This window comes from Carassius gibelio, chromosome B11 (genome assembly GCF_023724105.1).
Source record: "Carassius gibelio isolate Cgi1373 ecotype wild population from Czech Republic chromosome B11, carGib1.2-hapl.c, whole genome shotgun sequence".
In the NCBI taxonomy this organism is placed as follows: Eukaryota; Metazoa; Chordata; class Actinopteri; order Cypriniformes; family Cyprinidae; genus Carassius; species Carassius gibelio.
In genome coordinates, this window is record NC_068406.1 from 21,332,680 (window position 1) to 21,454,575 (window position 121,896).

The following is a 121,896-nucleotide window of genomic DNA, read 5'->3' on the forward strand; positions in this document are numbered from 1 at the left end:
ATGTGACCAAGCACAGCACTCAGTCCTATCAGCCTCCATTTTCTGACCCTCTCACAAACATTACTGCAAACTACAGCCGTTCAGATGCATTTACTGCCATCCCTTCCCAAATCGTAGAGCCTTTGGACGCAAGGTGTCCATTCGTGTCAGTGAGAGACAAATAGAGGAAGAGAATGAGACGTTTAGAAATAGGAAATGTGTTTTCAGTGTGAAAGGAAGTTTTCAGAGTCCTGGAGGGTCACAAGGCCAGCAGGGATTAAGTTATTGAATGACACGGCTAAATTGGTGGATAATCTTTCTTTTAAATTTTTTTTTTTATAAGTAAGAAACATAAAAACCAAAGGAAGAGCTTTCATGTTGTCTGGTCTCTGTGTGATTGATACATTACCTTATCTTTGAAGGAGTCTCTGGAGCTCATTTGGTCTGGTCTGAGTTCCTTTGCTTTCATCAAAATACGAGTAACCTTGATGAAAAATGGTTATCGTTTTAAAATATTAAAAAAATTAATAAAATAAAATAATGTTGATCAGAAGCTAAGACAGATTGGTCTTGGATTTTCTGGTATCCCTTAAAGTTTTCCAAACCTAGTGAGCTGCCTGCAGAGGGAGCAACTCGAGGCATCATAGATGCACTCCACATGAAAACATCCAAAAGCTTGATAACTGCCTTGATTTAGCCATATTCTAAGTCAGTATTGTATATATTATTTTAGGAATGCACTGCAACAACATCAGAAAAAGGCACTTAACTTAAACTTATATATTGTTCAGTTCTGAAGAAAAAAAAAAATTAAGTGTATCATAGTTTGGAACATGCTCAGTTTGTTGCATATGCAATTTTTTTTATTATTTAGCTTTTAATTTCTATTTAATACCATTCACAAGACTTGGGATTTTTTTTCACTGGGAAGTGCGAAGTTTCTTGTTCACCAAGGCTGCATTTATTTGATCAAAAATACAGTAAAAACATTAATTTTGTGAAATATTACAAATTTAAACAATCCATTTTCTATATTAATAATATATTTTAGTAATATTTAAACATTTAATTTATTCCTGTGATGTAAAGCATTTTTTTTACTTCAATCTGTAAGAGTGTATCTTATGTCACTTCAGAAACCATTCTAATATGCTGATTTGCTGCTTAATAAACATTTCTTATTAGTTATGAATGACAACAAACTCTTAGAAGAAAGGGATCATTGGGGTTCTATATAGAACCATAGGGTTCTTTACTCAACTCCAAAGAACCTTTTATGCTAAAAAGCTTCTATAATGACAAGAAAGAACCCTTTTGGCACAAAGGGTTCATATCTTGAATTTTGTGATCATTCACATGCATTCATAAATGCATTTGAATACACCGAATAATGCAGTGAAAGAACACACTCAAAATGCACACGTGCACTAGTATGACTTCATCATGTAACTTTACATTAGCCTAGATGCCTGCACTTTTTAGGCACGATTTGTTTAGTTTTTTAATATACTTGATACTGTTAAAAGGCACATCATTTAACCAAAAAATACAAGTTCACATTTCACACCTAAACAAGTGTGGAAAACGTAATTATAACTAGCTACTAAATTAGTTAAAAATGCCTATCCATATACAGCTATGATTTGCGAACCCCAAACTGACTCAAATGATTCACGAAACCGCTACGAACTCCCGAACTGGTTCAAATGATTCGCAAACCCGCTTTGAACTCCCGAACTGACTCAAATGATTCACGAACCCGCTACGAACTCCCGAATTGATTCAAATGATTCGGGATCCCCAAACTGACTCAAATGATTCGCGATCCCGCTACGAACTCCCGAACTGACTCAAATGATTCGCGATCCGGCTACGAACTCCCGAACTTATTCAAATGATTCGCGATCCCCAAATTCACTGAAATGATTCGCGATCCCGCCACGAACTCCCGAACTGATTCAAATGATTCGCGATGCCGCTCCGAACTCCTGAACTGACTCAAATGATTCGCGATCCCGCTACGAACTCCCGAACTGACTCAAATGATTGGCGAACCCACTATGAACTCCCAAACTGACTCAAATGATTCGCGAACCCGCTACGAACTCCCTAACTGACTCAAATGATTAGCGTTCCCAATACACATAATGCTATAAAAGTGTGCACATGGAGAGAAATAAACAGCAGATGTTCATGTTAACAACTTCTTTAACTTGAGCAAACGCTGCTAATACACATACATTTGTTAATAAAGTAAATAAAACGAAAACATGAATGTTTTAATGCTACTGAATAAAAATAAACGATCCACTCGAAAGTCTCTGCTCATCATGACAGGACCCCCGTACACGCCCCCGTCCCTTGACTCCACCCCCACGTCAAAACAGTGCCACTAAGAGAGATGTGCAGAAAAGTAAAGCGCAAAGGGAAAATGGTATCCAAAGCTCAAACTAGACTGACACACAAAAAAAAGCAGCATTGCAAATAAATTAATAGATATGACCATGGAAAATATTTATTGGAAAATCATTGTTTCATGTGTTTTGCAATTCTTAATTTTTGTTTGCAAAAAGCAAATGTATTTTCCTCAATACTTTAAATAAAATGTTTTACATTTGTTTTTGTATATTTTAAACAAGGTAAATCTTTCTGATTTAATAAAATAAAAAGTCACATCCATGGATTTTTCTGGGCTAAGCTCCAGATCTCCACTCACCCTAGAACCACCCCTGGTTATGATGATGGTTATTATTATTATTATTATTATTATTTTTTTTTGGAAATTTTTTTTTTTTTTTTTTTTTTTTTAAGATTCTTTGATGAATAAAATGTTTAGCAGAACAGCCTTTATTTTGAAATGGAACATTTTCTTTACTGTCACTTTTGATCCTTTTAATGCATCATCGCTGAATAAAAATAAAATTTAAAATAAAAAATCTCATTCCACACAGAGTTAAAGCCTACAAACTCACATTTCATGATTGTTAAAAAAGACTATGATTTAAACAAAAAGCTTTATTTCATTTTTTCCTTTTTTCTTGTAGTTGTCCTTTGCCAGAGCATTTGAACATTTTATATGAACTCAAAATATGTTTATCCACATGATTAACAAATAAAAATAATCTCATAGTAACACTTGGAGAAAAAAAAAAACATTTTCAGGACTACATGTACCAGAATGCATCGTGATACAAGCAGGAAACAACAACAACAACAACAGCAACATCTGACTCGTCTAGACTCATGTAACTGCAGAACTGGTACCAACGTTGTTCTAATAATTCAAGGGTCTACATTATAATTTCATATCACATATGAATAATTTCTGCTGCTCTTTTGAAAAGTTAAAAATAACACAGGGAAAAAAAAGTAAAATATAAAAGTTCCAACAAACATTTAAAAAACGTTGCTCGTTCTTTTAGACGATCCATGCCGACTTGCCTTGAAATCTTCATGACATATATTTTTACAGTCACAAAACAATTCCAACGCACAAATATTCCCACATCTTTATAGTTTCTCCTTTCTGTTCTTTTTTTTTCATGAAATTGTCTCAAAAGCAGAAGTGCTATGTGGATTTCGAATCCCTCAAATGGATTCTCATGTAGCGCTTCTAGTTGCAGTGCAAGGCCTCAGTCCGTCAGTCTTTACGCCAAGGCCTGTGATGTCACAGCGATGTCATGGGGACCGGGCGCTCAGGGTCCTGAGGCCTCTGGTTCAGCGGTCCTCCTCAGCACGGATAAAGGGAGCAAGTGCAAGTGTGGGAGATCTATGCATGACGGGGCAGCACATAGAACTGACCACATTCCAAAATGACAGCGAGAGACAAACATAGAGAGAGAGAGAGGCAGATACAGAGAGCGACACAGGCTGGGACCAAAGTTAGAAAGCTGACCTGACAACAAACACTTTCTGGACACAGACATCCCCTCTTCCACTTGGCACTGTATACACTGCAGAAATACATTCTCTTAATCTGTATTTTCGTCTTGTGTATATTTGGGTAAGATATTAAGACCATAATTTTCCAAAAGAGAAAATATAATGTCTCTCAGTGTAAGATTATTATTTGAAATAATAAATCTCACACTTTTTCCCCCCAATTTATATCTCTAGAATTATTATTATTATTATGGAAAAATAAAAAGAAGAATCCTTAAACGTAAACCTCACAAAATTTTGTTAGATTTATGCTTAAGCAAGGAAATAAAAAAGATTATTATTTGCTATGGAGCCCCTAAAGTGCCAAAAAAAAGCATGTACATTGTACAAAATTGTACAGAAGTTGTAAAAAAACAAAAAACAAAACAAAAACAAAACAATTTTATTCTTTTATACTTCAGAATCTGCTCGTCGTTTCTTTGTAACTTTACAATTTATGTGTGAAATTTGTTTAAAGTAAATCCTACATAATTTTTTTTCAGTGGTACATGCATAAAAAAAAAAAAAACAACAACAACAACAACCAAAAAAAAAAAAAAAACATTTATACACACAATGAATTCACAATGGACCAGAATTTTTTATTTTTTTGTTTGCAATGTGCACAAGAAACTTTTGCATGGGCAACATCTATATGCAAATTAAAGTGTTTTAAGAAAGTTTTGTATGTACAAAAAATCTTGTAAACACTTTTGAATGTGGAAAACCTCTGAACAAAAACATAACCATTTTCTGTTCACTTGACGTGAATGAGAAAAACGGTTGCTCTATTGTGAAAAAAACAAGAAAATGTTTTATTCATTTTCATCTGGTATTCATTTTTTCTTTTTTTTTTTAATATTTTTTCTTTTTTTACTTTCTTTTTTAAACAAAGGTCACTTCAGGAGCTCCATAATTTTCCAATAGGATAAATAAAATGTCACTCAATGTAAGACTTTTATTTGAAATAATATATCCTACACAATTTTATTTCACAATTAAATGCATCTTGTTTTGCAAAGGTTTTAATATCTTTTCTTGAAAACAAGTAAAAAATAATAACTAAGAAAATGATCTTTTTGCAGTTCAAGACAGACAAGTTCATTTCAGATTAAGCACCAGTGAAAAAAGGCAATTTTTAGCTAGTTTTTTTTTTAAATCTATGCAACATTCTTGTTTTATGTTTTTTTTTGTATGACAAAAAAAAAAAAAAAAAAAAAGATAATAATAGAAAATTCTACACTGTTGTCTGTCACTCCCCTCCCATGACTCTAAAAGCCTGAAATGTTCCATGGTTGCATGTAATCTCCTACCAAAGCCAGTATTTTTCCCACTCCCCTTATTAAAAAAGTTTATTGTAGTAGTAGTGTCTTTGGCAGATTCACAGATAGAATTGTCTTCTTCTCTCAATGAGTAATGGAACGAGTTTTTTTTTTAGTAATTGTGTAAGGGAATGTGACTGCTCTGTACATTTGTTCATATGCAAACATCGGCATACACGCACCAATGAGCACAAACACACGAGCATCAACACTCACACATGCTCTCACAAACGTGGAAATTGAGCTCAGATGACAGTGAAGGCTCAGGTAGGTGGTTAACGCAGACAAACAGAGCGATTCAGATGGCAGTCGGTTGAATCTGTCTCCTGACACGCGGATGATGGTGGGATGTTGGCAGAAAAGTAGAGCGCTGGCCAATTCACATGTCTTTTGTCAGTCGAGCAAGAGCAGGAATGCCTGAATTTGGGCATTTGGGTAGGGCATAATTCTCACTGCAAATGAGGGCTGGTTAGCGGCTTTCCTGCAGGGTTGCAGGTATGGTAAAAATCCATGTCAACGTCTGTTGGCTGGACTCCAGAGCTGAAGGGGCGTGGCGTGTCATTGTGATGCATGAAGGGGCGGGGTGAGGCAAGTTGGGTGGGCGTGGTCATGCTTAGAGGATAATAATGCTATGAGGGACACAGGAGCAGAAACAAGGGAAGCATGAGCCACAGACTGGGCGTTAATGCCCAACCACCGCTGGAGTCATCCGTCAGGAACGGCTCTGGAGACTCGTACAGAGAGTCATCTAACAAAGAAAGAAAAAGAAAAAAAGGAACAATAGTACATTAATAATTAGAATCCATCATTTTCGTTACTGTTGCACTTTTGCCTCTTCCTGTCTGCTCTACGTTAATAAAAAAAAAAAAAAAAAATCACCTAGAAATTCTAGAAAACAAGCACAAAGGATTATATATATATATATATACATATTTGTTTTTTCAAATTATAATTTGGTTATGATTTATGATCAGTAGAAATGCGGAGTACTTTTGAAAAGTATTGTATGCATTTAAAAAAAGTGTGTGTACATATATGCATATAGGCAACATAGTTTTATAGTCTAGATTTAAAATCTATTTAATATTTTTTAACATTATATAGCTTCTATGTTGCATCTTTCTATTTTAACACACTTTATAAGTATGCTTCTTTACAAACAACATTTTTTTATATATTTTATTATCAGTAAGAAATCCGTCACAAGAACCTCTGCATCATCACACCTTTAAGATTCTATTTTCACTCAGATTTGGACATCTTCATCTTGTCTATATGAAAAATGAGAAAGAGCTTCATTGTAAAGGCTCTGTTTTCTTTCCTCCCTCATTGCCGCCTCCTCTAGCCCATGGCCTATCCTTGCACTTTTTCCCAGCCTGCCTTTCATTGGGCTTTTGTCTCAGGTCCAACAATTCCCTTCCTTGATCCCTACAAACATTAAAATGGGGTCTGGGGTTTAGATTAACCCTTGTGTCCACAACAAGACTAGGATTCCACCCCGTCAGAGAGCGGGGAAAATAAACAAAGGGGTCACGGCGGATGATAAAGCTTTTCTCTGACAGGCATCTGTTGTTCTTTTCGCTACTCTCCATCCTGGATATGCACATATAAATATTTCATGAAAACACCCCAAAGCCCACTCCCCAATGAAACAATATTCAGCCTTTGCAACAACTTTCTACACCTCTGAAGCCCGACGGTGGACAAACGTTGAGACCATGAATAGGAATTTGAACAATCAACTAAACTTCAGTCAGTTTGTGACTCTCACACTCTCATGAGAACTAATCGCAGTGAAAGACAGTGTACATTATCTCTGAGAAGCTGGATGGAGTCACGAGTGCTCTTGTAAACAGATAAATGATAGAGTGAGAGGTGAATCGTTATTTCAATTTGCATGTGATTGTCTGAACTGCTCTCTGGAACACTTCTGTTTGCTAATAATTACATCACGCTAATGGGCTGTCATATGAGCTCAGGCTTCTCCTCCAAACTTGCACGACCCCTAAATGATGACTCTGGAAAATAGTGGTGGGAATCAGATTCAGTTTCCTTAATGATTTCATAAACATGATGGAAGCTCAAACTGCCAGCATTCTTTAAACTAGCAAACTTCTTTTGTTTAACATGAGAAAGAAATTCAGACAGGTTTGGAATGACATGAGGATGAGTAAATGATGACATTTTTGGATGAGTTATCCCTTTAAGTGAGATTAAGTGAGCCCAGTTTAAACATTCTGCTGACTATAAGTAACTTTCTAACTACAAGACATCTACCAGTCATTAGAGCAGTAGTCTGTCTGCTTAATATCTGCTAACACTTTATTTCGATGGTCCCCAACAGAAATTCTACTGACTAGAAGTAACTTTGCGAGAACATGTATGTAAATTCATTCTACTAACCTTAATCCTAATTTAACAGTCATACTCCTGCAAGAGTTGGATGACATATAGTTATAGCAAAGTTACTTATAGTCAGTAGAATGTCAGTCAAAATAAAGTGTAGCCATTTTTTCTTTCTGATATCAGGACATGTCAAGCTATGGACCCAAAAATATGCGCTATCTATTGCATAAAAACTGGTTCTGAATTCTCAACTATACGGGGGAAACCTTTTTTTTTTTAAATATCGATTTCCACTCAAAAGCTTTTTTTAAACAAGTGTTGTGTCACTCTACACTTTTCATGTCCACGTCTTGCAGCATACCCGTGTTTTACTTCTAACCGTTTTCCTTCTTGATGCTGAGCAGGTCTAGATGAGATACATGCAAAGGCTGTATATGAAAGCCCGGCTTAGTGAACATATTTTCTGGACATGTCTGACACATCACAGTCATGAGGGAGAAAGATTTAAGCGGTGTTACACATATCTGGCACGTCTACCTGTACTGAGGCCTTTGTTTAACTGCAGGCTATCCTGGTGTCGGTGGCTCGTGTGTGGGAACCCCTGCAGGTCTCTTAGCGTCCGGACCTGCTTAACTTGATTAGTTGCAGGTCAACGTTTTTGATTGTTATCTGGCCTATGGGAGATGAATAGCTTCCTACAGCATGTGCCCCTGAGGGGCAACACTATCGCTCCACCGTTTCTGGTATCATGAATGATCGGCCCCATAAAACCTTCGGCCCCATAAAACAAGCTGTCTTAGTCATCAGTGAAGGTCTAGAGCAATGGGAACGAAATTCCTAAAGATAAATTAGGCTAGACAAAGCTAACCATTTCACCCATCACTGGAGTTAATACAGGTGTCCCTAGAACTTCCAGGGTTGACCTGCTGGCTTCAATCAAGTGGGACACGAGGACTGGGATGTGAGGTTCCTGGTACTGATTTGCAAGTATGACCATATATAACACAAATGGACAGAGAGCAGACACTGGGATATACTTACTGGTAGGCTTGACGTACACCTTCAGCTTCAAACACGGCTTCCCACCGAGGTTGGGGTGTGGTGAGGCTGTGGAGACACAGAGAAAATGACAATTAATATTCCTCAAAGAGCGATAAATCTATGTTATTTGACATGATATATTCAGAAATGGCTTTAAAGTATAATATCCGAATGGCTGACCTAAATCACAGAACGACCAACTAAGCCAGCCGCAAAAAAAAAAAAAACCTCAGTAAGGAGCTCAGAGCACAGTGTTATAAACACTATATAAATAAATAACAAATGTGTCTACTTAAATTATTGAAAGAATTATCTATTCTACAGTACTCATCAAACACTAAATGATGTAATTAAATCAAAGAAAGTGCAACTAATTACAGTCCATAATAATTAAGTATTAATATATTTATATATTTTACATTTATTCTGAAATAATTGTGCATCCAAAAGTTTAGTATGAGATTTTTTTTTAATTAACACTTTTTTTTGTAGCAAGCCAAAGATGCATTCAATTAATAAAAAAATACTTACACATATATATATATATATATATATATATATATATATATATATATATATATATATATATATATATATATATATATATATATATATATATATATATACATACATATATACATATATATATATATATATATATATATATATATATATATATATATATATATATACACATACATACATACATACATACATACATACATACATACATATATATATATATATATATATATATATATATATATATATATATATATATATTATATTATGTTACAAAATGTTAATGCTCTTTTAATATAATGTACCATGGTTTCCGTAAAAATAATAACTTTTTTGTACATTGATAAAAGTAAGGAATATTTCTTCCAAGACACATATTCAAATAGAAAACAGTTATATTAAACTGTAACAATATTTAACAGTGTTGCTGTTTTTATTTTTCATCAAATAAATGCAGCCTTGGTAAGGATAAAAAAACTTCTTTAAAAAATAAAATAAATTGATAATCTCACAAGTGTATATAAAGTTTATTCAGGTTAGCATGACCCAGTTCGTCCCTCCTGTTAGATTTTTACTCTTTACTTCAGAAACCGTACTGTTGTGCTTTATAGCACTGCAAAACAGAAAAAGTCAAGACGAAGGCCATGTGTTGCAGTGATGGTAAACACACGTGAGATTCAGTCTCGTTGGTAAAGCCATGTCTGCTGACACCATGGCAACCAGGAGCTGTTGTACTCTCAGAACCAGACACAACATCTGCCTGGAGAGCAATGAACAATTTTCCATTACTCTGCCATGTGAGTCACTCACTCATTCTCTCTCTCATCCCCACACACACACACACACACACACACATGCTACACATGGCTGAGAGAAAGCACTTCGAGTCAGTTATCCATTGAAAGTGTAACTTCATTCTGGTGCTCGTTTCCCCTCATCTCCTTCAAAAGCACACAAATGGATTTTTGGCTAATTTTTCAAGATCGCAAATGGAAAACAAATCATGATTTTTGCCATGAAACAGTTTTCTGTCCGCTCTTTAGATACATAAAAATTCCTTTAGCAATTACCACAAATCACTCAGCGGCTCAGCTAATGGAGAGCTGATGTGTTCTGCACAAAAGCTTCTTTTGGGTGAATTCTGCTCTAACAGGTGTTCTTAAGTGTGTGGACGAAAAATCGGCACATAGTGTTCTCATGCTTTTATAAAAAATAACTCAAAATCTAAGCTTACGTTTTAGTTTAGTGGACAAAGTAATCACTTTGTTATTCAGACAATTCCTTTCTACTGCATTTTATAAAACAACAACAAAAAAAGACTAAACAAAAAAAGTAACAAAAAGTAGCATTGTAATTATAATAATAAAAAAAACAGTAGTACTATGCTTTTCTTTTAAGTAAGTATTAAGACTACTAGTGTCATCAGCTGGAATGGAAAAATTACTATTTTCAAACAGGTTTCTCAAAGACTCTTACCCCATCTTTTATTGGCCAGACTAAAATACGAGATCTACTCTAAACACATGAAATTAGTTGAGCCAAAATGCATTAAATTGAAAAAAAATGTGAGTAAAGCCATTTATGCTCTTACAAAATGTTTCTTTTTGACTGCTGTTCTTCTGAAATTTCTACTGGTAAAAAAATCCCGAAAAATATAATCATTGTGTCTTGAGCAACAAATCAGCATATTATGATTTGATTTCAATTTGTAATAATATTTCACAATACTGCTGTTTTAATTTGTAATTTTTATCAAATTCTGTTGATCGTTCATCACTCTTGCTATGTCGGGCTGGTTGGAATTCTCAAACAAACAGAGAAATGTTTTGAAAGCGCCTCAGAGACACAGTGTTTACACACTTTTCAGAGGAACCCACCAACAAATTGTTTACTTTGGCTCGCTCTGTGGGATAAAAGAGAATTTCAACATTTAAAAAATTGGACATTTAACCACTTTAGTTAAGAAATTATCAAACAGAAAAAAAAACACTCACTCGAAAATAAACTTATGCTATGATTAATGATGTACAGTATGAAGAAAAGTGACAACAAAAGAGATTTGAGATTTTTTTTAAGTTTTTTTTTTCTGTGTGTATAAACAGAGGGCTATCAGAGATCTGGTGCGCTGTGTGTGTGTTAGTGTGTGTGTTGGGAGTGTCTCTGTATTCAAGCAGACAGGCCTGTGAGAATGTCACAGTTGCCATTCACTCAGTCACCCTCTCCGGTGGGTCGAGGCGGGGTCGATCCAAAGGTGATGGACATACTCTATTGTTGTGGGATAACCAAACTAAGCTTCGGTCACCCCCCCGTAACCCCGTGGCAGAGCCCTTTGCCTCATAACCCCAGGGGCCATGACAGCAACAATATTGATAGTAGCCAAACACTTCTCTGGAGGAGGAGCTGGCCTCGTCTGATGAATAGCCAGACTAAGTACTTCTCAGCCCAGGCCGCTGTCTGGAACAAAAGGTGCACAATAGCGGGTCTCGCACCAAGCGACAGGCCGGACTGCATTAAAAACAGCTCAGGACAGGCATAAGAAACACCCGGCCTCGAGTGCAAACTTTGAACCCTGGGTTCTTTCTTTCCTTTCTTTTTTCTTTGATTGACCCTCTTCTGTGTCTCCGTTTTCCCCTCGCAAAGGGGTGACAACGTCCCATGGATGGAAGGAAGGTCTGGGACGCCCCGCTGGTTTGGCGACATTTCTGTGACGCCTACCACATTTCCTGGACAGCCATGATATTTGAAGCAATACCCACTCGGGACACCCTGCGCCTGCTTTGAGTCAAACGAGCAGCACATTTTCAAATCACATTAAAGTGAAAGGAATAGAATGAAAATCTGTCCCTGTTTACTCGCACAAACTCTTTTCATCTTCTTCAGTGAGCTGCTATTTTCCGAAAGTGAAAGTGTAACTGAAGCTACACTAAAAGCTTTAAAAAATAACCAAAAGTACAATAAAAGAAGGAAATAGGACTTGTGCGCTATATTCAAAGTGTCCTAAAGCCACACACAATAGCTTTGCGTAAAGAAAAAGACAAACATTTCTGTCTGCCACAGCTATCAAATCTCACTTTCACTTTCAGTACATTCAAACTTGACTGAAATTTTGATGTGTTCGGTTGCAAGACATTTTAGACCATGAGATGTTGATAAGTTAACATCTTTTTTAGAGTAGATGTAAAAGGTAATACTACTCCTTTAAGCACAGAAAGCCCTCAGATTTTCATCCTTAACCTTAAAGCCTGCGCTGTATTTTTGGCCTCTAAATCTTCGGCTGTTAGATACAACAGATGGCCACGAACCATTAGAAATGAGTCTTCAGTGATTATTAGGACAAATGTGCTTTTAGCTTTCAAAAGAGCAATTTGTGTGACTATGCTTTCAGCATCAGGTGTCCCGACACACAACGGGAGGTTTATAGTCATGAGCGGAGCTGCAGGTTGGGTCCCTCTGAGCCCCAAACCTCTGAACTGCTGAGCTCTGAGGGCACAGGGCCAGTTCTAAGGCAACCCGGGACACGGCAAGCATGGCGAGCGCTAGAAATCATGCTGTTCTACATAATGAGCTGCATTCGTTTAAAATAAAAAAAGCTGCACTCTTTTATCACATGAAAACTTTGCTTTCAAAGTCCCTTCTCTCTCTGAAAGTTGGAATAAACACACACACACACACACACATACAGAAAAAAGCATAAGTGAGAAGAAAAAAGAAGGGGGAAAAAAACAAAAAAGAGGAGAAATTGCCTCATTAATGCATCCTGCGTGCTGCCCTGAGCCTTTTCCTTTTGCCTGTGCCCAGCGGGAGCCCTTTTTATCAGGCCAAAGGACACCTTTCACAAGACCATTAGTGAAACAGGGACAGATGCACCCCGGCAAATCCCCTCCTGTCATGCAAGTGAGAGCAAAAGAACAGGATAAAGCAGAACCCCACTCGATTCGTCCGGCCGGGCGAAGGTCTGACCTTGAGGCAGTGGGCGGGCCGCCTCAGGAGAACGAGGTGTCAGGCCTGTCGTCCGGGCACCATCCCGAGCCAAAAACTCCTCCTCCAGGTTAATGGCTTTTAGCTGTTATCTGAAAAATGGTAATAGCTGGCACCCCAGAAGCTGTGGATGCAATTACCCCCATCAGGATCCTCCTGTTAAATATGATTTGACCAATCAGCATAATTTGGACAGTTACGCATGATGGCCTTGGTAACTGGTTTTGCACCGATCTCACTCAGAGCGGCAAAGTGCATGGCTAATAGTGCACATGCCATTCAACAAATTGACATTTTCATCAGGAGGAGACACCAGGACACTGCCAAACTCCGCTCCCAAGTGACTTTACTAGAACCGGACTTTCTGCTTCGACTCCTCTGATTAAAGTCCTAGACATTCAAATCACTATAATAAATATCTCCAAATGCACCAAACATGACTTCAATGAATGCAATAGAGCGTGGCAGACATTTAAATGACAGTATAATTTATTTTTATGTTTAAAGTGGCCAGCGCTGGAAAAGAGTGGTCCACCTGGCACACCGCACCAAAATGCAACATAACAGTTTTATAGAGAAAAAGCTTCCTACTGTACAGAAATGTGTTAAACGTGGACACATGAACAATAGTTTGAGTCAAAAAAAGACTGACTAGTTCTTGGTAATGCACAGTGGATTTGATATTTACTGTGAAAATATAACACAACTGTATACTGGTCCAAGTAGTAGGTAGAAAGATAACAATGTCTTGCATGCCGAACATCAAAACCTTTCAATCAAAGTGGTAGTTTACCCCAAAATTATTATCATTATTATCATTCCAAATCTGTATGGCACATTATAACGGAAAATTATGGTGCTAATAATCAGTCATTTTCTTAAAAGCCCTTTGTGCCCATTCACTTTCATTCTATACAACATGAACATTCTGCTAAATTTCTCTTTTATTTTAAACTGAAGAAACTTCAGCTTCATAAAGGTTTGGAATCACAAGATGGATGATGATGAGTTAATTTTTTTGGGTGAACTCTTTAAACCCTAATGAAAAATAAATATAAAAATATTTATTCAAAATACATTTATTTCAGCCAAGGTATACTATAAATACATTTACATATTTATCAGATTAATAAAAATATGATGCAATTGTACTTTCAGTATACTAAAATGCCATACTTAAAGTCTGCTAAATTGGAAAAACGAATTTTGTACTAAACGTACTTTAATTGTGCGGAAGTACTGAAGTCCAACTAAAGGTATACTGAAGTATATATGGGACCATGGAGCACAAAACTTAAGTATGGATCAAAATGATTGTTTTTTTTTTATGCCAAAAGTCATTAGGATATTAAGTAAAGATCATGTTCCATAAAGATATTTTGTAAATTTCCTACCGTAAATATATAAAAAACATTATTATTTTTTTAAACATGCATTGCTAAGGACTTCATTTGGACAACTTCAAAGGTGATCTTCTCAGTATTATTATTATTATTATTTTTGCACCCTCACATTCCAGATTTTCAAATAGTTGTATCTCAGCCAAATATCGTCCTATCCTAACAAACCATACATCAATTGAAAGCTTAAAAATTGACCCTTATGACCAGGTCAAGTGTCATATATTTGATTGTGCTAAAGTGGAACTATTGCAAGTATACTTTATATACACTTTAAATATCTTGCATTTAAAGGCAGGTATATTCAAAGATCACACAATCCTCATCAACAATGAAGTTAAAACACATTTTAGGCTTAAGATTAAGAAATGTGCATTATGCACAAGTAGTCCTCCAAACAAAGTTTCATTATAACTATAAAATAATGTATTTTAAATAAACTACTTTTTTATTGGGTGGTGACCCATTCCTTCAATCTTCAGCAAATCAAGAAAATCGTCCCTCAGAAACAAACCCCATGGAAATAACACAAAAATCGAAAGGGAATTAACAATTGAGTGTTATCCTTGCAATGTCAAATCAGGGAAACTTATGTTACTGTTTGTTTACTCTGGTAAACCACGTCTACTGTAGATGGGCCAGCCATTTACAAACAATATCCTGCTCTATATACAATATTGTGCATAACAGATTTATTTAATGTAAATTCAAGATGTGCAACCTGTAATTTTAAGTTTCAGTTACATTTTGTGTTGGGTTCTCTAAAACATATCGTTATAGCATTAACCAAAAATGGACTGGCGTATATTTTTATTGCATTCAGCCATAGGTCTCTAGAGACCAAATAACAGGTTTCAGCAGACTGAACAGTGTGGCATATGTTATTGATCAGATGTTGTTGTGAAGTCTGCCCGTCCTTATCGAGTCTTCCTTTACCCTCTATAGTTCCTGTAACCCAAGAACCATTCATTCAATGAATGATTGCACCTTGGGGCCATACTGACACCTGGTCACAGGAAAATGCAATTAAAGAGTTAGAGTAAGAAGGGAGGAGGTTACTCACAGATGTAGTAGTATTCGTGACCTGGGCGGAACTCAAAGCCCAGAGAGAAGGGTGTGAACAGCTGGAACTTCTCTGAGAACTTGAGGGGCCCATTCGGACTCATTGGGCGGTTGCATTCCCAGCGCTTGAAGCCTTTCATGTGGTGGTTGCAGGTGGTGTAGCCGTCATAGTTGACCATGAAAAGGATGTAGCGCTCCATGCGCTCCTGAGGAAGATGGTCCTCGTAGTGTGGACAGTAGATGTCCAGGTAGTCGTTGATGGCCACTTCCACTGTGTATTCACCATGCAAGAATCTGAGGAAATAAAAACAAACAACTTAGTTGAGATCGACAAAACTGCAAAAGTTCTCACAATGACAGGCCGTAGATTGGGAACGTGCCATCTTTTAACCCAAAACTCGAAAGTGAAATTGCTAGTAGCTCCTGTCACTCATAGTGCAGATATTTTCCATGTTCTATGTGACAGGATGGGATTGGTCGAGGGGGACTTGGCGCTAAGGGCCAAAATGACTGGAATGACCAAGTGGAATTGGATGAGCAGAGATTGACAGGGGTTCAGAGAGAGAAAGCCACTTCATTAAGGGTTTTCACATGGTCTGGCTTCAGCCCAGCTCTTCTGAAATGAGTTTGCTGGCTGGGGCAATTTAGACACAAATTGAGCACCTGCAGGAAGGTAGGACTCGAGACGCAGAAACTGCAGCTACTTCAGTGGAACTGTGACTTCATGTGCAGTCGAATGCACAGCTACTAAAAAGCATTCGGACACTTAAAGGGATAGTTCACCTTAAAATTAAAATCCTGTCATCGTTAACTCGCTCTCAAGTCACATGACCATGTTTTTTTTCTGACATTGAATATGAAGCCTTTTTATTTACCGATAATGATATGAAGCCTTGCAGTTCACAAGAAAACAGAATGTATTGTCGACACAGACACAGCAAAACACACACATGAACATGTGTGAACTTGAGTTCTTCAGATCCTCTTTTTCTGTCCACAGTGTGAAGATTACATGAATAAGATCTAACGGCTCCAGCCGAGAGACTCTAATGGTCTGTCACCAGTGCGGTTGACACACCTGCTCCATCCTCCATCTTCCAAACCATCAAAGCAGCCCCCTTCACTACAGACACTACAGAACATAAGACAGCAAACTCAAATCAAGTGTTCACACTATGAGATGCTATACCAGGGTGCTTCATCCAATTTAAGAGAATATCAAAGGGAAACAAAGACGAGATGAAATCAAAAGAAACACACAGGGTCAACAAAAGCCTATACACAAAAGGTCTGTGTTAAAACCTGCTGGAATGGAATATCATAAACAACAAATTTCCTACATAGTGGTCATTTCTTTTGGAAACTGCAGTGATATGTCCTTATTTGTATGCATTTCGCATCTCGCGAAAAAGTGCCCCCAGGTATGTATTTGCCATGAGACCAGGTTGGATCTGGAGGCAGGTTTATGGAATGAAACCAAAGACTTTGACAAACTATAAAACATCCTTCCCCCAAAAATCAAATCACATGATATACAAAGAAAACTCAAAAGCTGCTTCACATTGCCGACTGTTGTCTACATGAATCAGAACATCACACGACTCTTTTTCTGGAGGTCCTTGAGGGGAGAGAGGGCAGGGCCGGGGCTAGGGGTGAGGGGGCAGTAGGCGGGGGAGGGGGTGGTGTTTGGAGTGAGATTTGGCATCAGATGACAGCTAATCTAGGTCTGGAATTACTGTCAAAGGGCCAAGACAGGCCAAACACCAGCTGTAGCAGCACAAGCTAAAGATGAAGCTCCTTCAGCTTTACATCTCCTCGCCTTATCACCGAGGCCCAGAGAACAACCCCCGTCACACCGCATGACTTCATCCCTCTCTCAAATTTTTTGTGTCACTTTCTTCTTTGGCCATCAGCAATACTTTAAACCCCCATGTTTATAGGATCGATGACCTGGGCTGCGTTTCCCAAAAGATGGTCATAGGTCTATGATGTACTTAAAAGGATAGTTCACCCAAAAATGAAAATTCTGTCATTAATTACTCACCCTTATGTCGTTCTAAACCCGTAAGAGTTCATCTCCGTTCATCTTCAGAACACAAATTAAGATATTTTTGATGAATTCTGAGAGCTCTCTAACCCCCCCACAGACAGCAATGTAATTACCACGATCAAGGTCCAGAAACGTAGCAAGGTTATCAGTAAAATAATCCGTATGACATCAGGGGTTCAACCGTAATTTTACGAAACTACAAGATTACAATTTGTGCGCAAAGAAAAATTAAATAAAAAAATAGCTAATTTTTTTTCCAAAGATAAATGGAAGTTTTACAGGTTTGGAATGACATGAGGGTGAGTAATTAATGACAGAATTTTCATTCTTGGGTGAACTATCCCTTTAAGCTTACGATGCTTTTGGGCAAATGCAGCCCTGGACTACATCACTGATGCTGTCTTAGTTCGCCTTGTATCCAATGAACTCAATAAAACATCTTGAAAAAACAACCCATGTTCATCTCATACCGCCTCAGCAAAGAGCACTTCGATATTTCTCTCCCTGGCAGGGGAAAATGCTTCGTTCTCTCCGGAGATGTGTGTACTCTGTCTTATTTTCTTGTTATGTGTTTTTGTGTCATCTTGCCTCTAATCACGGCTTTCCAGTAAACGATATCGAGAGCCGAGCAAAGAGTAATGGGAGCAGAACTCTGCCATAGGACCCTCCTGATGTTTACGGAGCTCTTAATTTAATCACCCTGCCATAAAAACATGTGTTAGCGGTCCTTTAATGCAAAGTGCGTTATCATTACTACACATTCCGCGGGTCAGGCATATCTCTTTCAGATTCATACGGTGCATTACGCCTTAACAAATCAATATCAATGCCCCGTCCCCCCTTTCACTCCCAGATGTCATTAAATCTGGAGGAGTCGGCCAAATGATCCGACACACTGAGGCAACACGTCATTCCCTTTGATTCAAAAGTATCTCGGTATAAAAAATGACCTTACAGCCAGTGGCTGGTGGGTACGGGGTAGTGGAGGGGGGAGATGACAGATGGAAATATCAATAAGTGAGCCCAGAATGTTTAGAGAGAGCTAATGCATGCAGTTAGGTGAGCTCGCTTCATCAATCACACTGTAGTCACTGGTCTACTTCCTTTTCGAGTCCTCAGAGCACAGGCCCGATCAGACCTCCCTGAACTCTTCTTCCGCCGCTACATCAACAACTGATCTCATATCAGCTCTAAATGAGCTGTATAACCTCCCTTTCACAGTGAGATATTTTCATCATGTCTACAATCCAGTTAGAACCCAAAAAGCTTTTACAGTCTGATGCCAAAAATAACCTATTTAGGTTTACAAATAACTTTTTTTTTTATCCTTTTCTCCTAAGCAAGAAAAATCACACAGTAGATATCGTCATTTCAGGACAACAGTGAAGTTGAATGGAGAACAAAATGGGACTTCTGCTAAAGTATTCTGCTCCTCAGAACTCTACCCTAAGAATAAGATCCTCAATATCACAATTTTCATAAAAGATTTAAAAATGGTTTCAAATTGGGAACACATTTGTCATGTAATACTATGCAATGTTATGTCTACAATTGTCCCAGTATATATATAATTTTTTTTTTTACATTATATTTTTAACTTCTAAAGAACCAAGTAGGCAACTCAAAAAACACTATAAAGCAGCTGATGTAGTAGGAAAATTGTGGAATTATGGTGAAGCAAAGAGCCACTGAAGCATGCGGTACATCCATGTTATAAACTTCTCTTGATGCACTTTGATTCATTAAATACGTCCTTGAAAGCTTTGTTTAATTTGTTTCATTAAATATGTCCTTGATTGCTTCTAAAATTCCTAATTAAATTTAATGGTGATGTATGCCTTTGGTGCAAAACCTGTACTAAGTTTCTTTCTCTTCCCATCTGGAGGAATGTATGTGTGCAGAAATCTATCTCTGGATTTTGGGGGTCTTTGGGTCTTTGGTTCAGTCTTCAGCTGCTATCATCCCCATGGGACTTCAATTAATCAAACCAAACCACTCTCGTTTGGCGTGTTTAGGAGTAGGGTGACTCTCGGGGTGAACTTTCCTGGCGGTGCGGTCAAAGAAGGGGTTTGAAGTTGCTTGATTTACAGCAGCGTCTGGCCGACAGACAGCCTCAGATCCAGATTTCAGAACTTCCTTTAGCAAATGTTTGCATGTAGAAGAGTCTGCTTTCCAGGCCTATGACAGGAAGCATCTTCACTGGAAGAAGTTAAAGCCAAGCAAGCAGTCCAGGTAAGAAAGAATCCATGATTTATCATGGTATTTAGAGACTTCTGACTGGTACAAAGAAAGTCAGTTTGACCATTAGAATATTTAATGTGTCTCTCTCATGCAATCTTGTGAATTTCAGGACTGGACTATTGAAGTGGAAAAGTGGTTTTGAGTGTTTTATAAATGAAACATCTTATGTATTGTGTTACACCAACCACCGAAAGTTAGGGTAGGGTGGAGGTTTACCTCAGTGCAATTGGACAGTCTAGCTGTCTGGAAGGAGAGAGAAATGAGACAATCTTATTCCTCTTTAGAAAGCTCCTCCCTCTAAGCCAAGTGATTCATAAAATTTTGTGCCACAGTTTGCCATAGAGCAGATGCTAAAATTTGCCAAGCTCTGCCAGGTCAAACAGAAATTATGAGTCTTGTTGAGTTTGGCCCTCATTTAGAAGTTCTTGTTGTTGTTTTTCTGTCCCGAACTTTTAGTTGAGTTGCAGCCAAAGCAAATATGTGCGTTTATTCTGCAATTAACCAATGACCTGGCCATAATAGTTTAGGTCAAACACAGCCAGCTAATAACCTGGCACAAGACTCAAACACTTCAGGGGTAATTCTGCCTCAAATGCATCATCACCTCGGGCATGCTGCAGGGCTATGTACTGGGCCCGCATGAGTTTTGAGATTATGATGGCAGGTTAGTTCTGGTGTCAGGGGTTTAGTGACACATTTCATGCTGGTGTTTATACCAACAGAGGGAGAGGGCATGCGTTTAGCATGTGTGTGTTTGTGTGCATGTGTGTGAGAATTGTCCTTTGTGCCGAAGGCTCTGGGTCTGGAACCCATTTCCACATGCTCAGTTTGGGCTTGGTCTGTGGACCACTTCTCCCCATGTGGAACATGTTTATTGTTCTTTGTGTCAGGCAGACGCTGAGACCTCCATGCCCCCCCCCCCCCTCCACATTTCCCTGCAATCTCTCCTGTTATTCCAACTCTGCTTGAGCAATTTTTCTATCACAGCATTTATGCAAACGTTATCCCAGCTGACGTTCAGCCAGGGCTAAAAAACTCTGTCAAGGGGGGGTTGGACGGGAAAAATAAAACAAACAAAAAAGAAGAATAGGACAGAAGACCCAGAGGACAAAACACATGTGCCCTGTGTGAGAGGAAAAGTAATAGTTGTTTTGTGCCCCTTCTTTAACCCTTCTTTAACACAAAAGTCTACTTATACGTTCAGGTGAGCAGGTGTGTGTGTCTGTAATTTTCCAGGTGCTGTATGTTCTTTATAAAGGTTCATGTTCACATCCACCTTCTCTTCACATGGCGTTTACTCTGGACCGCTGTTAGATAAAAGTACCCCGTCCTCACTTTGACACTACGCCCCCATGTTTAATAACATTTTTATGCCTCTGCCTGCTTTGTAAGACCTTTCAGTCACTGAAAGTTGGTGGGAGAAAATAGAAGTGACTGGTGCAGTCCAGCAAATGAAAGGACAGCAAGCAAATCGGTGTTCTATCATCAAAAGTGTGCTCAGAGAGCAGCGGCGCTGGGATGCTGTCTGTCATTGTACTGCAGCTCTAATGGGCTGCTAATGGAGGATGTTTAAACACATGGCGGCTTCACTTCAGCTACTCTGTATGTTTACATCCTTGTATGTATGCATATTAATATTTTTAACACAAATTTTCATATTGGGTTTTTTGCCTGTAATCAACCAGAACAGGACAGAATCAATGGAAAATGCTATAAGTTGGGGTTGGGAAGTGACCTGAAATGGATTTAGACCGCGGTCACCTGTGAACAAGTTTAACAATAAGCCATGACTCTGCCATCAACTCCTGAATAAGGACACAATATTATACTGAAATAGATTCAGTGTTTTATTATCAGAGACATGCTGTTTTATGATTCATATTTCTATACAGTAGGGTTTACCACTATAGACCACTATAATCATAACGTTTGATACAGATTAGTTTTACTATTTTTACAATGGTTAAGTATTTTGAATTATTCGATGGTAAACAACTAATAAATGTTATTACAGACCTATACTTTTATAATTCACAAAAACAATGTACAGTATAAAAGCAGATCTCTATTTAGAAATTTGAGGAAAAAAAAGTTAGTTGTTATTAAATTATCAGTGTTTTTAGAAATTATGTGAATGTTAAATCAAAATGTAAAAAATAGTGAAAATTAGTAAGCACAATAACATCTCAATAACAAAAATATTGGATGATACCAACACATAATAACGATAAAAATCAAATGTTGGTCAGTAATGCATTCACAATATATTTCTAATATGCAAATAAATACATTCACAAACATTTCTTTATGTATTTTTCAATTCAAAAAGACAATTCTTTAATTCAGATTTTGAATCCCAGCGTGGTCTCAGACACTTGGGATGCCACTATATTTACGTTTTTTTACGTTTACCTTTTCTCTAACTTTAAGAAAAATACTGTTATTAAAAGCTGAGGATGTCTGCCATTTATTTTAAATATGTGCGTTTGGATCTCTTCGTCACCATTTACTCTAACGGCGAGTGTAATGAGGCTTCTAGGATTTAATGGCTCAGCTAAGAAACATCTCTCTCGTACCTGGAGATGCCTGTTGAGAAGCCACTCTGCATCCAGTCTTTATCCCTCACTGCTCCCCCCCAAAAAACACACACTGCCTAAACCAATACACACCATACACCTTCAACAACACACACAATGCTTAAAACAACACAAACCACCCACGACACATAGACTCCCTACAACACCTACAACACATTTGTAGGTCTTCGTGTGTGAGAGAGAGTAACAGCAGTAGTGGTTATAGCAGATGTTAGAGATTAACAAGGATTTCTCAGGCACACACTTCTAGAAAACAGGAAACTGGAAATGCAACTTCATCACACAACACCTGCACACTTCAACATAACTTTTTAAAATGATTATTACTACAAACACAATCCCTATGAGATCATATTTACTCATATAAATATGTATTTTAATGTATACAGTAATTATACACATACCATATACTTATAATGTTAGGATATAAAATAACAATCAAATATAATGTATAATTGTTTTTATTAATTTATTACACTTTAGTTTTATTTACAGGAATAAATTACGTTTTTAAAATTGTAATAGTATTTCACACATTTACCTGTTTTTGCTGTATTTATGATCAAATAAGTGTCCAATCTGTTCTACATTCAAATAGAAGTGCATAAATAATATATTCTGAAAACATTTGAACTATTGATGCATGGAATATTTACAGAGAGGCTGCATGCAACGTTAACCCTTTATACCTCCATCATATGTAATCACTTTCAGGTGGTGTGAAGTGTGTATTTCATGGCATGGCACCAGATTACTGCGATTAAAGGGAATGAAATCCACTCTCTGTGCGCGTTACATCCTCTAGGGGGCTGCTGGGATCCGCGCTGTGTGATGGTGAGCGCTTTTCTCCACAGTGTGATAACATGCTGTTTTTCTCATCATGGGGTGAGTAAACACCTGTCTTAGAAAATACGCCATCGCAAACAAACAAACCAGAGTGGAGCGAGATGCTTGTACGCACTGACACATGCATGTAAAACTAAACACATGCATACAAGCCTCTAAACGTACACACACACACAAACTAATGTCCTCCGCCTAATTGTCACTCCCATAACAAACACACAAAAGAGCTGCTCTTGGGTTTCTGCCTCTTGGCGTAAAAAGGGACTGGGTTTGTCAGAGGGCATCAAACAGAAAATGATAGTAATGCCATGCACTCTAAAGCTAAGTGTATCACGCGTCCCACTCTCCCTGACCTGCCCTCTTTGTCTTTTTTAACACCATTAGCAAAGTGCAGTGTAATAGCGTTATAAGCCCGCCCCGGTTCACAGGAGAAGGATTGGGTGACGGACTCTCATCCACTCGGGCCGCTCTCATCTTGTCCGGCCTCTTTTAAAAGGGCTTGATGTATTCTTTTCTTTCTCGCCCATGAGTACCGCCATTTCCTCAGCGTCGTCCCACTCTGTCAAACATCTTGTGCTGGATTCTTCCCCCTAAAAGCACTAACCACTGTTCTCTGTGCTTTTCTTGAGGTTTTTAAAAAGATCCTCAACATGACGCGCTAACCCAAAATGAACCTGTGGCTAACTATTTTCAGTGATAAAAAGCCATCGAGTGTAATCTGTGGCTTCTTTGCTTAAAGGCTTTCAAAATTTCTTCTTTCACTTACAAAAGGGAGTGAGACAAAAGTGCAGGAAATATGATAAAACTACTGGCACCCTTTGACTTTAGGTACATATATGTACTTTTAAAGCAAATAATGTCCAAAGAGAGAGTGTAAGCATTATGTTTTTGCAAGTGCGTGTCTGAGAGAGATGATAATAATGGCACAAGCAATTAGCAGTTTTGCTAACATCTACTATTTTGCAAACTTCAAGCTGAAACCCTGGCCCCTCAAAAATCTTTTTCCATTCCAAAATGATTGTGTATTCAAACTTAACATTAAATCTATTTTGCTAGGCTCACATTTTCTCTTCTCTATTGCCTGTGACGTCTCAGCACAGGATAGTTGCTAGTGATTAGCGTGTTAGCGTCATTGTAGCAAAACTTTCCTTCAGCTGCTGAGTAGATAGTCATATGGCATTCACTGCTCAGGTGATTAGCCAAAATACATACAACAGCTGAGAGTGACAGCCATTGAGATGAATGGAAAAGCTTCCTTTAGGTATTATAGATTTCCTTGACCCAAATGTGCACAATGATTCACAGGTGGATTTATTTCTAATTGACTAGTTTTCCGATAACCTAAAAGAGAACTGTCATAGTGATATCTGTCAGGTAAAATAGAAAATTTATGCTTCAAATTACGGTAAAAAACATTTCATTCTACCACTTTCTCACTCAGAATTTTTATTAGTGCTGGGAAATGATTAATCGTGATTAATCACATTCAAAATAAAAGTTTTTGAGTACATATTATATGTGTGTGTACTGTGACACACACACACACACACACACACACACAAACACACAGTATATATTTCAGAAAATTGTGATTAATTGTGATTAATTGTGATTAATCGTTGCCCAGCACAAATGTATATATATATATATATAAATATATATATAAAAGAGAGAGACAAACTGTAATCTTTGCAATTTATAAAAATGCAGTAGTAAAAGGCTTTTAATTGGTTAAACTTTAAACTAATAAAAACTACTAGATTATATGTAATTTTACTTTTTGTGTTAAGTAGTATGCCATCCTGTAGTCCATGAAACATTATTACATTATTTTCTAGCTTTGTAAATTTAACAGAGAGCTTTTAAACATCCACATACACAGGAAAGCTAATGAGCTGGAGACCCTGGGTGCATTTCGCATGGGCACACGGGCACTGCGAGCTGGGAGGTGGAGTGCAATCCACCTAAACGTTCAGGCAACATTCTTTCATAGCAATTACAGACGGATAATTTCTAAGATAACCATCAGAACTTGCAGAGTCATCAAGACCCTTGTGTTTTCCCCCCTCACTTTACCCTGCACCAGGTAGGCCACACCCCCTAAAAACCCAACGGCCAAGCATGTTCGGGAGTGTGCGTGATGGGACGGCTCTCAAGCTCAGGTGGAGGTCCGCCAGCTCCGCCCGCAACCTGAGCCTTGTAATGACAAGGGCTGAGACAAAGCAGCCACTGTAGTCATCATCCAGCTCCCAGGCAAGACTCCCAGATGTGAGATAAAAGATACAAGCATGGAGACAAAGTTATCTGCGGCCTGCATCGGCCAGCGGGGAAACGGGAAACCTTAGCCTATTGAGGCGACTGGATCAGTGTGTCTGAAACGCCCACAGGAGTAGAAGATGGTGGCAGTGTGGTGCAGCCCCCTGGGCGGAGAGGCCCACAACACAAGTAACCCAAGCCATGACTACCGCCCATTTCCCAGGATCCCCTTCCTTCGCATCCCCCACCACCGTCCCAACAGGGTCTGCTTAGGTTTTCTTTCCCAAACACTCTTCAACAGCGATGAGATGACAGACTAGGAGATACGTCTGTTGTCACCAGACTCGTCCTCCTCTTCTTGCCCTTTCATGTAGTAGTCATGCATTAGCTGTGTTTTTCTTTGTGTAAGGTGACAGAGTGAGAATGGATCCCTGTGGAGTCCCCTCGGTTTCTGTTTCGCTCAGATCGCAGGGCACAACCTTTTCATGAAAAGTAATGAAGCGAGATCAGAGGTCTATCACATCAGAAAAAAAAGAACATGTAAAATGCATAGAAAGGATATGTAAACTATATCTAAAAATCATCCTAATGCTTCAATCTGAGCCAGAGAAAATAGGGCCTCTCTCTTTCAAGGGCTATTTTATATTTCTTACAGAACGCTGAGGCGGCCAACGCTGATGAAAAGGGCGAGTGCTTAGCCGACAGAGGTAATGCATTTTTCATGACCTTGTACATGACACGTCTACATTTACATTTATGTTCTTAGCAGATGCTTTCTTACGAACCTGGCTTACAATAAAGTGCACAAATCATGTTAATGGCTATTCCTGGGATCGGATGAGAACCCCTGCTGCATGCTAAGCTATGCCTCACAGCAAAAATGGAACATAATACAATGTAATAATTTCAAATTACTATGATTGCAAACAATATCACATTACGGCTAAAATAAAGGCTAAGATATCTTGGGGTCAATGGCATGGGTCACATGGGTCAATGGCATATAAGAGTTTCCATGAAGGGTGGGGGGGGGGGTCTATTTGAAAATACAATACAATATTTAAAATAAGTCCTCAGAACTGTGCACTTTGTATTCATTCTTCATGTTGTTTAAACATTTTTTTTAAACATTTTTCAAGAATTCTGAAATGTATTGATTAAAATTGACTCAAGTAATGCATTCCAAAATATATTTTACACCTCAAATACATATGAACCCGGACATCTTCAAAGCATTTACATATTCAATTTAAAGGTAAATAGTACTAAAAAGTATTTTTCTTTTTTTAATTTTTAAACATATTATGAATTAATAATTCAGAGTCACACCAAGTTACATTTTACCACCTAATGTAACCTTGCCCTGTTATAAAAATGTCAAATTATCTGATTATTTATGAGACATACTGTGCTGATCTTGACACAGTCATAAGTCTGCCTTTCCTTTTTTTCCTGCATTTCTGGATTTTTAGGGAAAAAGATGATGCAAAACAGGGCAAATTAAAATAGTTTCAAACATGCTTTTTTTGGTGTTACATGATGGCGCAAATACCAGTAATTAAGCGCAAATGTTAGTAAAAAGCATTGCGTGATTCAATTGAATATATTCTACTCCCATACATTTTCCGTCTGAAAGGAAAACTCAGATGCAAAAATAACTGTCCATGCCTCTTCAGCACTAATTTGATACTGTGCTTCTTAAGTAAATCTTGACCATATTTTAATTCCAAAAGATGGTTGATGCAAAGTACTGAAATTTGCTGTAAATGCATATAGAAGATGTGTCTTCAGGATACGCTGTAATGTAGTGAGTAGAGTTTGTTCCACCAGTGAGAAGCAAGTATGGTGGTTTTGGATCAGCTCATGGAGGATCTCTTCATGGAAAAGAGGTATTAGAAACCTAAAGTGTGGATGGATTGATGAAAGACTGAAAGTACAGTACAGCCAGCAACTGGTAATAGTTTCAACCAGGAAGAACGTCTTGAATTTTGTATTGCATTAGTTATCTGGTGAAGATACTATTCCATAACCTGCTCATTCACGTTAGTGGATCCTGGTTCAGGGCCAATTTTTCCAGACCACATTCTCCAAAAGAATAATGGAAACATATAAAAAAAAAAAAAAAAAAAAAACATACAAGTGTTTTTTTACTTAAAAATGAAAATCCGTTCATCATTTATTCGCGTTCATATATAAGTTGTTATATGAGTTTTTGAACACAAAAGAAGATATTTTGAAGAATGTGGGTAGCCAAACAGTTTCTGCTCCCCACTGATTTCTATACTATATTATACTATGCAAGATAATGGGGACCAGAAACTGCTTGGTTACCCATGTTCTTCAATGTAAATAATGACAGAATTGTAATTTTTGGGTAAATTATGTCTTTAAGACCTTTCCTGACAGCAGAAAGCAACTATCAAGCACCTCTACTTGCCTACTCTGGCGTCCCTTGTTTGCAGGCTTAATACTACTCTGTGAAGGCTTTGGAATCAAAGGTGTGCCAGGATCAAAGTAAAACTCTCTGGCCATTGTGAGCAGGCGGTATGGTAAAGTGACACTGACAGAGAAGGTGGGGGTGAATGGAACGTGTTCCCAATACATAGTCTACATTGATAACTTAGTAAAATGATTATTCAAATTATTCTAATTAAAGCAATTCATTTCAAATTGATGAGGAATATGATGAGGAAAAGTAATACTAATAATGTTTTATTATTAAAGTATCAATGTATTTGTAAAAGTAATTTTTAAAAAGATGAGTATTTCAAACAACCAAATCATAGTTGGTATGACACAATCGAAATGGGTTAACTGAAGCATTTTCTAGCGTGTTAAATAGCCCTAATAATAAAATAATGCATCCTACTTGCACATGAGATAACATAAACACAATATTACAAATTATATCTGCATAAAAAAAGAACACAATTGTACAAGTGAACTTGAATGTTGTATGCTAAAATACGGGCAATTTAAGCACTGTTCAAAATGAAGTCGTTGTTCATTGATAATCGTTTTCATGATTGATCAGCACAGTAATTCCAATCCATAGTCTACACTCATTCACCACAGAAGAAAAGAGGTGAACAGATGAAGAGGAAGAGTTCTATTTTGGCCTGTATTTATAAGGTATTGAAATACTTGAATTTACCTGTTCTATTATAAACATCTTTGTGTGTGTATATATATATATATATATATATATATATATATATATATATATATATATATATATATATATATATATGAATTGATATCTGTAGCATTTAAATAAAAATAAATCTTGAAAAGAAACTGAACGATCAAATTTGTGTTATTTGTGTAACAACTGCTTATTTATATGATTTTTTTTTTATATTTTCCCCCCAAATCAAACTCATGTAGTTCCAAACACACACACACACACACACACGCACGCACACACGCATGCACGCACACACACACACACAGGTAATGTGAACTTAAAGTAAAAAAAAAGAATGTCAAGTGGTGTGGAACCCTTCATATTTTGGAAATCATAATTAATCATCTCTTTAAAAAATGTTTTGCGCTAGATTTTTGACAGATTCTTTTTCATGGACACTAATGCCATTGACCTATCCATCCACTGAGCAACGCATTAAAAGCATTCCACATTACATTACCTTTAAGTACATTTCATCTAAAATCAAACCTTTTCACCCTTCTGAACTCCTCAGGGCTCGATACGCGGCAGCTGTCAGCTGTTATTGGTTAAGCTGAGGGTTGGATGTCAGGGAAATAAACACAGCCAGATCAGCTCCAGTGTAACAGACTACAGCTCAATGCCACATGCTACATGAAACCCAACCACCCAACCAAGTCGTACAATGTCTACATCTAGTCCAACCTTTCTGAACTCCTCCTGAACCCTTCTGGGCGGAGCAGCGACATGCTACAACAATGCACTCTATGGCTTAAACATGATACCACATGATACTGATGCCGACCGACCTTTAGCACGCCAACAGCAATTGTTTGCGAGAACAAAATTGTGTTTAGCTGATTAAAAATTAGTGTTTAGTAGAAAAAAAGAGAATGGAAGAACTATGATATGAGCTGACAGCAGAAGCCTAAAGCTAAACACAAGCTGGGGAAGTCACTTGCTAGGGACAAATCTCTCTCTCAGAAGCCCTTGTCCAAGCTAGGGGGACCGTATCCATCAGCGAGCCAGACGGCAACCAGGCTGATGGATCGATGGGGGCCGTGACCTCCAGCTCCGCAGCCTGTGAAACCGGTTGAGAGAGTGACAATCGAGATTTACCCATCGATTTGGGCTGACAGAAGTAAGGAGCACACGAAAGAATGAAAGGAAGGAAGCGATACACTGTTAGTCAAGTCTCCTTTGTGAATTTCAGCTTCTGTGTTAATCATAGCAAGGTGATCCCAGTGGTGTTCCCGAGGTCTGGGGTCAGGACGCAGAGGAGCTTCATTTCCCTGCTGTGTGCTTATTAGGGAGCAGTTATACAGTAATTCCCAGAGCTCCACCATCTTCCCGCGGCATCAATAACAGACAACAAATTAACGACATGGGCTGAGGTCCTTCTGCCGCTTGACAGCAAGGCGTGAATGGAAAACCATTTATCCAACCTAGGGGTGTGCCTGAACTTGTCTATATCCGTAAGGGAAGTGCTAATCACAGTCAGATAGGAGTGTCGTCCTTCTCAAGCAGAGGGTCACCCCACACTGCAGCATTTAACACCTTCGCCATTCTGTGTGAATAACACGCTGTCAAAAAATGGCAGTTCTTTTTGCATGAAGCTCGGTGATCTCTCAGGCTGGCCCTTGTTTGGCTGGAACCCTGTAATCGTAAAAGGTTGGGACTGGCTGTCCGCAACAGAGAGCTGCAGCGGGACTGAAATGTGCGTTAATTGAGCCAACAGCATCCAAACCCTCCATCTGTCCATTTTCTCATCTCTAAGGAAACGTCATTCTGAGCTCACTGCAAGCTGCTCTTGGCCATGAAAATACTCACTAATAACGGAGGTACAACAGTCCATCAACACAAAGAAAATCAGCGTTGTGCTTGCTGTACATGGCTGACAACTATCTACATGTTTTTTTAATTGAATCCACTAAAAATCATCTTGAAGCACAATTTGTTGAAGAATCTTAAACTCTACAGGTGGCCTGGTTGATTTTGGAGCAATGACAAACAATAGTCTCCATGATAAATAAAAGAAAAATCCTATTTAAAATCCAATCCTAAATCATGTGACAAGATCTAAGAAATATGCTAGTCATGTTTACGTTGTTTTAATTTGGTTTTGAAAAAATTTAATATTTGTGAGTGTGAGAGTCTTATATCCCTTTGTTTTGTTTTTTATAATCAAAGTTTATCAAGGTTTTTGGGGTCACACTAAATACCATAAACCCGAATTAAACTTGCCTTGCCATAAAACAGTCAAAATATCAGATATTTTAAGAGACTTACTGACCTTCACCCACAGTCATAAGAGTCTGTAAGGTTCCTTTTTATGATGTAATTCCCTGTTTAATTTTTGGTTGTCCCACATGACTTTGATTTGGTACCAAAATATTTTTTTCAACATTTTTTATGTTTTTTTTCCCTAAGAAATAACAATAAAACATTATGCCAAACAAGTATTTATATTTTAAATATTTTTCAGAATTTAAATAAAAACTGTTGATTAAAAACATGTTCACCATAGAGCTGTTTTCAAGCTTTGCCTTGTTCAAGGTATTTAAGAATATTTAAAATATTAATAGATCCAGAAAAAAAAACTTAATTATCATGTCATTAACCCATATATATACAGCTATGATCCCTTGCACTCGATCTAGTCCACTCTGAGCAGTGAACTGAAAAGGGAAATCCCAGAGTGCTGGCCGACATTATGCTCTGTCCAGGTTCTCACCTCTTTCCAGCATCCTGCAAAACCGTGTCTTTGACTCTCAGCGGTCATTAAGCCAACAGTAGGGCTAATTGAGCATGGTGTTGTGTGTCATCAGTGCATGGAGAGAGCCTGCTGCCCACCGTGTGCTTTCCAAGAATATGTCTCAATCTGCCCACTACAACGAGACAATTTTAGCACCACAACAAATATCAGTGCAGTGAGAAAACATGTCTTTGGAACAGTAGTTCCAGCATTAATTAGCATAAACTTTATTCTTATGATCCCTTTTAACAAAATATAGGACTCAGGTCAGAAGCAAGAAGATACCTCAGATCTGATTTAACAAACTGTCATTACCAATCCAGGCTCATTGGAAAAACATGTCTGTGGTGACATTTCAGCAAGACTATACTGTGCTGTCTCTTGCATGTTTCGCAACACTTTCAAAGTGAAATATCCAGTGAGTGTTCCATTTTCCCCCAAACAGATGAATGTGAATCTGGCAGCGTTTGATTACACTGGCTGTTGTATGTATTAGAGCAGTTCAGAAATGAATTGTCCGGTAAGTGGTGCTAAAAGGTTAATGCTCTATTGCTTTTGAATATAGCATAACAACTACACTAAACTCTACCTTAAACCTAATCGAGTGTTTACAAAAGCAAATATGAGATAACACATTTTTGTATTAGTTTTCAAATCATGCACTATGGAAAAAAGGTTTGGGGTCATAACAGTAACAAGGAACCAAACTAAAATAATACTGTAATCATTGTTTGAATAAGGAATTCAAGTTTGTGTGGAACTGCCATTTTTATTCATTTCAGGTGTCAATTGCTATTATTTTTACGTAAATCTAGGTTTTTACAGTTTTAAACAAAATAAATTATGTCAACCATAAAATGTACTACAGTAAAGCAATTAGTAAATGAGACATTTTCATGTTTGGGTGAACTATCCTTTTAAGAATGAAATGGAGGTTAAAAAGTGCTATTACTTTCCAGACAACTGTATGAAAGTGTCAGTACTGTTTAACCACTGATAGAGACTAAACATATGGTGTATAAAAGTTAATGGTTCTGGCACACACACAAACACACACACACACACACACACACACACACACACACACACACACACACACAGAGAGAGAGAGAGAGAGGCTGTTCTGTTGGGTACGCAGCAAATAAATATGCCCTCACACAGGAAGACACTCATTTCTGAAACAAGGACGCCTTTTTTCCTCCCCTGCATGAATCGCGACCCCTCAGAAGGATCTGGAAATAGGTATCTGCTCAGGGGAAACAGCAGAACCCTAATATTATCTCCCACATTATTCCCCACAGTCAAACAATGAGGGAGGAAACGGAAGGAAGGTGACAGCGGATAAAACATTATTCGCTGACTCTTTAGCATTGAGAAAATCAGTTTGAGGTGAGGGGAGGTCCGATCACACCGGGGTCGTCCGTGCTACACCACTCAAGGACAAACACCTGCCACCACAGGGCCCTTTAAACCCCTTTGCCAATGATTTTATTGGAGGGCGCTGAGAGAGGCCACGAGATGAGCATCTAATGACGAATCAGTGCTGTTCTCAAACAGGTACAGCTGGGCGGTTTCTGACCTCAGCAATGTCTTTCAGCAACTGGCTGTTTGTAGATGTGGTGCGCAGGTGCAGAAAATCAGATCATGATGTGACTCTGTTTTCAAACTTTCATGACAAGGTTTCTGCTGAGCAAATATTTAGCGATATATATATATATCGCAACATGGGCCACAGTAGACAGCTGGAAAGCAGCACAGCTCATGTGTCTTAATCTTATTATGCCTTTGGTTTAAAAAAAAATTATGGTTTGAGTTTCCTACAAATGATTCAGTGTATAAGTGAATTCGTCCCCTTGGAATTATAAGGTTCTATCTGCGTTCTGAGCAGTTTTGAGATACTGAGCTTCAAAGTTTTTGTGTTCCATAGACTTCTGTAGATAGAACCTTTTTGTTTTTTGTTTTTCAATAACAAAATCTCAAAATGTATACAACTTAAAAAAACATCACATAATGTAAATAATTTGTCACAGAATAAGAATATGTGAATAACTCAATTTTGATAGAACCTAGAACCTTATAATTCCAAGGGGACGAATTGTCAAAATGAATCACAAACAATTTCAGGGCTTTCTATGAACTGTTATTACAATTAGATTAATTAATTCATTTATCTGATATGATCGCTACTTCTCATTCTAAACAGCTGACAAAAAAAACGTCAAATGAAATATCATCAAGGAAGATGACAATAAATGAGCAGGTCCTTTGCAATGAATCAAAAACATACAGTGTAAACAGTGTAGATGGATTCCCAGACACATGACTCTTATGAGCCGGTTCTTTTAAGTGAATCGAAAAATAACAAACAAACAACAACAACAACAATGCAACTAGGGTATCCTGATTACAGAAGAATTTTTTTTGTGAATCAAAAACATACAGCATGACCAGAGTAGTCCAATTACAATACAAATAACTCTTATGAATCTGTTCTTTTCAGTGAATCAGAAATATACAGCACAACCAGTGTAGTCTGATTATAGTTCAAATGATTCTTATGAATCAGTTTTTAAGTGAATCAGAAACATACAGCACAACCAGTGTAGTACAATTACAGTACAAATGCCTCTTATAAATCTGTTCTTTTTAATCAAATTCATACCATATGAAAAGTGTTCTATTTAGAAACTTAAACAGAAGTTAAAGTATCAGCATCATTTAAAGAAAATAACAACTGGAACTGGAAATAGTTTCATTAGAAAATTCTACATTGGAATTTTTGCATTCATGAGCTCAAGTCAAATATGAAAGTTTTTCATGAATGAGAATTTAATAAGAGGCATCCAGATGTGCTGACAGCATTCAGACGCTGTGTGTGTTGCTGCTGTTTGCCAGGAAAGGTAATGAGGCAGGGATGAAAGCAGCAGAGAGACCGATTAGAGATGAGCATTGTATTGATTTTTTATTGACCAAATAAAGTTATGGAGGCGGTATAGGGCAGGCTGGCCAGATTATGAAATTAGCCCCAGCTGTCAATCACAGTTCTGGATGGGGAAGGGAGAACGGATGCGACTGGGGACCGCTTATGTTCTGGATCTATTGCAAAAAGGTCAAAAGACCTGTGAAAGTGTCATCTCTATTTTATAATAACAAGGCTCTGATACAGGAGGCAATAACCACTTCTGACCTTTGACCCCCATTCTTATTTATAAAGTGGGGGGGATATAACAGTTTTGAGGAAGTGAGTAAAACAAGCCACCAAAGTAGGACGGAAAGATGAAGGTCAAAGGGAACACATACAGTATGGTCACTAGTCTGCTTTGTGAATTAATCTTTCACTTGACATGATTCTTTTCAATAAAAAGTGTGAACTGAGGCCCCGTCCACACGGAGACGGAGCTTACTCCAATCCGATCTTTTTTTTCTTCGTCTCAAGAAATATCCGCGTCCACACGAAACCGCATAATGATGTAGAATACATGCCAGACCAGTATGTGGCGCTGTAATTCTGCCACAGAGATACACTAAAAACAGAGAAGAAGACTTGGACTATGCTCATAAACCTTGTGCGTGGTACACAAACTAACATGGAACAATACATTTATTAATCAGTGTTAATTTAGTTAATAAAAAGACAATCGTTCAGTGTTTGTTTATGTTTTTGTTGCTGTTACGTGACGTAGAGGTGTCTGACTGGGGGGAGACATGGGCTGATGATGTCATCGTTTCAGAAAATATACGGATTAGCCGTCCAGACGGAAACGCAAAGACGGCGTTTTCAAATTTATCCACTCTGAGACCCAGTTTCAAAAAATAGCGGTTTCACCTGATGAAAACGCCGGATCCGTGTGGACGAAACGCCTATCCGATAAAAAAATTTGTGCATATTCACAGAAAAGCGTCTCCGTGTGGACGGGGCCAGAGACTCAACATATTGTTCTTGTATCAGAATTAATCTTTTGGAGTGGATCCAAAAATGAAAAAAATTCTATCATGAATTACATATAGCGTGTTCATAGCAATTGTCCTGTTTGTTTCTTTAGGTCGAAGGAAGCGAGCGTCACACGATGTCTGTCTTTCTTCTGCCTCCCCATCCACTCTCTCCCATTTCCTGCTAGTTACACATGCCCCTCTCTCTTTCTTTCTCCGTCTCTTGAGGATACATCTTTTTTCAAGCACTGCCCTCCTCTATTTGCATCTTCTCCTTCAAAACCCTATCTCTCGTCCTCTCTCTCTTTCTCTCTCATCAGTATCCGGAGGGAAAGAGCAGAAGTCTTTGATCTGGTCTTGCTTTTTTCAGAGGTTGAGGAGTCCTGAAATGGGAAGTGCTCTCCAATTAGCTCGGGTTAAATATTTCAGAGGCTACACAGCTATTTTTTTCATCTTTCCCCCACCTCCCCCATATATAGAGAGGCTCTTGTTAGATGCTACATAGTAAACCTGTATTCAGCCTGGAAGGCAAACCTCCTCACATTTCTGCTTTAGGCTCCATGAAAAATACACTGCATTTGAAACATCAGGCTTTGAAATAGGAAAAGGAAACCAGATTTGGTTCTTTAATGTGACCATTTCAGTCCTGAATGTAGCTTCCAAAGCTGCACGTCTTACTATGTTATGATTGCTAATCTGGTTTTGTAGCATAAAAACCATTTAAAAAGGAAACAGAACTATAAAAACATGACATGGACATCCTAAGTTATTCAAAGAGACAACAGCCTGGCTGGATACATTATACTCGTGTCCAACAGCGAGTGTTCTGACGGGGAATTTCGATGCACGAAACAAAAACATATCCACATTTGATGCTCAGCTCATGAGCCGCAGCTGGAGCGAAACGCCTTTGACCTTCCTGTCAGTTATGGACAAAAACCTGATGAGACGAAGGTCAAAGGTCAGAGGGGTCAGAGCACGCTATCCTCTCCAAACAGTTCAGCTCCCGCCACCCATCTGACCGGGATTTACAATGACAAAGTGCCAATCACGTATTAAAGCTGTGTCCTGACTATTTTATCCCTCTTTAAAATACAAGAAATCTATTAAAACATGCAGCCAGCATTAAATAAGATATTCTAAATGTTTTTAAATGGCCACAAGCCCGTAAGCAGAATGTAATGAAACTCCATCTGTGGTTTTCCGCATCTACAATAAAGGCTCTTGGCGCTCAGGTCCCCGATGAGCTGTGCGTTAATACCATGCCATTCACACATTCTCTCCGCTCACCTCCCGCCCAACACATTACATGCAGAACCATCACAGCGTTCCAGCGCAAAACTACAATTCATTAAAATACAATATGCATGAAGCCAAATAAAAGAGTGATTTTCTTCTTAGGTGCCTCTACACTTCCTAATGAAATCCTGGGGAATTAAGGATAAGCAACTGAATTATTAAATTTTCACAAACTGTTGCTCACTTATTAATTTTTTTTTAATAATTCCAATTGAAGTGTGTTAATGAGGTTGGTGAGCCTTGGCCTTTTTTCCCCAAGACTGAATAGAAAAGGAAGGTGAAAATAATGCAATACCAAATTAGCCAATAAATGGAGAAGAGAGAATGGGACTACAGGGAGTTTGGCCTGTTTTTAAATTCAGAGTTCAAAAAGACTTTAAAAAAAAAATGGTTTTGTTTGTTCTAATATTTTATGCAACTCAAATACATGCTGCATTCTTGGCACTACCCTAGCTTAATATAAAAAATAATGTTGTAAAGTATGTTTGCAAAGCAAAAATGTTTATCTATAATTAATTTTGTATTATATTTTTGTAATTATAATTTTTTTATCATATTATATAGTAGCTTATTTGGGGGTCAGTACAATTTTTGTTTTTATACTTTTATTCCGCAAGGACGCATTCAGTTAAAAAAAGAAAAGAAAAATGACAATAAAAACAAATGTCAAAAATCATTTCTATTTTAAATAAATGCTGTTCTTTTGAATGTTCTACTCAACAAATCAAGTTAATAAAAACAAAAACAAAATAATAAAAATAATATTATTCAGCAGCACAACTGTTTTCAACACTGATAATAACAAGAAATGTTTCCTGAGCAGCAAATCAGCATATTACAATGATTTCTGAAAGATCATGTGACACTGAAATGTTACTGAAAATTCAGCTTTGCCATTGCAGGAATAAAGTACAATTAAATTGTAATTCTATTATACACTGTTACTGTTTTTACTGTATTTTTGAAAATTTTTATTTACTAAAAAAATCTCACCAAGCCCAAACTTCTGAATTGTCTGAAATGTCCAACATGTACATTTTTATGTATACTCTATGTATAATGGCTATAATTATTATTTGCAGCTATAAATCAAAATTTTTACTTTGTTGGACACTTAGCCTAGGCTCAATAATCATGATCATAAAGCCATTTTCAGCAAAAAAGGTCCTAGAATGAGAGAGAGGGAGAGAGTGCTACCAATCTTTCAGTAATAAACAGATCAGAAAATGAAGTAAAGTGATTTATCAATATGAGAGAGAGGGAGAGGAATTTCTAAAGGAGTGAAGCAGGGGGCGGCCGCAGAGTGCAGCAATGCTGACCAATTGAGCAGGTTTGATCCTGTTCAAGTGCTGCTCTTGGTTAATGGCTGTATTGATTGGTCTCAGCGCTGCTCTAATGAGTTGCTGTTTCTGAAGGAGCCGTTGGCCGTTGGCCTGAATTGAGTAGCCGCTCCATTTATCTGATGTAAAGCTCCACCCAGACCTTGTATTCACATCAGAAGCCAGTGTAAATGACTGGCACACTCAGACAATGACTAACACACCTACACACATTCTTAGGTGAAAAAAGAAGCATTAATACAAAGCATAGTGTGCATGGTGCACACAAACATTTAGATTTTTATTTAATGAATACTTTTTTGTCTTGAATAAATTATATTAATATATATAATACACTTTAATATTTAGGTAGCATACGTAAGCATAAATGTACACAATGCATAGTAAGTTTTTATTAATGATCAATCTTTGCATTCATTTTTATGAATTTAATATATTATTATTTAAGCTGTACTTGAATAATACATTCTTAGAATTCACATAAATATACATAGCACACAATTTTTGTTGTTAAATAGTTTTTAATACTTAGCAATTATTGCGTTAATTATTATTCATTTATTTCATTATCATTTTAGCAATACTTCTACATCTTGAATTAATGATATGAGTATATTTAAGTAGCAAAAGCATAACTATACACAACACATACACTGGGTTAAATAGTCAGTATTTAATGATTATCAATTATTGAATTAAATATTATTATTATTATTGCTATTGCTATTATTATTATTTAGCAAAACTTTTCCATCGTGAATAATAAATTGAGAATATTTAACCAACAGTTTTTAATAATGAGCAATTATTGCATTCATCATTATTATTATTAATATTATTTATATAGTATAATATATAGTATACTATAAACTATGAATGTATTTAACCAACATAAGTATAAATCTAAGGAAAACTAGGATAAATCTTGGATTTATTTTCGTCTGTAAAAGAGCTCACTAGGTTTGTGAACAGAACATATGTTTTTGCATGTGTACAAACATAAAAACTACATTAAATATGTAATACTACAGCAGTTGCTGTCATTAATCAAAGTACTGATGAAAAGTGCTGTCCTGTGCAGAATGTTTTATTTTTATTTTTATTTTATTGTAGCTAAGAGCACAGAAAGCCCTTTATGCAAATTCACAGTCTCGATGTGGCAGCTAGATTTAGACTAGGTTTCTCCGAAAGCCGTCCATTCAGTCGAGTATGAATGCCTACTAACAACAGTACAGCGACTTGACCACCTCCAGTGATCAAAACGTCTCTCTTCCAAAAACAGGAATTTTGTTGTGCAAATTCTTGCCAGAAAATCCTCAGCACAACCCACCCAAAAAACCCAGGCATGTGCAATCAGAAAATTTCAAAAGCGAAAAAAAAAGAATCTTTCTGAATGATATCAAACATGGCAACGGCAATGGGCTCGCCTGACAAATAAACAGCTCTGTGGCTCTGGAGCAGGGCTGTATTCTGGTTTAAATTCTCCCAAAGCTACTAATACGTTCCAGCTCTGGCTGTTTATTGGTAGTGAGAATGAAGACTTTTTAACGACATGCCACATCAGCGATTGCAAGCAAGCGGTCCGCTCTTCTAGAGGTTCCTGGAGGGCCGGAGCGGGCAGAGATCAAAGGATCCGGCCTGTGGTGTGGCACATGGCAGAAACGCTTGGGAGGAGCCATTACAACTGGACTGAAAATATACACAAGCATATGTTCAGTTTAACAGCCTTAATTAGAAAAGGAGGCAACTAATGCTGCAAATCCTCAAACACCCCTCTTAAATTACGCGGTAGACCAAGTGATCTGCTCCTAATAATCACTGCTGTCTTTTTAAGCCAAATACACATTAAAACACTCACGAATCTCCCTTTAAGCAATATGCAGGGAGTGTTGCAACACAGGCTAGGTTGTAATACCTAGAGTTTAACCAATTACAAATTAATAAATTAAATAGGGTAAAATATTACACAAGACCACCACCCAAGTGACGTGTCTTATATAGAATATAGTCATAGAATCTTATATAACATTTAAAATATTTGGGTCAATAACAAAGAATCTATGCAACAAAATATTTACAGTGCTTTGTCACTAAAATGTCAAAAAAAATGTAACAGGGATGACCGCAAGCTTGAAAATACTGTCAAGCAAAGTGATTCAAGACCTTGGGAGAGCTTCAAAAGGAGTGGACTGAAGCTGGAGTCAGTGCATCAAGAGTCACCACAATCAGACATCTTCAGGAAAAGAGCTACCAAGCCACTTCTGAACCAGAGAAAACGTCAGAAGCATTTCATCTGGAGCAAGCAGAAAAAGAACTGGACTATTGCTCAGTGCTCCAAAGTTCTCTTTTCAGATAAAAGAACATTTTGCATTTCATTTGGAAATCAAGGTCTGGAGTCTGGAGGAGAACTGGAGAAGTCCAGTGTAAAGTTTCCGGGGTCAGTGATGATTTGGGGTGCTGTGGCGTCTGCTAGTGTCGGTCCATTGTGTTTTATCAAATCCAAAGTCAATGCAGCAAAGTCAATTTTGGAGCACTATTCAAATATTTTATGATACTGGATTTTTTACTTTCATGAACTGTAAGAACCAATCACCAAAATTAAAACAAACAAACCAAAAAACTTTTTCAATGTTTTGCTTTACATGTAATGAATCTATAGAATACATGAAAGTTTCACTTTTTGAAATAAGTAAAAAAAATAAAAGTTCTAATGGTCTGAGATGCATCTGTACTTATTTTTCACTAGAGTAGTCTTCTATAAAGAGATAAACATGAGTTACTGAGTGAGTAAGTGAGTAAACTTAGTGACCTGAAGTGCTTGAGTCACTCTGTCAATCCTTATTTCAGTCTGACAGGCTAACGTTCAGCTAGCCGGCACCGACCAATAAAATGAAGTGTACATCGGAAGATGGGCGAGCGACTCAGGGGTCAATTTTCTCAGAGGCACAGCGGATGGAGAAGTGCAGGGGCTAACTTCTTTATCGGCTCTGAGAGGCTTTACATGCGTTTGGGCAGTGAAAAGTAATGCGGGTGTGAGGCTGTGAGTGAAGGGGTCCATTACGTGCTGGTTTGTCCATCAGTAGCAGCTCGTTTCCACACGTACGCGGCCGAGTGTTCGTCTAATAGCATCTCTTGCGGAATTAGCATGGATCAATGAGCCCCGCGTGTCCGGTTTCACTCAGAAGATGCTCTCTTGTGGCAGATGGTCAGCAGTTTATCACTTCAATTAGCTTTCGTGCACAGAAGCACTCGGTTGAATCAGGTTTGGGCCTCGGCAAGTCGAGCCGCGCCACCGCAAGGCCCGCTAAATTGTTTCTCTCCCACCTGCGGCACAGAGCCACATCTCCAATCGCATTTCCGCCACCTACCAGCTGAATTAAAGCATTAGGCTTTCACTACTGCCTCAAATCAGGAGATTAAAAATGGCCAGGAATTTGAGAAATCGCCAGCAGGACGGACTTTAATGGTTCTGGATGATGGATTGGTTCCGCTAGCGGCCGAGGGATCTCCGTTTCGCGTAAACAGATTATTTCATTAAGGCCTTTAATTGCTAATAGATTGTGTTGATCAAAGCTTTTGTGTTTCAGCCAGAGTGGCCGACGACTTTCCCGCTTACCTCATTGGCTGGAGCTGTCAGGATGACACAGTGAGGAGCTTTTGACCTGCATCAGATGATTGGTTCAGCTTTCACATCTCATTTGACTAATGCGACACACCAGCCTGTCAGGCACTGTGCACTCTCACTCTTCTGGAGGGCTGCCAAGCATTTATTCCGCATTTGCAATTCAAGACTGTCACAAAATTAAATTCGTCCTGTTCCTCGGCGTGAAGAGGGATGTGGGAGTATTCAGTGCCATCATCGCTTTGCAAGGGTTTTCCAGATTTCATTTCACTTCTCTGTCAGTGAAAGACTCGGAGAACATTGCATGTGGGCATTTCAACGCTTCAACATGGCTGGAGTAACTTTGTTAAAATGTTAGAAACGATAACAGACTTTGGATTTTCTGAAGATGCTCTGAAGATAATACTTTTGGGGGAATAGCAAATCTGCTTACATTGCTTGGATGCCAAAAGGTTACACAAGTCAAAAGAGCCCATGTCCTTTCCATTACATAATTTCTTGTTTTTTCTTTCTTTATTTCTGAATGTTTGTTGGACCACATGACCTGTATATATATAATATTAAGCAGCACAACTGTTTTCTTTCAGAATAAAAAAAATATGCCTCCAAACTACTAATAGTATGTTTTGAATAATATATCATATCAAACTAGTACGTAGTGGTTAAGTTTCCTTTTCAAGAACTTGAATATGCCTCAAAAATAAATTTTAATTCATAGAACATGTGCATTCAAGTCTTTTTATATATATAGCATTAATTGCATTTTAATTCACTTTCGAATAAAAAGATCCATCATCATGTCATTTTCCCCATTAGCTATAGATACAAGTCGTATCAAGCAGTACTAAAAGTAAAATATGCTAAGAAAACTAGAAAATGTTAAACACAGTCAACCTCACTGTACAAAGCAAATGAATTCATTAAGAATAAGATCTAAGCGCAGTATTGGTAAGACGCCGATCTGTATGGAAGACAAGCTTTCAAGGTTGCATCCTTTCCTTCTCCTCCCTTCTCTCTTTCCAGAAGTGATCATGTATTCCTGGCCAGGGTCTACTCTAGTGTCGAAGTGCCAGTGGGTAAATGTGGATCAAACATAGACATCTATCGAGGTCTCTACCTGCGGCACCCGCCAACTGCCACTGTCACAGGCCACCGAGAACACCCGCTACACCTCGTCAAGAAATTAAAAAATAAATCCATTCATTTCCACATCAAAGCCGGCACTGTCGTCTGTCCTCATAGCAGAGCTTGGCAGGTTGAACTTGCCTCTTGGCAAGGTGCTCGGGGTTCATTTTTCCAGTAGGCCTTCACTCAAGGACAGGTAAACTCTGCTCTTGTTTGTGTGAAAGATTATTTTGGCTTGAGGTTTTTAAACAACTTTGTAAATAGAGTTTCCTGACCTTTCAAACTTTCTTGATTATATCTTTGGTGTCACAGTTTAATAAGGAGTGTTTGCTAAGGCAATTATCACTAATAATATTGCATATAATTATGGTTAGGGATCTGAACAAACTCATAGCCCCAAATATTAAGCTTAGGATTACAACTCATCCCTTGCTACTGGTGCTTCAGGCAATTTTATTCACCAATACTTAATTTTGTTCAGTCTGTGGTGTGAAAGTTTCCATTAGCCATTAAAGAAAAAGAAAAAACTTAAGCAAAACATGGTCAGGTCAAAGTGTAGATAGATGTGATTTGTCAAGTCAGTTCTGTGAATTTCCTTGAATTTCTGTGAATTTAGTCCATTTCCTTACATTTAAATTCAAACTGCAACTCGACATCCTGTGCCATACCTCAATTCAAATTCACAAATCAAATTCTGAATGGAGCACAACCCTGACACCCAGATAACCACCAGCAGCACTGAAGCATCATAGTGCCTCCTGCACATGCAAGCACCATCCACAGTTTCAGAAAATGTTGCAATTCCATTCTCTGAAAGTTCATTCCTCATTGTTAACATTGGTACTGACAGCCTGCTGTGCTGAAAACCCAAATCTGGACAGCGGTGATCATGTATTAATTCCCAAGGCCTCTTGGGTTGTTGATCCCTGAGGCAATATACTGCCACGATCCATCAGAATTAAATTCACTGAAGGCCTGCTCTGACCCATAGCACCCAACAGCAAAAGGCTAAAGGTTAGCATGTAGCTAACATACACAAACACACATCTGTCATGCAGCAGACAAAACATTTATCGAACTGCATGAAAAACAGTAGCAAGGTTCGTGTAAACAGTGACTTGCCGAGGTTGAGAGTGTGTATATGGAAGTATGTCCCACAAAGCGTTAAAACGTGGGCCCTCCCGCCAAGTGGCAGCAGGGGCTGTGCTTAGCCATGTGCAGAGAGGCGCTGATGGCATAATGGGGAGGTGCATCCATGACGGACGCGCCTTCTGCGTGTGACGGTCTGTCAGCGGGAAAGTGGGTTGGTCGGTGGCAGGACGGACCCCGCCAGTTGAGACTGACTGATGTGATGGGGGGTGACGAAGCGTTGGTGGCTGCCAGCTTTGGTGGGTATCCAAGAGTGGCACACCTATCAAGGCAGGTAGGAGGGTGGCCACATCCGACAGTCCTGAGGTTCAACTGCCTATCAAGGCGAAGCAGGTGTACATGTCACAATGGCTGACTGAGATTGGCCAACGATCCCAGTGTGTGTATGTGGAAAGGGAAGGAAGTCTGTCAGAACGCTGCGTGGCTCACTCACCGTCTCTTCAACTGTCACCTCAAATCTGGATCTGTCATACCTGTTTACACACTTGACACCTTATTACTGGGCAGCGATCGAAGCCCAAGGGTCCAGCTCCGTTGGTTTAAAATCGTTTGTCCTCATTCATCTATGATTTATCGACTAAACATTCACACTGATACTCTGCTACATCCGCTTGAGCGTCCGGCTGCATTGTCAGAAAGAGGCAGAAGATGCTTCTATATATATATATATATATATATATATATATATATATATATATATATATATATGACCCTAAAACCAAACAATAGTATCTCCATTATGCAGTCTTAAAAAATTCTTAAATTAACCATATATTCTTAGTGTGAAGACTATTTGAATAATCTAAGGAACCTTTTTTCACTCAAAGAGCCTCAAATGATCCATAAACCAATTTTAATAGACTGCTGTCACTTTAAAATAACAGTTCATCCGAAAATGAAAATTCTGTCTTTATTTACTCACCCTCGTGTTGTTTCAAACCTGAGTGACTCATTGTTCATACAATGGAAGGCAATGGTAACCAGAACTGTTTTGTAACCAATATTCTTCAAAATATCTCCTTTTTTGTTCCACAGAAGTACTGTAGTCAATTCATTCAAGTTTGGAATGATAAGAAGGTTACTAAATTAAATTTCATTTTTGGTTGAACTATCCTTTTAAGACTAAATGCACAGATCTAATGTATTGATACACAGTGACTAAATGTATGAAGATGTTGGAGATGATAATCCAAAATCTCCATGTTGCTAAGCTAACAACACGACATTCTCACTGCAAAAATAATAATAATAAAAAAAAATCTTAATACATATTTTTTGCACTATTGTATGTGTATGATTAAAATAGCACTAAAATAGAATTCCTACACTTTTTTTAAGTATAAACGTTAAAAGTTAAAAAAACTATTGGAAAAAAATCTGCCAGTGCAGCGAGACAAAATTCAAAAGGGGGTAAGACAAATAATTTTTAATTAGTGTGAACTACTTTTGACAATATATTTCTTTGAAATAATGAAAATATATTTATTCTCTCAGCTTATCTGCCATTTTGAATTTGTTTTCTGTTTTTTTTTTTTTTTTTTGGACAGTGCTCATCACAATGCATTCTGGGATTTCCCTCTCAACAAAGCATGCATGTGATGCTGCCAAAACAAGTTATCTCGGAAGGTAGCATTTGCGTCGAGCGCACATCTACGATGCTGTCTAAATAGACAGCAAGGCATTGTAATGGAACTAATGTGCATAATGGCAACGTCATTATCATTAGATTTAAATATTTATGAGCAGATGTGGTGTACAACATCAAGCTTTACACTTCTGATTTAGTTTTTAATCTAATATGCTACTAAAGCCAGCAGTTGAGTGTGTCCAGACATTCAGGGAGAGAGAGCGTTGATCACTCTGGAGTGTTTGTGGACAAAACATGCGAGCCCATGACAGGAAGCACCTTGCGGGAAGATTTGACTGACAGTACAGGTCACCCTACGTCTGGATCAATCAGAGTAGCTGAGGAGAGAGGGAGGGCTGGGACTCAAGGGGAGAAAGTGGGGTGCTTTGCTCCCCAATCTGAGGGTCTGTCTGTTGCACGGCGGGCCCTGGACGAGGCCGATGCCTGCTGCTCGTCAGCTCGTGGGCAACACATGGTCGAGTCAGCAGCCATTAATGCCAGTCAGCTCGCATTAACAACCTCTCTCGCTTTAGACGGATGCAAATAGGGGACGCGGAGATAATGCCACATGCTGAGTCCAAAATTAACATTTTGCCACACCTACTAATGGCGGGTGGAAGATTTTCAGTGTTTTTTTTGTTTTGTTTTTTTGTTTTTACTGGCAATGAATAGTATTTTTATTCAAATATATTCTTGCCCTTATATGAGAGAGGGATTATTTTAGTTCTTTTCCCCCTGCATATTAATGCCGAACTGTGTGGGGATTGTGCAACTTTCAGCATCATTTTCAGCTAGTCTCAGTCTCTCGGTGAAACTGCACCTGTCACAAAAACGTAAAGAAGACCTGTCGTGATTTAGCTCTTTGTTTATTTGTTTTTAGCGGCTAAATGTGAGGAATATTTCACATATGTGACACCACAAGGAGTTCGGGGAAAACAACTTCAGGCAGCTTACACTGAGGTAAGAGTTAGAAGATGTGCAAGCTGGGTCACATGGTCTGTGCGTCATCAATTTGAATCGCTCATCTATTCAGTGAGGGTCAGACTATCATGCTTACAATTTAGGCCCCATGTTATGTTGTAGTTCCCTGTAAAGCTACCATCTACTGATGCCAAATACAATTTCTACTTGTATTTGGCACTAACAGCATGATTTTAGTATTATTGTATATATTATTTAGTATTATTCAAAGTATTATTTTAATCTTAGTTAAAATTTTGTTGTTTCTGTCTTAAAAGAAGTCTCCATAGTAAATTGTTTTCATTTTAGTTTATTTATTTGTAGTTCTCATTTTCTCATTCAAATTAATGAGAAAATGAGAAATGCAGGCAACTAACTGAAATAAAATACGTTTAATATTTTACAATGTATTTATTTTATTTAAAATAATGCTTATCATAATTTTTTTTATGATAATGAGCTTGGTAAGTTCTACTCTGGTACTGCAGCCACATGTAATTTAACATTATCAGGTCATTTTTATTATTATTATTATCACCATCATCATTATTATTATTATCATTAATACAATTTTTACAATCAGGTTTTATTTTTAGTCTAAATGTAGTCTTTTAGTGCATTGAAAAAACATTTACAAGCAAATAAATAATAATGTAAATGAATGAATTAATAAATTATGTATTTCATTAAAAGTAAATAAATAATCATATAGATGGAGGAATAATCTAAAAGCAAGTAAAAAATAATGTAAATAAATGAGAGATAGATAGATAGATGGATGGATGGATAGATAGGCAGATAGATAGATGGACCAATAAATAAATAAACAAAAATAAATAACCTAGCATGTTTAGCATGCTACAATGCACGCTAACCACAATTTATTCAACCTAAATAATGGATAATGAATGGTTGATTTAAACTTATTAGCATGATGCTGTCTCTGGTCTCTGGATTACATCGCAACACTGTGTGTGACCATACAATACTCCTTTTCCTCTGTGTGAAGACAGAAACACAACGAGGCCAAGACAGGGTATTAAAAGAGGCGCATCTTTAATAATCCTTGAGACGCTGTCAGTCTTAAGCACATCTAAAGAGACTCTGCCTTCAAAAGCCAATCACGTGAATCCACTGATTCAATGGGGAGCGTTGTGATAACCAGTATAAAAAAAAAAAAAAAAAAAAAAAAACAGTACAGAAACACACAGGGTCTCGACTGCTTTCCTGGAAAGGGCTGAAAGACATTGCGGACGAGCTATAAAGCAACAAAATCCAAAACCCTGCGAGGGATGTCCTCACCCTGACACATTTTGGACAAGATCAGGGATGAGGAGGGGGGGGTCTCTGCTGCATTTCTTGTTCATCAATTTCCATTTCATTAAAAAGGCTTATGAAAATATGCTCTAATCTTCCAAGAGCACACAAAAAGCTCTGAGGTTCACAGCCCCGTTTTTGTCTTTAAGCAGATGGGGAGGGGAGGGAAGCTTTTTGTCAAGTTTCTAAAGAGCCCCGAAGCCCTCATGCACAGTAATGGATGCTGTTCCACAGGTAAAGAGTTTCCATTAAGCATCGAAAATAATTTAATAAAATCCTACCGACGGCTTTCACGCAAAGCCTTTTTTGGGTAATAAGGCAGGATGCGTTCTACTTTAATATCAGCTCGTCTCTGATGCCTCGGAGCCCTGTCGACAGACTCGCACCGCTCACCCGTGGCCAATTAGTGGAACATCAGGTGTCCGCGGAGGCCCCGTCCCCGTCCAGGTTCGGTTTCCTCTGGAGTCGCACGTGAGGTCTCAACATGGCACAGGCCGGCTGTTCAAACATCTCCACTCACTCCCACGATGCACCGCAGGGCCATCACCCTGTACCTCAGAGATGTTACCCAGGGGTCTCATAAAGAGAGATGTTCGAGAAAGAAAAGATCCCAGTTGGAAATGACGTTCTGCCACCTCTCTGACAATAATAAGTCACAGTGACAATAACACAAAGGGATACATTACGATAATTAGAGACGTCTCATCTCTAGTGTCTCTGGAGGCGATGCGAGTGTGCGTTTGCTGTAGGTTGTTGTTGTTGTGCGTCGAGGGGCGTGGGTGTATTTAAATCAAACTACAAAAACCAAATCAAATCAATGTGCATGGTTCAGGAGATATATACAAAAATAACATGCACTCAAATTAAAGTCAATATCAAATGGCCGTAATGGAGGGTAATTTCGGTCGGAGACAGAATGCAAGAGGCCCAAAATAATGAACCAAACGTAAACAGCTAAAATTACCTGAGCAACAATTTGGCCACCCAGCCTCAAACCGCTGCTCTCTGATGACTCGTGCTGATTCACTGCGGTGGAAAATAAATAATACATTTTCCCATTATTGTAATATGTTTACACGGCGTAAACATTAGGAAATAGCGCTGAGTACGATGTTAATCACCGCTGGTCATGATGTAATGAAAAGATGCGCTGGCCAAAAATCTGCTGTCCTTCACTTCTAAAACAAAAGAAAATTGGCCTATCAAACAGATTCTCAAATATTTCATGCCTGTTTGTGTCATGGATTACATAATATAAACTGTGCTTTTAAACATCCCAAATGGACAGAGAATTTTAATTTAACACAAAATGTGCAAATTTTCATTAATAAAATGCATGTCGATTGTGATGAAATACCTCAAAATGCAATGTTTTGTTATATTTCCAATTAATTTCATTCTGATTACATTTTGAAAAAGCTCAATTAAATTGTATTTAGAATAAAGAAAAAAATATAATGGATTTTATAGGATCTTAAATTCACTATGTGGAGTGAACTTTTTTGGGTGAACTGTGCCCAAAAAACTGTGTACGTAATATATTTTTTTCTTGAAGCCCACCTATGCCAGGCCTGGGTGTGTCTGGTATTTGATTATCAGGTTGAGAGATTGCAAGCGTCTTTCACACAACAGAACGGCCACCATCCTGTAATCTGTGCTGTGTCCCTGTGCCACCTGTATCTGCTCACACATCATGCTTCCTTGTTGGAACTCATTCCAAAAGGACACACATGGGATGTGGGACACTGGCACTCAGACAGCAATGTGCTGCCCTGTTCTCCATCCATCCAGTCTGTTAATATATTAGTCACAATAAAGCCTTCTCTGTTCTCTTCCATTAGATTCTACTCTGCTTGACTGTAACATGATTTGTAACGTTTAGTTTGGTGCAATGTAAGACTGGTCTTTTATATTATATTTGTTATCTTTTTTTTTTTGCCTTATCTATTTCGTTGCATTCTGTTCTTTTCATTTCACTATTGTTTCAATTTATTAAATTCAGTTATGTTCTACTCATAAATTCAATTTAGTTTTAAACTATTCTGTTCTATTTTTTAACCATGACCAATTTTACTCTGGACTAATCTACTTCATTCTATTCCATTCATTTCTGTTTTAGACTCAACTATTCAATCTTCTATTCATTTCCAGATTGAATTACCTAGTTCATCCTACTGTAATATATTTTTTCTATTCTGTCAGATTGTGACCCGCTTGACTGTAAAATTAACTATAATATTCTGCTTTCTATTTCTATTCCATTTGTTCTCGTTTCTTCAAGCCTTATCTATTCCATTATTTACCATTTTAGGCTGACATGTTCTGTTCTATTAAGTCCAGCTAGAATAAATCTATATTCTATTCTATTCTATTCTTTTCAACTGAAAAAATTATCCATTACATTTTGTTCAGTTCAGTTCACATCTGTTCTCTTCTAGACTAATATTTTCTAGTATGTTCCATTCAGATCTACTCTATACTAATCTATTCTATTCATTTCTTATTTCTTTATTTATTCTGTCATACAGCTAGATGATATATTCTATTGTTCTTTTGTGTTCAATTTTAAACTTAGACCTGCTCTACTAATACATTCTTATTCTGTTGTAGACTATTCTTTTATATTCTAGATCATTTGTTCTATTTTTCACTCCTGATCTATTTTATTTCTATTCCACTTTGGACTTTGGACTTCGAACTCGTGGGAAGTCGTGGCCTAATGGTTAGAGGGTTGGACTCCCAATCAAAGGGTTGTGAGTTCTAGTCTCAGGCCGGACGGAATTGTGGGTGGGGGGAGTGTATGAACAGCTCTCTCTCCACCTTCAATACCACGACTTAGGTGCCCTTGAGCAAGGCATCGAACCCCCAACTGCTCCCCAGGCGCCGCATTATAAATGGCTGCCCACTGCTCCGGGTGTGTGCTCACAGTGTGTGTGTGTGTGCATTTCGGATGGGTTAAATGCAGAGCACAAATTCTGAGTATGGGTCACCATACTTGGCTGAATGTCACTTCACTTTCACTAAAATGTTCAGTACTCTATATTCTGTTTTTTCATCTTCTTGACTGAAAGTTCTGATCGATTCTCACCTGTTCATTTAAGTCCGATCTATTCTATTCTACTCTACTCTGTTTTGTTTTATAATTAAATAATATACTATCTTCTCATCACTGGCAAAATCTATATCAGAGGGATAAATTCTGAAACTGAATGTACGTTCACATCACCGTCACACACTGTTCGTCCTAAATAATTGGTAAGACCTACTGGAGTAGTGAATATTTATGCTATTCAAATCCCCATTCACAGAAAGCTCATGTCTACACGTGCAGTTGCATTGCATCTATAATTGGATCGTACAAAGGACGCTTATAGCGTTTATTTACTCTTTATCTTGTGTAGACCTTTGTGATGAAGTACACTAACAGAGATCCGTACACCAGCTCATATCTCATCTAAAGGACATGGTTAGAATTCCACACAGGAAGTTCTCCTGCAGTTGGAGTGGTTCCCTGAGACAAAATTAGGCCAATGTGTTTGACTGATCCACGTTCTCCTCTGTACAAGAGGACAGAGACGAAAACATGAACAAGAAAAAAAGCCTGGAGCCCAGGGCAATCATGGAAGAGTAAAACACATACAGCTGTCCCATACACACACACACACACACACACGCACACACACACACACACACACACACACACTTCATGAGAATGACAGGCTCCTTTGCTCAATTCTGTTTGTGAGTTCTCTCTCGCCGCATTTCTCCACGAGCAGCAGATGAAAGAGCAGGATGCTCCAGTGTGAGCCTCCCACGGGCCACTGAAAACGTCAATACACTCTCCTGCAACACATCTGAAGCAAGATACACACACATACACGCTTACACACACAAACAACGGGGAGAGATCTCCAGCAACCACATACCACAAACATGAGACATGATTTTCATATGCTTTTTTTATATCAATAAACAACTGATCCTGACAAGTATGAAGTTCCAAGGGTGTGTGTGTGGGGGGGGGGGGCATTCTAGTAAAGGTTCTTGGTTAATTCGCTTCAGGTTTTTTTTTTGAGCATGTGTGCCAAAAGAATCAAAACAGCCATCTGTTAACACAGGGTGACTGTAACAAAACAAATCCAGGAAAATGAAGGGTTAACAGTCAAAATAAATGCCTTTGTTCATACTTACTTTTACTGTCTATTAGAGTTGCACAGTGTTCCAGATACAAAAAAAAGCAATGCCAAACATTTAAAGAGATGCAATATTATCATTTGGTCCTACATGTAGGGTATAAATACTACTAATAATAATACTACTAACAATAGTAATAGTTCTTCATTCATAAATTCATTTTGAGTGTAATTTATAAATATTATATAAATGTCATTATATACATGAATTGCATAATAATAATAATAATACTTATTATTATTTATTTGTTTTTATTTTTACAAAAACATTCAACAAGTACTAGAGCCAATACCTAACAAAGATTTTGTTGTTCTTCTTCTTTTTGTAATTATTTGCTTCTAAAGTATCGATAGTGAGGTATCAAAGACAAGTATTGTACCAAAGCCAACTGTCTATTGGCTCTAGATTTGATGGTTGAGTCTCAGTCTCATTGACGTTTAGACTCTGAAGCTCAGGGTTGCTTATGCAGAGCATGGCAGATCTAGTGATCTGGTACTACTGGGGTAATGAGCTTGGCTAATGAGATGACGCTGTCTGCTTGGCCCTCTCTGAAGAGAACTCCCATCTGCCCGCTGGAGACTCGGGCTCCCACAGCCCTTGTATCTGGCGTTTCCTCAAGTGGATGGTGACACATTGCCTCCTGCCATCTGCCCTGTGTGCCATGATCTCCCTTCTCCACACCTTCACACCAGTGTGTGTGTGTGTGTGTGTGTCTGTGCGCATGGTTTCTTCATGTGTATGTTATTAAAGCCAACTGCATGCCACAAGACAAAAGCTCATCATTCTCCTTACATTTAAAAACTTGTAGAGCAAAACCCTGCATATTATTCATAACATCCAGTCCAGTTAACCAGGAGCAATCTACACTGGTACAGTATAGGGGTTAATGCTTATATATATACTGAATCTAATTAATAATATCTTAAATAATGTTGTCATGTCCAAATACCAATATCAACCAGGAAGAAACAACAACAACAACAACAAAAAAACATGCATGTTGCAGGATTATAAACAACTATTAACAAACCCAACACAGAGACTCTTATTTTGAAATGTACTGTATGTGCTTACTATCTCTAGCTGCTCATTTAAACTGATAAAATGTGCACTCTTCGACATATTACAATAAACACTGACAACAGTCAATTATAAATCAATCGTATTGCATAAATATGCAGTGTTCTTTGTTTATGAACTTTATAAAGCATTTATTTATTGCTATTACCTCATTTGTTGAATTCCTTTACTGAATTGGTTACTAAAACAATTTAGAAAATAAAAACAAACAACACTAATTATAGACCGCATCAATTACAAGATACAAGATATTACATGTGGATCATGTAGCCACTTCCTAAAATTTGGTTCAAACTAATTAACAGACATGATAATTCATAAAAAAATAAAAATAAATAATAATCTTAGAAAACGAGTTCAAAAGGTCATAACCACCACTGATTTGATTAGAAAACATAGGATATAATTTACACAATTCATAACTGAAGTGATGAGACAAGAAACATTTTCAACATATTGAGTATATAATTTAGGATGAATGCGTGCATTTTAAAATATTATTGGTAAATAGTCCAAACTGATCACAATAAATTGTAATAAACTCATAAATATAATTAAGTCTTTGGGATTCAAACAACATGACACTTTTTAAGCTGAACTAACCTTGCTTTGTCATAAAAAAATTCTGGACGCACCACATGACTAAAAATCAAAGATAAATGATAAGACAATCTGACAACTGTTTTTTGGACCCCTTTTGCTCCAGAGGGAGACTCCCGTTTGCAGGTTTTGGCCATGGCTAGACCCAAGGCTGCATGTGTAATTATGTTTATCTAGAAGATTCTTTCCACAGCACCCAGGTTCTCGCTCAAGGCCACTGTGACATTCAGCTCTTTCATTGTAAAAACAAGTGGATCTTATCTGATTTTGAGGGACTCAAGACTCAAGCAAGATAATATATAAAATATATTACCTGCTGCTGAAAGAGGCTTTTCTTCACATGAATCAAGCCTTAGTGTTGCACTGGAGACCGTTTAAGGAAAGGACTGCCGGGCTGACCCTAGCAGCTTCTGTGATTTACAAGCTTCCAGTGGACAAGAGCTCTTTCAGGGGTCCTGAAAGGGCCAGGACCTGCCTTTTATGTGCCTAACAATTAATTATCCTACTGCTAATAATGCACTCTCACCTGCTGGGAAAGGGCTCATGATGGGCAGAAAGAGGTCAGCAACATTTCAGACACCAAACAGGTGTCAAAAAAGAAAAAAAAAGAAAAACCCCTGCCACCTCAGCATGATGTTTCTTTTGTCATCCAAGGGGATGGTGCGGCCAAAAATATTATCATTCTATTTATTTTCATTTCATACTGAACGATGTTGATATTTACAGCATTCGTTCACCAACAATGGGGAATTAAATGCTCACTAAATGCTCACTTAGACCTTGAGAATGAATATAAAGGTAACTTGTTTGTTCACAGTTAAAGGGTTACTCCACCCTAAAATGGAAATTTTGACATTAATCACTTATCCCCGTATTGTTCCAAACCTGTAAAAGCTTTGTTCATCTTCGGAACACAATTTTAGATATTTTGGATGAAAACCTGGAGGCTTGAGACTGTCACATAGACTGACAAATAACAGTATTTGCAAAAGTATTATTTACAAAAGTAAATAACAGTGTCAAGGTCCAGAAAAGGTATGAAAAGTTGTCATCAGAATACTCCATCTGCCATCAGATGTGCAATCTGGGTTATATGGAGCAACGGGAACACTTTTTGTAAGCGAAGAAAACTAAAATAATGACTTTATTCAATAATTTATTTGTCAACGGTCTCCTCTGTGTAACTCCATTTCACCGTGCTGCGTGTGCTCTACTGTGTCCTCCGCGCCACAAGGATGCGCTGTGTATTTAGCTTTGATTTAAAATAAAATAGCCCATTCTTGTGACAATAAAGTTTGGAAATAAAGTTTGTGTTATATTATATTGAGACACAGACGCTGAAAACACTGTGAGTGTCACGTGTGTTTGAGTTTGTGTAGTAGATGAAACTATGCCGATCATTCACACACAGACATGCAGAACATTCAGGCTTATTACTGGTTCTCACCATTTTTTTATTCAGCTGGACTGTTAGATAAAATGGGCAGAGCTGATCACCGATATAAACATATATTTTATCATATGATATAATTTATATAATTTATTTTTTGTGACTTAATTTAATGTTAGTTTGTCTGAGAAAAAAACAGTTTTTCACCAAGGCAAAAAAATATATAAAGTTTAACTGGTTTAACTGGCTGGCTAACTGTAGCGTGAGGCTGTAGGTTAAATTTAAACCCTTTGCATTTTTTGTACCCAGACACTCTCTCACCAAAGCTTCAGGTTTCATAAAGCAAGCACTCTGCACAGTGCATACCACAATTGCTGGAAATTACATGGCTGTTTGATTTGGATGATTTGGAAGCTCTGAGGGGGCCAGTGGAGATGGTGGGTGCGGGCAAGGAGGTGCTGTTGAGGGGGGAACTGGAGCCATTAACCACAGCCAGATTTTCCCAATTACAAGTCTCCATCAAAGACGTTGTTGTGTGCCAGCATAGCATGAGCTAAATGGATGATTTACACTTTTCCCTGTCACTTTACATCGGTTGACAATAAGGCCTTGTCTGAGCCCATGTTTGAGTTATACAAAAGCACACATCAATTCGAACCCACTTTTATTATGTTTTTTTTAAGCACACCAAAACAGGCCCTTGAGAGCTGCTGAAAAGGCTCCAGCCTTAAACAGAAGTTTTATGATGGACTGACAGCTAGTTTTTTTCCAAGAATGCTAATAAGTGTTGGAGCTCTCAGCTGCTTTGGATGGAAATAAGAGAAGCTATGGCCAGAGTTACTAGATTATGTTTTCTGGCCTCTAGTTCAATAAGAAAACAAACATGTTCCCACCAAAGAGGTTCGTTGAATCATTGCAAGTTTCTTTAATTTGCCTATTTTAAAAAGAGAATCCAACAAACATTTACCTTTAGCACCAAGAGCCTCCAGCTCCAAGAAGACCAGCACAGCTTGGACTCGTGCAGTCTACTTCTGCTGAAAGTGTGAATGAATTTAAATGGATATGTTCTTGCAACATTTACTGCATGAATTCCACCACAACAAAATTTTGCTCCTAATCATTCCAAGTGAGTAAAGAATTTGATATGAAAGTTGGCATATGATGTAATGTGTGAGGGAACATAGAAAAATCAAGATAAGTATTACTTTTGTCCTGAATATTTTTTTTTCCAGTAATTATGTGATTTTGTCAAATAATGGAAAAAGTGTGAAAACATTGTGTAATTGCGTGTATTTAGGACACATCAAATGACTGTGGTGAAATTAGCCTTAGCAAGCTGGCCATACTGTATCATTCCAAAAATGTCATTTCAACCACTAAAAATACATTTTGAGGTAATCTGAGACGCAAATGACTTTGTGGAGGAAATGTAGTGGAAAAGTGCCCATAGTTGAAGAAACGCTTATATTTGATGGGAATAGCATAACATAGACAAAATATATTCTCAAAATTCAATAGGAGCGCAGTGATCCGTATTTATTAGCTTTTTTGGAAGCTTTCCCAAAAAGAGTAAATGGCAAATGTTTGGATGGCATCACGGATCTCTTGTCAAGCAGTTTGACAATTGCAAAAGCGGAGAAGATTTTAATTAGACAAAAAAAAATAAGCGGAACTGCCTATGAAAACACAGTCAAAGGAACTCGACAGGGGTCTGACATCTTTATTTTAGACTGAAGCTGCTCCTGCGTACGCAACCTGGGGTGTGATAAAATAACTGTGCTTATTTCACTTTGCAAGCAACAAAGCCTGAAGTGAACATGAACCCCTTCCAGCCCTCTGCCCCTAATAATGCCTGACACAGTCACAAAAACTCGGTCTCTCATTAAGGAGTGCAGCATTTCTACCCACCCGAATTAGTGGCCCTGCACCTCTGCTGTCAGGATTTGTTTAATGATGTTTTGTGTTCATGTTATACACAGACGGTGGGAGATATGCAACTGAGAGAGTCCTCGTTAAGTAAGCGAGCAACTCAATTAGCGAAGTCAGAGAGCATGGCCCAGTAACCACGACCCGGGACAACCCGTGGCCCCAACTCAGCTCTGAGCCAATCCAAGGCCCCACAAGGCTTCTATCCCTCAAAAATTAGTCTACGCTATGCCACCACTAACTTATCGCAGCCATGCATCTGTGCCTTAGCGGCCACCTCCATTCCCAAGATTCCCAGACATCTGCTAAGGGGGAGACGGGCACTGCTTGAACCCCACAAGCTGTTTAACCCGCCCTACAGCCGTGACCAATCGATTGCGCAAAGCAGGCCGGGACGCCTCCTTCTCTTCCACATGTGGGCGGGGTTAAGAAAGGGGGAAGGCAAATGCCTTTTGAGGATCCCAGCATGCAGTCAGGTCGGCCCGGTCTCAAACCCCCTCATTTTGGCTACGTCGCTGCGGTTCACTTCTGGACCGCTTTCTTTTCCATTCCCCCACCAGTCCCGCCCCCATTTCCCAACCCATTTGTTTGTGTTAATAAATGAATGGCCAACAAGCAGGACAATCCGGTTCACATTCTCTACTATTTTTCATGTGAGCTGGTGAATGTGAGGCAGGTCTGAATGGGGCAGCAGCCCAAAAAAAAAAGATTTTTGCAGAATGCCGTGGGTTGAGTCTAGAGGTTTGACTCCTTAGAGAGGTGCTCTCCCATTGAGTTCTTAAAAAACGGCCCACATACATACAGCATCTGTCAATTCTGAAGCGGGGATAATCGATCCAAGCAACAGAAAGAAGCAGGTTAAGAAAATGTCGCTTGGTTCTGATTTAGGGGCAGACGCAAACACATCTTTTTCTTGCAAATACCTCTTTTTTTTTCTTGGGAAAGAATTTGTGGAGCTTGGCCATAAAACAGCTTGAGAAATTCATCTCCCATTATTGGTCATGACATTTAATTACTTAAAAAGGTTCCACATGGGCCCTCTTCAGTGTTGAATGTGATGGGCCATCAACGCATGTTTACAGCCTGAGTTATTCACCAACCGTCACACACAAGTCTCGAAAGTCGTACTTATGAGAAATAGTCGCAAATGTGAGATCTGAAGTCAGAATTATAATAATGTCAGAATTAAAAAAAATATGAGAAATAAAGTTGGAATTATGAAATCAAATGTTACAGCGCAAGATATGAAGTCACAATTGTTGGATATAATGTCGCAATTATAAAAAAGTCGCAAATGTGAGCTATGAAGTCACAACTGCTAAATAATTATTCCGAGAAACAAAGTTGCAATTGTGAGATATGAAGTAAAAATTACTATAGAACATAAAACAAAATATAAGTTTACAACTCAAAATATCATAAATGGTCGTGACAATAAAGTCGCAATGGAAGATATTGCATTAAATTCACAATTAAGTCTCAACTGTGTGACTAAGTCGAAATTGGAAGATCTGAAGTCACAATTACAATAAATAATGTCAGAATAGTAAAATATAAAGTCACTGCTGGGAGATATGAAGTCATATTTAGATTAAAGCTGTAGCAGGGGAATATAAAGCAGCTATAAAAGTACAAATATAAATTACATTCCAAAAAAATTTCATAAAAAAAGAGATACTCAATTAATTCATTACAAGTTAGTCACAAGTGTCAGAAAAAGTTGCAAGTGAGAGATCTAGAGTCACAATTATGATAAATAAAATTGCAACTGTGAGATTTAAAAAAATATAAGCCATACAAAGGGAGAAATGGGTGAAAGCTCACAGAACAGGCTGAAGAAAGATGGGAACGGGTGGAGAGACCAATGGCCTGCCAACGCCTGATCAAACGAGACACTCAGTAAAGACTTGTCTATCAGTTCTGCTCAGCAGGTAATAAAAGTCACAGGTCAATGCCATTGATTTGTAGCCCTTCAGGCACTGAAATTCAATGCCTATAACACCTCTCTAGTGAATGACAGACAGGAGTGTATTTACCAGACACCCACACACAGAAGACAAGGCTCTTGTTTTAGCCTATTCACAATAGTAAAAAGACACTTAATGACGCACCAGTTGTGCTAAAAGTAGGGTGACCAGACGACCCCTTTTTTCCCCTCTCTGTTTTTGCTGGTATTTCCCTGTTTGGAGCTGGTCCTGCATATAAAAGTCACCCTACTTTTAGCACAACTGGTGCATCATTAAGTGTCTTTTTACTACTGTGAATTTCTTAAGTTTAAGTTGAATTTCTTTTAAATTAAATGTTAAATTAATGTAAAAACACAAGTTGCCATGTCTTACTGAGCATATCATATTTTAAGGAGTATACAAATTACAGTATATAATGAATTCTTTCAATATATAATTATTGACTCACTTTTGGTTTAGACCTATGCAAGAGCTATTAAAATGCTTTCAAAATAATAAATAATAACAATAATAACAAATATAAAAGAATATTAAATAATAAAAACAACTAGAAATATGTATTAATTTCAGAAAGCTGTCCACCTCCGCTAAAAGCCTCTTCATAAGACACATAGTTATTTTCCAATAATACCCAGAGAAAAACTTGGCCACAAATCAAAAATCTTTAAGATAAAGATGATATCTGAGACTTTTATTTATTTTATTTTTTTTACAAATAGGGTTTGGATTTCAGCTTTTAAAAGCCCTGGATAACAGCCTAATCTGAAAATAGGCCTCCATCATTTTGCCAATGGACTGGAGGATTTTCCAGTCTCAGTGAACTCCATCAGTGCTTGTATTTGCTCGCTCTCTCGGTCACTCATTTGGAATGCATGAATATTATATCCTGAAACATACACCGCAGAGAAAAAGCTCTTATTGTTCTAAATAGCACGTTCTCTCTGCCACAAACAGCTAGATTAGCTGATCTGTATGTTCGCTCTCAGCCAAAACTCTAAAAATCAACAAAATACAATGTGCCGCCATGTACAGAGATTCATCTGTACTCCATGTGACCCCTTTTATATCGACCCCCACTGTTCAAATGAAACCTTTCCCATGTCACAAGTTCGTTGTCTGCAGGATGCTAGCGATAGCGTGACGCAACATGGTCATGTTAAACTGTCTGTTCTTAGTCTTTATTGGGGAACTTCTCAGTAGGGATCCATTATAACAGGAAAAAAAACTAAAAGAGCGGAAAGTTGCATATTTGTGCCAGATTTCCATGGGTAATTCAATCTCATCTGGGTTTTAGAAGCAGAAACGTGAGGAATGGAGAGAAATGCCCTTACAGATTCACAGCGCTGAACACATGCCGTGAACTTTATTACATTTCAGGCTCTGGGATGGAACTATTTAACAGCATTGGGTCTGGAAATAACATGGTTATGTTTTATTTTTCTATCTGTAGGTCATCCTGGCTCTTATAACCTGGAAGAATATTTTTTAATACTTGGGCTCTGCTGAGTAGACACTTTTTCTGTAGCGACTTTGCTATTTAGTTCAGCGATGAGTTCGGCCTCAAAACCGTAGAAAATTCAAATAAAGGGTCCGTGTTCAGTGCGAGTAACGCCATCTCCCTTCTTTCCTTTTTATGTACTGTTTTTCAGCATATTGTGAATGTGTGTAGTGGTCAGGTTACTTTTGAAGTGTCCTGAGGTATAGTACTATGAGGGGGGCAGAGGGAGGGAAGATTTGTTCTGCTTGGGTGCATGTCTGCTGTATTCACACAACCCCTGAGGTGGCTGCCTGTCACTCCTGGATATGGAAGGAAAATCAAAGAGGCTGGACAACAATACACCTTCTCTGAGATTCCTTATTGTGAAAAGGGCACGGATTTTCCCCAAGAAGCATTTGCATACACCTGGAGTTGGGAGAAATGCTGCAAAAATAAGATTGACTAAAAGTCTAAATTGCTAAATGATTTTTTCCTCTCTTTTACTTTGAAATCTAAAGTTTTATTTATCTTCTCGTATTTCATATAGCCCTAAAATAAGGTTAAAAACAATTAAATTAAACTACAACTATATATATATATATATATATATATATATATATATATATATATATATATATATATATATATATATATATATATATATATATATATATATATATATATATATATATATATATATAAAACATATATAAATATAAATAATTTAAAAATGAAGTACTATATTTATAATATATAAATCAGTACATTATATTACTGTTATAATATCTTAAATTGTATTAGAAAATGTGTTTTTTTTACATTTATATTATACCTATTATTTTTATATTGATATAAAAGGTTACAGTTACCATTTATATAATAAACATTAATAAGCATAGTGTGTGCTCGATAAAGGGATGAAGCCCTGATATAAAGAAAAACAAATGTGGATTTTTCCCCCCATTCTTTAACTCTGTTCTTTCCCCTTTCTTCTCCTCCAATCAGAAGGAAAATTAACTTCTTCTTTTTACATATGATTCAGATAGTGAATGTCACTCCACCACTGAACCACCCTAGAGATTTTCAAATGGTTTCTGGTGAGCCAATGAAAAAGCTGCAAACTCTAAGCATGGCCAATCAGAGAAGGATTTGTGCATCTTTGTATCTGGGCGTCTGCGCTGCTGCTCTTGGCCGTTCAGGGTTTTGCTCACACTGGGCCAGTACGTGCCCTTATCGCTAGCCTGCCACGGCAGGGATTACATGCTACAGGCTGCTGGGAGCACGGCCCTAGCCATTTTAATCCAATCACTCATTAAAATTTCATGCAAATCCCACAGACAAACAGTGTCATGGCCAGTGATTGGGACGATTAACCCACCTATGGAGAGAGTGGCTGAAGGATGCCCTGAAGAGGGGATGAAAGGCGATCTGTGACGAGCCAGTGACGGATCACGCTGTTCCATGGTCAGCACTTCGCCATCTTTTAAGATGTTCCCAATCACCCAGAGACCCACGGCGGGACTCAGGTGATCAGGACTACACTGCGTCCTCACTATCCACACAACACAGACAGAGTCATCCACATGGACACATTCACGCTCTGTTGCAAAAGCCAGTGAGCTTCCTCTGCAGTCAGCATTTGAGGGCATCAAAGGCTGTTCCAAAAGGTAGATGCCTGATTTTGGCAGACAGCATTCCATGCATCCTCTCAGCAAGGGCAATCCCAGAATTCCTTGCCCAGTGAAGCTCAGTGAAAAAAAGAGAATGCTGATAATATAGTTTATTAACTGCAGCAAAGTATTGATAAAATATGATTAAAATGATCTATTTTAAATCCTGTAATTGATTTGAGGTTGGTTTAATGCTTTTGCTAAAAGTTTTTTTTTTTCGCTCATCAGTGCTGCATTTATTTGATAGAGTAAAACAGTAGTATTTTATAATAATAATATAATTTTAAATAACTGTGATGTATTGTAATATGATTCAAAATATAATTGCTGCTGTGATGCAAAGCTGAATTTTAGCATCATTACTCCAGTCTTTAGTGTCACATGACCCTTCAGAAATCATTCTAATATGCTGCTTTGTTGCTCAAAGAAACATTTCTTATTTCCATCAATGATAAAAAGAGTTGTGCTGCTTTGTTTTCTTTCAGTATGTTTTAATCAATAGTCAGTTTAAAAGAACAACATTTATTTATTAGAAGTACTTTTCTTTATGGTTACTTATGATCAGTATAATGCACCTTTGCAAAATAAAAACATTAAAATATAATTAATTTAAAAATAAAACTTCTGTACATTATTGTACATCCACAAATTATGATTTTAATTTTAAACTGAAAAAAAAAGAAAAGAACTACTCTTATTTTAGCAAATGTAACCTAAACCCACAAGCACATTTGTTTTTACGCTGACTGCTACTGAAATTAAGTTAATGACATTTACTATCACCAACTTAACCAACCACTTAAAGTCAACATTTCAAGATTTTCATTGAAATAATATTTTGTAACACATGTTCCCTGGTTCCTGACATACACATAGCATTCAGGCCTCATATTATGTTCAAACCAAGCACAAAACCTTGAAACTGAAGTGCTATCTCAGGTGTCCTCTGCTTTGTAGTTGTCAACAGTCTATTTCAGTAAGTGGATTTACCACATAACCACTCAAAAAGGGGCCCATCAGCTGATGAATCTGGTTTAACAATTAACTAAGCCCAGACTGAGCTCTAAACAGAAGTGAGGGAATGTGAGATTCCTACTGCCTCTCCAGCAGCTGGGTGCCACTTAAAAACAGCTATGAATGGCCTTCAGCAGACCGCTGCTGTGTATGTGTGTGTCTGAACAGAGGGAACCATGGTATCAGCAAAGGCATCTGGTGATGGCTGCTGGTTCCAGATGAGTGGCCACACAGCTTAACCTTTGACCCCTGAGATGACAGAGGGGCAGCTGGTAGAAAGGGTCTTCACGTCCACATCCCCGGACAGTAGGTAGAGAGACAGCTATGTCTCCTAAACAGGGACGTGCCCCTTTAACCTCACTTGCCAAAATCCCTTTCTTTGCTCCATGTAAATAAATGAATAAATACATATTTAAAACTGCATTGTAAATGTAGATATTTAGATTATTTTTTTCAATTTCTAAAGCAAACAATCATTTCTAAAACATTCAAATTTTCTAAACAATATCCACAAACAGAGTGTTTGTAAGGTCATATTCGTGTATATTTTTGATTAAATGTTAAAGGCATAGTTCACCCAAAAGGGAAAATTGTGTCAATTTCACTTGAACGCGCTCACAACAGACCTGGAAGAGAAGACAACGCTGAATAAAGTCGTAGTTTTTGTTATTTTTGGACCAAAATGTATTTTCAATGCTTCAAAATATTCTAACGGACCCTCTGATGTCACATGGACTACTTTGATGATGTTTTTCTTACCTTTCTGGACATGGACAGTATACCGTTCACACAGTTTCAATGGAGGGACCGAGAGCTCTCGGACTAAATCTAAAATATCTTAAACTGTGTTCTGAAGATGAACAGAGAGCTCACGGGTTTGGAACGACATGAGGGTGAGTTATTAATGACATAATTTTCATTTTTGGATGAACTATCCCTTTAATCAAATCAAAACAAAACAAAACAATTTTTTCTCCATGAGACTGTAATATAATAAATACTGGTTTATAAAGTTGCCCACTGTCCATCAAAAGATGTCTGAATGCATCTGCTCAGCCAAGACGAGCCACCAGTTCAGACAGCAGACATTAGTAAGACCAGTCGTAAAGCTCTCTCAAACCTTGGAGCAGGCATATCTGCAGAGAAAAGTCTCGCAAGCCGCTCTCCTCTGTCAAAAAGACAAACTGAGGACTTTGGCTTGAAGAAATCCAATCCTCTGGCAGGAGAGTAACCTGTTCAGAGGCGGCGAAGGAAGCGTGTGGACCACCTCAGAGGGGCTTTCAGTCTGCTTCTCTGTACTAACCCAAAACCATTTCCCTACATGAAAAGATTCAAAATCTCCAGACTCTCTGTCGGTGAGATGAGTTTAGTCATCCATTCTTCTAAGTAAAATCAGTTCTTCGTAGTATGATGCTATGTTTTTTACAATCAACTATACGGTGTATAAACTGAATGACAAGTCTACTAATCAGAATCAAAACCCTGTTTCGGCTCATGGAGATGTTTCTTGGTTATTTACAAATAACAAAATAGAAAAAAATGCCTCAAGATTTCTTTTTACAACTTTTAAAAACTAAGACTACTTCTTCACACATTACTTCAAATGTAAAACAAAAAGTGCAAAACGCAACAGTCAAGGATCATTTAGGGCTTCTTATCATTTAATACTTAAAATAAAAAAAAATCATTAAAGTTACTTTAATAAATAAAAAAATTCTTATTTTAAGTCACCTCCCCCTACAATTTTTTTATTTAAATAATTATAAAATGTGATTTCTTGACATAAGAGAGTTGTACAATTTGATATGATTATTTTGTTATTATATGTTTTTGTTATATATTTTTTCTAGTTATGCCAAGCTCTAAAATATTTTATAAAGTAGAAAATTCAAGTAAAAATTTCAAGTATCCTTAATTATTAGCCAGTAAAAGCACAAACAACTGAAAAATTCATGTTGTGGACAATGGGGGTCCTTGGAGTCAAAAAGGTTACAAAGCACGTCTTCATACAGCATGCAGGGAAGCATTTTAAGTGTTAAAATGAAAAAAGACGACAAAACAAAACACACCTTTAGCATGCTAATTAAATCACTGCTGCTAAAAACATCAATAAATTAATATCAATATCAGTTTTTTTTTTTTTTTGGCAAACTCACTAACGGACTAGATTGTAATTAAACGACTTGTCTGTAGTTATCAATCACATTATAACACACAAATAAGCTACGTTGCTCACAAAAAGGCCGCTTAAACCACTGCAAGAGTCTTGCCCATTTGAGACACTCTTGCATTTTTGGTGTTATGGGTAGCTACACAGAAACAATACAATGTCTTTGCACATTCTCAAATCACGTCAACGAGAGCAGCGACTACATTCTCGTCCAAATTGTGTTTGTACATGTGACCGTGACTCCTAACAGCTTTGCAATGTCAACAGTGACTTAGCATCACTCGAAGCAGAACAGCTCTGCTCTCGATTTACGAGGAGTGAAGCAAAAACCATATTCCCAGACAGACTAAACTGAATCAATTTTAATTGAATTATGGAATATCGCTGTCAAGAGCCTCTTACTAAACTTATATTAACAGGAGAACCTACTCGCTTCCCAGCCAGGGACGGCAATTATTTAACAAGACTGACAAAGCGAATGCTAAATGAGAAGCGCTGGCGGAGCTCGAAAATTCCAGCGCTGACCCCCGCAATGATTTCTTCTCTCATGACACGAGGCCATTAGAGATTGTTTTACGCTGGACGCTTTAACAGAAATTCATCATTAGGCCAATAAAGAGCCATTAGATTGGAAAAGATCTTATGCTGTCAAATCCGCTAGATAATATATCTTAGACATCATTTGGGCCCTTTTTTCCCCGTTCTTGAGCGATACTGAGCAGAACTGTACATGACAAGAGCAAAGCTGCCCAAACAAGGGAGCAACGAGAGAGCGAGGAAAGCCATTCATCTTCATTTAGTACTCAGGAGAGAAATTTTAGGCCAAAAATTACTTTTAAATCATGAGGTCGCTGTTATTTGCAGGACCACGAAGCTTTCAAGAACCTGTCGCGTTCTCATGCTTCTAATTTAATGCATATACGAAACATTATGTACAAGCCATGGACAGTTAAACGCACACTGTAGACTTCTCATGGGAAAGACAGGAGCATCATCTTTGCTTTCAAAGAAAACATGATTTCATTGTGCACCGCTGATAAATAAACAGTGCATTTCAGGCTCAAACCCTCAGTATGTACACACACACACACACACAAACATTCACTCATCTGCATGACTGCACACGCTCAAACATTCATATTCAGCTCAGCGACTCGGCTTATCCACTAACCCACAAACCCCAGGTCCATGTTACAGACCTCATGAGTGATCTTCAAAAGGACGAGCAGGCTGGAAACGTGGGGTTTCCGCTCCGGGTTAACTACACCAGCTGAAGATCTGTGGTGTGGTTTAAAAAGCACACTGCCTTTGCTTCTAATTGGTGTATTGATGCGACACTAAATCAGTTCACGTTCAGCAGTTCTGTCCATCGAGTTCTAAAAAAGCACACTACTGCTGATTGCTGAGGGAGACAGGAACCTGTCCTGCATTGCAGATAATGTAGTTTCTGAGGAAAAAGGACTGAAGTCTGGAGTGCCACATCCGTTGGGGATTCACCGACCCTTTGCTGAGAAGATCTCACCCTCAAAAGCTCTGGCTTTAGGGTGGGTTTCAGTTTTTTTTCCATATATATATATGTGTGTTTGTGTGTGTGTGTGTGTGTGTGTGTGTGTGTTTTTATATTTAGCATTCAGCAGAACCATACTGACAAAGAATATATAAATCATCAAACCTTAATGGGCCATATTCAGTAAAATATGTGACCCTGGACCACAAAACCATCAAGTCGCTGGTGTATATTATTAGCAATAACCAAACAAAAAAACAATTGTATGGGTCAAAATTATAGATTTTTCTTTTATGCCAAAAATAATTAGGATATTAAGTAAATAATTCATTTGGACAACTTCAAAAGCGATTTTCTCATGATTTTGGATTTTTTTTTTTTTTGCATCCTCAGATTCCAGATTTTCAAATAGTTGTATCTCAGCAAAATACTGTCCGATCCTAATAAACCATACATTAATGGAAAGCTTCAGATAATCTATAAATCTCAATTTTGAAAAATTGACACTTAAGACCGGTTTTGTGGTCCACGGTCACATGTGTTAAAATGAAATAATGAAAAATCAAATACATTTATTTTTTCCATCAAAATAGTATATATATATATATATATATATATTATTCTACATCAATTCCTAACTAATTCAATTTCACTTTCATTGAATATTCGGTAAAACTTATAAACTAATATAGGGACCAATTCTCACTATTAACTAGTTGCTTATTAGAATGTCTATTATAAATATACTGCCTGCTTATTAGTAATAATAAAGCACATATTCTGAATGACCATATTCTACATGCCAAATTCTACCCAATACCTAAACTTAACCACTACCTTAACTATTAATAAGTAAAAAATAAGGAGTTTCTTGAGGCGTAGGTAATGGTGAGAATTGGACCTGTAAAATAAAGTGTGACCGAATATTTTATTTCAGTCGGCAATGTGAGCATTTGTGTCTGGTGACGAAATGGATTTAGCAATAAATAAATGAATAAAAATGTAAAAGTAATAGAAGAATTTACTTGTTAGACATAAAAAATAAAAAAAAAAGAATATCTCTTGGTGCACATACCTTTTCCATGACAGCAGCAATCCAAGTTGAGGCAAACCAGAAAGAGAGAGAGAAAAAAAATGGAATTAGAAACGTTTCAAGGATGTCTGACACAAATTTAGTTTTGAGTTAAATGTTTTCTTTTAAGTCACTTGAAATTCTCATAAAAACAAACAGTTCATTTTCAAAAGCAAACAATAATAGTTGGTGGTTCCAAACATTTGGATGTTCTGAACAATAACCGATCAGATCAGAGTGTTTGTAAGGTCACATACGTGCATGTTTCTAATGAAGAGCTAATCATGTGACGAGCCATTGGAAAGTATTTTTCCTGAAGAAGAAAACTGGAAGTGAACTCAATCAGATTTCACTTTCCACTGCGACTGGATAAAAAGTACAAACTAATCACGAACATGTGAAGGTTGTTATGAGAGCTTTTCTTTTTTAGTTGTTTTGTTGAGAAGCTGTTTGAAAATTCAACTGTCTTGGTGCCTTGGTGTCAAAAGTTACGCTCAATCAACAGTGTTTGTTGATTAATGTTAATTACCACAGAAAATAATTGTGACTCATTCCACAGTTATTGAAAATCACAATTGGAGAAAATCTGGAAGTAACCGGCACCAGCATTTGAAAGGTTTAAAAGCCAAACTGTACAGCTTGTAATTTTGTCAAATCTTCTGTTTTATGAAAGTGTATCAGAGCATTTAAATATTGTCTAAATAGTAATTTTAGAGGTTAAACTACTGTTGTAGGTTAACTGCATCAACAGAGCCATTACCTGACACTAAATATTGTAAATAAATTGCCTTGAAAACATTTTGAAAAATATCAAGATGCATACAGTGCAATAACACGTATTCAAAATACTAATTATTTTTACTTGATGGTTACACCACATAACTTTTCAAAGTCATGTGAGTCAAAATAATTCAGCTAACGGACGAGCTGTAATTATTTTCGGAGGTCATCGGCATTACACCACAGATGCCGTCGATACAGCTTAACTCTTATTGAACCCTAGACATTCCTTGCTGGAGGATGCTGCCTGACCAGACCACCTACTCCTTTCCTGGGTTTCTCTTTCTCTGAAAAACAACACGCTCGCTGTTCTTCTAATGAGGTTTGGACACACAGTGTATCTTTCCTCAATGGCAAAGAAGAGGCCACAGGGAGGGAAGAGCTGAATATTCAGTCACACACTTCTCAGGAGGACACACACAACAGAGCCTCTCGCTCTCCGCTAACCAATAAAACACTAGTTGGTCACAGAACCCGTCTCCATCCAGACAAAGAGGCAGAGCCCCCCCGTCCCAGACTGAAAGAGTTCAGTTCTCATAGAGTCTCCATTCTTCCTCGCAGGACGGCCCGTAACTTCAAGAGCAGCTCGGCAGGGGTGCGAAGCTTCACAAGAATCAGGAGTTTGTTTTTAGAGACGTGAAGGGGGAATGTAGGTCTTGGGTTAACGATGACATGGAGCTCCACTTATCCGAGTGTTTTCTGCTTTTGTCAAGAACAAGTGCAGGTGCTCTCTCTGTAAAACATTTGATCCTGAAGGAGTTATTGAGGGGAGAACAGCACAGCAATATTGGATCCTTCATCTTTCGGGAATTCTTCTTTTCCCGTTCCTTAAAGAATGCTTTAGAGTAATCCAACCGAGCAGATGAAAGCATTTAAGGCTTCTTTTTTGGATTCGAGAATGTGCGATATATTATACAGAGATGATTTTAAGAGAAGTATCGAGCACAGATGAAATGGCCTTCAACTTTTTTGCATTGTGAGTGACAGGGAACCCTACATACGTCGGGCTCATTTTTCATATGAATTGCTCAGGATCTGGGAAACGGTACATTTACTGGCTTCCCATCAGAGATTTTATACTTCCAATTACTCGAACATACACTTGAATTTTGCTATAAATTACAGTCATTTTAATAACAACACATCAGCCAATGTGTACAAAGTAATGACAATAACTACTTCCATTAAACATTGGAACGCCAAATCAAGGAGGATATTAAACACAGATGTGGATATGGGTTTGAAAAAGTCAGCGAATGAAACGACAGAACTCCCCCCTTCTCAGCTATTTGCTGAGCAAAAAAATGACCAGTTACACATGCAATTTAGATTAGATATCATTACAAGGAATCACGGAAAATGTGTGTAGTTTCAAGAAACATAATGTTGGTCTGAAACCCAGCGATGAAAAATGACTTTGCAAACAAGCTCCTATGGGCTGCAGACACAGCTGTCTCGTATCTTTTATCTTTCATGCGTGCAAAATTTCACTCATCTATATTCTCTCTCGGTCTGTATTTCCCTCCTTTTACGTTTGTTTAAGCATCAGTGCCATCGTATACCATTTGACCCTGGTGTTTTCCTGCGAGAACAAAGGCTTATAGCTTCCTGCCCGCTCATTTTTCCACAGTCGGAGAGACCGTAGGCCAAATGTCCGTGTCATGAATTTACTGTAGAGTGGGCGCTGAGCCCAGTTTAGCACTGTGGAAACAGGGAATGGGCCCCTCTTGCTGGATAAAGCATGTATAATGCAGGAGTACCACGCGCTTTCAAAAGAACCCTAGATCAAATTTTAGAATGACCTGAAGGGATTGTTCATTTAAAAATATAAATTCTCTCATAATTTACTCACTCTCATCTTGTATGATGTTCTTTCATTTTTAAGAAAGACAAAAGGAGATATTCTGTTTAATGTGCTGGTTGCTCTTATTCTATATCTTTTCTAAAGAAAACACATAAAAGTGACGTGTGCATTATGATTAAAAAATTCTAAAGTAATACAGTAACTTTGGGTGATGGACAGATGTTTTTTTATGTTTTCCCTTTCTAGTGGTGAGATAAAGTTGGTGAGATAAACAATTTTTTTTTTTACTTAAGACTAGTTTGAGAACTGAATCAACTGACTTCTAAGAACAGTTCAATCAGGAATCGTAGACATTGTAAACAAATCCTTTTTGTGAGTTAGATCTTCTTAAGTCAATCAAGAGAATGAGAGCCAGGATGATGTTAGGGCGGACTTAAATTTTGGGTCTGTTCCTCACAAAAACCAATCATATGGCTTTAAATAAGTATCAGCAACTTTTCAAAAGCTTTTATGATGCTTTAAAACTTTTACCATTAACTGTATTGCAAGGAGAGAAAACAAGAACCAGAACATTAATTATTACATTATTATTTTTGTTTCACCAAATTAAAAAATTAATATGGTAATGTGAATATATAGTAATATGAATATTATTTATATTAATAAAATAAGCCGTTTTTTCAATTCAAAAATCAATCTGTAAAACCTAAAAATATGCTACACAGCTGCCAAGTTTTACTGTACAATTTACTGATACACACACACACACACACACTCACACACGTACCCCTTCATTACCTGCAAACCAAAACATATGCAATCAGTGCTGCAAGCTCCTCTGGACCACAGCTCTTAAGAGCCTAATTTGCTGTGAAACACTGAGTCTTTCTATAGCAGGTGAACAAAGCTGAACGATGAGAGATCTAACCCCTCTCATCCCCCTCTTGCATCCCTTGTTCCCTTTTTGCCTAAACACATCTCAAAGGCTAATCAGATTTGGGGAAAAAATGAAAAGGTTTCCAAAGGACAATCCCCATAATCCTGAACCCCACCTGCCCCCTTCTCCCTCCCCTTATCTATGAAAAAACAAAAAACAAAAAAAAACACTCCTTCCAACCTCCAATGACCTCACCATGGCTGGCTTTGTGAGGTTACCACAGGCAACATTGGCCTTACTCTTGAGTAGCAGTTGGCTGCATGGAGAGGCAACCCTTCTTTTGACGGGAACATGCACCACAGACCCCTCCAAAATCCTTAAAAATACCACCCCACAGGGTTTGGGCAATCACTCAGGGTCCCTAGCAGTACAGTTCTGAACTCAGACATGAATTCTGGTTTTGTTTTGTTATTCAGAAACCAAATGGTTCAATAAAGTAGTTGAGTTTGAGTGTTTATAGGGCCTAATGAATCGGCTCCCAGTGACACTTAGTTTCTGTACATTCCCTCTTACTTCAATAATAGGACATGTTCCAGCAGGTGAACTCACAGTGGGATCCAACAGTAATCACATTAAACGTGGACAGTCTCCTGCCTGATGCTCTGAGTCCACAGTATCATTGCAACAACTTTGCAGTGACAACAGCATCAGTGAAACAGCCACCTACAGTCAATGCTTCTCACAACATGTAAATGTTGCCGGCATTTTAGTTCATCAGTGCTTTTTCCGTAATGCAGAGAGTGTGTGCGTATTGTTGCCAGGTTGGGAAGATTAAGCAAACCACTGGGCAGAAAATCTGTCGATTTAAGAGAAATGCTCTGATTGGGAGATTTCAAACCTTAACATCTGGCAACAGCAACCATGAAAGCTTGTGGAGGCATGGCATTTGCAATATAATGCAAATGCCAAATTAAAATGAAACTGAAGATAAACAACCACAAATACTGGAGATGATTATTCTTTAGAAATCTTGATCAAAATTAACATATGATTTATTGTGCAGCCCTAATTATTTTCTTTCCTCTGAAAAACACATGGACACAAATCATGCAAGTTTAAAACAACATTAAGGTGAGTAAATCAAAATTTTCCATCTCTGAAAAAGGTAAACAATGTTATTTTTATATATACTTATATACCATGCGTTCTCCTACCTCAGTTTAAAATGTAGTCAAAAAATAATAAAAAATTAAACCATCTGTAGGCTGACTAAACCCACTGAAGTGTTTTCAAAACATTGCTCGGTTTGTTTGAGGATCCCGATCAGCAACAGCGATTCAGCCAATGGCATGAGTTTGGGGCGGGGGTTAATGGTTGACTCGGCCAATGGAAATCATTTGGAAATGTTTGAAAACACTCATCACTTTCACTATTCCAGTTGGTGATAGTAGTGACAGAAAAATTACACACTTCAGCTTTAAGACAGAGTCTGCCCGAAAAGGCACAGGAAGAAATTAAAAGGAAGAACGAGAGAGGTCAGTTGTTCTTGGAAATCTCTGCAAGCTTTTGTTGCAGTCCAGTCATTTGGCGAAGGAGGATCAATCATGAGAAGTATTAATCAACAGGGGTGCCTGCACTTTGTGAATAAGAAATGAAACATAGAATCTGTGTCAGCAGTTTCATCTTTGAAACCTGAGGTGAATTTTTCTGGCTTTCCACTATCTTTTCGAGAAAATGTCATAACTTACCTCATTTGTTCTCAAGATTAATGACCAATGCATTGAAAGAGCATTAAAATATATGCGTGTCTGTGACGATCGTGGTGAGAGAATAAGAAAAATCTACTTGTCTGACATGGCTCCAAATGGAAATTTGGAAAAATCTGTTTTTGCAATATCTCTGCACAATAATAAAACAAAAAAACTATTAAAAACATAAAAATACAGTATACTGCAACCAATATAGCCCACAAAAATGTCATTATTTACTCATCCTCATGTTGTTCCCAACCCATGTTTTATTAATCTCTTGAATTTTCCTTGTTCCTCACTAAAGCTATTGTATTTCTTCAAAAGACTTAAATAACAGCATACGGGTTCGAAACAAAATGAGGGTGAGTAAATGATGACTGAATTCTCATGTTTTGTTCAACAATCCCTACCATCTCGACCCAAACTCAGTCTTTCGAATCATTAATTTAACAACCACTGTCTGTTCTCGATCCAAATGGAATGAGACTTCCAGCCGAGTTGGGAGAGAGAACCCATCCTGACTTCATCATCCCATTTGTCAATACTCGCAAATAAAGTCTTTTTCGGCCTATTGACTGCAGATTGCCGATGCGGGGTGCGTTGTGTGATTGCAGCTCGCTAATGTGGGGAGAGAGGCGCTGTGTAACTGCAGATTGCCGATGTGGGGAGCACTGCGTTCTGTGACCGTGCCTCCACTGAGACAAACAAAGCAGGTGAGTGAGAGGCGGAAAAGGATGTTGTGGAGGGGAATTCGGCATCCCACTTCATCAGAGAGTTCTTATCCTCGTTAAAGGATTATTGATTGGAGAAGCTCATTAAAGCCTCTTTTCTGACACATCTCTGAGAATCGGCGGCAGTAACACGGCTTAATAATTTGTTACTCGCTGGCCTTTCTCTTCGGTGCTGCTCCAGTGAGATTTATCAAGCCAGAGATCAGTCAAAAGGCAGGCAGGATCCCTCAACGGTGCTCACACCGATGGAAAAATGGCACCACTTGTTTTTCTGCAAAAACTAGTTTTTGGTAAGCAGCAGATTAAAGGATTTGTCCAAATATGAACAATTCATGACACATTGTTCAAAACCTGTTTGACTCTTTCATAAGGCATCCAGAAGAGATGTAGCAATATGTCTTTTGTAAATGAGTCACTCTTTTGATTCAGATCTTTACAATGAATCTAAATGATTCGTTTACGTAGTCACCTTCTCAGGGTTATATATATATATATATATATATAGTAAAACTTACTTTAGTAAAGATCCTATTTACATTTAGTTTACCTTGATGTACTAAAATAACTAAAACTGAAATAAAAATGAATAAAATCTGTATACAGATTTTTTTTTTCTTTTTTTTAATGGCAAAAACATGCAACTAATTTACTAAAACTTGAATTAAATGTGAAAAAAAAATGAAAACAGAAAATACTAAAACAAAATCTAATTCTGAATACCAATAAAACTATAACAGCCTTAATGATACTAAAATAATGCTAATTCAGCTGGTTCTTAAAAATCTGTGACCAGTATAATTCTTTAAAATTTGGCTTTCCATGGGAGTAAGGAATTCATGGATAGTTGGAATGACATGAAACTGTGTAAAAAAAAGATTTTTTTTTCTTTATGAGTGAACTATTGCTTTAAGACCTTTAAGAATAATCTAAACAATAATTAAATTTAATCTTAAATGTAATTATTCTGAGATTAATCAAAAGACAAAACAATGTCTGTTTCCTTTTACTTTTGAATATCATTGATTTTTTTGTGGCATATTTCATGGCATCTCATACTTTAAGAAACATTCTCTTACATTATTTTGCCTCGTCAGATTTTTATTGAAAAGAATGTCTGCATTTATTTTCACTGGATAAGGACTTTACAACATATTGTCCTGATGCCCGTTTTGAAAGAGCTTCAAGAGGAAACACACAAAAAAACATTTCTGACAACCTAAGAAACTTGTACATAAAAGTTGAATTCAATTTTAACCTGTGAGTTTATTAACGGAACAATAAGCAAGCAGCTTTTTAAAAAACAAAATGGAGTTGGAAAGTGCGGTTATAACAAGGCCACTGACATCTAGTCATCCATATCTGCAAGCGGCCATAAACTACGCTCAGGCTTCGCTTGGGACTGAAGGGGCCCCTTTTATTGGAGCACTTTAGCAGGCCTGGAAAATTTGCCCAGGGTTAAAGAACACCATTTTTCTTGCCATTTTCTTCCTGAGGGGAAAAAAATCAGCAGCCAAAGTTAATCTAAAGAGACACCCACAGGAACAGCACAGAATCCAAGAAAAACCCTTCAGTTTTGTCTCTAGAGCAACTGCAGCCAGCACTGAGAAGAAACAGCCGTGTGAAGAGACAACTATGACGACCCTTGAAAAGGTCTTGAGGAGACCTAAAGTCTGTAAATTTAGAGTGCATGTGCCCATTCTTTGGTCTAACACTGCAATGGGTTTTCATTTATCGTGGCAGTATAATGTTACAGCAAAGCAGAACTGTTATTTGAAATTCCTTTAAATGCTTATAAATATACATTTTTAATTGTTTCTATTGTAGTTATGCCAGTGTTTTCTGCACAACTTGTTAGCAGAATGACAAAAAAAATCATATTTCACTCAAGTTGTGAATTGAATATGCAGTCTGAATTAAATGCTACTGTATGTACTCTAAAATAATGAGTTTACACAAATACAGATTACAGTTTGAATCATGAGAAAATGCCTCATGAGATAATTATTTTAACGAATCATCAAGTTTGAATCCTGAATTTTAGATTTATATCAATTCATTATAAATAGCCACCAAAAAGGCCTTCAGTATGTTATATTAAGTTTTTTGGAATTGATATCATCACTAAAAAACTGTCATAAGAACCACTGTTTTCTCAGTATCTGTATAATTACTATTCCATAAAAATGTGTACAGTATACAGTATATACAGCTTGAATGAACAACGTTAAGAATATTGTGATAAATCTGGAACATTATTATTTTTTTTATTATTTGTTTAAATAAAATCTTCAACATTTTCAATTTTACACATTTTTGCTTTTGTAGTCTACTCTAACAACATTGCTCCTTTGCATTTTATACTGTATATATGAGCAAATAAATTGAAGCCTTAACATAACCCCTTCACTTCATCTCTTTGTTAATACAATGATACAATTTTATTTTATTTCTTTGTCCGTTTACCTTATTTATTTTGCAGGTAGCCTTGTAATAGCAGGATTGCTTACAGTCAGACATCATTATGACCGAATAAACCCCTTCAAGCCCTGATTCAGCCTGTTGGGATTTATTCATAATGACCAGCTGATTGTGCATTATGCCTGAGGCCTGCTAAGGTTTCTATGGCAACTATATGTTTCTTTTAACATCTAAACATGGATCAGCTGTGGCAGAAGTAAGCTCAAGGGCCTGAATCTGACAAACTCGTCTACTTGCGCACTTTTGTACGACATGTAAATACGCTCAGCGGGTAGTGCATAAGAACGTGGGCCAAAACGCTGCTCCTATCGAGCTGAAGGATACTATTTTTTGAGGCGTGTGGCCATGTTTCTCTTGTCCAGATTAAATCCTCAGGCTCCAGAACTGAGAGCCACACGGAAACAGTCCAGCGCCGGCTAATCCGCCGTGGGCTGTCAGCCTCTCACATCCACCCGTGAGTTGACGGAGACGGTTTGAACTCGGTAACAGACATGAGTTCATTAATCACCCACCGATTCTCCCACCGTCACATCTGACAGACCGAGCAAGCGTGTTTGCCAGAGAGCCTGACGTCCAACTCATGCAACTTAACGCAGCAGGTTGGGGAAAGAAAAGCAATAATGAAAGAGAAGAGGGGGGGCTGGGGTAGGGGGTCTCACTTTGGCGACGCAGATACGTGCTCTTGAATTCATCAGAACCTGAACATGTGCTTGGTTATTAATAAGAAGCTCATCAAGGACACTGGAAGGAAGCCTGCCACTTCGTAATTGAGACTCTGAAATCAGGATCCTCTATTCTTTCTGAAGCTCCGCCCACACCTGCCTATGTTTTACTGTTGGGATCTTTGGGAACTGTGAACTGGATCTTATCCATAAGACTGGAAGTGTGTGAAATTCATTACTTTTGTTTCTGCAAGCAGTTCTGGTGTGAAGTGGGTGAAGCACTGGGAGTGGATCCTTTTATAGAAGGCCTTTTGTGGAAAACACAGATGGAATCCATTCTTAAAAAAGGAATCGACATGGAAAAAACCAGGCAGAATCCAACCATAAAAATTTAATTGATGTGGAAAATGGCTAAAATCCAATCAACAAATTAAAAAATAAAATAATAAATGGAATTAACATGGAAAACACAGGTGGAATCTAAATCGACATGAAAAAAAAAAATGTCGGAATGCAGTCATAAAAGTGAAATCAACATGGGGAAAAACAGGTGGACTCCATTTACAAAAATGGTATTGACGTTGGAAAACAAGGATGGAATCCAGCAATAAAAATGGAATTGATGTGGAAAATGTGGAAACTCCAATAAGAGAAAATGCAGTCACCGAGGAAAACACAGGTGGAATCCAGTCATGAAAATGGAATCGTTATGGAAAAGATCCAGTCATAAAAATGGAATCATCATGGAAAAAACTGTCGGAATCCAGTCATAAAAATTGAACAGATATAGAAAACACAGAAAGGATCCAGTCATAAAAATGGAAAACACGGACAGAAATAATTCATAAAAATGGAAAACAGGCAGAATCCAATGACAAAGGGAATCGACGTGAAAAAAAACCGGACAGAATGCAGTCATAAGAATGATCTGCATGCAATGTTTTATTGTAAAATGTCATATCTTCTCGCGACTACTGTTTATTATTTTTCACTTCTTAAGATTCCCAACCGTAGATGTGATGTCACAATCAATACATCCAATGTGAGGTCACACAGTCCTTTAAAGCGAGGCCCTTTTCTTTCCATTTTCCTTCCAGCAGAAAAAAAGGTGCTAATGTCATTAGTGAATTCACTTTAGGGGATTACCTCTGAATTAGAGGACAGTAATCCTCATAGATCAGCGCACAACATCATATTTCAGCTTTTCTATAGGATTAGCACTATGCAGCGCTTTTCCGTGTGTAGTCAGATGTGGCAAACACCTTTGACAAGGAACTGACTCATGGGCTTTTTGAAGGGTGGATAAAGCTGCCAGGAGCATGAATCACTGCATGCTAACAAAAATCGGAAAAGACATTTATCAGGTCTGAGATGCCTCTTCCTGTCCAGTATGTCCCATGGAGTAAAGAAAAATTACAAATGAGCTTTAATGACTCAATAAATGGCAGTCAGATTGAAAAGAGATTAAACCGAGACAATTAAATTGTATAGGACAATGGCTGCATTTACATGAACAATTTTTGGTTCAATCGAACTGAATTTATTCCGATTGATGAATCTGAATGTAGTGTTTACATGAAGTTAAAAAAAGTGATCGGGTTGATGTGCGCATTTATGTCACAAGCTTCAAATCAGAATATTTTTTTTTTGACATGCTCACACTGCACAAATAGTGAAAGTGAAAAGCGAATTGATCTTTGTTTGCACATAATAACCACTCTCCTACACAGTTTCTTTATTTGTTTTTAACAGCAGAATTGATATTTATCAATTTATGGATATATATACACATAAACTGCTGTGCTGTGATGCTCATATTTATCATACAAAAAAAAAAAAAAACACCCTCCCCTTGCCCAAACCGGGTTGCCTGTGGATCAGTATCCAAAACAAGGTTCTCCAGCTCCACTTCACAGTTGCCGAATGAAAAGAGAGTTTTATAATGACAAGATGTGCATTTATACAACATTTTAAGCAAAAGGTATTGAGCTCGTTTCGCAAGTCATACGACAATTACGTTATTTCTGCGTCATTGCACATGCGCAGTCTTTTCAGTTTCTTGGTTCAATCCGATCGATGTTTACATGCACTCTCAATCCTATTCGAAGAGGAACAGACCAGCCCCTTCAATTCCCCTTCAACTGAGCTCAATCGGATCGATTAAGGTGTTTACATGAAGGCTTTTCAGTCCGATTGAACTGTCAATCCAAATACAAACCGATTATTTGGTTGCATGTAAACATAGCCAGTGAAAAAGAAAACACTTTAAAAATCAATTAAAAAAATGTGCTCTTATTTTTAATGTTGGCGTCATATGTATTTCATCAACTTTTACACATTACACCTTGGTGACACATTACATGGCTATTTAGGCTACACTCTGAATTTGTCTTGAATTCTATCATAAAAAGGTCAAATTATCCAATATCTTAAGAAACTCTCTGACCTTGACACACAGTCATTAGGGTCTGTGACGGGAGTCTTTTTTTCCTATGTTTCAGCATGTTGGTTGTACCATATGACTTTGATTTGGCAGACAAAAGTTGTTCAAATATTAATAAGCTGTGAATAATTAATAAGCTCTCTCACATGTGTCACCACTAGATCTCAACAACATCTCGAACAGTGCTCACAGTTCCAAAGTCATCTGCAATCAGTAATCAGAGATGTCAAAACAAACTCAAATCTCTCATCCAGTTCTTCTAAGACTGAATTATATGCACTATGCTAGTTAAAGGGATAGTTCACCCTCAAAAAAAAAATCTTTAATTATTTACTCACCCTCGAGTTGTTCCAAACCTGTATGAGTTTCTGGTTATTGTTGTTCAGCTGCTGGTCCCCACTGAGTTTCACAGTTTAGGAAAAAATGTACTATGGAAGTCAATTTGGAGCAGCAACTGTTTGGTTACCAGTATTCTTCAAAATATCCTCTATATTTAACAGAAAACAAAAGAAACTCATATAGATTTAGAACAACGTGAGGGTGAGTAAATGATGACAGAATTTTAATTTCTGGCCTCTCTCGTGTCCAGGAATATTGGGCTTACTTTAATTTGCTGAGTTTAGTATTTTTTGTGCAATGCAATACTCAATACTTCCTTCAAATATGATCATATTGACAATGATGACAGACTGATGTTGTTTTGTTTGATCGACTAAAACAAACTTGCCACACTATGGAAAGTAGAAAAAAAAAAGACAAATTGGACCACAGATGTTTTGTTAGACAGCCTGAACTGTCAATCATTTTTCTACTGACTCTTACAGTGTCAATGCTGGAACTTACACAGAAGGTAAGAAAAAATCTGTAACAGCATAATCGTGTAGAATACATGAAAGGCTCTTGTTTGGGACATGCAAACACATTCTGACAAGTTTGCTTGTAAGAAGCACATTTACAAATTAACAGGAACAGGCGATTCAGAAATAAGCAATAATTATGTGCCTCTCTGGGCTTACGGGGACGAGTCATTAGTGTCATCCGAGGTGAGAGAACGCAAACCATCGAGAGCTCCGTCCACACAAATGAATCCAGACGTAAAAATGAATTACAGCTCCATACACACACACACACACACACACACACACACAAAACTGCTTTCTGAAGAGCATGTGAGAAAACAAACAACACTCTGTGAAAATACAAACAACTATTTAACACTGCTAATCAAGCGGTCATCAAAACCATTACTTAAACACATCGTTTAATGAAGGAGACAGAGTAGGAAGGTTGATTATGATGGTGATGATGCTAATTAGAGCACGTTTCCAGAAAAGACAAATGCACTGAATTCATCATGTTTGAACAGTAGCTGAATTATTGGTGGCGTATTCAGTTTGTAATGCAATTGTCTCACTTAAAAAAAAAAAAATTAACTCACCATTTGGTATCTGTCATGTCAGAGACTGCATATGGTGATTATATGAATGAAAGAAGTCATAAAGCTCTGGTATCGAAGTATAGTTAAAATAATTAATCACATTTTGATAATGTCCTTACAAAGATCAATGCTGCTTGGAATGGAAGTGCCATATTAAACTATTAGTTTACATGCAAGAGCATGGAAAAAAAATTAGGTTGACCAATTGTAGTCTGATGGTTTATGGTTTAGAATTAAAAAATAATTTAGTTTAAGACAATGTGCAAATTTATGTGTCAAGATTTAACACACCAAACGTAAAAAACTAATTTACAAATACAATACACACACACATATCAACATTAAATATGACATGGTGTTTATATTTATCATTTAACATTGTTCTTGCACTGAAAAAAATAATTAATTTCAGATTTTCAGAAATACAGTAGCTAATACATTTTACAGATAATTACAAATAAATCACAAGGAACATTGAATTAAACATGATTAAAACTTCATTTAATTAATAACTTTTTTTTATTACACTTACACTTAGTGCATTGTCAAAATCTTGCACAATTTTTAGCAAAAAACAACAAACAAAATCAAACAAAGAAATAGCATAATTTCACTGAACACCACCAGTGTGCTAATAATACAAAAGAGTACAAAAGTAAGTAGGAAATCAGTAATTCAGATCTTTTTATTCACTTTCCTGCGTGCCTGCCTGTGTGAATGACCAGATAAGTCTTTTAAAAGCAAAGGAAAGGGATACAAATTTAAGGAAAATGTAAAAAATTTGAGAATAGCCAGCAAGCAGACGTCCACCCAATTTCAGCTAGATCCACTCACTCGGATATTTCTGGCCTTGCCAGTGGCGTGTATGTCCAGTTAGCTGGTGGGCAGGAAAAGCATGACTGACCGCTTATATCCACAATTACCGAGACAGACTGTGCTTGGACGAGTGTGCCAAGGCATAAACGCCTCTGAACTTCCCAACCAAAGCACCAGAAAGCAAATTCACACCATCCACAAGTCCACTCCCACTCAGGACCTCAGCCAGGGTGAGAGCAAGAGAAACCGAACCGAATTTATCAAATAGGAGCGTGTTCGTTCTCTTTCACAGCGGCCTTCCAGTCACAGCTGTGAGTCATTGTGCGCAACGCTGCAAAAGAGAAATGGCTTTTTTCTCTGAGCATTTTCTTGGCTCTAACAGCTAGACTCTGTAATTGCAGTAAGTTAGGCTCATTTCTCTGTAACAACACTCAGTCACTGTGTTTAGAGCAGGACATGGCCAGCGCTGGGTACATTTAAATGACTGTAATTAATAATTCTCCAGAGAGTGAGCGAATTCACTTCTAATCACTAAGTTGCTCTGCCAGCCGCTGCCCAGCATCCCACCAAAAATGAGCTTTACCAAAGCGCCAGCTTCAGTCTCACTCTCCATTTTGTAACTCAAGTCCAACTCTATAGTGACACACTGCCTAAAATGGCATTTTTAGAGAGGCCCATACTAACTATCGGCAAACTCCTTATTTAAGAAAGTCAGCTCCCTCGCTGCGTATTGATCAGCAACATAGCACCTGCTGGTAGATGCCATAACTACACCATTATCTGGGCAAAAAGCATTTCTCTCTTGATGGAGTTTTATTTTTTCAAGCAAAATGAAGTATTATGTTTTCATAGTAACATTCTGAAGGGCACTCAAAAGCATCAAATTGAATTTTTTATTTGCATCCCGTATTTGCTATCTTTGACGTCACCGTTCAGGTTAGTCGTGAGTAAAGGAATTGGAAGTATACATAAGAAAAAAAAAGACAGTAGAGATGTTTAATGGGGAAAAGAAAGACAAGACAGGATGCATATTGTCTTAGCAACCTTGCAGCATCAAAAAAGTAAATAAATAATTCATGAAATTGTATGTAAAGTTATGAAAACTTATGTAAATAAATCTGCATAAATGGAAATTAATGAAATAAAATTGTTAAAGAAAGATATGTATTTTCATTTACACTTAATATTAATATAGATCAATATAATTAAATAAAAACATTTTTAAGGTATGTTCGATTATTTTAATTCATTTTTTATATCTGTCTCTATCCATCTCTGTTACTCTTTCTCTCCAAGTGAACACAAAAATATTCAATTAAAAACAAAATATTTAAATATATAAAATATAACTAACAAATAAATAAATAAATATATATATATATATATATATATATATATATTTTATATTTTTTTTTATGTATAGCTAATATATTAATACCTCTTAAATAATTGTAATTATTTTATATACTTTTTAAAGTATGTTAAAAATATAATTTATTTAAGTTTGTAGTACTGCTATTCTTTGATCCTGCATCTCTGCAGAAAAAAAAGAGCATTAAAAAATTCATAAATGATTCAGCTATTTTTTTTAAAGCATAACCCTGCTGTGTGAGTGTATCCATACCACAAATCAGTGAATTTAGGGCTCTTCAGCCTTTCTATGAATATGTATAAACCTAAATCTACACAGACAGACAGACAAAATAATTTTGTATCCCTAAACTAACTGCACAAAAACAGGAAACGTCTCTAAAATGGAGAAAAATTCCTCATCCATGAATATCAATAATAATCACTTTGTGGAAACACATATACTATGAATATTAAGAAAGATGCACTGATCAAATCCAGATCCACGCTGTAAACTAGTCAATCTCGTCCTTCCATTTTGTTTCAGAGCAAGAAAGCCCAAGTGAGGCGTAAATTTAAACCAAAGTCAAAACCTTCCTCCCCATGATCTCTTACTCCTGCAAGCAGAGGCCTGGCAATTGCTAAAATGATATAGTTATTTTGGCGAAGGAACCAGTCCCTTAGCTATAAATGTACACACAAAGAGAGAGGGAGCAAAAGAGTTACCCAGTCCTCTGAAGGGGTATGCTAAACAGGAAGCTTGCTAAGTCCCCAGCATTCGTTAGCTTTGCCTTTGTGGCCCATCTTTCCCCACACCCCAAACACAAACACACACAAGGACACACACATCAGTAATACTCCAGCACCATATGCAGAAAGAAAGCTGGCGAAGGAAGCATGAATAATTTATAGAGGCCTGTCTTTAAGAATTAAAGCATGCAAGCTGAAAGCCCCAAATTGTATCACGTTAAACAGAGACGAGACACAGGGCGAGGGGTAAAGCCGGCCCACAAGGAGAGCCGGTTTTGGGGGGAGGGGGCGGAGCTTCTCTCTCCGGAGGGTCTGGAGCACCATGGCTGTCTGGAGTGTGACAGCACGCAGACTGAACAGGACCTCCGAAACTAGGATGACTTCCTTTTTTTAGTGTGTCCTCATCCAAACCCACCATCCCTCGTTCTCTCGTTCCGTATCTGGCAGCTTCAGGAGAGCGCATTTGTCTGGCTTCGCTGCGGGCCGTGTTCATCCTATCTTTTCTACTTCATTTGGGAGCTACGAACGGCCCATAAAAACAAACGAAACAACTGACCTAAATCACAGCAGTATCCCGCATGCTCAGCTCCACAGATTATATCAGAGCCTCCATCTTTAAAAAATGGATGCATGGGGGATAGAGACAAAAAAAAAGCAGAAAATTCATTGAAATTTAAAGCAGAACTTCAAAAGTAAATTTTTCCTGTTCAAATTTAAGGCAAGACACACCAGGTGAATGGAGTACAAAAATTATTTCCCAACCTGATTTTTTTTTTTTGTATTACAAGTTTTCTGTGATGTTATATTTAAATATGCAAATGAGGAACTGTCTAATTAAACATGCGCTAATTTGCATACATTTCCTGAACAAAAATCTGAACACATGATTATACCAGATTGAAGATTCTTGTTTCATTTCAGAGTTATGTATTGACATATTAGAGCTAAAGTTTTTTTTTTTTTTTTACAGAAGAGTAAGAATTTTTTTTTATAAAACCTGAAAATTCAGCCAGAAAAATTAATCAATAAATAAGACAGGGAGGAATAAAATGTTTATAAAATCAGGTAAATTATATATGAGCAAATCCCTCTGAAAATACCTTCAGAATGGAGTTAAGAATAAAACTGTTTGGTGGAAATGCTGCTGAAGTAGAAATTTCGTTCAACTACACTTTCAAACAATATATTATGAAATTCCAAATAGCCCAAAATCTAAAAACTGGTCAATGTTTTTGCCTAAAATTTCTTACCTTAAGGTTCTATTACTCAGTCTGAAGTCAAGCTAGTGATTCGATCCACAAGAGACACACTTGAAATGACAGACTTTTCTCTGGTGATGTGAACTCACAAGCTTTCATTCAGAGCTACCTCCATCCAATCAACAACCAATGGATAAACCCCAACCTGTCCCACTCAGAAACAACTACTTCAGTTTTATTATGACGTGAGTGTACACATCTCAATCATCATTATAGTAAAACAAAAATTTTTCAAATCTGTTGAATGATCTTCTGTTGAACTTACAAAAAGATATTTTGAAGAACATTAGTAACCAAGCAGTTGATGGCCACCATTCACTTCCACAGAAGAAAAAATACTGTTTGGTTTCACACATTCTTTAAAATATCTTCCATTGTGTTCAAAAGAAGAAAAAGGAACTCGGAACAACACATGAGTGAACATTTTTGGGTGAAGTCTACAGCTGACTGGACAGCAAGGCGGCTGCCATCGGTTTCAAACTAATCCATCGTCTTCCTTGGAGGAAACAAAGCAGAGAATTCTGGGTATACACAAAGCATATTGGGAATCTGGCCAATTAATAAAAGCAGAGGCCAATCAGCGCCGCCGCCCGGGAAGTCTTTACATGTGTCTGGGTGTTTGTGTGAGAACGCATGATATATGTGACGTCCCCAAATGTGTGTGATCAAGCAGCTGGGGTACAGACAGAGAGAGAGAGCAAAAAGTAAAAGTCTGTATGTGCGTGTTTCCAGCCGCGTATTGTGTTAGTGTAAGTGAGTGTATAATGTGCGTCAGCCTCGGAGCAGAACTGCTCGTCAGTAATGTGTGTGTACGGGAGAGAGAAAGGTGAACGCTCAGATAGGGTGCCTGATTATGTATGCATTGAATAAAAACTATTTCTCTAGCCAGCAGGCCTTCCAGCTCCACCCAAATACTACGGAGGAGACGAGAGGAGCCATTTGAAATGGCCCTCAGGATACGCATCATCCTGCGCAGTGAATGACAGAGGAGGCCACTCCGACCGCTTCCCCGATCGCTATCCCTAAAAAAACACTTTTCCGCACAGTAAGACATTCCGGCCTGCCCTCGGGGGCGAATGGAGACACACAGGTCTGACAGTGCTTCGGCAGAGGGCAGGACATCTCAGCTGTACATTAATGTTTCTTAGAAAGAGACATTTCTAGTAGCAGACAGTGTGAAGGAGAAAAACAAGGGGAGAGGATGAAGAGAAATTGATTACAATATTTCTGCTTTTGACAGCGATCAAACTGACACAAATCCACAAGAGCAAATTCATTCCAGTTCCTCACTCCGATATGCCACAGTTCAGCTCTAGAAACGCTAAACACGATGATCTAATGCGTTACGATCTCATCAGGTCTACTGACAGCTCTGTCGGTCGTGAAGAGGTTTGCTGCCACAGTGCTGGTCTCGGTGTCAAGTTCGGCCCAATTCCACATGTTTGGACACACTGGCTTTTTAAAGCTTTAGCTGGTTATATAAAATGTATGTCACCTTATGTTTTTCTGTAAGACCTGACATAAATTATGTCAGTAAAATAAAATAAAAAACATACCGTTGGCTGAACGTCTGGTGCGTATGGCACACAAAAGTGGAAACACTTCAGGAGTTTTGAAGTCGTCATTGGATTGGTTGAATTATAAAATATTTCTGGGAGACATTGTGTGTCGTGTTTTTTAACGTTCTGCCTGGTAATAAAGATACCGTGGCGGCAAATACCCTCACGTAAGAAGAAAGTCTAGTGTTTACAACTGTGATGACAAGCGCTCGTCAGGGTCAACTAAATGCCGGATTCTCAAAAGTATGTAATTGTGCCGCATAGAATCTTTAAAATACATCTGAGAATTTTACACACCACTCTGTTATTGTGGAGACATGCCCCAAAAAATTATACTGAAACTTGTGCAAAAGTCACACACACACACACACAAATAGTTCTCTTATTCTCACCAAAGCTGTATTTATTTGGCCAAAAATACAGTAAAAAACAGAAAAAAAAAACTGCCAATTTTGTGAAATACTGTATAGGTTATTATATATACATTTTTTATATACTTAAAATACTATATACTTTTTTTTGGTTTTTAGCATCATTACTTACTATTATTAAAGTTGAAAACAGTTCAGTGCTGTTTAATATTTTTGTGGAAATCGTTTTTGATGAATAACAACAAGAACAACATTTATTTGAAATAGAGATGTTTTTGTTTATAAAGGCTTTTGTTTATAAATGCTTATTTTGCTGAATAAAAATATTCATTTCCTTTAGAAGAAAAGACCCCAAACAGACAGTTTTGTTTGTTCACCTTCAATTCAAGCACTGAGACTACGATATAAAGAAACTATAATCAGGGTTAAATCTCTCTTTCTCCCTGAGTTTTCACTCTGTGCAGATAACTTATTTTGAATTACTTTGTGGTTTGGGCTAAGAAAGGTTACAGAACATGCTGTAGAAGCTCAAATTCCTCCTCCAAGAAAGTAAGCACACCCTCTAGTATGAGTGGACTGAGGATGAGCGCTTTAAAGGGAACTACAGCGTTTGGAGAAGCGAGTGTAATCCCGTAATCCTGACCTGTGTAGATAGATCAACATTTGCCCCAGGAAGATGTCTGAATGCTGAACACCTATGAGAGAAGACTCTATATCCTTTTATACCATATCTATCTCATCTCAGACTAAGGAAGGACGCAGTCACTTCTGCAAGGAAAACAAGGGAAGACGTTCTTGTCCTGCAGTGTATCGCTAGCTGATTGCCAATTTACTAGGCTAGTCTGCAATAGAAAATCAACCTGAAAAGATTAACTATAGTTAACATGACCACCCCAGCATGAAGGACCAGTATTACTGGTTACCAGCATGGTGTTCCACTAAGCTAGATTCCACTGGTCATCCAGCTTTCACAAAAATAAATATATAAATAAACTACCCAGCATGCACTAATCTAGACCAGAAAGTACATGAAATTTGCTTCATCAACATATTTTTTTGTATACACTTAAAATTTTTAAAATAGTATCAATTCTAGAAAAACATTTTTGTGTGATCAATATGCAAAAGCCTTCATTTAAAAATAAACAGGAAATTATGTCATAAAAAGACTATTTAAAGTCACTAAAGTATTTTGCTCTTTCTATGACATGACCGTAAACTACAGTATAAAAATATAAATGAATAATTCATGACATGAAATACATATGCATACTACGTACACACACGTATATACACACAAACATATATAAACACATAAACATATATATTATATTAAATTAAATGTATGCATTCAGCAGACGCTTTTATCCAAAGCGACTTAGAATGCATTCAGGCTATAAATTTTTACCTATCATGTGTTTATATATATATATATATATATATATATATATATATATATATATATATATATATATATATATATATATATATATATATATAGTTTTTTTTTTCTCATATTGCGCACTCATATTTCCCATTGACCCATGAATGTTGGTCTTGGGAGGAACAATAAAAGCCTGAGCGAAGAAAATTACTGTTTAATGCAGAAAGACATCACCTTTAACAGCATCGACCTCAAGTGATGCTCAATTTTCTGAAGAATGAGCTCAAATGATGTGTCGAATAGCTTGCGCATTTATGTAAGGCACATTTATGACTAATAAATTTATGATGGATGAACATTTCGACTGAGATGAAAACAAAGCTCATGCGCCATCACTCAATTTGCATCTGCGGGCATCGCTGCGTAACCGGAGACTTCCGTGAGTGAGCACTTCAGGCCAAATTGAAGGCGTTTTATGCGCAATTCAATTTGGTTGAGTGACGCAACTTTGCAGATGGACGCAAATCGCTGATTTATAGCCGTGCTCTAAGAGGTGAGGTTTAGCTTTGAGTGCATAAAAAAAACAGAGAGAGGAAATGGGAGAGGGCAAAAGAAGGGGCTTCAGCTGTCTATGGCAAACCTGCTCCCCGTTCCGCCCCGATCCCGTCTTCAAGGCAGCCATGGGGAAATCGCCATGGCAACTCCCACCTGGGAGCACTTGTTAACATGAAAGTTGGAGAGGAGACGGAGAGGCTGCTGTTTAAATGGAACGGCTGCAGGCTCTGTGTGTCTCAACAGGTTGAAGGGAAGAGACAGACGCCAAACAGGAAAGGACTGGAGTGTCCATCCACCACCCAAGTGCTCACACGGCTCCCGCTCTCAAAGGAAATCGGCCCCAAGGATGAGGCGCACAGGAAGCCTGCGGGGTCGGGAACGCTTTTGCATCCATCATTGCAAAACAAGAGCTGTCCAAGTCAAAGCCTGAATACAAATGGCCCAGATCTCTGTTGAAAATCATCTAAGGCACATCATTTGAAAAAAGCCTGATGGTTCGGGGCGAAACCGAACGGTTTAAGTGATGACGAAGATGAGAGAGATTTTCAATTTCGGTCAGTAACATGGAGATCATTATTTTTCTTTGATGATACCATAATAGAGTTGGCCGGGATATATATTCAGAGCATTCTGAAATAGAACCACATTAGCTCTAAGACACCTTTCCATCTCTCAAATCTTACTCATTTGTCCAGACCACAGTCCGGGAGGGGCTGCGGACCCCACGTCCCAGAGGGCGATTCATCTATCTCATCACTCGATATCAATTTCAGGGAATGAAAGTTAAGTAACGGGACTAGGAGCGAAGCTCTCTGATGTGGACCCCTGATTGCTATTTCCAAGACAAAGCTTTCCAGAGGAGCCCGAGGAGCTGACGGAAAGCCGGGCGTGAGGGGTTATCCGAAAGGTGACTCGTGTCTTTCAACTACCACAATTTATGCTGGAAAAGACTGACAGGACAGACAGTTAGCATTGACGTTCGGTTATTCTATATGCTTTATTTTTTAACGCTATCAATCTGGTGCCATGAGTGAAGGAAAGGCACAGGTATCGGCACTAAGGCCCTCTCGGATTCCATCCGAACCGCAGGCTCCGGGACGGGAAGAATGGGTTTTATGTACCGAGTACTTCACAAAGTCAATTTGATTCGCTCTTCCTGCTTTTAAACCAGCGGTGACTTTGAAGTGCTGCTGACAGAATAACATGTCCGGGCTGTTTTAAATTTTCAACACAGCTCCTCTTTGAGTCAGAACTGTCGGGCCTGCTGCCGTCCCTCATTTTGTCGGACCCCGATTCGGATTCTCCTCCAGCTTTGAGTGTTAATTCTGTGAGCGCGGCACAGGAGGACGTGGACAGGCCTGGGGAGGACAGGCCCTGAGGCTGGATGACAGGTTACTGTTATTCTAAAAGCATAGGCTGTTTCTTACACTACTACACATATAAGGTGATGTAACGGGTTCGAAATCCATGACAGGCATTGGCGTAAAAAAAATAAGGAAGGAGAAAACGAACAGGTCAATGTCAACTAGGAGTATCCATGATAAAGAAAAGGATAAAAGTTATATTTTGATTTTGTAACCAAGTAAAAGTAATTCTTGATGTCCCTCGTACTTTGAAAAAAGGTTTAAAATATTATTTTGGGTAATAAAAAATCCTGATTATTATTGTAATTAATATTATTATGTATTTGAGATTACATTTTATAATTGTACGGCCCTAACTAAGAAATTTTAAGAGATCATAAAAATAAATAAATAAATAAATAAATATTAATTTATCTATAATATATGAAATTATAGTTAAATTCATATTTATTTATTTTGTAAATAATATAAATTACGGAAAAAAATATATAAATTATATATACAAAGAAAAACAAAGAAATTGTGAATACTCCATTTTGCATCTTCAAACACTTTATAAAAAGACATTAATAGAAAAGAAACAGTTCATGTTAAAGCCATGATAATTAATGAAGAATCAAAAAAGGGCCATTTGTATTTTTGTTGGGGGGAAAGAACACAATGTATTTACAACGAACGCTCATGTGGACTATAATCATTCATCAAAACAAATCTTAATCTTCAGCATCGCACTGCACCGCAGCAGAGAGTGATTAAATAATGCATCCTCTTAAATAATGAACAGATTTCAGCCGGTCTAGTAGTAAAGATACATGCACTACCCTCTAATGAGCTTTCTTCTACATTAAACACAGCGCTTCCAAACATCTCAACCTGTGTGGTGCCAAATCACTGCTCAGAAAGTTTACAATATACATGCACTCCTAAACACCGATGTAAATTTTAATTACAGAACCAGCAGTGCAGTAACACATAAAATGCTTGATAGCTTTCCAAGGGTATGTGGCGTTCTGCCTCCTGCTAACAATGACAGAAACGACAGACATACGATGCAAGCATATATAGTAACAGAGTAATTAACGTTTCGATGGGTGCCAGTTTGTTTATAACAGTCGTAGAGGAAAGTCATGACATCACAAAAAGGCTTAGCTCATGAATATTAATTAATTAATCATTCTGAATTTGTTTATGCATGTATTAATCAACAGATCAGATCTGTAATAGAGTGTTTGCTAATTTTCAATCCAAAACTGAAATGTAAACATTGAGTTGATTTGCTAATATATGTGCTAACTTTCAGTGTTGGGGACAAAATCTAGCCACGAACAATTTATTCCACAAACAAACAAAAGCTAGGCTGCTAAGTAGCTAATACATATTAAATTCTGCAATAAAAAAGCGTTAGCACACACTGGAGTTAATAAAATATGAAGAGGGAAATTCAGCTCTGCTAATATATAGTTACAGCATGACATATATCTACATAGCTTCTGTAAATTGAACATGGACATTAAATTCCAGCTAAATGAGGAGTTAGCCCAGCTAGCAGCTTCAAAATGTGTTCCTTGTTTCTGTGAAACTGAATTTATCAAACAGCCCAATGTATAATCGTTCCAACACAAAACAGCAAAAGTAAAAGTGTCCATTTTAATAGTTTCAGCCTTTGCAGTTTATTGAAGTGTCTTGTGGCAATTAAATCCTGAGCTCAAACAGCCGAGCCATGCAATGTGTGGGAGCCCCTTTAATTAACGGCAGGGAAAATTAGTCTCAAATGTGCAGCATGTTCAATTGCTTCTGCTCACTTAGTTCAATGAGCAATGGACTGAGATCAGGTGGGTTTATTTGCTCTCAGGGCCGAGGAAAATACTCGCAAACACTTGAGTCAGCTTTTCCAACATTAAAATATGTTAGCCACACGGGTGCTTACTTTGGAAGCCATTTTTGTTTAAAAGAAACACAGAGGGACAGCTTTAAGTAACAAGGCCAAGTCCTGCTTGTGGGAAATAAAACATCCAGGGAGTTTTCGCAATTACTTTATTAAGTAATAAATTTGCGTGGTATATATGCATGGGATGACTATGTATCCACATTTATAACTGTCCATTCACAGAGGTCCCATGTGAAACTGATCCAGAATTGAAAAACAATGTAAAGAAGGGCAGTTTGTTAATAAGAAATTAAACTAATAAGCCTTTCATCATTTTACATGCAGATCGCCCCAAACACTCGATATGACTTGTCATCACATTTGATATACTGTTGAAAATAATATGACTGAAGTGCACCAACAAGGAAATACTACACAATGAACAACTTACTTTTTGGTAGATGTTAATGTTGAAGTGTTGTTACCAGTAATATGCATGCACCGTGCCATTTTTTCTGCATGGGTAATAACAGAATAGCTTTAATAAGCTATAGTTTTAGTTTTCATGAGCAAGATTAATGATACACAAAAGTAAAGGGATTTCCGTATTCAGCATGTCAAACTTATTTCACGGTGCTATTCAGTCTTTAAGCTTTCTGCTTCAGATTTAACTCTGTTACTTGCCATTTCTTTGTCATTTTTTATTTTTGTGTGTGAAAATTACTAGCCATTTCAGAAAATTTCCATCAAAACAAATCCTACACCATTTTTTTGTAAAAACTCTTATATGATCGGCTGGTAACGAAAGTTACAACTTTTTTTGAGGTCCAGGTTAGTGCACTTTGCAGTCAACTATCTAGATAAACAGAACTGTAAATACTTTTGTTTTTTGAGCAGAACCATTATTTTTTAATGATTTATTTTTTCAAACAGGTCTACTATTATTATCTATTTCAGAAACCTGCCTCCGTTATAAAAAACTGCAGATTGTCACTGTAAATGGCAGTCTCTTCTTCTCTTAGTGGACGGTTCTTGGGTAGAATAAGCTGCGTTGTGGAACAGATTTAATGCCATTAGTCAAACATCTGGCTGGATATGACTAAAGAGGGAAGAACACCTCTCTAAAGTCTCAGTTATAAACTCCCCATTCAGGAATTTTTTCCTGGACATGACTAAAGATCCAAGTACAAATTCTACATCCAGTTTCACAGAAGGGTATCCAACATCGTCTGCACTTTTGTGATTGATTCCAAGTTCAAAACCGCAATTTCCCCAGCATGAAGCACACTTCTTGGGGAGAATGGTCTATGAGTGCGCTTCCAAACTTTCATGAGTTTGTAACATTAACATTAAATCAGAGAGCAAACTGAACCTCTGCCCCAAACCGCAAAAAGAGCATAATAACCTTCGAGCTGAGCAAATATCTCGCTCTCTCCACTCCATCTCCTCCTCCTCCTGGTCGGATCATCCCTCAATCCATCCTGCCTTCTCCTCCCACAATGCTGACAAGCAGGCCCATTGGATTTATTTATTTATTTGTGTCCCTTCCTCACCAAACCTCCTCCCAAAACCTTTCCACCGCCTTTCATTTCCACTCCAAACGCTGAAGCCAGTGAACCATTTCCATAATCTCCATTAAACACTTCAAATGGGCCCTTTAAGAGCGCTCTCATTTGCATAATCCCATTAACTCTCCTGTTATTGCTCTGCCTTTACCATCGTCCTCTGCCCCGCTCATACGGCCGCCCCAAAAAAATGAAGAAAAGAAAGGAAGAACTAGGTGGGTTTAAGCCAAGGTAAAAAGAAATCAGAGGAGATGGATTCTTGCACAGGAAATAGTTTCGTAAACAGAGGATTGTGGTAGTATTAGGCAGTGATTAAGCATTTACTGCGGACCGATAGGCCAGTCAAGATGGGATTTTTAGTTAATGACTTACAACAAACAACATTACTCTGTACAGTGTTCAACAAAGCAGATGGCTGAAATTAAACATGATGCTAAAACCATTTTTCATGGGGAAACTCAATAGGAATCAATCAGTTTATTGGCTATTAAAGCAAATCTTTTTATTAATTAACGAGCTATAAGAGAAAAAATTATAATCTTACCATTTTAGAACTTGAATCACTAAAACTTCATTATCAGAAAAAATGACTGAAATATCAGACAGCAAATGTGTCTTTAAATAATTCTTGAAAAACACACACGTCACACATTCTTATACATGCATCCACATCCAGTTCCGCACACAGCTGTGATTTTCCTGAAAAAATACCCACAGTAGGCCGTGATACATGAGAAAATATGTTTTCTGCCAGGATATTTGCTATCAGAAATAGGTACGACAGTAAAGTTAGAGGCCAAAAGTGGTGCAGTATATGGGAGTTCTGACCTAGTGCAGGAGAAAGGGGCATATTGTTTTTTTTTTTTTGGTTTGCTTTGCTTTTTTTACCCCTATTTGGCCTCAATAAGCAAGCTGTTCTTTTTTTGTAATGAAGACTCCCTCGCAGTGCTACTGTGAGCAACAGAGAAACCCCCAAAAGAGAGGAACCATGGTCCCGGGCTGATGGCTACCTGTGTAATGCATGTCGACAAATTCAGTGCTAGCCTTGGGTTACAGTGGTGGGAATTCACACCAGCAAAGTCCTGAGTGATTTCTGGCCAAGGGTAAACACAGAGTGACTGAAAGCTCTGAGCTGTAATATCATGTTTCAGATTCCCAACACCCTCCTCCACCGAAAAGAGCTTGAAGGATGTGGGGCCCTGTTTAAATGATACATTGTAAATACACGTGTTTACTGTAAGCAACACTTATCAATCACTAGCATGTGGTTCCGTATCTTACAGTTTAATGGTTTTAATGTACCAGGAGGCCGGAGGCTGCATCGAACCAGTTCTTTTTGATCAGGGAAGCATGTCTTTAAAAGTGCCATTACATAAATGCACGGCATAATTCATTCCATTTCTTTCTTCTTGGATCCAAATAGCTCGAACCAGTGTGTAACTAGGTCTCATTTCCTGCGGGTAGGGAAAGATATGAACAACAGTTATTCTTTGGATTTAAATGATTTATGAAAAGGCTACATGCAGCGATCTGAAGTCATCCATAATGAACAGTCTTCGTGTACTAAAAATGCTTCCATTTCATGAGTACATGCTATATTACTCGACAGAAATTAAACAATGTATATCAAATCACAGGCCAGCAAAAGACAATAAAGAGAGCGTTGTTTGTTTTTCATTAGAGAGGAGTCTTTTTCTGGAGTGCGGTAATATCATAACATGGAGTTTGCAGAGGGGTCACCGTGTTCCCAGATATGAGCTTTTGTCTAAGGCTACATTTACACGACAACGATGTAGTCCAAAAACTGCATTTTAAAAAGTTTCATGCATATATGGCAACGTTTTAAAACCGATTTTCACGGAAACGGCCAAAAATGCTGTATTTCGCATGCCTGGCCAGAAGTTGGCACTGCGACCGAAGGAAGTGGCAATCATATGTTATATATGATGCGTGTCCGCTGTTGGTTTTAATATTGGTGAAGTAAATCCACACTTTGCTGAAGAAGCATTAGCAAACTCTTGAGCAGCAACAACGGTACCATGTACTCTGCCACTGTTGTGTACGTTTGTTCATGCTTGCCTTTAAAATCGACACATACTATGCATGTCTAAATACCTAACACATACTGTACATGTGCAATGACATCACCGTGTTCAAAGATTTCCGTATTGTGTGTTTACACGGAAACGATAACTGTGGCGTTTTCAAAAACGTGCACTTTGAAACCCATAGTCAAAAGTTCACAAACATACAAAAAGTGTCCCTTGCACAGATGGCTCAAGGGGATTTTTGTCCACCAATCCAAACAAAAAGCTACATAATTTCTTATCACTGCTGATTTTAGACAATGAAGAAGCAACAGAATACATTTCTATACAGTACCAAAATTCCTACAAAAACTTCTAGTCTACTTTTAGTGGAGAAAAACTTTGCAAAAACATGTTCAACAAAGCTAAGAATACTGAATTTTCACCGGCCACCAGTGTTGGGAAGGTTACTCTGCATAAGTAGTACATTACAGATTACATTTAAAATGTAATAAGTAGTGAAACTATTTCAATTACCTTATTAAAGTCGTGTAATTGATTACATCTGATTACTTTTCTAAATTTCTTATGTTTTTAACTGCTAAACATTTTCAAACATTTAAACCAGAAAAAATCAGATGTAACCTGTTACATGTAACTAGTTACTTCCCAACACTACTGGCCACATAATAAAGCCAGAATATTTAATAAATAAACAACCAAAGGGGAGACAAATAGACAGCCGTTCAATTTGTTTTGCGAAGCTTTTGTTCCAAATTCATTCTGGAGGCACAACGAGGCCATCAGTCACCCTGCTCTCCATTTCTCTGCATCAGTCATTAAAAACTCTGCCAACCAAAGTAATACCAGAAAAACTCAAGAGAGTTTTTTTAACTCTCGTGAGTGTCTTGAGTTTTCTGTCAGATATCAGACAAGCAAAACCCGGTGTTTAACATTTGCCATAACTCAGTGTGGCGATGTGATTGTGACCGGAATGATACCCTGAGGCCATTCCACAGTGAAAGTGTCGCCCACTGTCCAGGGCTCTTGAGCGGAGGACAGAGTGGGTGTTGGGTAAAGGGCCCCCTGAGAGGCAGGGATTAAGGGCAGCATTAACAAGCCTGGTGCTCTGTGCCACCGCGACCCAAGCCGGTACTGCACAGGCCAGCATTCTGCAAAGTGCAAACACCGGCAAAGCCAGGAATGAGTTTCATAGTGGCTAAAGAGGCAATATATCGTAATATAAAACTAGTCGCTTGTAAAAGAGCAATAATCCCTCTGCTATGTTCCCCTGAGTGCCTCCGGATTTAATAAAGTTTGTCTAATGGATAAAATATGTCTCTTTTCATTTTCGACAAAGTAAACGTATTGAAAAACAGCCTGTAGTACAGCAATACCTCTGTCCTGAACCAAGCGGTAAATACGTATTAGCCTTTTACAGGTGCCGTGATGTCTTGAAGTACAGTTTCCCTTTTCAAGCCAAAAGACTCTATTCAAGTGTCATTTAAATAACAACTGAAAGTCTAGTCTTCTATATTGGTCAGCTTAGATGCAGGCCGGTTTGAGCCACTGGCTTTTGAAGTTATCTGAGTAGTACTCAATGCATTTTACTGATGCCATCCCTTCTCCGGCACACAAAGCCCATCTCAAACCCATAGTCTGTTGAAGCTGATCAGTCATGCAGACTGGTTCAACTAACAAGGGTTGATTTCCTCCGAAAAGGCCTTGAACAAAGCGCCTTTAGCCCCCCATCATCTCCGCAGTCCTGAGAGTTGTCTCAACTTTAATTATAGCTTCGATGGGCGTAGGGCAGTAGACGCGGGGGCCCTCGTACCGGCCGGCCCCATGGACGCACCTTCTATGGGAACTCCGGTTAATTGTAGCAGCCAAACTCTGACGGAGGAAGGAGCGAAGGAGGGGGCTGCTGTTCCTAGACCTTCGAAATCCCTTTTGTAAAAGCTAATGTGGCAGAAAAGACCCTTGCAGCGGAGTCTCTCTCTGCCGATTTAATCCCTGTGTGTGGAGTGAGCTCCTCAATAAAGGGCTCAGTGGCCCGATGCTTCCGAGGATTTCCTAATTGCCCATTCTGCAGACAGATTAAAACGGCCTCGGCCAGCACCTACTAGCACTTAGAAAGGGAGACTCGAAGGGATCAAACCAGGATGAGCCTGACACTCTTCCGAAGGCATCAAACGCGTCCACTCTCTGGGCGCAAACCCTCGGGGTCTTGAGGCTGAAGTTCGGATCTCCAGATGTCACAGAGAGGTTACCGAAAGATCAACTCTCTCACCTTTCCAGTCCTCTGGATGTTTAGATCACTCAACGCACTGTGAGTCACCGCTCGACTCTTAGTCTCCCTCCAGGCAGGCAGTTCAGTGCCCTGAAACTTCCCCCCACATCCAGGCAAGGTCCCAAATGCTCTTTCTTTTTAGACCATCAAATGCAGGCCCACCGAGATCACATCTTGAAAAGTCCTTAGCATTAGGCGTGGTTATGAACCATGCTAATGACCCATGAAATTCCCTCTTTCCTCGACCCAAGCAGAAGCAGCAGCATAAGGCAGTGGCTTTTCAAAAGCACTAAGTGTTCCGCTGCCTAGTGAGCAAACGGCTACTTTGACCACTGGCTACAGGTTTAAAATAAAAAAGAGAGAGTCCTGTGACCATTACATGAGGTAAAAAGACATTTTCACAGAGCGCCTGGTAATGGAGTGTATTATACTATGTGTGTGATTTTTTTTTCATGCTAGCTGTCGAGAATTGATCTGGATAGCATATGGGAATGGCAAATGTCATTTTCTTAGTGTATCCGAATGGGAGGCTCTCTAACGGAGAGGAACAAGTTAATCCTGCTGACCGTGATGTGTTGACATGCACAGCCGCTGAAGACCAACAGCCAGACATGTGGAATAAATGAAGGACAAAGAGATGAACTAATGATGCAGTAAGGAAGCAGAAAACAGAGCAGGATAGATGCCATCTATGCACACTGCTCTTCCAAATCTAGTTAGCATTTTAAGGTGTCCCAGGCTGCCTCTTTTTTGATGGGCTCTCAGACAGAATTGCATGTAATCTGCACCAGAATGCATTGCCATGAGCTCAGTGAAATTAATATATGATTTCTTCTTTAGCTGCATAAATTATAATATTCAATCATTTAGTATGGGAAAGAAAAACATACTGTATACACTATCATTTAAAAGGTTTGGTCAGTACAAACTTGATTTTGGAAAGAAATTTATACTTTTATTCAGCAAGTATGCATTAAATTGGTCAAAATTGACAGTAAAGACTTTCACAAAACATTTCTTTTCAAATAAATGCTGTTCTTCTAAATTTTCTATTCATTAAAGAATAATAATAAAAAATATATATATATTTTAAAAATATTTTTGATAAAATCCAAGATCTCTCAGACACTGCATAGACTAGTCAACTTCAATGCTCTGCCATGATGCTTAAAGCTTGACGATGACTAGTCACTGGTCCTATAGAGGGCGCAACAGAATAAGAAATCACTGAAGGACTTATACATTTACACTCTGTTTCCAAACAGTTAAAATGAAATATAAATGCATACTCTTAAAGCGCTCCACAAGACGTGTGATTATATAATATTACGGGATATAATATTACGAGTCCTGCACGGGTGACACGCAAATTTGGCTGAAATAGGTGAAAAATATCCAACTGTGTCGGATACGGGTGCGGGTCGGGTCGGACACAGGGGAAACACGGGTCTAAACACGGGTTCAAAACAGTCAAGTGCAAACGTAAAAATAGGCCTACGTTCCACTTTTTAAAAAAATCATAGCCGCGCGAACGGCTGCATGAGTCATTAGTTAACAGACGTAAAAGACCAGCCAGCTGTTTTTTTTCCGTTGTTTTGGTTTTTCCGTTTACATATATATATATATATATATATATATATATATATATATATATATATATATATATATATATATATATATATATAAATAAAATGTTTTTAATTGCATCTGAAAATGACTTTGTGCAGCTCATTCACATACGCGCTCTGGCGTAGATCAACCTCTCGCGATGCTCAGCTGTGAACCGTTCGACTTGAAGCACAACCTCAGACGGTGGTATGATTTGCTCTTTTGTTGTTTTCAGTAGAGATGTTCCGATACCCTTTTTCTCTTCCCGATACCGATTCCGATACCTGGGCTCAGGGTATCGGCCGATACCGAGTACTGATCCGATACCTGGGTGTGTATCTGTATATACAGCTGTATATACTACTAGCCCTGTGTAAATTGCTAGAATTCTTTTTATGGTGTGCTTCAGACAGATCCCTCAATAAAACATGAACAAATACATGGTGAACTACTGTATTTATTACAGTATTTTTATTATCTAACATGAATTTGACAGTATTATTTATTTTCATATGCAAAAAAGAACTTGCATATGCATATGCAGCCAAAAATCTAACACCGCAAACTAAAAAAGGTATTTAAGTTTTACAATATAACTGTATAAAAAAACTGCAACAAATAAGTCTAGGAATATAAAAAAAAGATCTATTAATCAGATAATCTCTTTACAACAAAACAAGTAAAAAACAAGCAACCATCTAGGCATAATTATTATTATTATAGAGACGTATTATTATTACTGTAGGCTACAACAGTAGCTTTATATATTGTCAATTTACTCATGTAAACCAAACATTTATTTTAATGGGCTGCCATGAAGATCTTTGAGTGTCTGTGTTTATGATATGACAGTATTCTCAAATGAAACGGTAAATTCTCATGAAGTGACGGTTTATGCGTTCGTGTCCTCATGACACACAGCAGAGACTACAAAACAGCGAGCTCTCGCGCATCTGTGCCAGTCACCCACAGAGATGTAGATTTTGCGGGAGTAATATTTAAATAGTATTTTGCAGTTTAATATTCACAGACACTAGTATATATTCGGCTACTGTCTGGAGCCCTGCGCTTTGACTTACACGGAAGCGACTGAACGCAGCTGCCGGTACTGAATATACTCGAGAGTCTGTAACTACCGGTACTACAGAGACATACTGCTAACCACTGATCTATAATATAGTAGCGGCTTCACTGTCTTTTGGCAGTTTAGAATGTGATGAGTGATCCAGTCATATATAGATAAGGGCTGCTAACGCGTTTTCATTTCTTCTTCGCTGCTCTAAACAGGGGTTGCTTGTGGCAACACAGCACAACTTCCTGTGTTTTCAATGCATTTTGAGCAGCGAAGAAGAACCGTGCAGCGGTTAGGCAAAGCTTGCGGTCATAACTAGGTCTTTTTTAAGAAAATGGTATCGGATCGGTATATGGGTTCATGTACTCGCCGATGCCGATGCCAGAATTTGTTGTGGTATCGGAGATATTTCCGATACTAGTATCGGAATCGGAACAACTCTAGTTTTCAGGATCAAAAATACAACAAATGAAAGCATTTCTGTGTTTCCGACTGATGAGAACTATGCACATTCATAAATCGGTCAATTTTGTATTTTATTATAAGATATCGGGTCGGGTGCGGATTTTAATTAGTGCTGCTGTCAGAAAACGGGTCGGATGTGGTTTTAAGCACTGCGGGTACGGGCGGGTGTGGATTTACAAAATCAGACCCGTGCAGCTCTCTGTTACGGGATGCTCGAAATGGAAATGTATTGTCAACACTATTCTGTGATTTCCCAATAAAACTGCTTAGAAACTGAAAAGTTCAAGCATATATTTTTTAATAACTAAATCCCACAGCTTCACTACTAGTAGAGAGACGCTGCCAGGTAGAATAAGTTCACACACGCAATCGCTCTCACTAATGCATTCATATGAATGTAATCTTTACTGTGCTACTTTATCTGTATCTGATTTAGAACGAGCAGAAATCTGTGAGAAATATAATGACCCAAAGACAAAAGAACTGATAAAAATGAGCTGTTATGGGAATAGCTCCATTCGCTGTGTCATATGCCATAGCTATGCACAAGCTGTTTGCCACAGCTCCAGACTTATTTGTTCATTAACAACGTCAAATTTTTGAATGGCAGTTTAAGTTTTCAGGCAACATTAGAGATTTTTTAATTTATCAGTATCAGTTGATATCGGATATTTAGAGTAAACGTACCTATTAAGTATGGAAGGCATTTTCTGCCAAATTTAAATAAATAAATTAAATGATTAAAATGAAAATTAAAACCAGATTAACGATTTCATTACAGAAAACTGTACGCAAAATATGTGACAAAATTGAGAATTAAATTAAATGATTTCATTTTCACAGTTACATCCCTGTCAAATTGAAATATAAAATGCAATTGGTGATTTCACATTTGATTTTCAATACAGTCTCGAGGCAAGACTGCCAATATTAAAATGAAAAGCCAAACGTGAAAAATAAACTACAAATACAGTTTTTACAAAGCTCTTTATTAACGCTCACGCAATAATGGTGACACAATTCAAATTTAAATGTAAATTTTACTTTTCATTTTAACTCCTCTTTTATTTCAGTTTTCATTTTCGTTTTCATTTTCAAAGACAACCTGCATGCAAATTATATGTTAATGAGTGGGTGTGGCTCAATTACGCTGTTTCGTGGAGGAGCTCAAATGGCGGTTATGGCCAGTATAGCAGCAGAATTAAACCAGCTAGCAAACATTTCGGATGATGATGACTTCATTTTGCTACGAGTTGAATCTATATTGGATACACTTGGACATTTTGCAGCCGTCACAAAACTCCGATGTCGATCCTCGAGTTATAATAGTCTTAGTGAGGTTGTGCATTTTCCGGGGAGTCTCGTCGGCCAGTTTGGTAAAACTGGCAAAGATATTCACAGATTCGACTTTTCCGGATCAATAACTCGCGAGCAAAACGTTTTTGGTACACGAATTATGCCTCTTTTTACTCGTAGTGATGTAGTAAACGAGCTACAAGCGAGTTGGCCTGAAAACAAGCTTTCCTCCACTCTGTACAAAATACGTTGATCTCAATGCGCTGGCGTCTGAGAGACAAGTCCTAAGGGACCGTCTGCAAAGTGCGAAACGCGAAAAAGGTTACTAATAAAATACTGAACAACTTCACAGTAACACACTGTAGTATCACCAAATTCAGTTCACACATCACTGCTCTCCTGCTGCTTATACTACAATGTTGGTTTTAAAAATAGTTGCTTTTGCACAATTTTACGATTTTTTTTAATTATGAAAACGTCAACAACCTTACTGTAACACACTGTACTTTCGCCAAATTCAGTTCACACATCAATGCTCTCCTACTGGTTATACTACAACACTCATTTCGAAAGTATTTGCTTTTGCAATTTTTTTATGATTTTTTATTATTTAAAATAATTAATTACTTCACCTGTTATTGAACATAATAGTTAATAACTTTACTGTAACACACCGTACTTCCACCAAATTCAGTTCACACATCACTGCTCTACTGCTGTTTATACCACAACTTTGATTTTAAAAGGAATTACTTTGGCAGACTTTTGATGAATTTTTTTTAATTATGAACAATAGTTAATAAATGTACTGTAACACACTTTACTTCCACCAAATTCAGTTCACACATAACGGTTCTCCTACTGGTTATGCTACAACTTTAATTTTGAAAGTAATTGCGTTGGCACATTTTTATGATTTTTATTATGGAAAATAGTTAATAAAGTCACCATTATTGAACATAATAGTTAATAACTTTACTGTAACCCACTGTATTTCAACCAAATTCAGTTCACACATCACTGCTCTCCTGCTGGTTATACTACAACTTTCATTTTGAATGTAATTGCTTTGGCACATTTTTTTATGATTTTTTATGCAAAACAGTTAATAAATTTACTGTAACACACTGTACTTTCACCAAATTCAGTTCACACATTACGGCTCTCCTGCTGGTTATACTACAGCACTTGTTTTGAATATAAAAACACTAATAAAAGTTTGATGAATATACAGTGCAGTAAAGTTATTAACTATTTTTAATAATTAAAAAAATCATAAAAAAAAATTGTCAAAGCAATAATTTTCAATTTGAGTGTTGTAGTATAACCAGCAGGAGAGCAGTGATGTGTGATCTGATTTTAAAGAATGTACAGTGTGTTACAGTAAAGTTATTTACCTTTTTCTTAATAAAAAGTAATAACAAATGTGCCAAAGCAATTACTTTCAAAATGAAAGTTGTAGTATAAACAGCCGGAGAGCAGTGATGTGTGAACTGAATTTGATGAATGTACAGTGTGTTACATTAAAGTTATTAACTATTATGTCCAATAATGGTGAATTTATTAACTATTTTTTATAATAAAAAAGCATGAAAATTGTGCCAAAGCAATTACTTTCAAAATGAAAGTTGTAGTATAACCAGCAGGAGAGCAGTGATGTGTGAACTGAATCAGATGAATGTACAGTGTGTTACATTAAAGTTATTAACTATTATGTTCCATAACGGTGAAGTTATTAATTATTTTTCATAATACAAAATGTGCAACATCATTTAATTTCAAAATGATTGTTGAAGAATAACCAGCAGGAGACCAGTGATGTATGAACTGAATTTGGTGAAAGTAGTGTGTTATAGTAAAGTTATTAACTGTTTTTCATAATAAAAAAAAAAATCATATAAATGGTGCAAAAGCAACTATTTTCAATATAAGTGTTGTAGTATAACCAGTAGGAGAGCAGTGATGTGTGAACTGAATTTGGTGAAAGTACAGTGTGTTACAGTAACGTTATTGACGTTTTCATAATAAGAAAAATCGTAAAATTGTGCAAAAGCAACTATTTTTAAAACCAACATTGTAGTATAAGCAGCAGGAGAGCAGTGATGTGTGAACTGAATTTGGTGACACTACAGTGTGTTACTGTGAAGTTATTGAGTATTTTATTAGTAACCTTTTTCGCGTTTCGCACTTTGCAGACGGTCCCTTAGGACTTGTCTCTCATACGCCAGCGCATTGAGATCAACGTATTTTGTACAGAGCGGAGGAAAGCTTGTTTTCAGGCAAACTCGCTTGTAGCTCGTTTACTACATCACTACGAGTAAAAAGAGGCATAATTCGTGTACCAAAAACGTTTTGCTCGCTAGTTATTGATCCGGAAAAGTCGAATCTGTGAATATCTTTGCCAGTTTTACCAAACTGGCCGACGAGACTCCCCGGAAAATGCACAACCTCACTAAGACTATTATAACTCGAGGATCGACATCGGAGTTTTGTGACGGCTGCAAAATGTCCAAGTGTATCCAATATAGATTCAACTCGTAGCAAAATGAAGTCATCATCATCCGAAATGTTTGCTAGCTGGTTTAATTCTGCTGCTATACTGGCCATAACCGCCATTTGAGCTCCTCCACGAAACAGCGTAATTGAGCCACACCCACTCATTAACATATAATTTGCATGCAGGTTGTCTTTGAAAATGAAAACGAAAATGAAAACTGAAATAAAAGAGGAGTTAAAATGAAAAGTAAAATTTACATTTAAATTTGAATTGTGTCACCATTATTGCGTGAGCGTTAATAAAGAGCTTTGTAAAAACTGTATTTGTAGTTTATTTTCACGTTTGGCTTTTCATTTTAATATTGGCAGTCTTGCCTCGAGACTGTATTGAAAATCAAATGTGAAATCACCAATTGCATTTTATATTTCAATTTGACAAGGATGTAACTGTGAAAATGAAATCATTTAATTTAATTCTCAATTTTGTCACATATTTTGCGTACAGTTTTCTGTAATGAAATCGTTAATCTGGTTTTAATTTTAATTTTAATCATTTAATTTATTTATTTAAATTTGGCAGAAAATGCCTTCCATAATAAAGCACATGAATGTGATAAATATTATAAAAAGAAAAAATAATTTATTATCCTACTTGATGTCTTAACCAATTTATATGTTTGTTACTATATACCTCCTATAATTTCAGGTAAATCAGATAATTGTACACTGAGTTAAGGGTCTCCGTATGTTGACACTGTCTGGCAGCCATTTTGAAAAATGTCTGAAAACTTTCACCAAAACAGGAGCCTCTTAAATGTGTGGTTTTTTTTTTTAGATGTTTAATCCTTTATTTTGGGTAAGAATCACTACTTGCTGTAAAATTAAGAGATTCATGTTCAAACTGTTGCATATTATAACCTAGAACTTGGATGTGGGAAATAACTACATAAGATCCAAAATAATATTTTTGCAGCACAGCGCAGGTGCTACCGAACACAGTTAGCTGACTAGCTGTGTAAGATTGTGTGCTATGCTTACATATTAATTCACAGGCATTACTGGCATGCACTTTTACATCCATAATATTATAAATGGACAGTTTATTGATGATCTGTCATTTTATAGCGCTGTAATTTGTAAAGATTTCATATTATTTTAAGGTGAGCTTAAAGGGTGCACTAATATGAAAATCACACAGCTTCAGTGTGACATCAATAAAAAAAAAGTATAATTTTATAGATATTGTTAATAAGAATTGTTTATATTAAAATATGTATGAACTTAACACATTAGCAAGACTATTTATTTAGCCAAATCCTGTCATTTTAATAAATATTACATTAAATTTATTAAAAATTGTTGCTGCTCTAATTAAGCCCAGTGTGCTCCCTTTAAGCTCTTCCACATTGAACGTCTATGTAAATACTTATAAACAGACTTTAAATATTAATTGATGGTTGTCACTTTAAATTAAGTTAATCGATTTTCTCTAAAATCTGTTAACTCAAGTCTGCAGACTGGCTCTGATCTTTGGCAATTAGCATCAACTTCTCCAGACTCTCAATCTGTGGAAAATCGGGCAAATATCATGAAGTTTATTCCAGCCTTAAGAGACTATAGACAAGTTGACATCCATTTAAAAAGAGTTTCATAATGAAGCTAGTTTCTGTGTTCAGCCCCATTAATTAAATGTTTTATTGTTGTGTTTTATTTGTTTTTGTTATGATTTTATTATTTGAATGCATTACTTAGCTGAACATGAACTAGTTTAGATGCTGTAATGTGCTAAGATGGCACTTCATTATGAATATATAACTTGAATGCCTTGTTGCTTGATTTTAGTGTTCTGCTGTTGTTTTGTGTGTGTGCATGACTTTGTACCTTTAAAAAAATGTGTTTACATTTATTCTTTACAAATTTTCCTTAAAATAAGAATTTTTAAATAAACATGATCTGAGCTTAATGGGAACGGGGTGTGATTAAAGGGTACAAAAATGGACCCATTAAGCACAGCCAGACTTTTTGAATTTAATGATGTATATCTTAATTGAAATGCTTTTGTCATTTAAAATAAAATAAAATACAATTTTTGAGAGATTAATATTTTATTTTAACATAACTTTTTTGTGACTGGATATTTAATTCTGCATGCTCAATTTAAAATGTATAGTACATCTGCCCTCATTTAAAGTTTTTTTTTTTACTAATAATACTTTGATAAATGCAAGTCTTAAATATGCAATATATATATATATATGTTTGACATAATAGCATAGAAATTTTATATCCACCATTAATAATGTTGCATGTATTTTTTCAACAATAAGACCATTTTATTCAATGCACTGTGTACTTATTCTTTTTAGAGTATCGTTCTTCTCACATCTCCTATTCATCCATGTGGACGAACATTCCAAATCAGCCACACAAGAGGTCACACATTTTTTCTCAGGATGGAGTTACTTATGTAGCCTGTATGCAGCAAGGCAGCTCACTAGGTTTAGAAATAGAGCTATCAGTGTTGAGAATATTCTTTCACACACACACACATGCATGCACGCACAATGAAACAGCACATCTGCGTGACCCAAAAATAAGACATTAGGAACTGACAGCAATATAGACAGATTATGTGTCTCACTGATGTGTTTGGTTAAGTTTTTTTCCTCCACCGGAGGGTTAATGGTGATGGAATAAGAGGTTAATGACACTGAATCTCCTCTGATTGTTGCCATTGTCACTGCACTCCAAACATCTGGAAGAAAAGGGATAGGAATGGATCGTTCATTTGACCTTGTGACTGCCCTCAGCGTTGAGGAGAATTCTCCATCATAATTAACTATCTGGGTCAAACTACAGATGAAGAAAGGTTACGTTCAGAAGTTTCATACATTTCCCTCCAAGTTTAATGAAGAAGTGAATAAACCAACCTCAATGTATTCCTGTATCACTAATTACATTTAAATATACATTTGCATGGTACAAAAAAATTTAATTAAATAAAATTAAATAATAAATATAAATAAATATAGATATATAAATCAATACAACAATACTATGTTAACACAATAACAATATTTTGCACACTTTGGTATCTGATGAAAATGTGCTTCTATTCAGGTAGTGTAATGTTAAGTGTGAATACAGAGTTAATGCTTAAGAGTCAGGGGAAAAAAAACATAACTGCATGGTTTGAAAATGCAAAACATTGATTACAGAATTTAAAAATGATTCACCATTACTAATAATACGACTCAATATTTTATAGAAGTCATCTCATTTTACAAAGGCTTTCGGATACTGAGGGGGAAAAAAGAAGGAAAACAATTACACACTCTAAAATAAATAAGCAATATTAATCAAAATAAATTAATTAAATGCTCAATAACAGGAAAAAATTCTGAAAATTTTGGAGATTTATTTGACAATTAAAATAAATTTCATTCATTTTATATAGCGTAAATAAATAGTTGTTTTTTCTGTTATTCTTATCCAGCTTGAAATCAATTAAATTTAATGTAGGTGAATTTATTATTTTAATAATATCTCCCTATTGACTTTTTTTTTGCATTGGGCTATACATTTAATATTGCTATTGTGTAAATGGGCTGGCACTGTACCGAAATCTAAAATTTAGTATCAACCCAGAACTACTACACAATGACAATTATGCATCCATAAAACCAATATCAATACAGTAATTAAGCATAGAGGCTTGATATTTAAAATGGTTGGAAAATTCACAAGGAGAATTGAGGTACGTCCTATCATAAAAGCACCCGCTTTGATGAACTCCAGCTTGCCGTTAAGAGCCCTTTACCCGTCAGAGAAATGATTTAGAGATGCGCTCTGCAAGATCAGGGATGTTTTATTTCTTAAACGTGAACAATTCCCACGTGGCGTTTGGAAAAATATAATATAAAAAAAAGTTGTTACGCATCGCTTTAGTTAAACTCTTCAAAAAACATGTAGCCAAAGAGAGAAGCCGAAAACATGCCTCATATTTATTAGTACAGTGATGAAAATAATGTAACCACAATTCACAATTACATAAGATTTGTGACAATGGTTGATCAGAACAAATCACTACTCCATATTTTAATAATCATATAAAAAGCTATGCAATATTTATTCAATGCTTTGATGAGTTTTTGGCTTGTAATACATGTTTCATGAATGCGTTTCATTCGAGACTTCAATAAAATTACACAATAATTAATTTCAAACAATAATCTTTCTTTATCAGCAGACATGCAGTTTCTTTCCTCCCCCTTGAGATGTGGCTGAGGAGTCGAGGAATTCTGTAGGAACCTCAAAGCCCTCTGGAGGAGTTTGGCTTTTCAAGGCAAAATCCTTGGATTAAAAACACATCCCTCTTGGGATTTTCTCTCTGTTTGGCCTTGAACAGACCAAAGTCCTGCAAGCCGTCATCAAGCCTTGTCACACAGAACATGATGCATGTGATACTTATAACCAGAACATCATGTGAACAGAAAACGGCGCTGAGAATCCATCTCATTCACTATGACGCATCCAAACACACCAAAGACGGTAAGCATTCACATCATCAAAGTATGAAACGTTTCAGAGTACACATCCAGTTAAATTAAAAAGGAATATAATGTTGTTCAGGTTGTGTTTAAGCCGAAGCTTGAAATCATCATCACAAAACACAATTTACTTCCAGAATATAACAACTGTTTTCAAACAAGTTACCCATGTTTCTGATTGGTCAAAATAACAGACAGCCTCGCCCCCAAGCTCACACCATAGGTGGAGCCACTGTTGCTATGGCAGGCTGGTCGAAACTGGCAATCAAACTGAGTTTGTTTTGATAGCGCCTCAGAGACAGTGTTTCAGGAGAATTAACTCATGAATGTCTTACTTCTAGTTAGCATATTAAAATGGGATGCTACAAAGTATTTAATCTTCAAAAAACAAACACTGAACGTGTGGCCAAATGTCTGTCGACAACAATTATGTGCGGGGTGTCAAACGCACCTTTGTTTTGGACCACAATTGGATGCTGGAATGGTGGAGTTGAAGGGAGTCTATAGACATAATCCTGTTAGCATAGCACCTGAGTTAAAACGGCTAATCCTGTTTAAACTCACAACACAGCCCAGGTAATCTTCCTGTGTCCTGTGCTCGTTCGCAGCGCTAAAGGTGAGACACCAATCCGTGATCACACCTGCGCCGGGATTAGCCATCTCACGGTGAAATAACGTACTGTATGGGCATGCAAATGTGCAAGGTAAGTACTTCTCTAGCTTCTCAATGGGTTTTTATGTGACGCTTATTTTCAGCACAAAACTGAACTGAACATACTGACCCACTGAAGCCAAACCCACTATTTAGTCCCAGAGGTGTATAAAAGAAATTAAATGACTAAAATGCAAATGTCCTCACACCACCCACGTCCCTGTGTATGCAAGAACATAGCACTTGAAACCTTTAATACAATTTCACTTTAGCAATGTTAGTATTTAGCAATATTAATCACCAATTTTTCAGAAAGTCTTTAAAAAAATACTAAATGTTCAAGAGTTCCTATATATACATTAAAACAAAGGTACTACAGTTTCACTGCAGGCTTGCAAGAATTAGATTTTTTGCTTTGCCTGTCACAGTAACCTACATTTGGGGGCAGCCGAGGCATTTCTGAGGCCGTTTTGGGCATACGCGGTACCGCCCGCACACAGCTCAATCATCATACCCATCATGCACCATGAACAGTCTGTACCGCACACACACTCTCTCTCTCTCTCTCTCTCTGTTTTACTGTGTCTCTTTGCCTTTCACAAATAAGCTGAGAAAACTAACGGATCCTCACTGTAACAAACATACAGGTATAACAAACATCAGGGATTTTTTTTTCACTTTTGAAGGGAAAGTTTATTATTTTTTACAGCATATCAGCATAGTATGTGACAGATGTCGAGTGGGGCATAAAAAGGGGTTGCTTCCTCTAAATTTGGATCTGTAGATGTTGCAAGTCAAATAATATTTTGTGCACCGTGCTTTTTTCAAGCTGTGCAAAAAATAAAATAAAATAAATCACTCATGATCAATTTTACTACAGCTATTTTTACTACAAGGTGCGTAGAAGACTTTAAGGTGTACGGCTATACAAAAAATTATTTTCAAAAATAAGCCCACACCATTAGAACTTGTAAACATCTGTTTGCTAAATAAACTTGTGCAGCATAGTTTCATAGTTTTGTCAAGAAAGATCGCAGAACACTGTCATCAGGGGACTTCTAAAATGCACGTTTTTTCATTATGAGACATGATTGGTTTTGTTCTTGGAGCGAAAAAAGGGGCTCAAAAAACTGACTTGCTTGTCCACTCCTGCTCCTGACTAAGAAAACTACAGTTTGTCACTAAAGGTAAATTCTGAACTAATTCTGCTTCTCCCGTAGCAAAAACTACCGAACCATCTCTGTTCGAATGCACTAAGCAACATTTTGAAATCATCTAATAATATTCAATCTGCCAGTTTACACTGTTCTTTGAGCTGCATTTCTCTACAAATGCATGACCATTATATATATAAAAAAATACTATCATAAACTGGAGTAATAGGAATGTCTCAATTCTGACTTGCTCCTATAATGAAATCAATCGATCGTAAATTGTTCTAACAAAAATAAACCTGATTTGGATTCAGTAATATCATAATATCTCCATAAATCTATATGTCCTTATTCAACAACATACACAACTATTGAACATCAGTGTGGACAGCTGAAAAACTGAACAATATTCAGTGTTAATGTATGTCTAATTATAATATCAGTGTTAATTGTATGAATAAAATATGATATTCTTCCTTCTATTTCTTGCACTGAAAAAAAATTATTACATAAAGACATAAAACACAACACAAAAAAAATGTAAAAAAGTTTTGTTTGGTAAATAAATATTGGATTTTACAATGTGTCTCTTATTTTTAGTCAAAATATAACTGCAAAGTACCACAAAAATTGACAAATTTAGCTTTAAGTAAATGCAGAGCTGGATCTGTCTGAGCAAAGTATAGCTACAGCACGTCTTAAGATTTTGCAGTGCAGCATGCATGAGGTGATACAGCCATGCATTTAAAAACTGTCCCACTAACCCTGGACATGGGCATGCAGCAGGTATTCAGGGTAAGACTCTGCCTTTTTCCCTTATGGATTGTTTCCAAACCCAAGTCCCTGCTCTGCCAACACTTCCCGCATAATGGGGATTTTCTCTGGTTCTTCAAGAATGACAGGTTTGACGTATCTGCAGTTCAAGAGAGAAAACTCCCAGATGACTAAAGAGGCAATGTTCCACTTCTCACATGCTCTCCTATTCTTTTCCTTTAGAAATGTCGAGTTATTTGAAGGTCAAGGCCTACTGAGATGTGTGAGCAGCTCCTCCCTCTCACTTGAAGACAGAACCATGTGTTCAGTGGCTTTACACCCACGTTGGTGAAAAGAGACATTTGCAAAGTGAAAACAGGTGAATCAACTGAACACATCAGCACTAATTCGGCTACAGGGAGATGGCGTCACATGCAAAACAGTCTAAATAAAATATATTTCAAATCAAATAAAAGTCAATCGGGTGACTGCAGGATCAGCAATCACTTTCTCCTATAAACTTCATTTAATTACTTAAGCAATTTTTTATTTAGTATCACAGCCGGGTTTTGCCAAAATCAATGTGGTAATACAATTTACAGATTACTGATATTTATAATTTAGTAAAATATTTTAGCAATCTTTTTACCCGCAGAGAAAAAAAAATAAACAATCAAATAACTATATATATGTGACACTGGACCACAAACCAGTCATAAGGGTCAACTTCTCGAAATTGAGATTTATACATCATTTGAAAGCTGAATAAATAAGCTTTCCTTTGATGTATAGTTTGATAGGACAATATTTGGCCGAGAAACAACTATTTGAATATCTGGATTCTGACGGTGCAAAAAAAAAAAAAAAAAAATCACCTTTAAAGTTGTCCAAATGAAGTTCTTAGCAATGCATATTACTAATTACAAAATATCTTAATGGAACATGATCTTTACTTAATATCCTAATGATTTTTGGCATAATAGAAAAATCAATAATTTTGACACATACAGTGTTTTCTGGCTATTGCTAAAAATATACCCCAGCGGCTTAAGATTGGTTTTGTGCTCCAGGGTCGCATATTTAAGAATTAAATTGCAAGCAGACATATCTTTCACTTGATATATTTTACTGTACATAAAACATTTTTTTTAAATATGTAAAATAACACTATAAACAATTAAATGGCTCTTCATAAATGTGAATATTTTCACTGGTAGAGATCAGCATTGTTTTAAGTAAAACACACATGCGCCCTACACAAACTAAAACAATATTTTATAAATATATAAACATTTTGCTTTAAACGTATGTTTAAACAGCATATGTGTTTTCAAAAATTCTACCGCTACTGTCATTTGGCAATGATTATTGCCGTAATATTATTTATAGTACGTAAAAAAATATTACAATTATTTTAATTTATAATTTAAATTAGAAAATACATTTGAAATACCAATAAAAAAATGTTTAATGCACAGAATATTACAAAAGTCTTCTCACCGGCACTGCTCTATCCAGACTGTGTACATCTGACACCTTATGCCCTCAAAAACATTTCAAAACTTCAAATGATCTCATCTCTCAGAGCGATTAAGAAATACGATCTCAGGAGCATGTTGATTTAAAGTCTATTTTGAACTTGAAAATCTGTTAGAAACTCAATAGAAAACAGCAGCATACTTAATCTCCAAGCTTTCAAATGATACACTGAGTTGTCCACATAATGACACAACATTCAGTTTTGTTAGATTATATTAAGGGCCATAATATCTTATAAGTAAAATTAATTGTTTAAAATTCCCAATTCTGCATTTTTTTACACAGTGAGTGCATGGTACTGTTAAATATTGCCCATAATTCTCTTTCTGCTATTCTATAATGCTTACAGCACGACTTTCATTTTCCGTTATAGTACCGATGATTAAAGTCAGGCTTTTTAAGCATTATAAAATATAAACCTCTTGTACAAATGGGCTTTGTAGAAACCATTTCACAAATTAGGATTGAGGCATAAAATGACCCTCCATTTCTTAGCGGAGAGCTGAGTGTATTTCCAAAATAAAATAAAACTCACTCAAGGAGAGAAATTAGGGGTTTGAGGATGGACATAATGAGCCGACTTTATGTGGGTCAACAGAACTATAGTTCCTGAAGAATTTAAATAGAGCATTTGTTTAATGCGCAAATTACAAAATGCGATGTCTTGTGTCTTAAAAACTACTTTGAGAAATGTGATTTAAAAAAAAATCAAAAAATCATGCTTGCTGTAATTACTCTGTGATAATAAAAAATTTTAAAAATTTAAAAAGCAATATATTATTTTTTATAAAAAATAATAATAATTAAAGCTAATTCGGTCCACAGTACATATAAGAAAGAGGTTTGGTGATAAATAGAGCATCTCACGTCACTTAAAAATACACAATCCCATTTGAGGGAGGGCTTCCTGGCACTCTGTGCCTCATAAATACTGTAGACTATGCCTTGGTCCTGAGAGAGAGGAGCGTCCCGAGCTAACTTGACCGAGAACTCAATGGCACCTGGATGAAAGCAAAACAAGAAGACTTAACACAAACAACCAGTCCTCAGATCTGATATTTAAACCAAAGCCGGTGTGCAACACTGCTTTGAAATCATTCGTTTTCTCTTCCATCGGGGGAAAGATCCACCCATGAAAGAGCACCTACCTCAAACCAAGTTTGAGCTCCCTGGGTGCACGTGACTGCCAGTGTGCTACGTGAATGTGGGTCAGGCATTAAAATTTATGAGTAATACAGAAGGCAGGGTGTCGTTGTGATTGGGGCTGTTGCTGGGTATAAAAACAGACAAAAATAAACTGTCGCACAAAGAGGTGAGGACGCAGGGGTGATAAGGTGCCCTGTAAGGTCCTGGGAATGAATTCTGGTTTGTCTCCGCGGCAAGAAAGTGTGAAAACTAACCGTCATTGCGCCTGTGTCGAAAGCATTTCGGCTGCAGCTTAGTGTAAGAGAGTTTGTACTGACTAAACTGAGTGATTCGAAACTTCCTGAAAGCAGACAAAAGAAACTAAAACAAATATTAAAACAAAAGAACGAAATTCAAATAAATCACTGTTTTAAAAAACAACCTGGCGTCAACAAATTAACTACTCGAACGACTCGAGGAAACTTCAAATGTTCAGCTTTAAAACACAAACAAACATGCATTAATAAACATCAACCTTGAATTTAGTTTTTTGTTGTCTGTTTGATTGTGCAAAAAAGTGTTTGGATAGCATGTCCCATCTGTGTAAATGTTCACGTGTACGCCGTCATTTTGTTGCAGGGTGACAGGACAGTGCAGATAATGGCGGAGAGGGTTATGTTACCCTGCAATACAAATTTAGAGAAGCACAACGGTTTCCCACCATTCAGTGACTGAAGCAGCGGGGTGTTTTATTTTAGCCTGCAGTAATGTAACTTTGATTAACGGTGAAAACTGAATATGCCGATTCTGGGACATTTTATTTAGCGCAACTTTGAACCTAGATTACTGATTACAAAATGTCTTTCATACTGCTGACTTTAAACTTTAATTACATGTTAGAGCCTTTTGATGCAATATGGTGTCAGACCATTTGCATTATTCACTCCCGGCGAGGGCTCCATTCCCTTTTCGGCCCATGTATTTAGGGGGGAAAAAAAGGTTTCATGAAACATTCTGTCATTGATAATCATTAGCATATGACTCTGAAGTCCAGCTGTAAACTGAATGGAAGCATTATAGCTATAACAACTGGTGACCTATAGACCTCAGTAACTGAATTTCTCCCTACAGCTTCACAACTGAAGTAGCCCGTAATCTCATAGAAACGCAGTGAGGCTGCGTGACTGCATGCACCCATCTTAAAAGACGCACTGTTGTTTTAGCAAGTGGACACAGCTGACCGTCATTCCCACTGTAATCTGATTTCCAAAACTAACGAATTCACTGCTCCCGGAGCGCTGTCAGTTTAAGTGCTTTCCCTCACTGTTGCGTATTAATGGACGAGGGTCATTGAGAAAAAAACAAACAAAAAAAACAATGATTATATTTATACACTTTAATGGATGAGTTAATTTGATTAAACCGGCGAACAAAACGGCGATCTCATGCTAAAGTTGCAATAAGTCACGGGATGGATGGCGAATCGGTGGTGGGAATGGGTTTTCTCTCAGAGTGCTTTCCTACAAAGAGGCAAAATTGTTCCCTTGACCCTCAGGACGGCAGGTCACAGTCCTAGCAGAAGAAACACTCTGTCATGCATTGTGAAATTTGAGGTATTTCTGTCTGGATGAAAGCAGACTGTAAATTGCCACCCTGCAGCTGCCTGAAATGAATTATAAACACACGTACGGAAGGAACGCACAAACAAAGAAGTGGAAGCTGACCGAACTCTAAGTGCTGTTTAAAACAGAAAAATCAATTAATGTCAGGCGCAATAAACTGGGCACCGGGTACACCTGTATATGAGAAATAAAACAGATTAAAAAAAATAATTCACCACACTTTTTGATGCAAAACTATTATTTGAGCAAACAAATCCAGTGTCTGAAATACAGGCTTTATTAGAACGATAATTTGTCACTAAAATAATATATTTAACGACATTTAGCACTTGGATTTTTCCACACTAAACTAGATCATTATTACAACGGTAACAAAATTATTTAAAAAAAAAAAGTTTCAAAATGCTGCCTCGGGTGATAAACCAACAAATTAAGTTAAATAAAACAAAACAATAAAGAAAAAAAACTATCCCTGGTAAGTTGTCATAGTATGACTGCATTAACCCCATACTCCATTTTTTGTCTCCAGCTTTGCACCATATTCCAGAGGCAAGTGTGAGGGTTCACAAAATGGCGGACAAATCGGGAAACTGGGGCAGAATATGGTGCGATGCCACCTACAGGAGCTGGAGTTTGACACGAGCAGCCAAGGTCAAGCTTGAAGTCATTCATTTCAGGCATTCTAATCACAATAGAGGTTAATGACGCTAAGAGAATAAAATCCATGTGGATCCATACAGGCAGATCTGTGTCTTGCCCTCATACAAGAGTCCTCTGACACCAGACATCCCTCATAACCTTGAGGAACCAATTACACTGTGACAAAAAGCCAGCAAAATAAAACCATACAAAGAAGAAAGTTTAGCTTTAAGAAGCTTGAAGTTTCCCTTCAAGTACAATTTCTTATTATAGCGGATTAAAAAAAAAAATCATATGGATATCATAACAGGATGTTAAAAGAGAGCCGTTTAAAAATCTTTATTTGTAAAAATTAAAATTAAAATAATCCATTGCACATTTTTTACCTGCACAGGAAAAATATTTTATTGAATTAATTAATTCAAATTTAAAATATTTGTTTTTTATTAAAAAGAATAATTAAATTAAAATAATGATAACATTAATAAATAAATATAAAATAATCAAACTATAAAAATAAAACGCTTTTGCAATGTTTAGCAAAACATCCATAAAAGACTATGCCATGTGGTTCTGCTTTTTAATAATGAAATTAAAGTCGTTACAGATAAGAGCGTCCACTAAATGGCTTAAACTAATGTAATGCTAGGATTCATGAAAATGATCACTCTTCAGACCTGAATAGCTCCGTTCTGAAACTGTCCGAAAGTGCTGCACGGGCAATCTGCATGATGGCGTACCCTACGTGAACACAACACTTCACCTTAACTGCTTCTTCTAAGCTACCAGCCTCATCATAAGACCTCACCGTAAAGCTACAAGGGTTAAATCGACACCTCCGGGCTCAACTCATACCGAGCAGAAATGTATTTCAGTGTATTTATTTATGCTCTGATTGGGGTCATTTAGCACGAGTCATTTCAGTCTCACACTCCTAATTGAGCCACGTAACAGACTCAAACCGTCAGGGCCTGATTCAAACCACACCAGACAGAACCGCTGGCTTTTATGGTGGCATGCAGGAAAACCACAGATCACGATGAAGCCAGCGAACTCTAATTTCAGTTTCGCAGGGCTGCAAACAACCAAGCACAATCCACAGAGCTACAATGCACATCTGCTCTGGGTTTCTGAAAATCCAAACTTGGAAGATCTGATACGTATATCTCATAGATCTACGGGCTGACCGGTAAAATCGATAGCATCGGTTAAAACACTCTCCAACCTAATAATAGAGATGCTTTTCCCTGAGCTCTCTCTCTCTCTCACACACACACATTCAGAGGGAAGTTTAGCTGAACAAACATTTCACTGCCCTGACATAACACAGCAGACTTACAGGTACAGAAAAATGTAGAAAAAAAATAATTAACCAGACATGCCGTAATCACAATTTAAATTTTTTGAATGCATTGACGCATGGAATACAGAAGCAGAAAAAGTTTTTTACATTTATTATTTTAGATCTGTGAATAATTTAGCTTTTTTAAAGGGTGGAGGGGTCTAATATATTTTTACAAAATTACACACACATGTATACATATATATAAATGTATTATTGTAAATTATTCTATATAATGCATAAGCCATTTTTTTATCAAGCCCATAAATATTATAAAAACTAAAACTATGTTCAATCTCTTTCTATTAATAAAAAATACAATAAAAAAACTTTTATGCACTCATTAACAGAAACTCTTTGTTTCTTCTATTGCGATTAACTGGAAAAAAACAGTACGCAAGTAAAAATGATTCCTAAATTCAAATCTATTGTTTTTCTCAAAACCCGTTCCATGCAAACATACAAAAAGCAACAATCCCCAGCACAAAGCACAAAAGCTCAAAAAACTTCTTCACAGAACTACTGATGTGAACAGACATCTGTGGACTTCTCAATAATTACTCATACTGGTTAAAACTCTGGCATGTACTGTTTGACTGTGTGGTTACACAAAGCTCCGTCCTCTGCCAGAAACGGCCTCGGAGAGAGCGCTCTGATGAGGGGTGCTGGGGTGTTCGGAAAGGGCCGCTTCATCTCAGACTATTTAAACCATATGGTGATATGAAAAGAAAGGTCTAGAGTACTGGTCCCACCTCAGGAACATCCATGATGAAAGAATGGAAAACAAAATAACAGTGTCTTTAAAGCTGACAAGATATAAAAGTATGCATTCATTAGCATAATGTTGGTGATTATCAACTCTGCGGACCAACGGCACATAATGTAACGCAGCATACAGCCCTCAGTAACTCATAACAGTGTCAAACAGTAAGTGTGCAATAAAAGTTACAATGTGCTCATAGAGAGGCTGATTTTGTGAGAAGCCCTGTAAGTACTTTCAAATGGAACACACAAGCTGTTAAAACAGTGCCCAGTTGAGGCCTATTTGTGTGCGTTTTGAAATCTTCATTGTTTCTTGTGTGAAATCACACATGAAAAACTCAAAGGGAGGACTTTGCATGTTTCGGACTGAGTTGAGTGATTTTTTACGAAACTTGTACCAGATCTGATCATATAAAAATACAGTTAAATTAAATATATGGTCATTTTTCAATTGGTTGCATTTCACTAACTTAAAATGTATGTTGATCAATAATAAAACATGTACTACAATAAAAATCTGAGCATGGCCTGATCAGCTTTCAAGTGGATTTAAGTATAATTAATAATGTGTGATGGTAATGATATTTCTAAATTTGTGAAGAAATGTTGAGTCAGCACAAAATACACTGCCATTAAATTATTATAATTTTTTTTTACATTTATAAATAAAAAATATTGACTTTTTTTATGTGCATGATAACTAGTAAGAAACTTTTTTTTAGAGGAGACTCATTTGTTCAACGATATGGTAATGACAATATTGGGGTGTTGAATCTTTGACATGAAAACACCAAAACTGAATTTTTAAGGTTCTTGGGGGAAAAGGGAAACGTAAAAATTTAAATGTAGAGGACGAGCCTAATGTAGATAAAGCGTAGCAGATGCAACATTTAAAAGATTTCAAACTATTTAAAATTAGGAAAAACTCACTAAAGAGGCAGAATAATAATAATAATAAACTTTTAATTGTAATCTGTTAAAACTGTGATAATGATTGTTCACAAAAAAGCCCTTTTTCCACTGGAGGGTCACAAGTTTACCTAATTAAACAATCACCTGTATATTTATATAAATATATTTGGTTTTTAATTTAAATATATGTATATAAAAAGTATGTATTTAGATAAAAAGGTCAAACTAAATAAGCGCACAACTCTGCCCTGATTGTAGTTTGGAAGAACTCCTGCCAGTCATGACTCTGCAGAAGCAGGTACACTCGACTCCCATGGACTCCTGATGAACCGAGGTGTTTCTTACCTGGGATTCGTGCTGTTCCAGTACACAGCATACCGGTCTGAAATGATCTTACTGTCATCCGCACACACGGTGACCCAAAACAGGACGACGACCGTGAAAAGCGTCAACTCCATCTGATACGCAATAGAGTTCTTGTCCATAATGTCAACGCAAATGGGGAGATAATTACAAGCTCAGTGAATAATAACAGGTGCGCTTAAGAAGAACGATCACGTGTGGGTTAGTCTTATTCACACGCATCACATTCTTCAGCGAAGGAATACAAGTAAAGTCAAAGCTCAGCGAATGAACTTCTCACGGAGGATCCATCCAGCATCTCGACCTCCATAGCTGGAGATGTTTCCATGAAGATCGCACTGCGTGTCAAACTACAATACTGATCGCTTTTCGCGTCCATTCTCCCTTCCAGCGGCTTTCAAAAACTTTTCTCAGACTCGTAAAAAAGTGGCCAGATCGTAAGCATCCATTCAGGCGAACGCACGCGCTCAAAATCCTGCTGGTACTCCACACTCGCGTGCGCGGTCCGTGCGTCTCCTCTCTCTGAAGCCACCTGAAGCGAGTCGGTCTTCTTTATCAACAGTCAATGAGAGTAAAAAGTAGCCTAGAATTCCGTGACGAACTGCCGTGTGAAAGTTATATCTGTTGCGGTCTCGCGGTGCTCTCACAGACGCGATGCTGAACCCGCGCGCGCCGCATCACGCGCAAAGTTGATGCCGTGGCGCTTTAAATGTCGCTTCTGCGCGTCAACAACTTTGCTGTTCCTCACAGACCGACGACGCTCTCACAAGTGCGAAATGACATTTTCTGTCTTTCCAACCTAAAGACGAGCGGTCCTCCCTCCACAGCGCGCTGTCTCTCTCTCTCTCTCTCTCAGCACATGTCTCGGTCTCTCCGCTGTCTGTCCTCGACTGCGGGGCGGAGCTGCTCGGGCGAGAGGGACCGCCTGGACCTGCACACTCAGACTTTGGAGATATTGCCCATTAAGGAGGCCATTAAATGAAATGAAACGTAACTACAGTTCGCATTAGATAAAGAATGATAATTGCAGAGATGTGTGGGTGTGTGACACGCTACAATGTTCTAAACTGAGCACAGCAATGTAAAACTGTTTGTAAATTTACGGTAAAAACTAAATGCCTCCTTAACCCTTTTCCCTAAAGGTTAAGGAGTAATATTACAATCATTACGGTATTCGGCTGCATTTTACGATATTACGTCATTCAGTTTTAACAAAACAAAATTGTTATAAATTTAAATTAATTTAAAAAAAAATTGTAATTTAAAGAGGTCATATGATGTGATTTAAATTTTTCCTTTCTCTTTGGAGCGTTACAAATTCTTGGTGCATGAAGTAGATCTGTAAAGTAGACTAAAGTCTCAAATCCAAGGAGATATTCTTTCATTCAATCACGCCCATGTCTACATCACTATGTGGAAAATTTGCATAATACCTCCCACATGTTCACGCAAAGAAAAAAGGGTGGTTTTTAGTAACCGGTTAGTGTTGAAGCAGTCATGTCAGGGA

At 37.4% G+C, this 121,896-nt stretch overlaps 1 protein-coding gene across 1 annotated transcript; it reads right to left on the reverse strand.

The window, feature by feature from the left end:
- Positions 1 to 2,979: 2,979 nt before the first annotated feature.
- On the reverse strand, positions 2,980 to 121,293 carry LOC127967765 (ephrin-A2-like). The gene is made up of 4 exons (XM_052568425.1): positions 120,372 to 121,293; positions 15,573 to 15,865; positions 8,610 to 8,675; positions 2,980 to 5,970 (listed from the first exon to the last, which is right to left on the reverse strand). Exons 1-4 carry the CDS (start codon positions 120,509 to 120,511, stop codon positions 5,852 to 5,854), a joined length of 618 nt encoding a protein of 205 aa, XP_052424385.1. The 5' UTR covers positions 120,512 to 121,293; the 3' UTR covers positions 2,980 to 5,851.
- Between the last annotated feature and the right edge of the window lie 603 nt (positions 121,294 to 121,896).

Excerpts from the sequence above, each read along its gene's own strand:
- LOC127967765 (XM_052568425.1), bottom strand. The coding sequence starts at position 120,511 with ATGGACAAGAACTCTATTGCGTATCAGATGGAGTTGACGCTTTTCACG. Across the intron at positions 8,676-15,572 it reads TCACGAATACTACTACATCT|CCTCACCACACCCCAACCTC; the intron begins GTGAGTAACCTC and ends GTGTCTCCACAG. Across the intron at positions 5,971-8,609 it reads GGTGTACGTCAAGCCTACCA|ATGACTCTCTGTACGAGTCT; the intron begins GTAAGTATATCC and ends TTTCTTTGTTAG.